This window comes from Pipistrellus hanaki (genome assembly GCF_964339955.1).
Source record: "Pipistrellus hanaki genome assembly, chromosome: 16".
Lineage (NCBI taxonomy): Eukaryota > Metazoa > Chordata > Mammalia > Chiroptera > Vespertilionidae > Pipistrellus > Pipistrellus hanaki.
This window is the reverse complement of record NC_140518.1, coordinates 47,633,808-47,766,226: the sequence shown is the minus strand read 5'-3', so window position 1 is coordinate 47,766,226 and position 132,419 is coordinate 47,633,808. Positions and strand designations below refer to the sequence as shown.

The window sequence follows — 132,419 nt, the reverse complement described above, 5'->3', positions numbered from 1 at the left end:
CAGAAGAGAGGAGAGGAGAGCAGAAGAGAGGAGAGGAGAGCAGAAGAGAGGAGAACAGAAGAGAGGAGAGCAGGGGAGGGGAGAGGAGAGGAGGGGAGAGCTGCCCTCCCCACCTTTGACACGGTGGCTCTCCTGTGACATCATCCGGGCCATGACTCCATCAGCAACTGGGCTCGGCTCTGGTCACTGCCCACCCCTCTCTGATTCCTGGCAGTGGACTGCAGTGAGGTGGGCCCTCTGGGGTTTCTTCTCTTTTGCTCTTGGTTTAGGGGAGTTAGGGGGTTTGGGGAGTTGGGGGTTTGGGGGAGTTGGGGGTTTGGGGGAGTTGGGGGTTTAGGGGGTTTGGGGGAGTTGGGGGTTTGGGGGAGTTGGGGGTTTAGGGGGTTTGGGGGAGTTGGGGGTTTGGGGGAGTTGGGGGTTTAGGGGGTTTGGGGGAGTTGGGGGTTTGGGGAGTTGGGGGTTTAGGGGGTTTGGGGAGTTGGGGGTTTGGGGGAGTTGGGGGTTTGGGGGAGTTGGGGGTTTGGGGGAGTTGGGGGTTTAGGGGAGTTGGGGTTTGGGGGAGTTGGGGGTTTGGGGGAGTTGGGGGTTTGGGGAGTTGGGGGTTTAGGGGAGTTGGGGGTTTGGGGGAGTTGGGGGTTGGGGGAGTTGGGGGTTTGGGGGAGTTGGGGGTTTGGGGGAGTTGGGGTTTGGGGGAGTTGGGGGTTTGGGGGAGTTGGGGGTTTAGGGGAGTTGGGGTTTGGGGGTTTAGGGGAGTTGGGGGTTTGGGGGAGTTGGGGGTTTGGGGAGTTGGGGGTTTGGGGGAGTTGGGGGTTGGGGGTTGGGGGGAGTTGGGGGTTTAGGGGAGTTGGGGGTTGGGGGAGTTGGGGGTTGGGGGGTTTGGGGGAGTTGGGGTTTGGGGGAGTTGGGGGCTTGGGGGAGTTGGGGGTTTGGGGGAGTTGGGGGTTGGGGGAGTTGGGGGTTTGGGGAGTGGGGGTTTGGGGGAGTTGGGGGTTTGGGGAGTTGGGGGTTTGGGGGAGTTGGGGGTTTGGGGAGTTGGGGGTTTGGGGGAGTTGGGGGTTTGGGGGAGTTGGGGGTTTGGGGGTTTGGGGGAGTTGGGGGTTTGGGGGAGTTGGGGGTTTAGGGGAGTTGGGGGTTTGGGGAGTGGGGGTTTGGGGGAGTTGGGGGTTTGGGGAGTTGGGGGTTTGGGGGAGTTGGGGGTTTGGGGAGTTGGGGGTTTGGGGGAGTTGGGGGTTTGGGGAGTTGGGGGTTTAGGGGAGTTGGGGGTTGGGGGAGTTGGGGGTTTGGGGAGTTGGGGGTTTAGGGGAGTTGGGGGTTGGGGGAGTTGGGGGTTTGGGGGAGTTGGGGGTTTGGGGAGTTGGGGGTTTGGGGGAGTTGGGGGTTTGGGGAGTTGGGGGTTTGGGGAGTTGGGGGTTTGGGGGAGTTGGGGGTTTGGGGAGTGGGGGTTTGGGGAGTTGGGGGTTTAGGGGAGTTGGGGGTTTGGGGAGTGGGGGTTTGGGGGAGTTGGGGGTTTGGGGAGTTGGGGGTTTGGGGGAGTTGGGGGTTTAGGGGAGTTGGGGGTTTGGGGAGTGGGGGTTTGGGGGAGTTGGGGGTTTGGGGAGTTGGGGGTTTGGGGGAGTTGGGGGTTTGGGGAGTTGGGGGTTTAGGGGAGTTGGGGGTTTGGGGAGTTGGGGGTTTAGGGGAGTTGGGGGTTTGGGGAGTTGGGGGTTTGGGGGAGTTGGGGGTTGGGGAGTTGGGGGTTTGGAGGAGTTGGGGGTTTGGGGGAGTTGGGGGTTTGGGGAGTTGGGGGTTTGGGGAGTTGGGGGTTGGGGGTTTGGGGAGTGGGGGTTTGGGGAGTTGGGGGTTTGGGGCAGTTGCGGGTTTGGGGGAGTTGGGGGTTTGGGGGGTTGGGGGAGTTGCGGGCTTAGGGGAGTTGTTGGTTTACAGGAATTGCAGCATAAGGAAGGTTAGCAAGACGGACTGGGCCCGTGCCCCAGAGCAGAAACCTGAAAATAAAGCCAAGTGTGTGCTCAGGCTCAGCAGGACTCCCACGAACGGGCGCAGTGTGTTCTTACTGAAAAGGCTCATGTTGAGATGTCTGGGGACCAACCCTAAGATTGCTGGGCCACAGAGGGACCTCCGTGTCCGTGTGGTGACTGACCGGCCTGTCCGCGGATGTGCACAGCAGGGTGCACTCAGCTCTCCGAGCCCTTCCCTTGCGTTTGCAGGGGGAGAGGAACTGACACGCGAGTGCCATGGCCAGGAGCCCTTCCCGCAGGCAGCGCGTTAGGACACACTCCACAGCTCCCCGGTCCTGCCTCCAGAGCGCGGCCTGGAGAAGCCACGTTTTGATCCCTCAGCTGGGAGGAGGGCCTTTCCCTTGTTTATACGAACACTAGAGGCCCGGTGCATGGAAATTCACTCACTGGAGGGGTCCCTCAGCCGGGCCTGCCCCTCTCAGTCCGGGAGCCCTCAGGGGCGGGAGACGACCCAGTGATCAGAGGAAGGTGACTCCCCATCACACCTCTGCTGCTGCCACTGCCAGCAGCGTAAGCCTCAGCTGGCCCTGGATCCTGAGTCTCGGGCTGCCTTGGGTGGCTGGACAGACTCCAACTGAGACTTGCGTGCGCCTCGGACTGGCCCCAGGGGGCTGGGAGGTTGAGGGGACTGGGGGACTCCAGAGGCAGACACGCAGAGTGGCCAGGCCCACCTGCCACCCTGCTGGGGTTGAAGGGACTGGGCACCGCCATCTTGTGGCTTGGGTACCACTATCTTTGAGGGCAGGGTAGTCAATTAGCATATTCCCTCCGTATTGGCTGTGGGTGCTACCATCTTTGCGACAGCACGAGGGTCGATTAGCATATCCCCTCTTTATTGGATAGGATCGTAAGGAACAATACTGGCCAGAAGCTATTAACCAACAACAGTTATCGTGTGAGTGGAGGCTGAGGCAAGACACCCTGGGTGAACAAACTGAAGCTGAGATCTTACTGTTATTACCCAGGCTGGTCAGGGCCCTTTGCTCCACCCCATTAATTCAGGTAATGGTTCTGCACCAATTCTGGAATGAATGGGATAAAGGGACCTTCTTCACTCCACGCTCCAATACCTGACATTGAGACACATGATGATTTGTTAAGTATTTTGACAAGGGTGACAGGCATAGCAGGAATGTTGGCTTGTCCTACTGAGTCTTACAAAACTGGACAGGCTAACAATAAATTACCATTCTTCTCAAGTGCACATGGGCCATTCACACAGATAGACCACATGTTAGGACACAAAACAAGTCTCTACAAGTTCAAGAAAATTGAAATGATATCAAGCATCTTCTCAGATCACAGTGGAATGAAATTAGAAATCAACTACAGTAAAAACACCCCAGAACACGTCTCGCCAGGCTAGCTCAGTCGGTAGAGCATGAGACTCTTAAAAACACCCCAAAACATCCAAACACATGGAAGCTAAAGAGCATGTTATTAAACAAAGAACGGGTTACCAATGAGATCAAGAAAGAAATTTAAAAAAAAAATTCCTGGAAACAAATGAAAATAAACACACAACAACCAAAAATCTCGGACACAGCAAAAGCAGTCCTGTGAGGGAAATTCATAACACTACCTCAAAAAAATAAAAAACAAGAAAAATAAGCAATAAACTATTTACCCTACAATTAAAATAACTAGAAAGAGCCGAAACTGGTTTGGCTCAGTGGGTAGAGCATCGGTCTGTGGACTGAAGGGTCCCGAGTTCGATTCTGGTCAAGGGCATGTACATTGTTTGCAGGCACATCCCCAATAGGGGGTGTGTAGGAGGCAGCTGGTCAATGCTTCTCTCTCAACGTTTCTAGCTATCTATCCCTCTCCCTTCCTTTCTGTGAAAAATCAATACAAATATATTTTAAAATAATAAAATAACTAGAAAGAACAACAAGAAAAGCCCACAGAGAGTAGAAGGAAGGAAATAATAAAGACTAGGGCAGAAATAAATGACAGGGATTTTTAAAAATACAAAAAATCACTGAAACAAGAGCAGGTTCTGTGAAAGTATAAACAAAATTGATCCATTAGCAGGACTCATCAAGAAATAGCAAGAGGACCCACAAAATAATATCAGAAATGAAAGTAGAAGAGTAATCACTGATACCACAGAAATAAAAAGGATTGTAAGGAAATATACATAACCAGCTACAGGCCAACAAGATGAACCATGTGGATGAAATGGACAAATTCCTAGAAAGAAACAGTCTCCCAAAATTGAACCAGGAAGAATCAGAAAACCTGAACAGGCCAATAACAACCAATGAAATAAAAGCAGTAATCAGAAGGCTCCCAGCAAACAAAAGCCCAGGACTGGAGAGCTTCACAGGGGAGTTTTATCAAACATTAAAGGAAGATTTAACACCTCTACTCCTCAAACTATGCCAAAACTATTCCCAAAGAACACTTCCAACCTCTTTTTATGAGGCCCGCATTATCCTAATTCCAAAACCACATGAAGACACTACAAAGTAAGAAAAATACAGGGCAATATTCATGATGAACATAGATGCTAAAATCCTCCAAAATATAGTAGCAAATTGCATCCAGCAATATATTTTTAGAATATTATACACCATGACCAAGTGGGATTTATTCCAGGGATGCAAGTCTGATACAATATTCACAAATCAATAAATGTGATACATAAACAAATTGAAAGACAAAAGTCACATGATCATATCAATAGATGCAGAAAAACCACTTGACAAAATCCAACACCCATTTCTGATAAAAACTCTCAGCAAAGTGGGAATAGAGGGAGCATATCTCAACATGATAAAGGCCATATATGACAAACCTACACCCAACATCATACTCAATGGGCAAAAACTAAAACCATCTCCCCTAAGAGCAGGAACAAGACAGGGATGTCCGCTTTCACCACTCTTATTCAACAAAGTACTGGAAGTCCCAGCCACAGTGACCAGACAAGAAGAAGGAATAAAAAACATTAAATTAGAAAGGAGGAAGTAAAACTCTCATTCTCAGATGATGTGACATTGTACATAAAAACTAAAAACCACCAAAAAAAAAAAACAAAAAAAAACCCACTACTGGATTTAATAAATGAATTTGGCAGTGTAGCAGGATACAAAATCAACACCCTAAAATTGATGGCTCTTTTATATACCAATAATAAATTCTCAGAAAGAAAAACTAAACAATCCCATTTATCATTGCAAAAAAACAAAATTAAGATGCATAGGAATGAACTAAACCAAGGAGGTAAAAGATTTGTACTCGGAAACCTACAGGACGTCGAAAAAAAGAGATAGAGAAAGATATAAACAAGTGGAAGAATATGCCATATTTATGGATTAATAGAAACAACATCATTAAAATGTCCATTTTACCCAAGGCAATCTACAGATTCAATGCAATCCCTATTAAAATACCAAAAGCATACTTCACAAAGCGAGAACAAATACTCAAAATATTTATTTAGAACCAAAAAAGACCCCACAAGCTGCAGCAATTTTGAGGAAGAAGAACAAAGTTGGAGGAATCTTAATACCAGATATCAAGTTATCTGGTACTGGCACAAGAACAGGCATATAGATCAATGGAACAGAACACAGACCCCAGAAATCGACCCAAGCCATTACACTCAATATTTGACAAAGAGGCAAGAGCATACAGTGGAGTCAATATAGTCTCTTCAATAAATTGTGTTGGGAGATCGGAGAATCCAAGATGGCAGCATAGGTAACACCTAACTGCAGCCTCACACAACAATTTCAATAAAATACAACTAAAATGCAAAATGGACATTACCCAGAACTACAGGAAAGTCGACTGACTGGAAATTCTACATTGAGAAGGAAAGAGAAAACCAGAAGGAAATTCAGAGGAACTGTAAAAGCCTAAGGTACGGAGACATGTTGTGTGTGCGGAGAGGACAGAGCCGGAAAGGAGGGGTGGCTGAGTGCCTGGCTGGCGTTCCCTAGTGGGAAGGAGATAAAAGCTTCGGACTATGCTGAACCCCAGATCTGACAGCACTGAACCCCAGTTCTAGGCCAGACCCTGGGGACTCAGACTCATACAGAGGGAGCCTGGGCTGTGAGGTGGAATCTCAGGGGAGCGGCGAAAAGCAGAGCCCCCAGAGGCACGTACTTTACGCGCAGAGGACGGACTGTTGACTCTGCTGCTAGATTGCCCTACTGGGAAGGAAACAAAGGCTCCGGACTGTGCTGAGCCCCAGTTCTGACTGCACTGAACTCTAGTTCTAGGCCAGACCCTGGGAACCCAGGCTCATAGAGAGGGAGCCTGGGGTGTAAGGCGGAAACCCAGGGGAGCGGTAAAAGGAAATCCCAGAGGCGCGCACATTTCTCGCAGAGAACGGGCAGTTGACTGTGCCACTGGATTGCCCTGGCGGGAGGGAGACAAAAGCTCCAGACTGCTCTGAACCCCACTTCCATCCCCACTTCCAACTGAACTGAACCCCAGTTCTGGGCTCACTGGGGGAGAGACTAGACTGTTTGGTAGTGGGCGAAACTTGAGGGCACCTTTCTCTCAAAGGTGCTTGCAGTAAGTACCGAAGGACCCTGAGGAACACTGAGACTCAGGAATCTCATAGGGTGGGGCTGATGGAAGCCAAGGCTGTAGGCTCCACCCTGAAACTCCACCCCATCCAAGCTGAACACAGAGCCTTTTAAGGCTACCAACTCAGGGAAGCTGTGAAATGCTGAGACAAGGAAACAGATCACAAACGAAAGAAATGGAGGACAAAAAGCGACTGGATATAGAGTTCAAAACCACGCTTACAAGGTTTTTCAAGAATTTCCTAGAAAAGGCCGATAAAATAAACGAGACCTATGAGGATATGAAAAGGGATCAACTAGAAATAATAAGGGATAAACAAGAAATAAAGAATACATTGTCTGAAATAAAAAATATTATACAGAGTCCTAAAAACAGAATGGAAGATCAAAAGAATGTAAGTTGATAAACTATAAAAATCCTAGAAGATACCATAAGCAGCAAAATCTCAGACATCTCTCTCAACAATATGTTTATGGATATAATCTCCAAGAGCAAAGGAAACTAAGGAGAAAATAAACACATGGGACCACATCAAAATATAAAGCTTCTGCACTGCAAAAGAAACCATCAATAAAACGAAAGGGAGCCCACTGTATGGAAGGATATATTTGGCAATGATACATCTGATAAAGGGTTAATATCCAAAATATATAAGGAACTCATGCAACTTAACAAAAAGAAGACAAACAATCCAATTAAAAAATGGGCAAAGGATTTAAGCAAACACTTCTGCAAAGTGGACATACAGGTGGCCAAGAGACATATGAAAAAATGCTCAAAGTCACTGGTCATCAGAAAGATGCAAATTAAAAGGACAATGAGGTATCACCTCACACCTATCAGAATGGCTACCATCAACAAATCAACAAACAAGTGCTGGTGAGGATGTGGAGAAAAGGAACCCTAGTGCACTGCTGGTGGGAATGCAGACTGGTGCAGCCATTATGAAAAACAATATAGAGTTTCCCCAAACAATTAAACATGGAACTGCCACTTGACCCAGTGACCCACTTCTAGAAATATATCCTAAGAATCCAAAAGCACCAATCAGAAAGAATGTATGCACCCCTATGTTCATAGCAGCACAATTTACAAAGGCTAAGATCTGGAAACCGCCCAAGTGCCCATCAGCAAACGAGTGGATAAAAAGCAGTGGTACATTTACACCATGGGATACTATGCAGCAATAAAAAAGAAGGATCTTGGATTTAAGATGGTGAACGACAGGACAGCAGTGAGGGAGAGAGTGTGGATGAATGAGGGAGCACAAGGAGAGTGCATCGACGCTTGGGGCGTGTATGTATGTGTGAGTGACTGTTGGGGACTGGCAGACCAGGCTCTCCTAGCCAGGCAGCCTCGACTACCACTGCAATGTCTTCTGGGGTGGCCGGCTCTGCCATAGAGAACACGCCATCTTGAAGGGAAGAGTGACTGTGACTGGGAGCCCAGCCTCACCTTCCCCTGGGGAGACCTTGGACACCACCCAGGACCCTACAGCCACCTTGCAGGCCAGCTTCCTCAGACTCCAACCTCCCTGCTACACGCTCCTAAGAAGCTTGTCCTGGGGAAGACAAAGTGGTGGCTGAATATGTGGATGAGTCCTGTGCCTTTTCACAGAGTGGACAGAAGAAACAAATTAATTGAATAACATCCACCTGGAATTGGCAAATTAAACAGAGCTGGTGAGGCAGTCGGTGGGCAGAAAGGTCAGAGATCATCTGGAGAGAGTGGGATCGGGTTCTGGGCTGGAGGGAGAAACACGTGCAGCTGGGAATAGAGTGTCAGAGGGAGATTGAGCTGTACCAGCTATGTGCCCCTTAGGACATGTGTAGCACTCGATTGTGGGATGGGGTCCACAGGGCTGCTGGCAGCGGGGACTCTAGATCTAAGCCCACGGCCATGAGAGACTGTCCGGAAAGGCAGCCTGAAGCTCTGCACCAGCTGCACAGTGCCAGGGGGAGAGAGATGCAGTGACGTGGTCACTCTGTCTTATATTTTCCTGGCTTTTATTCTCTAAACCCAGTGCACAGGATCTTTCCATTACAAACACTCACTGAGGCTGCAGTGCAGGGAAAGGTGGTTTGGGGAAGCTGTGAAGCAAAATAGGTAGAGATGACCAGGAAGCCAGTTCTGGGATAGTCCGGTCCCTCCAACCCTGAACAGACATTTTTCTCCTGAAGACCAGGCTCCTCCTAGCAGCGCAGCCGCACCCAACCTTGAGCTCTGCAGGGAAACAGAGATTTGAAATACATCCAGGGAGCCAGAGGAATGGATTGAGAGGCCATTTGGTCCCAGAAACTGATACGGAAACACTGCCACCTAGAGGCCATGTCAGAAATAGATGCTGGTGTAAATAGGACTGAAAGTAGTAGCAGAAAAACAAAGCTGCAGACTGGTCCTTCCTGGCTGACACCAAGGCTGTGGAGACAGACACAGAGGAGGGGTGGATCGCTGGGAACTTCAGCACGCTGCTGACTAACAAGAAACTGAGAGGAGGCAGGCAGAACAGGAGAGGGGCCTTAAACCGTCTTTAATGGGACGTTAAAACTCAACTGAAGTGAACAAACTTCACTACTTCACATTTTATTTTTTATCGTTTACTTAAGAAACTTAAATTTTTTTCGTTCTATTTTGTTTTTTAATTATTTAATTTTTATTATTTTTAACCTTTCTTTTTTTATTAGTGTTTTATATTCTATTTTTATTTTTTATTGTTTTACTTTATCTTACTTTTTCCTTTATGCCAACATTTTCATCCTCACTTCCTCTTTTTCATGCTGTTTCTCTTCTCCTGTTCCTGCTTTATCAATGCATTACTATTACAGTAGTCCCTGTTGGTGTACTCATATATCTAATTTCCTCCCCTGAATCCAGTCCATGCACCCTTCTCTTTTCTCTTTCTTCACTAGCCAATTTTTGTCTTGTTGTTTGTTTATATGTTTTTGTTTTTATTTTTCCTCTCCTCACTTGTTCTCTTCTTCTACTAATACCTTAATTAGTTTTACTCACCAAACTCAGGCCTACCTGCTTTCTACTCTATTCTTCTTTTCCAAAAATAGATAAATATGTAGATAGATAGATTTAAAAAGGGGGAAATATATATAATTGTTAATTATTTGTAATGTTTTTATTGAGTGTTTTTTTTATTTTTAAAAATATATTTTACTGATTTTTTACAGAGAGGAAGGGAGAGGGATAGAGAGCTAGAAACATCAATGAGAGAGAAACATCCACCAGCTGCCTCTTGCACACCCCCTACTGGGGATGTGCCCACAACCAATGTACATGCCCTTGACTGGAATCGAACCTGGGACCTTTCAGTCCGCAGACCGATGCTCTATCCACTGAGCCGAACTGGTTTCGGCGAGTGTTTTGTTTTTTACTCTTCATTTTATTCACTCATTATCTTTTTATCTTCTCTATACTGAATTATAGCCATATCCCCATTCATTTAATTCCTTTACCTTGCTTTCTGGAAATAAGCTCTGCCACTTTAGATACAGCTCCCTCCTTTTTTTCTGGGTGTTTGTTATTTGCATTTTTTTGTTTAGTTGTTGTTTTTGTGGAGTTTTCTCCCAATGTATGTATATTTCCCCCCCTTCTTTTTTCTTTTCTTTTTCTCTTACCTTTATTTCTTTTCTCAATATCACTTTTGTGCTCTCTTCCCTCCCCTAATTGTCTTTTCTCTGGTGGTCACCTTTATTTTGGGTTATTGGTATCATGAATACATTAATGTTTTGTTTCCTCTGTGTTGTGTCTTGTCGACTTTTGTATTTTGTGCCTTTTGGTCAAGGTGGTAGGGAGTGAGCCACATAACCAGACACCCTGAGAGGAGCAAAAAATGGAGAGACAAAGAAACAGCCCCATTCGAAAGAAAATTATGAATCATAGGAAAAGGAAGTAAACAAATGGAGGCAAGCAATTTATCAGAAAAAAAATAATTCAGAGCAATGGTCATAAGGATGCTGAAAAGGATGGAAGACAAATTCAGCAACATGTGTAAGAATCAAGAGGAAATGAAGAAGAACCAAGAAGAAATGAAGAATCACATTGCTGCAATAAAGAACACAATAGAAAGCATCAACAGTAGACTAGAATAAGCTGAGGACCACAACAGTGAGCTAGAAGACAAGTTAGGAAAAAACACCCAAGCAGAGCAGCAACTGGGGGGGAAAAAAAAAACTTTAAAAAATAGGAGAGCCTAAGGGAACTCTGGGACAACATGAAACGAAACAATATCCACATAATAGGGGGACCAGAAGGAGAGGAAACTGAGAAAGAAATAGAAAACTTGTTTGAAGAAATGACAGAAAACTCTGATATTGGGAAGGAAAAACTCAGAAAAGTCTAAGAACCTCCAGAATCCCAAACAAGATAATCCCAAAAAGACCAACACCAAGACATATCATGATTAAACTGGAAAACACTAACAACAAAGTAAGAATCTTTTTTTATATATATATATTTTATTGATTTTGTACAGAGAGGAAGGGAGAGAGATAGAGAGTTAGAAACATCAATGAGAGAGAGTCATCGATCAGCTGCCTTTTGCACACCCCCTACTGGGGATACGCCCGCAACCAAGTTACATGCCCTTGACGGAATCAAACCCGGGACCTTTCAGTCCCCAAGCCAACACTCTATCCATTGAGCCAAACCGGTTTCAGCACAAAGTAAGAATCTTAAAGGATGCCAGAAAGAGATAGAAAGTTACCTAAAAGGGATCTACCATTAGACTATCAACTGAATTCTCAACACAAAAACATCAGGCAAGAAGGGAATGGGATGAAATATACAAAGTGATGGAAAGTAAGGGCCTTAATCCAAGAACAATATACCCAGCAAGGCTATCATTCAAAATTGAAGGTGAAATCAGGAGCTTCACAGACAAAAGAGAGCTAAGGAATTTTATTGCTACCAAACCAGCAATGCAAGAAATGCTAAAGGGAATGCTGTAAAGAGAAGAAATAAGAAGGGAAGAAGGAACACAGGCATAAAGAACAAAAATGTCAGCAAATAAGTACCTATCAATAACAACTTCAAGTGTAAATGGATTAAATGCTCCAATCAAAACACACAGGGTAGCTGAATGGATAAAAAAAAAAAAAAAAAAAAAAAAAGCATGACCCATACATCTGCTGTCTACAAGAGTCCCATCTCAGAACAAAGGACTCACACAGACTGATGGTGAAGTGATGGGTGGGGGGGCATATTTTCAGGCAAATGGAAATGAAAACAAAAAATCTGGGATAGCAATACCTATATCTGAAAAATTAGGCCTCAAAATGAAGGCCATAACAAAATATAAGGAAGGCCTTATACTAATACTAAAGAAAGCAATTCAACAAGAATATATAACTCTGGTAAACATGCACCCAATGCAGGAGCACCCAAATACATTAAAAAAAAAAAAAAAAAAAAAACTTCTGGAAAATATCAAGGGAGAGATTGACAGCAATACAATCATAGTAGGGGACTTTAATACCCCACTGGATGAGTCCTCTAAACAAAAAAATCAGCAAAAAAACATCAATCCTAAATGACTCATTAGATCAGATGGAGTTAATTGGCATATTCAGGACATTTCACTCCAAAGCTACAGAATATACATTCTTCTCAAATGCACTTGGGACATTTTCAGTGATAGACCACATACTGGGACACAGGCAAAGTCTCTCCAAATTCAAGAAGGTACAAATCATATCAAGCATCTTCTCAGATCACAATCACATAAAATTAGAAATCAAAACCAATAAAAACAATGAAAAAAATAAAATACTTGGAGGCTAAATAGCATGCTATTACACAATGATTGAATTAACAAAGAGATCAAAGAAGAAATAAAAAGCATTCTGGTAACAAACAACAGTGAGAACATAACAATCCAAAATCTATGGGACACAGTGAAAGCAGCCTTGAAAGGGACATTCATAGCATTACAGGCTTACATCAGAAAACAAGAAAAATTGATAATAAATTATCTACAACTAAAGGATTAGAAAAAGAGAGCAACAAGAAAAGCCCAGAGTAAGCAAAAGGAAAGAAATAATAAAGATCAGAAGAGAAATAAAAGACATAGAGACCATATATATCAATGAAACCAAGACCTGGTTCTTTGAAAGGGTAAACAAGATTGATGAACCTCTATCCAGGCTCACCAAGAAGCAAAGAGAGAGGACCCCAAATAAACAAAATCAGAAATGAAAGAGGTGAAGGAACAACCTATCCCACAGAAATATAAAGAATCATGAAAAAATTCTATGAACAACTCTATTCCAACAAATTGGACAACCTGAAGAAATGGACATAGTGTTAGAAAAATACAACCTTCCAAAATTCAATCAGGAAGAAGAAAGAAACCTGAATAGGCTGATCGATAACTACTGAAGAAATTGAAGCAGTAATAAAAAATCTTCCAGCAAACAAAAGCCCTGCTCTGGATGCCTTTACAGGGAAGTTCTATCAAACTTTCAAAGAAGAACTAAAATCTATCCTTCTCAGTCTACTCCAGAAAATTCAAAAAGAAGGCACACTTCTAAGCTCTTTCTATGAAGCCAGCATTGCCCTAATTACAAAACCAGATAAAGACACCACAAAGAAAGAATATTACAGTCCAATATCCCTTATGAACATAGATGCTAAAATCCTCAACAAAATTCTAGCAAATTGGATCCAGCATTACATTAGAAAGATCATACACCATGAACTGAGTGAGATTTATTCTGGGGATGTAAGGATGGTACAATATCCACAAATCAATAAATGTTATACATCACAAAAATTGAGAGACAAAAGTCACATAATCATATCAATTGATGCAGAAAAAGCATTTAACAAAATTCAACACCCTATCTTTTTTTTAAATATATTTTATTGATTTTTCTTACAGAGAGGAAGGGAGAGGGATAGAGAGCTAGAAACGTCGATGAGAGAGAAACATAGACCAGCTGCCTCTTGCACACCCCCTACCGGGGATGTGCCCACAACCAATGTACATGCCCTTGACCGGAATCGAACCTGGGACCCTTCAGTCCGCAGACCGACGCTCTATCCATTGAGCCAAACCGGTTAGGGTAACACCCTATCTTGATAATAATAATAATAATAATAATAATAATAATAATAAATATTTATTTAAAAAAAAAAAAAGCTCTCAGCAAAGTGGGAACAGAGGGATCATACCTCAACATAATAAAAGTCTTATATGACAAACCTACAGCCAACATCATACTCAATGGAAAAAAACAAAATCCATTTCCCCTACAAACAGGAACAAGACAGGGATGCCCACTTTCACTACTCCTGTTTGATATAGTACTAGAAGTGTTAGCCATAGTGATCAGACAAGAAGAAAAAATAAAAGGCATCCAAATTGGAAAAGGAGAAATAAAACTGTCATTATTCACATATGACATGATATTGTACATAGAAAACCCCAAAGACTCTAGCAAAAAATACTAGACTTAGTAAATGAATTTGGCAGTGTAGCAGGATACAAAATTAACACCCGGGAATCTATGGCTTTTTTTCTACACCAATAATGAACTCACAGAAAGAGAAACTAATAAAATAAAATAAAATAATATAAAATAAAATAAAATAAAATAAAAATTCCCATTTACCATCGCACCAAAAATATTAAGATACCTTGGAATACACTTAACTAAGGAGATGAAAAACCTGTACTCAGAAAACTACAAGATGTTGAAAAAAGAGATAGAGGAAGGCATAAACAAATGAAAAAACATACCATGTTCATTGATTGGTAGAATCAACATCATTAAAATACTACCCAAAGCAATCTATAGATTCAATGCAACCTCCAATAAAATACCAATGGCATATTTCACAGACCTAGAACCAACTCTCCAAAAATTCATCTACAATAAAAAAGGACTCCAAATAGCCACAGCAATCTTGATAAAGAAAAAACAAAGTTGGAGGGATCACAATACCAGATATCAAGCTATATTACAAAGCCACAGTTCTTAAAACTGCCTGGATCTGGCAGAAGAACAGAAATATAGACCAATGGAACAGAACAGAGACCCCAGAAATTGACTCAAACTACTATGCTCAATTAATATTTGACAGAGGAGGCAAGAATATACAATAAATTCAAGTCAGTCTCTTCAATAAACAGTGCTGGAAAAATCGGGCAGATACATGCAAAAAAATAAAACTTGACCACCAACTTACACCATATGCAAAAATAAACTCAAAATGGATATAGGACTTAAACGTAAGATGGGAAACCATAAAAATCTTAGAAGCCATAGGCAGCAAAATAGCAGACATTTATTGTAGCAATATCTTTATTGATATAGCTCCTAGGGCAATGGAAACTAAGGAGAAAATAAACAAATGGGACTACATCAAAATAAAAAGCTTCTGCACAGCAAAAGAAACCATCAACAAAACAAGAAAGCCCACTGCATGGGAGAACATATTTGCCAATGTTATCTCTGATAAAGGTTTAATCTCCAACATTTACAGGGAACTCATACAACTTAATAAAAGAAAGATAAATAACCCAATCAAAAAATGGCCAATGGCCGGGCCCGGAGAAGCCGGGCCCAGAGCAGCCGGGTTGGGAGCAGCCAGGCCCAGAACAGCAGTAGCCAAGCACGGAGCATCCAGGCTGGGAGCGGCCAGGCTCGGAGCAGCCGAGTCGGGTGCAGCCAGGCCCGGAGCAGCGGCTGCCAGGCTGGGAGCGGCCAGGCCCGGAGCAGCCGAGTCTGGTGCGGCCAGGCCCGGAGCAGCGGCTGCCAGGCTAGGAGCGGCCAGGCCCGGAGCAGCAGCTGCCAGGCTGGGAGCAGCCAGGCCCGGAGCAGCCGGGTCTGGTGTGGCCAGGCCCAGAGCAGCGGCTGCCAGGCTGGGAGCGGCCAGGCCCAGAGCAACAGCTGCCAGGCTGGGAGCGGCCAGGCCCGGAGCAGCCGGGTCTGGTGTGGCCTGGCCCGGAGCAGTGGCTGCCAGGCTGGGAGCGGCCAGGCCCGGAGCAGCCGGGTCTGGTGAGGCCAGGCCGGAGCAGCAGCTGCCAGGCTGGGAGCGGCCAGGCCCAGAGCAACAGCTGCCAGGCTGGGAGCAGCCAGGCCCAGAGCAGCCGAGTCTGGTGCGGCCAGGCCCGGAGCAGCGGCTGCCAGGCTGGGAGCGGCCAGGCCCGGAGCAGCCGGGTCTGGTGTGGCCAGGCCCGGAGCAGTGACTGCCAGGCTGGGAGTGGCCAGGCCTGGAGAAGCGGCTGCCAGGCTGGGAGCGACCAGGCCCGGAGCAGCAGCTGCCAGGCTGGGAGCGGCCAGGCCCGGAGCAGCCGGGTCTGGTGCGGCCAGGCCCGGAGCAGCGGCTGACAGGCTGGGAGCGGCCAGGCCCGGAGCGGCCGGGACCGGAGCAACCGGGCCCAGAGCAGCCGGGTCGGGTGCGGCCAGGCCTGTAGCAGCAACAGCCAAGTCCAGAGCAACTAGGTCGGGAGCGGCAGTGACCAGACCCGGAGCAGCTGGTTGTGGAATGAACCAGAGCAACAGAGGCCAGGCGCGGAGCAGCCAGGCCCGAAACAGCTCACTCCTCGCCTGTCCCTGCCCATGGCTGCCTCTCAGACATGGCTGGAAACTTTTGTGGGAACTTGAGGGTCTGCTGAATCAAGTGATGAAGGCTTAGATCTGGATGTGTTGAGTTAGTATAGCGCTGGGGTGTTGATCTGTGAGTGCCTTGGGTGGGGCCTGGATGAGGCTGGTTGACCTATTTGGAAATGTCTTTTGTGTGAAGTGTATCATTGGGCATGTGGAGGTATTATTGATATGAGAAAATGCTAAGTAACAGATTTACTATCTGAAAAGGGATTTACTATTGGGGAAAGGGAGGGAGGAAGAGACTGAACATAAACTGTGCACCTATGGATGAGGACAATGGGGGATGGGGAGGGGGCGGAGGGTGGGGTGGGAACCTGGTGGAGGGGGGAAGAAATGAGGAACCTTTGTAATAATATGAACAATAAAGATTGATTTAAAAAAAAAAAAAAAAGAAAAAAAAAATGAATTGTCGCCGAACAGGTTTGGCTCAGTGGATAGAGCATCGGTCTGCGGAATGAAGGGTCCCAGGTTCGATTCCTATCAAGGGCATGTACATTGGTTGTGGGCACATCACCGGTAGGGAGTGTGCAGGAGGCAGCTGGTTGATGTTTCTCTCTCATCGACGTTTCTAGCTCTCTATCCCTCTCCCTTCCTCTCTGTGCAAAATCAATAAAAAAAAAAATTTTTAAGTGAAAAAAAACAAAAAAACAAAAAAACAAAACAAAAAATGGCCAATGGACCTAAATAGATAATTTTCAAAAGAAGACAGAAGGAAGGCCAAGAGACATATAAAAAAAAATGCTCAAAGTCACTAATTATCTGAGAGATGCAAATCAAAACAACAATGCAATACCATCTTACACCTGTCAGAATCATCAACAAATCAACAAATGACAAGTGCTGGCAAGTATTTGAAGAAAAAGGAACTCTGTGCACTGCTGGTGGGAATGCAGACTGGTACAGGCACTGTGGAGAACAATGTGGAGTTTCCTCAAAAAGTTAAAAATGGAATTGCCATTTAACCCAGTAATCCCACTTCTAGGACTATATCCCAAGAAAACAGAAACACCAATCAGAAAGGATATGTGCACCCCTATGTTCATAGCAGCACGATTCACCATAGCTAAGATTTGGAAACAGCCTAGGTGCTCGTCAACAGATGATTGGATAAAAAAACTATGGTACAGTCGAAGCTGGTTTGGCTCAGTGGATAGAGCGTCAGTCTGCGGACTGAAGGGTCCCAGGTTTGATTCCGGTCAGGGGCATGTACCTTGGTTGCGGGCACATCCCTGGTGGGGGATGTGCAGGAGGCGGCTGGTCGATGTTTCTCTCTCATCGATGTTTCTGGCTTTCTATCCCTCTCCCTTCCTCTCTGTAAAAAAAATCAATAAAATATATTAATTTAAAAAAAAAACACAAAAAACTATGGTACATCTACACAATGGAATACTATGCTGATGTAAAAAAGAAGGAACTCTTACCATTTGCAGCAGCACGGATGGACCTGGAGAGCACTATGCTAAGTGAAATAAGCCAGGCAATGAAAGAAAAACACCACATGATCTCACTCATTTGTGGGATATAATGATCTACATAAACTGATGAACAAAAATAGACCCAGAGACAAGGTAACACTGAACAAACTTATGAAGGAAGGCAGGGGAGGTGGGCGGGGGGGGGGGCAGTTAGAGATCAACCGAAGGACTTGTATGCATCCATATAAGCCTAACCAATGGACACAGACACTGGGGCAGTGGCTGCTTGCTGTCAGGGGTGGAGTAGCTAGGGGAGTCAATCAGGGAAAAAGAAGCCCTATGTAATACTTTAAACAATAAACAATAAAAGGAAGAAGGATCTCTTACCCTTTGAGACAGCAAGGAGGGATGTGGAGGGTATCATGCTGAGTGAAATAAGCCAGTCAGAGGAAGACAAGTATCACACGATCTCACTCATATGTGGAACCTAATGAACAAAATAAAACAGATTCTGAGACATGGGACAGAGGCGGGATCTCGGAGGGAAGGCGGGAAGGGTGGGTGGGTGGAAGGTGATCAATCAAAAACCTTGTGTGTGTGCATGGCCACGGACACAGACACAGGGTGGCGGAGGCCTGGGTGGGGCTGATGGAGGGGTCACTGGGGAAAGACAGATGTAATACTTCCAATAAAGAATTATTTTAAAAAATAGTAAGTGAAATAGATTCACCTGGGGCTGCAAGGAAGGGGAGAGGCTGGAGCAGCCCTGGCTTCCCCGGTCAGCCCTCAAGCCCTCTGCCTCCTGGCAGGAGCCCTCTCAGCACAGGAGGCTGCTCTGCAGGCTGGGCCGGAGCCCGCCGGCCACGCCTCGGCCCCCGTGGGACAGGCGGCGAGCGTGGCCTCTCCACGGCCCAGGTCCCTCCCTTTTGCAAGATCTGAGGGAGATGTAGAGGGTCCTGGGACATTTTTAGATGGTTCCTTCCCAAATGTTAGAATTGCCTTCCAGGCCCTCACCCCTTCCAAGGGAGTCTCCTGCCCCCATGGCTGCCTCGCTTCCCATGCCCAGCTCAAATCGGGACCCTGGTGACCGACAGACGTGGCCGCCACAGCTGCCCTCTCACTGCGACAAGACTTGTGTGAAGGTCTTGTACCCATGGTGTGGGGAAGTGGGCTTTTGATGCCTAAACCCAACCGAGGATTAGGAAGGCTCAGGGCCTACTCAAGAAGGCCGCCTCTGAAAAGCCAACTGTTCGCAGAAAGCCAGGGAATTGGAGATCAGGTCTGCCTCCCTGTGGCCCACGGGCACCCTGATCCAGAGGAGAGAGGAAAAATGGTTTTAACGGGAGGAGAGGCAGTGCCCCATGGACCCAGCTGGGATGCTGACGGGAAATGTGGAAATAAGACCTTGCCAGGTCTGCACCGCGAGGGCCTGGGCGCTGTACAGCCAGACCCACCGATCACTGAGCGGCCGCAGCTCCTCGGGCAGACGGAGCCTCAGCCCTGGATGCTGTGCGGTATCTCCGGGCCCCTCCGGAGGCGCTGGCTGCGCAGCTAACACGCCCCGACGGCCGGAGGGACGCTGATTTTAAAGATAAATTTATTACTCACTCGGCCCCAGGAGGAACCTCTGCATTCCACATCGGGACCAGGAAGAAGCCACAAAAATGGAAAAGGTGACGGGGCTGCTCTCCAGGAGGCCAACAAGGGTCTCTGCTCAGGACCCGGGGGCGTGGTCAGCCCAGTCACTTGTTACAACTGTGGCCACACTGGACATCTGGGCTGGAGCTGCCCCAAGGGCCGAGGACATGGCCCCTCCGCCTGTCCTGTCCGGGAGGGAGACCACTGCGGCCGGACTGCCCTGGGGACAAAGGTCCTAGGGGGACGGGCTGATGAACCAGGCGGTCCACCACGATGGACACCCGGGGCCTTCCTGCCCAGCTCCCAGCAGGACTGTCCTCTCCCTCATCAGTCCTCCCCGCCGAGGCTGGGGGTGGTCAGCAGACCTGCAGCCACTGCAGGCGTGGCAGAGTCATCGGAGGTGGGCAGAGCCATCAGAGGTGGGCAGAGCCATTGGCGTGGCAGTGCCATTTTAGGCGTGGCAGTGGCATTGGAATCATGGCAGTGGCAGAGCCATCGGAGATGGGCAGAGCCATCGGAGGTGGGCAGAGCCATAGGAGGCGTGGCAGTGGCAGTGCCATCGGAAGCGTGGCAGAGCCATCGGAGGCGGGCAGAGCCATAGAGGGCAGAGAGATAGGAGGCGTGGCAGTGCCATCAGAGACTTGGCAGTGGCAGAGCCATTGGAGACGTAGGAGTGGCAGTGCCATCGGAGGTGTAGCAGTGGCAGAGCCATCGGAGGCGTGGCATGTGCTGCGCCTCCCGCTGACTGAGACAGTTGACTCGGAGGTCTGGGCCATTGGGTGAAGGGGGGGCACATTGGGGGAGCTCTAACCCCCCCTGGCCCTGCACCCCTTAGGGCAGCGGTTCTCAACCTTCCTGATGCCGCGACCTTTAATACATTCCTCATGTGGTGGTGACCCCAACCATAAAGTTATTTCCGTTGCTACTTCATCACTGTAACTTTGCTCTTGTTATGAGCCATAATGTAAATATCTGTGTTTTCCGACGGTCTTAGGCGATCCTGCCAGCCGTTCTCACCCCATGGGTGGCGACCGCTGGAAAGCACACCTCACACGAGCTGCACTGACCCTGTCCTCGGAGGCTCAGCTCGCTCCCGCCCAGGCCCTTCCCACGTGCTGCCCCTCACCTGACGGTCATTCCTGGGGTGTTCCGTGTGCGTCCTGTGTGACAGCCGTCTCCTACCCTGCTGTGGGTGCTGGGCAGGCAGGGCCTCCCCGGTGTTCGCTGCCCGGCACAGCGTCTGGCCACAGGAAGTGCTCCGCAGCTATTTGTGGAGTGAGTGACAGTCCCCTGAATGCTCAGTGCCAGGGCAGGCCTCAGACCCAGCCCTCGCCTGCAGGGGCCTAGGCAAGTCCGGTGTCCCGCCCGCGGCCCTTCCCGGGAGGAACCGGGCCTTTCGGCTCCTGCCACGGCGGCCAGACTTCCCCATCTCATGCTCTGGCTTCTGCCCAGACTGACGCGCCTGGCCGAAGGACCGAGGCCCTGACGGTGCTTTGAGCAAGGATGCTGGCCAGCCCTTCCCAGTGACAGGCTTTCTGTAAACAGAAACAGTCCTTAGGCAACTGTCCTGTGAGGGCAGGGCCATGTCCATGGCTGGAGGGTGGATGGGCGGGGGTGCTACCAGAGGCTCCCCAGTCATCCCTGCCGGTGCCCTCAAGGCACCCAAGTGACAATGGAGACAAATGGCCGGCCTGGCAGACAGGATGCTCCGTGCCTCCCCCGAGCACGGAGGCTCAGGGCCCAGAGCAGGCGCTGCGCACTCACAGGCACCGCTGCTTCTGAAACCATGTCTGACCCACAGAACTGACTGCACCAAGAACAGCAGACAGCAGGCCCCCACACTAGTAGGTGAAAGACCATTGAATGAATAAATAACGAAGAATACGATACTTTTTTCTCAATTTAAAAAAAAAAGGTTCAATGGGCCAGATCGGACTCTAAACGTTGACCACTGCAGCCTGAAGAGGTCCCCGAGAAGGCAGCTCCAGATCTCCCGCCCTCCTCCGGCCTCGCCTGCTGGTTCGGAACAGCGTGGGGAGGGGCCCGGCTTTCCGCCTGCGGCTGACCCGGGTCAGTCCGGGAGACGGCTCTGGGGATTCACGCTCCGGGAGGCCTCCACCAAAGGAGAGCCTGAAATACCTTACAGATTCCACTGGGACCACGTACGGACATGTTGGATTTGGGGGATATATTGGGATTTGGGAGTATTTTGGGATGTTTTAAAGTATTGGGTTAAATAAACTATATTATTAAAATTAATTTCAGCCCAAACCGGTGTGGCTCAGTGGATAGAGAGTCGGCCTGCGGACTGAAGGGTCCCAGGTTCGATTCCGGTCAAGGGCATGTACATTGGTTGCGGGCACATCTCCTGTGGGGGATGTGCAGGAGGCGGCTGGTCAATGTTTCTCTCTTGTTGATATTTCTAGCTCTCTCTCTCCCTTCCTCTCTGTAAAAAATCAATAAAATATATTTTTAAAAATAAATAAATAAAAATAAAATTAATTTCACCTGTCTTTTTTTCTATTTTCCATTATTTATTTATTTACTTAAAAAATATTGTTGAAAATATTACATATGTCCCCTTTTCCCCTCGTTGACTCTCTCCAGCCCGCCCCAGCCCTCACCCCGGGCCATCAGCACCCCAATGGTTCTGTCCGCGGGCCATGCATGTACACACAAGGACTCTGGTTGACTACCCCTACCCTCGCACCCCCCCTCGCTTTCCCTCTGGATTCCGCACTCTGTCCCATGCTTCCATGTCACTGGATCGGTTTATTTACTTATCATCTAAGTAAAGACCCACATATGAGTGAGTTCGTGTGATACTTGTCTTTCCCTGACTGGCTATTTCACTTAGCATGATGCTCTCCAGGTCCCTCCATGCTGTCTCAAAGGGTAAGAGATCTTTTTTTTTTAATTTAATAAATCTTTATTGTTCAGATTATTACAATTGTTCCTCTTTTTCCCCCCATAGCTCCCCTCCACCTGGCTCCCACCCCACCCTCTTTGTCCTCATCCATAGGTGTATGATTTTTGTCCAATCTCTTCCTGCATCCCACACACCACTTTTCCCCCAAGAATTGTCAGTCCACTTCCTTTCTATGCCCCTGATTCTATTATACTCACCAGTTTATTCTGTTCATCAGATTTTTAATTCACTTGATTTTTAGATTCACTTGTTGAGAGATATGTATTTGTTGTTCATAATTTTTATATTTACCTTTTTCTTCTTCCTCTTCCTACAGAATACCTTTCTGCATTTCATATAATACTGGTTTGGTGGTGATGAACTCCTTTAGCCTTTTCTTATCTGTGAAGCTCTTTATCTGACCTTCAATTCTGAATGATAACTTTGCTGGATACAGTAACCTTGGTTGTAGGTTCTTGCTATTCATCACTTTGAATATTTCTTGCCACTTCCTTCTGGCCTGCATAGTTTCTGTTGAGAAATCTGCTGACAGTCGTATGGGTGCTCCCTTGTAGGTTACTAACTGTTTTTTCTCTTGCTGCTTTTAATATTCTCTCTTTGTCTTTTGCCCTTGGCATTTTAATTATGATGTGTCTTGGTGTGGTCCTCTTTGGATTCCTTTGTTTGGGGTTTTGTGTGCTTATCTGGTCTTGTAAGTCTATTTCTTTCACCAGGTGGGGGAAGTTTTGTGATATTATTTCTTCAAATAGGTTTTCAATATTTTGCTCTCTCTCTTCTTCTGGGACCCCCATAATTTGGATGATGGTATGCCTGAAGTTGTCCCAGAGGCTCCTTACACTATCTTCAAATTTTTGGATTCTTTTTTCTTTTAGCTTTTCCAGTTGAGTGATTTTAGCTTCTTTGTATTTCAAATCTTTGACTTTATTCTTGCATTCCTCTAGTTTGCTGTTGGGTGTCTGGATATTTTTTATTTCAGTCAGTGTATGTTTAATTTCTAGTTGGTCCTCTTCCATATCCTCGAGGGTCTCATTAAATTTATCGGCCTTTTCTAGGAAATTCTTGAAAAACCTTATAACCATGGTTTTGAACTCTATCTCCAGTCGTTTGTTTTCCTCCATTTCTTTCGTTTGTGATCTGTTTCTTTGTCTCCGCATTCTCACTGCTACCCTGAGTTGGTAGGGTAGCTTTGTGTGCTTGGTGAACTATATGGGGCAGTGGCTCAGCCTCCCCAGTTACCTGAGGAGGATACTCTTGGTGCTCCCCTCTGTGTACAGCCTTGTTGTATTTAAGTCTTGATTGTTGTTGGTATCAGTGGGAGGAGTTGACCTCCAGGCCAATTGGCTGTGAGGATCAGCTATGTCTATGCCAGGAGAACTTCTTTGATGGAGACAGCCTTATTCAACTAGACTTGCAAAATTGCAAAAGCCTCTGTGCTCAGCTTGGATGGGGCGGAGTTTCAGGGTGTAGCCTACATACAGCCTTGGCTTCCTGTCAGCCCCACCCTATGAGGTTTTTGAGTCTCAGTGTCCCTCAGTGTCCTTTGTTACTCCCTGCAAGCACCTCTGAGAGAAAAATGCCTTCGAGTTTTGCCCGATGCCAGACAGTCTAGTCTCTCCCCCATTGAATCTGGATTCCCAGATTCTCGCCTAGAATTGGGTTCAGTGCAGTCAGAACTGGGGTTTAGTGCAGTCTGGAACTCTTATCTCCTTCCCACTAGGCCAAACCAGCAGCACAGTCAGCAGTCCGTCCTCTGCGTGCATTCACATGCGCGCCTGCGGAGCTCTGCCTTTTGCCGCTCCCTGAGTTTCTGCCTTATATTCCAGATTCCCAAGAGACCTTTTTATTGCTGCATAGTATTCCATGGTGTAAATGTACCACAGCTTTTCATCCACTCATCTGCTGATGGGCACTTGGGCTGTTTCCATTTGTGCTGCTATGAACATAAGGGTACATACATTCTTTCTGATTGGTGTTTTGTGTCTTTTAGGGTATATTCCTATAAGTGGGATCACTGGGTGAATTTGGCAGTTCCATGTTTAATTTTTTGAAGAAACTCCATACTGTTTTCCACAGTGGATGCACCAGTCTGCATTCCCACCAGCAGTGCACCAGGGCTCCCTTTTCTCCACATCCTAGCCAGCACTTGTCATTTGTTGATTTGTTGATGGCAGCCATTCTGACAGGTGTGAGGTGATACCTCATTGTCGTTTTCATTTGCATCTCTCTGATGATCAGTTACTTAGAGCATTTTTTCATATTTCTTGGCCATCTGTATGACCTCTTTGGAGAAGTGTCTACTTAGGTCCTTTGCCCATTTTTTTAATTGGATTGTTTGTCTTCCTTCTGTCAAGTTGTATGGGTTCCTTATATATTTTGGATATTAACCCTTTATCAGATGGATCATTGCCAGATAAGTTTTCCCATATGGTGGGCTTCCTTTTTTTGTTGTTGTTGATGTTTTTTGTTTGTGGTTTTTTGTTTGTTTGTTTGTTTGGGGGGGGTTTTTGCTATGCAGAAGATTTTTATTTTGGTGTAGTTCCATTTGTTTATTTTCTCTTAGTTTTTCTTTTCCCTAGGAGAAGTATTCATAAAGATATTATTAGGAGCTATATCTGAGATGTTGCTGCCTATGGAATATTCTAGAATTTTTATGGCTTACCAACTTACATTTAAGTCTTTCATCCACTCTGAATTTATTCCTGTGTATGGTTTAAGTTGGTGATCTAGTTTCATTATTTTGCATGTATCTGTCTAATTTTCCCAGCACCACTGATTGAAGAGACTGTCTTGACTCCACTGTATGCTCTTGCCTCCTTTGTCAAATATTAATTGAGCGTGATAATTTGCGTTGATTTCTGGGGTTTTTTATCTATATGCCCGTTCTTGTGCCAGTACCAGGCTGTTTTGATTACGGTGGCTTTGTAGTATAACTTGAGATCTGGTATTATGATTCCTCCAACTTTGTTCTTTTTTCTCAAGATTGTTGCAGCTATTTGAAATGGGGTCTTTTTTGTTCCATATAAATATTTGGAGTATTTGTTCTAGATCTGTGAAATATGATGTTGGTATTTTAATATGGTTTGCATTGAATCTATAGATTGCCTTGGATAGTATGGACATTTTAATGATGTTGACTCTACCAATCCATGAACATGGTATATTCTTCCACTTGTTCATATCTTCTTCTATCTCTTTTTTCCAACATCCTGTAGTTTCCAAGTACAGGTCTTTTGCCTTCTTGGTTAAGTTTATTCCTAAATAGCTTAATTTTGTTTTTGCAATGATAAATAGGATTGTTTGTTTAGTTTTTCTTTCTGAGAACTCATTATTGTTATATATAAAAAAGCCATCAATTTTAGGGTATTGATTTTGTATCCTGCTACATTGCCAAAATTATTTATTAAATCTAGTAGTTTTTTGTGGAGTCTTAAGGGGTTTCTATGTACAATATTATGTCACCTGCAAATAATGAGAGTTTTATTTTCTCTTTTCCAATTTGGATTCCTTTTATTCCTTCTTCTTGTCTGATTGTTGTGGTGAGAACTTCTAATACTATGTTGAATACGTGGTGAAAGTGACATCCCTGTCTTGTACCTGCTCTTAGGGGAAATGGTTTTAGTTTTTGCCCATTGAGTTTGATGTTGGCTGTAGGTTTACCATATAAGGCCTTTATCATGTTGAGATATGCTCCCTCTATCCCACTTTCCTGTGAGTTTTTATCAAAAATAGATACTGGAATTTGTTGAATGCTTTTTCTGTGTCTACTGATATGATCATGTGATGTTTGTCTTTCAATTTGTTTATGGGATGTATCACATTTATTGATTTGCAAATATTGTACCAGCCTTGCACCCCTGGAATAAAACCACTTGGTCATGGTGTATGATCTTTTTTTTAATATATTGCTGGATGTGATGTGCTAATAATTGGTTGAGGATTTTAGCATCTATGTTCATCAAGGATATTGGCCTGTAATTCTCTTTCTTTGTAGTGTCGTCATCTGGTTTTGGAATTAGGATAATGCCAGCCTCAGAAAAGGACTTTGGGCCCTGGGTGGTTTGGCTCAGTGAATAGAGTGGTAGCCTGCAGATTGAATGGAGTGTTAGCGTCCAGGAATACATGCAACAAGGGCACAATCCACATGGAGGAAGCAGCCCATCCATGATTCTCTCTTATCATTGGTGTTTCCATCTCTTTCTCCCTTTCTCTCTGAAATCAATATAAATATTTTTTTTTTAAATATATTTTATTGATTTTGTACAGAGAGGAAGGGAGAGAGATAGAGAGTTAGAAACATCGATGAGAGAGAGTCATCGATCAGCTGCTCTTGCACACCCCCTACCGGGAATGCGCCCGCAACCAAGGTACATGCCCTTGACCGGAATCGAACCCGGGTCCCTTCAGTCCCCAAGCCGACGCTCTATCCATTGAGCCAAACAGGTCCCGGCTGAAATCAATATAAATATTTTAAAGACCTCAGGAGTGTTTCTTTCTCTTGAAGTTTTTGTTTTGTTTTGTTTTGTTTTGTTTTTTTTAATAGTTCGAGGAGGATAGGTGTTAGTTCTTCTTTGAATGGTTGGTAAAACTTCCCTGTGAAACCATTTTGACCTGGAAGGATGATTATTATTATTACTATTATTATTATTACTGCTTCTATTTTATTAGCTGTTGTTGGCCTCTTCAGGTTTTCTGATTCTTACTGATTCCATTTTGGGAGGTTTCTTTTTCTAGGAATTTTTGCATTTCATCCACATTGTCCAGTTTGTTGGCATATAGATGTTCATAGTATTTTCTTACAATTCTCTGTATTTCTGTGGTGTCAGTGTTTACTTCTCTGCTTTCATTTCTGCTTTTATTTATTTGGGTCCTCTCTCTTTGTTTCTTGATGAATCTGGCTAATGGTGTATCAATATTGTTTACCCTTTCAAAGAATCAGCTCTTGGTTTCATTGCTTTTTTGTATTTATTTTTTATTTATTTATTTATTTTTAGTCTCTATGTCACCTATGTCTGCCCTAATTTTTTATTTCCTTCCTTCTACTTCCTGTGGGTTTTTCTTCTTCTCTTTCTAATTTTTTAAGTTGTACACTTAAATAAATTATTATTCATTTTTCGTGTGTGTGTGTGTTTCAGTATGCCTGTAGTGCTATGAACTTCCCCCTGGAGACTGCTTTTGCTGTGTCCCAGAGATTTTTTTTTAATAAATCTTTATTATTCATATTATTACAAATGTTCCTCATTTTCCCCCCCTCCATTGCTTCCCTCCACCAGGTTCCCACCCCACCCTCTGCCCTTTCCCCACCCCCCATTGTCCTCATCCATAGGTGCACAGTTTATGTTCAGTCTCTTCCCACACCCCCCACTTCCCTTTTCCCCGAGAATCGTCAGTTCACTCCCCTTCCATACCTGTGATTCTATTATATTCACCAGTTAATATTGTTCATCAGATTTTTTTTTTAATTCCCTTGGTTTTTAGATTCACTTGTTGATAGTTACGTATTTGTTGTTCATAATTTTTTCCCTTTTTTAAAATTAATTAATTTATTTTTTATTTTATTTTTTAATCAATCTTTACTGTTCATATTATTACAAAAGTTCCTCATTTTTCCCCCCCTCCACCAGGTTCCCACCCCACCCTCTGCCCTTTCCCCACCCCCCATTGTCCTCATCCATAGGTGCACAGTTTATGTTCAGTCTCTTCCCACACCCACCACTCCCCTTTTCCCCGAGAATTGTCAGTCCACTCCCCTCCTGTATCTCTGATTCTATTATAATCAACAGTTAATATTGTTCATCAAGTTTTTTAATTTCCTTGGGTTTTTTTAAATTAATAAACTTTTATATTTTTAAGAATAAATTTTAAAATCTAATAATTTTAAACTTTGTTTTTTCTGCCCTGGTAACTGAGAAGCAAACTTGTTTACATGTAAACTTGCTGCTGCCATTCCGGGCCTGAATGCTGCTGCTCCGGGCATGGCTGCTTCGGGCCTGGCTGCTCCTGACCTGGCTACTTCCGACTGGCTGCTCTGGGTCCGGCTGCACCGGGCCGGCTGCTGCCGCTCCAGGGCTGGCTGCTGCTGCTCCCGGTCCAGCTGCTCCGGGCCCGGTTGCTCTGGGCCCAGCTGCTCCAGGCCCGGCCGCTCTGGGCCTGGCTGCTGCTGCCAAGGGCCTGGCTGCTCACGACCCGGCTGCTCCGGGCCCGGTTGCTCTGGGCCCAGCTGCTCCAGGCCCGGCCGCTCCAGGCCTGGCTATTGTTCATAATTTTTATCTTTATTTTCTTTCTCGTCTGAAAGAACCCCCTTCAGCAATTCATATAATTCTGGCTTGGCGGTGATGAACTCCTTTAGCTTTTTTTTTATTATTAGTGAAGCTCTTTATCTGGCCTTCAATTCTGAGTGATAGCTTTGCTAGGTAGATTATTTTTGGCTGTAGGTTCTTGCTGTTCATCCCCTTGAATATTTCTTGCCATTCCCGTCTGGCCTGTATGGTTTCTGTTGAGAAATCAGCTGTCAATGGTATGGGTGCTCCTTTATAGGTAACTACCTGCTTTTCTCTTGCTGCTTTTAATATTCTCTCTTTGTTTTTTGCTCTTGGCATTTTAATTATGATTTGGTGTGGTCCTCTTTGATTCCTTTTGTTTGGGGTTCTGTGCGCTTCCTGGACTTGTAAGTCTATTTCTTTCACCAGGTGGGGGAAGTTTTCTGTCACTATTTCTTTCAGTATGTTTTCGATATCTTGCTCTCTCTCTTCTTCTGGGACTCCCATAATCCTGATGTTGGTTCGCTTGAAGTTGTCCCAGAGGTTTCTTACATTATCTTCAACTTTCTGGATTCTCTTGCCTTCTTGCTTCTGCGGAGGAGTATCTTCTGGCTCTTTATGTTCCAAATCTTTGACTTGATTCTTGCGATCTTCCATTCTGTTTTTAGGACTCTGTATAATATTTTTTATTTCAGACAATGCATTCTTTATTTCTTGTTGATCCCTTATTATTTCTAGTTGATCCCTTATTATTTCTAGTTGATCCCTTTTCATATCCTCATAGGTCTCATATATTTTGTCGGCCTTTTCTAGGAAATTCTTGAAAAACCTTGTAAGCGTGGTTTTGAACTATATATCCAGTCGCTTTTTGTCCTCCATTTCTTTCGTTTGTGATCTGTTTCCTTGTCTCAGCATTTTCAGAGCTTCCCTGAGTTGGTAGCCTTAAAAGCCTCTGTGTTCAGCTTGGATGGGGCAGAGTTTCAGGGTGGAGCCTACAGCCTTGGCTTCCAACAGCCACACACTATGAGGCTCTTGAGTCTCAGTATTCCTCAGGGTCCTTCAGTACTCGCTGCAAGCACCTCTGAGAGAAAGGTGCCCTCGAGTTTCGCCCATTATCAAACAGTCTAGGCTCTTCCCCAATGAGCCCGGAACTGGGGTTCAGTTCAGTTGGAAGTGGGGTTGGAAATGGAGTTCAGAGCAGTCTGGAGCCCCAGTCTCCCTCCCGCCAGGGCAATCCAGTGGCACAGTCAACCGCCCGTTCTCTGCGAGAAATGTGCGCGCCTCTAGGACCTCCTTTCGCCGCTTCCCCAGGTTTCCGCCTTACAGCCCAGGCTCCCTCTGTATGAGCCTGGGTCCCTGCGATCTGGCCCAGAACTGGGGTTCAGAGCAGTCGGAACTGGGGCTCAGCACAGTCCAGAGCTTTTGTCTCCTTCCTGCCAGGGCAATCTAGCAGCAGAGTCAACAGTCCGTCCTCTGCGCGTAAAGTACGTGCCTCTGGGGGCTCTGCTTTTCGCCGCTCCCCTGAGATTCCGCCTCACAGCCCAGGCTTCCTCTGTATGAGTCTGAGTCCCCAGGGTCTGGCCTAGAACTGGGGTTCAGTGCTGTCAGATCTGGGGTTCAGCACAGTCCGGAGCTTTTATCTCCTTCCCACTAGGGAACGCCAGCCAGGCACTCAGCCGCCCCTCCTCTCCGACTCCGTCCTCTCCCCACGTGTGCACCGTGTCTCCGTACCTTAGGCTTTTACAGCTCCTCTGATTTTCCTTCTGGTTTTCTCTTTCCTTCTCGTTGTAGAATTTCCAGTCAGTCGACTTTCCTATAGTTCTGGGTAATGTCCATTTTATATTTTAGTTGTATTTTATTGAAATTGTTGTGTGAGGCTGTGGTTAGGTGTTTACCTGTGCAGCCATCTTGGATCCTCCTGAGATTTTTGGGTTGTTGTGTGTTCTGTTCATTTTCATTTGTTTCCAGAAGTTTTTTTTTATTTATTTCTTGATCTCATTGGTAACTCAATCATTGTTTAATAACATGCTATTTAACTTCTATGTGTTTGAATGTTTTGGAGTGTTTTTACTGTACTTAGTTTCTAATTTGATTTCACTGTGATCTGAGAAGATGTTTGATATGAGTTCAATCTTCTTGAACTAGTTGGGACTTGTTTTGTGTGCTAACATGTGGTCTATCTGTGTGAATGACCCATGTGCACTTGAGAGGAATGTAGCTTTGTGGTAAAACATTCTATAAATGTCAATTAAGTCCATCTGATCCATTTTGTTCTTTAGAGTCACTGTTTCCTTGTTAATTTTTGTCTGGAAGTTTTATACAATGAAGTATAGAACAAGTGGGGTGTTAAAATCCCCTGCTATGACTATATTGCTGTCAATCTCTCCCTTAAACTCCTCTAGAAGTATTTTTATATATTTAGGTGCTCCTCTATTAGGTCATACATGTTTACCAGAGTTATATCCCCTTGTTCGATCGATCCTTTCAGTTCCATGTAGTGACTTCTGTTGTTTCAGTGATGGTCTTCATTCTGAAGTCTATTTTGTTGGATATGAGTACTGCTACACCAGCTTTTTTTTTTTCTTTTCCATTTGCGTGGACAATTTTCCCTCATTCCTTCACTCTCATTCTGTGTGAGTCTTTTTGCCAGGGCCAGCCTGACAGATCGAACTGGGCTGGGGTAGGGAGGTGGGAATTGAGAAAAGAAAGACACGAAAGTGGGATTGGGAGGACTGCAGGTAGCTATTGACTGACTGCAACAACTTTATTACTTGTGTAATGCTTTTTATACACAAACACGGAATAGGGCGTCTGCCAAGAGGAATGTATCCTTTGTTCCTCTTTATCTCTAAGGGAGAGACAGAGCAGAAGGACAAATTCTCGGTATAGTAAGTCAGCCAGATTCTCAGTACAGCAAATCTCAGTAAACAGTTACAGACTTCTTGGCAAGCCATGAAAGGTGGCTCCCATTCTACTGATAATCGCCATCCAAACAAGCCTGGGGACACTGTGTGGGGAGGGGGTTAGCCTTGCTAGCTTCTTCGGGTGCAAGGACTGTGTCAGCTTACACCGGGTCTCCAACATCTTTTGTTCTGATGTGGGTCTCTTGTAGACAGCATATTGTTGGGTCATGTTTTTGTATCCATTCAGCTAGCCTATGCCTTTTGATTGGAGCATTTAATCCATTTATATCTAATATTATTATTGAAAGGTACCTATTCATTGCTATTTTAATTCTGTTTGCCTAGGTTTCTCTCTCTCTCTTTCTTCTTCACAATATAGCAGTCCCTTTAGCATTTCTTGTAATGCTGTCTCGGTGGTGATGAACTCCTTTAGTCTTTTTTTTTTTTTTTTTTTTTTTAGCTCTTTATTTCACTATCTATTTTGAGTGGTAGCCTTGCTGGATATAGTAATCTTGGTCTCAGATCCTTGCTTCCCCTTTACCTTGAGTACTTTGTGTCATTCCCTTCTGGCCTGTAGAGTTTCTATGAGAAATCAGGTGTCAGCCTTATGGGAACTCCTTTGTAGGTAGCAGTTTGCTTTTCCCTTGCTGCCTTTAAGATTCTCTCTCTGTCTTTAATGTTTGACATTTTAAATATGATATGTCTGGGTGTGGGCCTGTTTGGGTTCTTTGTGCTTGGAAAAATCTTTGCTCCCTGAACTTGTGTGACTTCTTCCTTCACCAGGTTAGAGAAATTTTCTGCTATTGTTTCTTCAAACACATTCTCTATCCCCTTCTCCCTTTCTGCCTCTTCTGGCACACCTGCTATGTGGATATTATTATGTTTCATGTTGTCCCACAGCTCCCTTAAGTTGTCCTCCTGTTTTGTTTTTTTTATTGTTTGAAGTATTACACAGAGTAGTACATATGCCTCCTGTTTTCTCCCAGTGACCTCCCCCTGGCCTCCCCTACCCCCACCAGTGTTTTGTGTCCATTGGTTATGTCCATATGCATGCGTACAAGTCCTTCGGTTGATCTCTTACAGACCCCCACCCCTGCCTTCTGCTGTAGTTTGACAGTCTGTTCAATGCTTCTTTGTCTCTGTATCTATTTTCCCCCATTTATTTCTTTTTAAAAAAAATCTTGCCTCTGCAGACTAGAAATAAATATATAATAACAAAAAATGTTTGAGTCCCAATTTCAATGTCCAACAGTTCTGAGTTCCCCTTTCAATGTCAAACAGTTCCTTATGTGTACATGTCACGTGGTGGCAATGCAGGTCCAACCCTCTCTGGTTTGGTCCTAGGCAACCTACAGGGATGCACAGCTGCTGACTGCTAGCGTGGCAAGGTGTCGTCAGCATCTTCCATCTCTGGACTGTTTCTCCTCTTGTCTTCGTGGTTGGAGCAGACCTGACGATTCCTCTCTGTTGCAGGAATTCACATGGTCTTGGAGTTGTTTTCTGAAAATATACAAACATATTCTTGACCAAAAGTTAATAAAGGAATATTTTCTATATAATTGATTTGGGATCCTTTTTATGTTTGCCCAAATGACTTTCCTTTGTCTTATTTAGACACCATGTGTGTTTTTCATGGGTGTCTTGCTGTTAGCACTACAAATGAAAATTAATTTTGTAAGGTAAAAATTTTCTAGATGTAATTTACTTACAGGATATTTTTCCTTAGATGATATTACCCTACTATCCCCCCTTTTTTGGTTAATGGAGGCTTTTGTAAATTCATAATGTAGTCTTGATAACTTTTCATTTTAATTTTTTGCACAAAAATATGACTGCTTTAGGTTCATTGCATGTTGAGGAATTTTACCATGAGATGAACTACCAATAGAAATTTTAGTTAACACTTTAGGAACAGCTTTTTGTCCAGTACAATTAAATTTTCTTGAATATCCACTTATTTCAATTAGCCTATTTAAATTAATCTGAAAACTTGATTACTATTTTACTGTCAAATTTAATACTCTACCAACAATCGTAGTTTACCTGTAAATATTAGCAGAAAGGATTATTTGCATTCTTGAGTAGGCCCTGAGCATTCCTGGTGTCCTCCTGTTTTTTTTCTCTTTGGTTCTCTGATTGATTTTTTTCTACCTTGTCTTCTAAATCACTGATTCAATCCTCAGCTTCCCTGCTATGTATTCCTTCCAGTATGTTCTTTGTGTCATGCCATTCTTTTTTCTGTTTTCATTGTTACTATATCATTTCTCATGCTGTTGAGCATCTTTACCATGATTGTTCTGAACTCTGTATCAGATAAATTTCTTTTTTTCTTTTCTTTTTTTTTTTTTTTTTTTTTTTGGAAAACACACTCGATTTTACTTTTATTTTTTAAAATATATTGTATTGATTTTTTTACAGAGAGGAAGGGAAGAGGGTCAGAGAGTCAGAAACATCAATGAGAGAGAAACATGGATCAGCTGCCCCCTTCACCCCCGTTCAGAGCAGTGCCCCTCCTGCTGGCCACTTTCCCAGGCCCCCTCCCCCCAGCTCTGGCCAACGCTGTCCTTGCTCAGGGGCTTGGGGGCGGGTGGGGGACTGTGGCGCTCTCTCCCTCCTCCTCACCACGATTTGTCCAAATCTCCTGGGCACCGCAGAGCCCCTCCCCCAGGGCCACTCTCCATTTCACACAGAGAAGCCGGGCGACCAGCCAGCGCCTGCACGGATTCTCCGCTTCGCTCGGCGGTGAGCCAGACGAGTGGCGGTCTGCTCGGGGCCTCCGGCTCCGGCCCCTCGGGTCCCACCGCCAGTGCCAGCCCCAGGGCAGCGGGCCCCCGCGGGCCAGCACTTCCGCGGGTCGGAGCCTGCAGGTTGGGCCTTTCGGCCCTCGCTGCAGCGCAGAATTGTTCTATTTCTCCGCCTGAAGGTTTTGGCTTATGACCTGGGCTGCTCTGACACGCTCCCACCCTCGGCGCCTGAGGGGCGGGGCGGGACTCAGAGACATCCTTCCTCATTTTTCCGTAGGCGGGAGGACTGATTCCCGTTCCCGCCGCGCAGCCTGAGGCCCGGCAGGAGAGACTGTGTCCAGGTCTCCGGATCATACTGCCGATCGCCTCCCAGCTGGGCCCGCTCTGCTAACCCCTGGGGTTCGTACCACGGTCACCAGTCCTGGGTCCCGTTTCACAGATGAGGAGACTGAGGACCCGGAGGCGGGCGGCTCGCTCAGGTCTCCCGTGAGGGCACGTGGCAGGCCCACGGCGAGCCCCTGGTGCATCGCCTTGAACCCGGGCTGTGGCTGCGCCCCCGCGCCCGCCCTTCCCCCCGTCCCCGTTACAGAGCGGCCCTCGCCGCCCCCGGCTGGGCGGGCGAGCCGGGCCGCCTTCTCCCGCCGCCCGCGGGCGCCCGGGCGCCCGGCACCCACCCCCGGCCCGCACCCCAGGGCGCCCGCCACCCACCCCCGGCCCGCACCCCAGGGCGCCCGCCACCCACCCCCGGCCCGCACCTTAGGGCGCCTGGCACCCACCCCCGGCCCACACCCCAGAGCACCAGGGCTCCCGGGCTCCAGGAGAGCGGGGTCCAGATAAATTTCTTATCTCCATTTTATTTATCTCTTCCCCTGGAGAGTTCTCTTGTTCTTTCTTTGGGGGGGAGGGTTGTTTGTCTCCTCATTTTGGCTGCCTATTTGGTTATAAGACTATGTATTAGGTCAATCTGCTAACCTCTCATACTCTAGTGCAGGATCCTGTCAAACACTGTTTCCGACTAATTAGATTAGGCAAAAACTCAAAGTTTCTAGAGACTGCCTCTACCTGCAGACTGATTGGATTTAGTCTTAAATAGCCCTCAGGATTTAAATATCCACAGTTGCAATGAGAGTTTTTTTCCAACAGGGTGGGGCAATTGCTTCTGCCTGGAGGCTAATTGCTATTTTCTTTCTTTCCTTTTTTTTTTCTTTTTTTAAATAAATCTTTATTGTTCATATTATTACAAAAGTTCCTCATTTTTCCCCCCTCCACCAGATTCCCACCCCACCCTCTGCCCTGCCCTCCCCCCTCCCATTGTCCTCATCCATAGGTGCACTTTTTTTTTCCAATGCAAAAACTAAACCACATACATGTTATTTTCAAAACTTGAATGTCAAGAGCAAAACTCTGGCTATTAAATAATAACAACAATGCCAATGCAAAACAACAAAATGAGAAATCAGAATTATGGACATATTAATATTTTTAGTTACTAAATGAGTCTTAATTGCTATTTTCAGTCTCTTAATGGGCCTCAGAAATTCCACACTGTGGGGCAAGGTGTTTTCCCATAGGATGATTCAACTGTCTTCCTCCCAGGCAAGACCACCTGGATAGCAATTGTCTGCATAAGAAAGATGACCTTCACAGCATCAAAGAATGAGTCACCACAGAAAACCAGTGTCTGCCTTCTGAGGTCACACCCCAGAGCCCCCAACCTGGCTTTTGCTCACACAGCCCCAATCCACTCTGCCCTCCCTCTGTCTGAGTGTGAGGTGAGTGGATACACAGGGAATTTTGTGCATTGGCCCTTTAAAAGGCTGCCTGAATTTCCAGCTATCTCTTCTTGGCAGATAGCAACCCCGCTGCTTTTCACAGATGTTATGTGGGTACCCTTCTCAGTTCTGGTGCTCTCTGCAGGGCAGACCAGCTTGGGGATTAGACCTCAGAGTTCTCAGTGGCAACCCCCACAGCTGAGATATTTCTTCAAAACTTCAGCTGCTGTCTGTGGGGGCATGGTCAGCCCTTTTGCATTCCACCCCTACTACCAGGCTCTAAATGGTCTCTACTTTCCATCCCTGATTATCAGGGTTCTCTCAGTGATTCTTTTATTGATTATTCAGGATGGGTTTCTATATTTTAGTTGTAATTTCAATTTGGTCCAACATCCACTTACTCTACTGCCATTTTTAATCTCCTACCACTTAAAAAAAATCCATGGATTTTTAAAAATATATATTTTATTGATTTTTCACAGAGAGGAAGGGAGAGGGGATAGTGAGTTAGAAACATCGATGAGAGAGAATCATTGATCAGCTGCCTCTTGGACACCCCCTACTGGGGATGTGCCAGCAACCAGGGTACATTCCCTTGACTGGAATTGAACCTGGGACCTTTCAGTCCTCAGGCCAATGCTCTATCCACTGAGCCAAACCAGTTTCGGCAGGTTTTCTTTTTTTAAATTTATTTTAATTTTTCAATTACAAATGACTCACCTGTTTCTTTTTAGTTTTTAAAATGTGGCTCCTTGCCGAAACCGGTTTGGCTCAGTGGATAGAGCATTGGCCTGCGGACTGAAAGGTCCCAGGTTCGATTCCGGTCAAGGGCATGTACCTTGGTTGCAGGCACATATGTGCAAGAGGCAGCTGGTCGATGTTTCTCTCTCATTGACATTTCTAGCTCTCTATCCCTCTCTCTTCCTCTCTGCAAAATATCAATAAAATATTTAAAAAATAAATAAATAAAATAAAATAAAATAAAATAAAATATGGCTCCTGGAAAACTTACAAGAACATATGTGGGCCTTACAATGTCTTTATTGCCAGTGCTGAGCTAGACTGGAGCCCTCAGAGATGGTGTCTCCTTCATCTCCGGACCCATCCTAGTGGGAAAATTTTACTGGTTACTGAATGAGCAAGTGAGCAAGTGAGGTGTGCCACCCCAGAGTCCTCCACAGCCTGGCATTTTGGTGGGCGGCGTGGGAGGGAGATGAGGGGCCAGAGCTCCCCTGGAGCCCTCAGTGGTTCCCTTAGCAAAGCAGATGCTTAAAGCTGAATCTCACTCCATGGTAACTTTTTAAAAAAATAAATCTTTATTGCTCATATTATTACAATTGTTTCTCCTTTTTTTTCCCATAGCTCCCTTCCACCCGGTTCCCACCTCACCCTCTGCCCTTACCTTCCCCCCCACCATTGTCCTCAACCATAGGTGTACAATTTTAATCCAGTCTCTTCCTGCACCCCACACCCCTTTCCCCTGATAATTATCAATCTACTCCCTTTATATGCTCCAATCCTATTATATTCACCAGCTTATTCTGTTCCTCAGATTTTTAATTCACTTGATTTTTAGATTCACTTATTGATAGATATGTATTCGTTGATCATAATTTTTATCTTTTTTCTTCTTCTTCCTCTTCTTAAAGGATACCTTTCAGCATTTCATATAATACTGGTTTGGTGGTGATGAACTCCTTTAGCTTTTTCTTATCTGTGAAGTTTATCTGCCCTTCAATTCTGATTGATAACTTTGCTGGACACACTAATCCTGATTGTAGGTTCTTGCTGTTCATCACTTTGAATATTTCTTGCCACTCCCTTCTGGCCTGCATAGTTTCTGTTGAGAAATCAGCTGATAGTCGTATGGGTACTCCCTTATAGGTAAACTACTGCTTTTCTCTTGCTGCTTGTAAGATCCTCTTTTTGTCTTTTGCCCTTGGCATTTTAATTATGATGTGTCTTGGTGTGGTCCTCTTTGGATTCTTCTTGTTTGAGGTTCCTGTACTTATAAGTCTATTTCTTTCCCCAGGTGGGGAAGTTTTCTAATATTATTTCTTCAAATATGTTTTCAGTATCTTGCACTCTCTCTTCTTCTGGCACCCCATAATTTGGATGTTGGTACGCTTGAAGTTGTCCCAGAGGCTCCTCACACTATCTTCAACTTTCTGGATTCTCTTTTCTTCTTGCTTCTCCAGAGGAGTGTCTTTTGGCTCTTTGTATTCCAAATCTTTGACCTGATTCTTGTGTTCCTCCATTCTGCTGTTGGATCTCTGCATACTATTTTCCATTTCAGTCAGTTTATGTTTAATTTTTAGTTCGGTCTCATTAAATTTATTGGCCTTTTCTAGGAAATTCTTGAAAAACCTTATAACCATGGTTTTGAACTCTATATCCTCCATCTCTTTCGTTTGAGATCTATTTCCTTGTCTCGGCATTTTCACTGCTTCCCTGAGTTGGTAGGGTGGCTTTGTGTGTTTGGTGTCCTACATGGCCCAGTGGGTCAGCCTCCCCAGTTACCTGAGGTAGACACTCTTGGTGTTCCCCTTTGTGGACTGCGTGTACACCCTTATTGTAGTTAAGTCTTGATTGTTGTTGGTATCCCTGGGAGGAATTGACCTTCAGGCCAATTGGATGTATCATCTGTGTCTACTCTGGGATACCTTCTGTATTAGAGACAGTCTTAAAGGATCAGACTTGCAAAATTGCAAAAGCCTCTGTGCTCAGCTTGAATGGGGCGGAGTCTCCGGGCTGAGCTGACAGTCTTAGCTTCCTATCAGCCCTGCCCTTGTGTGCTTCCCTGAGTTTCCGCCTAACCTCTGCCTTCTGAGGCTCCCCTGAGTTTCCGCCTGACTGTCCAGATTCCCCATGCAAGAGTGTGGGTGCCCCAGGGGCTTGCCTGGAATTGGGTTGTGTCTCTGTAGTCTGAAGCTTCTGACTCCTTCTGCTAAGGAGAGGCTGCGGCAACCTCTGCAGTCAGACCTCTCTGCACGCACTCACTCGCCTGCGACTGTAGACCCTGCCTGCTACGGCTCCCGGCTCCCCCAGTCTCCAAGTCTCTGAGTCTCCAGGTGCCTTTCTCTACAGTCCAGACTCCACCCGTATGAGCCTGGGTCCACGAGGTTTCGGCCGGGGTTGGGGTTCAGTACAGTCAGGAAGGGTTCAGTGCAATCGGGACTTCCTTTCCCTTCCTGCCAGGCATTTGGCCGCACTTCCTCTCTGTGGGCGCGTCACCCTACCTCAGCGCTTTGTGGCTCCCAATCTGATCCGTGAGCCTCTGTCCTTTCTAGTTGTAGATTTCCTACTCCACCAGCTTTCCTGTGTTTTTGGATGATGTCCGTTCTGATTTTAGTTGTTGTTTTGAAATTGTTGTACGAGGCAGCAGCTTAGGTGCTTACCTAGGCCGCCATCTTGGTTCCCCATGGTAACTTTAAAAGAAAATTGAGGTGAAATTCACATAACAAAATTAACCATAAGAGGAGGAAATGTGGACACACAGGGAGACACTCCTGGTGCACCTACGCAGCGGGATGGCCATGCGAGGACACAGCAGGAAGGCCGTGGTCTGCAACCCAAGGAGAGGTGCCCTGCCAGCACCTTGATCTTGAACTTCCGGCCTCCAGCATCTAAAGACAATGATTTCTGTTTACCCCCCAGTTGGGTACTTTGTTATGGAAGCCCTAGCAAAGGGATATGAATATGTGTTAATGCCTTGATAATATCTTAAATTTCTCTACTTTCCTGGCCATCCCTCAGCCCCAATCTGTTTGTGAAGTCAAAATACTAGTAAATGTCCACCTTCCTCCCTGGCTTGTCCAGCGGCGACAGGAGCTAGAAAGTGGACTGTGCTGCAGAGGCACTGCCGCTCTCAGCCCACCGTGCTGTGCTCCTGCCGCTGGTATGGGCATGGCCCAGGCTGCCCGGGACCCTCTACTGACCCCAATTCTCCATGTCACCCTCTGTATCTACGTTCTGTGCTTGCCCACAGCCCTGAATGAGGGGCCACCACATGGGATGGTGGAAGGCGGGGGCCTTGTCCATTTATTCCTGTCACGAGGGCAGGTGCTCATGAAGGTTTAGTGACATGCAAATGAGTGGCACCTCCCCAAAGAATCCCATGCCTGCCGAGTGGGTCGTTACTCCTGCCGGCTGCTCCTGGCTGCCCCTGAGTGGGACACAGTAAGTCAGGAGCAATCTATGTTTTGCAGACTCATGCTGCAGAACGGTGACCACTGCTTTATCCCGAGGACGGCAGGTGCGCTCCTGAAAGCCTCCCAGGACTGTTATCTGTGCAGGAACACCGTGTCTTGCCAGCTGCGGGACTCTGGTAAGTATTTGCTAGAAGAATGAACAAAACTGGTTTGGCTCAATGGATAGAGCGTCGGCTTGGGGACTGAAGGGTCCCGGGTTCGATTCCAGTCAAGGGCATGTACCTTGGTTGCATGCATATCCCCAGTAGGGGGTGTGCAAGAGGCAGCTGATTGATGACTCTCTCTCATTGATGTTTCTAACTATCTCTCTCCCTTTCTCTCTGTACAAAATCAATAAAATAGATATTTAAAAAAAAAAAAAAAGAAAGAACCAGTGAAAAGGGTAGAGAGAGAAGTGACAGGTGGTTTCTGAGGACGAGGCAGGGCCCACCTTGTCCAGGAAAACGCCGGTTCTGCACAGGTTCCCATTATTACAGTAGGGGAGGGACTCGTGGAAGTGGGACTCTTGGGGTGCCGCTGGATAAGCATTTCCAGAGGCCCCCATGGGAGGATGAGATATGGTAGAAAGCTTTATTTCTGGGGAATGACACCCCTAGGTTTCTCTCAGTCCAGTCTTAGAAGTGTTGCTGGGGTTTCAGGAGAGCTGAAGTCAGAGCGTGTCCAGTTTCCGGTCCATATTCACGTCGTCCAATACAGCATCAGGCCGCTGCAGTCCTTCAGTCCATTGTGCGTGGGGTCGGCGCAGCTGTGGGCCACGCAGGCAAATGCAGGGATCACACCTGGAGCAACAAGAGCCCAAGGGGGAAGAGCAGTAAGAAAGCGAACTTCCCTTTAAGCCACTGAGCTGGCAATGGCCACGCCCATTTTGGCCAACCGTTCCCATCCCCAGGTATGATTGACAGACAAGTACCTTCTCCAGTCACCCCACCTTCATGGGCATGCTCCCATCTTCCCTTCCTGGGGTGTGAAGTTGCCGCTTCCTGATGAAGTTGCCCAATGACATGCCTGCAATGTCTGGCCTTCCCTTTGCTCCTTTCCTGTGATCAATAACCAGCTCATTACAACAGATCGCATCGGGTGGGATGACCCGCTCAGCGTACAGTCACAGACACCACACTGAGATCGGTCCGTGGGCGCGTGGCGGCTGCGGGCCCCGTGGCCCTAAACGGGCTTTTCTCCGCGGCAGAGCCTCCTCCACCGCATGGACCGAGGCGCAGCTCTCCCAACACCCTGCGAGCAGGCACCTCCGTGCAGCAGGGACCCGCCTGTCCGGTCTGCAGGGGATTCCCCGAACCCAGGTAATTTGGGGATGAAGCAGAGAAGCAGCGCCTCCCGCCCGGTGACCTTAACGGTCAGGCGGCCGGGAAGGGCAGGAGGGCCGCCCGCGGAGGAAGCGAGACGCCGGGCCCGCCAGAAAGCGGTGGGCAGAGAAGCCCGCTCCCGGAACCCGGGGCAGCGAACTTGGAGAACTTCGATCTCGAAGGAGGCGCCGACCCGCACTCCGCCGAGGCCGACGCTTCACCCGCCCGCAGCAAATACCACCTTTCCCAAGCGACGGGGGGCGGGGGCTGCCGGCCCAATGCATTGTGGGCATTGTAGTTCGGGGCGGCTCGACCCCACCTCCCGCGCCGTCCCGGGCTGCAGTCCGGACTACAACTCCCGTCGGCCCACGCGCCGCCCAGGCCGCCGCGCGAGGCGTCCGCGAGCCGAGAGTCTGCAAGATGGCCGCGTGGGGACGGAGGCGCCTGGGCCCGGGCAGCGGAGGCGCCCGAGAGAGGTGAGCCCGGCGCTGGCGGCGCCCCGGCTGGAGGCGCAGGGCGCGTGGCCAGCGAGGCCGCCTGGGGCTGCAGCGCCGTCCCTGCCCCCGTCCCCGGGCGCCCCCTTCGCTCCCACCTCCCTCCCGTTCCTCCGCCGGGCACGCGGGGCTCCGGTGCAGGCCGACCCGCAGCCGCGTGGGAGCCGTGGAAGCGGCCTCCGCGGGGCCTCGGGATCTGAGCGAGGCCGGGCCGGGCCGCGCAGGCCCTCGGGGCCCGCCTGCTGCCCGCGGGCCGAGGGCGCCCGGATCCCGCCCCGCCGGCCACGCTCGCCGGGCTGCGGCCCTGACGTGGCGGGACGGACTCCGCGGGAGGGCGCGGCGGGGGGACGCCGTCCGCTCCGTGGCCCGCGGCCACCGCCCTCCCAGGGGCCTCGGGCCTCGAGCCGCCGCCTCGGGAGGGGCCTCGGGCTGCTTCGGGGTGGTTTCCGCGGCGCCCGGCGGCGGAGTCCTTTGCAGTGACCTTTCCTAATGAATGGCGTTGCGGGGAGCGGAGCGCCTTCCTGCGAGGACCTCCGTCCGCAGGCCTGGCTTCGGGAGGTGGGGCTGGCGCCGGGGCCGAGCTGACGGGCAGCCTCCGCGGCCGAGCGGCCGGGGCCGCGGAGCGGGCGGCGGGGCGGCGGCGGCGGGAGGGCCTGGCCCGCGAGGGCGGGAGGGGCGCCGCGGCCCGCGGAGAAGGTTGTTTGTTGGCAGTTTTGTCTTTCCGGTGAGGATGGTCAGGAAGAGTTCGCTCCTCACCGCTGCCTTATCCACCCCACCCCGTGACTCCTTTTCTCCGGCGAGCCCGTCCGGCGTTCGTGCTGGCGCCGGGGCGCCGGCCCAGACCCCCGTGCGGTAGACGGACCTGCGGCCCGCCTGGCCTCCCGAGCTCAGAGACTCAGGGTTAGCGGTTCTGCGTCTCCTGGTTCTTGGAAAAGCCGTGAATGGCAAACAGATATATTTTTGTTTTTCCCCAACTCCGACCTTGTATTTCTTAGACCTAGAAACGAAAGAAGTGACCTCGAGGATTTTTCCAGTGATCTTAAAAACTAAGAAACATTTCCAAGGTCTTGAATGCAAACATTAATCCTTTAGTAATAGGAAATAACCTGTTTAGAAAACTTTAAGAGGATCAGAGAGGAAGGCATTTCTCTTCCTGGATAAAAACAGCTGGAAGGGCCATATTGGGATGCCCCAGGCAGGGGCTGTTAAACTTTAACCGACCTAAGAAATTAGATATTGGGGTCCAGCCGCTGTGGCTGTGGTTGAGCATGGATTCAGGAATCAGAGGATTCCCATTCAGGGCACATGCTGGGGTTGTGGCTTGATCCTCAGTGTGAGGCATGCAGGAGGCAGCTGATCAGTGATTCTCTCTCAACTTTGATGTTTCTAACTCTCCCTCTCTCTGAAATCAATTAAAAAACACACAACACACCATTAAAAGAAAATAAATGAGATATTGGGGATTTTTTTTCTCCTTGATTTGAGACAATCATTAATTCAAAACAGAGTTTGCAAACCAACAGCCTATAGACTGAATCCATTTCTTTATTATAGCCTCTGTCTTTAAGAGAATTTAGATTAGTTTCCAGCACTTTCAGATTGAGGGATTTCACACACACACACACACACACACACCGCTTCACTTGGAAAGCTGAGTGGCGGCTGACTTTGGGTCGGGCCCAGTGCTTTCTAGTTCATCCATCATTCTTCACCTGACACTGACTCACTGCGCTACCTGCCTGGTCTCCTTAGGTGTCAGATTGCAACCTTTGGCCTGGAACTGCAGGCTCTGCTCGCACATGCAGATGTGCTAGCCAGCAGTGGGCACCTGGTTTGGTGGTTGGGGGCACCAGCTCTCCTTCTGTATGATGCACTATTGCAGGGGGACCCTCTGTTTGCGCCATCTGCCTGCCAGGTGACCTGGTGGGGATGCGGGTGGGAGGACATGGGGACTTCACTTGCCTTGGCTGTGAGGCCCTCGCTGGGACCTGGTTTCCCTCTGTCCCATGTGAGCAAGGAATGGAAACATAATCCTCCCACACACCCTGGCCCCTGCCAGCTAGCTGGCTCCTGGGCACACCTCCCTGCTGTGTGGGTGGGCAGACTGGGTGGGGCAGGCCGGATTAGTGGATTGGCAGGCACCACAGATGATGAGGCCCACGTGTGTTATTGGCTCTCATAACTGAAATGTGGCTGTTCACTGCGCTCCTAAATGACGTTGCTCCATGTCACATTTGTGCTGATTCCAGTCTCAGCTCCACATTGTAAGACCACTTCCCTGAGCTGCTGCACAAACGTGGGTGGAATCTGCTTTATGCTGAAACTGGAGGGAACGGTCTCGTTGAGTGCACGGGTTGGAGCAGAGCAGTGCTTTGGGCAAACTTCCTAGAATTGCCAGTGGCTGCAGAGTCCACAGCATGCCTTGTATTTAAAGGCTCCAGGGCCAAATTGTCCCTGAGAATTTCTGTCAGCTGTGTGTTAATGATGGTCGAGTTTAAGAGACACAGTATGTGGATTCTTGCTTTACCTGGTTCTTGAGTCTAGAACTGTGTTACTGCAGTAGCCACTAGTCACATGTGGCAGTTACACTTAAATTAATTAAAATTAAGTAAAATGAAAAAGTAAGCTCTCCAAGCACACTGGTGCCATTTCAGTGCTGGTAGCCCCGTGGCTGTGACTGTCGTGGGTGGAGATGAGACACAGGCGTCAGTGCAGGAAGGCCTGGCAGCAGGACCCCGCTGGTCAAGGCTGAACTAGGAGAGGGTGGAAATAGCAAAATGAAAGCTGCTTGCATGTTGATTTTTCTCTCCACTCCATTAAATCTAGGAAATCAACAATGTTTGTAATGAAGAACAGCAGACTCTGAGCTGTAACCTGAATTCTTGTCCAGAATTCAGCACACTGGCCGCGAGCACACGAAACAGACTGCCTCTTGGCCTGTCGACGTCTTTGAGACGCTGGCCCACCTAGGAAGGCACAGTGCAGGTACCTGTGTGTTCTGCCATTGGGGGCCAGCCCGGATCGGCTCCCAGACGCCCGCCTGTCCCCTGGGCTCCTTGTCTTCACTCTCTCGGGGCCTGCGCACCCCGAGGTCTCCGTCTTGTTGGAATGTGAGTACAGCTCTCTGCTCTCAGTTCCTGCCTTTCTCCTGCAGGCGTGTTTGATCGGATTCCGATCGTGTTGGGGGCAGCAGTGCTGTTTGCAGGCCTGTGGTGTCCGAGGGTCAGGCACGCTGAAGCAGATGCTCGGTTTTTAGGGTGAAATCACATTTTGCAACCTGGCCCTCCCCTGGTTGTGCAGCATTTTCAGGCAGCCCGTTGGGGGGGGGGGGGGGGCGGTCCCTGCATGTCTTTCACGCTCTGTTCCTTAGTGCTTGCTCTTTTGACAGCTCTGCTTTCATCTGAATCAGACAGACATGGCTCCGGATCGCTGTGGAGGGTCAGTTCCCAGTCCAGCCGCATAGCAGCCCTGCGCCACGTGGCAGGGGCACAGCCCTCATTCTGATGGCCCCTCTCCTTTTGGCCCTGGAGAGCCTTGGGGCTTTGTGGTATTTCGTTTCTCCGGAAAGACTCCCGCACCGCCCTGGTGTGTGGGTGCGGTGTTTGTTCCCTCCGGTCCCGGCGAGCCGTGCACACAGCATCTGCACTCGTGTGTGTGCATGTGCAGCCGGGAGGCTGGTGCGTCGCGTCCAGCTGGCCATCCTTTCTGATCCCAGAAGTTGGGCCTGTGGGGTAGGGTCTGCTGGCGTGCATCCTCTTAGGCATAAACTTGTTTCACTTGGGCAGGCTGGACTGCCAGCTGCAGTAACTTGTTAGCTGCATCCCCGTTCAGGCGCAGCTTTCTAAAGAAGAGGCTGAGTTTGGCTTCTCTGCCCCAACCCTTTGTGCTTCTTGAGAGAGCGTGTGTGTGTGTGTGTGTGTGTGTGTGTGTGTCTGTCTGTCTGCGTGTACCTCAGTGAGTGAGGAAAGAGGGGGGCGGGGAAGGGCTCCACAGGGTGAACACAGGACCCTCCAGCTGCCACGGGGTGTGTCGCTGGGGCAGCAGAGCTCTGGGGAAAGCCCAGGTCACCCATGGTCCTGACAGCTCTCCATCGGCTGCTCCGGGGAGCCGTTCTGTGACGTGTGGCTCGTGCAGCTGAGGAGCTGAGGCTTTAATCTTACTCCACGTGAGCCCTGGTGGTGCTTCTCAGCGTCACTGTGCGGACGCCAGCCCTCTCCTCGCCGCAGCGCCCAGGAGAGCTAGGCCTTCACCCCCCCCCCCCCCCCCCCCGGGCCCCCACGCTGGCTCCGAGCGGCCGGGGGTCGCCTTCGGAGCGGCCGGGAGGGCGCTCGAACGCAGGCCTCTCGATGCCGGTGCTCTTGTCCTCGGAGCCGGAGGGAGGCGCTCTCGGGCCGGGGAGGAAGTTCCGTGTCCGATGTGGACTGTCCTCAGTGTTGGGCTGCACGTCTGTGCCTTTTTGTCCCACCTGGCTTACCCCCCAGCGGAGCTGCGCTTCCTGTGGCTCCGGAGGAAGCAGGGTTTGGTTAGCCGGCAGTGGGTTTCCTAGGCTGGGGGTAGAGGTGACTCCAGCGCCTCGCATATCGTGGGTGACCGAGTGACCACGTGCTTCTTAGGGAGGGAGCAACATGAACATGGACCTGGATGGATTCTCAGCCGCCCGTACTCTTAATGACTGTTTTTCTCCCGTCACTCATTTCAGTCGTCCTGCTCATGCCTGTCACATTCAGGCCCAGGGCGGGGTGCTGGGTACGATACTTCCTCTGCTTTCAGGAACTCAGGATCACAGCCTCTGTGGTTCGGACACCTCAGGCCTGTGAGCCCAGGGCCGCTAGGAAATGGGGCGCAGCTAGAGCTTTCACTCTGGTTACATTTGGCTCTGGTTCTGTTACCGGGACAGGGCAGCGCAGTGCTGGCTGCTGTGAACAGGGAGCTGGACTCCTCCTCCTGAGGACAGGAGGGCCGCACAACTCAGCCTCCGAGCAGGCCCTCCGCTGCCCGGGGGGCGGCGCTCCTGTTCCCCTGCGCTTTGGGGGCCCCGTGGCGCTCTGGTCTCTTCGCCCCAAGGATACAGGGCTGGCGAACAATATTTTCCCCTGAAAATGTTTATAATACTGTTCCCATTATAAAAGAAGCACATATTTGCATTTTTTAATACAGAATTCTAAGCATGAGGAAAAAATTAAGAATCACTTGCTAGCTCACTATTCAAACAAAACCATTATTGACCATTTTTGTATATAGCACCTTTGATGCCCCCATATCATTTGTCTTGGATTTTTTTAAATGATATTAAACACTTTAGAAGTATATTTCTGAAAGTCTTAAACTAGCCACCATACGTATAATCCTTGAAACCGTGATGCTGACTGACAGGAGCTGTCACAGAGGCAGGGCACGGGAGGCCCAGAGCAGGCGGCCGCAGAGTCGAGCAGCAGCTGGGTGTGGCCAGGGGCTGGAGGTGGGGAATGAGGACTGACAGGTCTTCAGGACGATGAAATGTCCTACAATTGGTTGTGGTCATTGCACAACGGGGTGGAAGTGCTGAGCTGTTGAACTGTACGCTTAACTGGGTGAATCCCATGGTGTGTGAATTTTGTCTCAAAGAAGCCATTATCTTAAGAAATACAAATGAAATCCACACTGAGCTCCCTCACACCTCAGGACGCTCCTGTGAAACACACGGTGGGCTGAGGCTGGGGCTGGGGCAGTGCCTCCTGCACTGGTGCTGAGAATGCCCCGTGGTGCCCGCCATGGAGAGAGGTGGCGGTGCCTCAGAAAGGAAAATAGAACTAGCATCCACCACTTCCATTTCGAGGAGTAGATCCACAGGATTGAAAGCAGAGACTCAGACGTCATTTTACGTTCACAGCATCATTCGCAATAGCTGGAAGGTGGAAAGAAAGTGTCCATTGGTGGACAGAGATGGACAGCGTGTCTATCCTTACGATGGAACATTAGTCCCCCTGAAGGGAGGAGTGACGGCGCTGAGACAGGAGCCTGAGGGCAGGGTGCGAGGGAAGGAAGCCGGCGCAGGACCGACCGCACGTGGATGGCGGTGTGGGGGGGCTGGGGGGGACAGAGTTTCAGTTCTGCACCATGAAAAGGTTCTGGAGGCGGGCTGCGCAATATGAATGTACTTCCAATAGGGGCTGCACGTTAAACCTGGTTAAGATGGTATTTTTGTGTATTTTACCATATTTTTAAAATTAATAAACCTGTGTGCTCACCACTAATCTTAAGAAATAGAAAACTAGCATCACCTGGCCACGGGTCTCCGCCCAGGCAGAGGCACCTCGCTCTCCCGCCCTGTCTGTCCTCTCCTGCTTCTCTCCGCAGGCCGCACACACCGCCCTGATCACACACCCTAGTCCGGGTGCTTTCGGATTGAGTGTGAAGTGTCCCCGCGTAGCCCTGCCCCTCCCCCTCCCCGGGACGCCTCCCCCTTCGCTCTGGAGGACGCACAAGGCGCATCGATGGGGCCAGGCAGTGCTGCTCTGAGCACTCCTGTGCAGCTCTGACTGGGGAGGTGTTTTTAGATTTGGGACTCCATGTTGGGGACTACTTCGGTAACCCCTGATTCCTTTGAGATCGGCTTTGCAGTGGGTCAGGGGATCAGGAAGGGCCTAGACCCGTGGTCGGCAAACGGCGGCTCACGAGCCACATGCGGCTCTTTGGGCCTTTGAGTGTGGCTCTTCCACAAAATACCACGGCCTGGGCGAGTCTATTTTGAAGAAGTGGCGTTAGAAGAAGTTGAAGTTTTAAAAATTTGGCTCTCAAAAGACATTTCAATCGTTGTACTGTTGATAGTTGGCTCTGCTTACTGATGCGTTTGCCGACCCCTGGCCCAGACCCAGGGAAGCGGATTCTGTCTCGGCCCTCCTGGGGCCGATCCTGGGGCCGCCTTGTCCTGGGAAGGAAGGCGGGGTCTGCAGGCTCCTGTGCTGTGCGGGCAGCACTGCCCGAGCTGGAGCCGGTGCGGGGACGGAGGACTCGGGCTCTGCGCGCTGGTTGAGGGAGAGGAGAGAGGAGCCGTGTCTGCAGCCTCACTCCGCTCAGACCGGGAGCTGCTGCACAGCCGCGGGCCAGGCGGGAGCCGGGGAGGGTGTCTGGGAGCGCAGCCCGCTCTGAGCACTCCCTGAAGCGCCGTCCTCCCCAGTGACACAGTCCGCAGGTCTTTGTACGTCTGTCCAGGAGGGTCTGTGCACATGAAAGCAACGTATACCGTTTAAAAACACACGGAAGGCTGCCGAAACCAGTTTGGCTCAGTGGTAGAGCGTCCGTCTGTGGACCAAAAGGTCCAGGTTCGACTCCGGTCAAGGGCATGGACCTTGGTTGCGGGCACATCCCCGGTGGGGGGTGTGCAGGAGGCAGCTGGTCGATGTTTCTCTCTCATCGACGTTTCTAGTTCTCCATCTCTCTCCCTTCCTCTCTGAAAAATATCAATAAAATATATTTTTAAAAATAAATTAAATAAATAAAAACACACGGAAGGCAGTATGCCATAGACGCTGCTGTGTGACTGACACTTACCTTTCTTTCCCAGAGACTTTCCATTAGCAGTGCTTTATCTCTTTAGAACACTTTTGTAGTGATAATTTCACAACTGCAATAAAAAGCTAAAATACAGTCTCCTAGGAGCCCCGGGATCACGTGAGCTTTTCTGCAATCTCCTCTCGTGTGCTAGGTTCACGGGGTTGGCTGAAATGGTTCAAGGCAGCCTTCTGATGGTGCTTTCCTTGGAACACCCAGGGGGGGGGGGGGGGGCAGGGTATCCGGCTGTTGTGGACTGGCTCTCCCGGGCATCCTTCGCCACCAGGTTTCTGAACGCCCACCATGCAGAATGGGACCTGGTGATTGGGACGTTTTTAAAACCTACATTTGCAGGGTCCGACGGTGGCCCCGCTGCCACAGCCAGGTGGGAGGGGAGGTGCTGGTGCTTGGCGGTGGCCTCTGGTGGAGGGCTGTGCGTGCGAGTTCGTTTTGAGCCTTGCCGTTTCCTTTTTGCACACCGGCGTCCTGGGCATCTTCTAGGCTCCAGACCCCATGCTTTCCAGTGGACCATCCCTCGCTGCCCTGGGTGTGGTGGCTCTGCCTTCCGACGACCTGGTGTGTCTGGCCGAGTGTGGGCACCGCCCTGGCCGGCCGCGGCCTGCCTGGCGTGAAGGGCGGAGGTCACTCAGTGGCTGCGCTCTGTCTGCGCGGAGAGCGGCTGTGTGGTGGCGGAGGAGTGCGGGCCGCCGCGGTGTTTGGGACTGCCCGCCGCTGATGGCTGGTGCTCCCGCTCCCGTGCTGGTGGCTGGCAGTGGGCTCCGTGGGCCCCGGGGACTCTCACTGATGTGTGCTGACAAATGACAGGGCTGGCCTTGCCTCCACGTCTGCCCGAGGAGCCCGAGAGCCCACCAGGGCCTGGGAGGGTGGTGCCAGCTGGGCTCACAGAGCCAGGGCAGTGGGGGAGCTGGGGAGGGCCCGGTTGGCAGGGGGGATCTGCCCACTGTGTGTCTCCAAGTGAAGTCGTATAATCCAGGGGCTGTGGGTCCAACTAGCATTTTCTGGTCCGTCCAACAGCGGGTTTTCCATAACAGGATAGCTCTGATCTGCTGGGTACGGAAGGACACTGCGTGACTAAGGCAGCTTTGGGGTTTGTCCAGAACATTCTGTGATCTCAGCCTTGGTACCTGCCTCTTGCTTTGAGTGCCCCAGAGGACTGGCCAGAGCGGGCCTCGGAGCCCAGCAGCAGCGCTCACCGAGTGACAGGGCCACAGCCGACTGCCAGGGTTGCCTCCTCGTGAGTGAGTTGCCCACCCCCCCAGTCCCTTGTTCCTGTCTCTCCCGTCTCTGGGCTAAGGGACGTGAGGACATAAGGACGGCTCTGGGCCGGGTGGTCCGCCCGAGGAACCAGGGACAACAGGCAGCCTGTTCCGGTGGTCCCAGTAGGTGTCCGTGCGGCCCCTGCCGGGAGCAGTGCCTGGAACGGCCTCTGGTTTTCTCTCTGAGTTAAAAGCAAATGGCAAACCTCCATACAGGCCTTCCCAAGGAAAGCCGACGTTTCCGTTTTGTGACCTGGCGGTGGGTTCTCCTCACCTCCCCGGACAGGCAGCCCTGGCCGCGGGCAACACAGGCGCTTGGGCAGCACCCGTATTTGGGAGGCTGGCCCACCCGGGAGGGCTCTCCCCGGGGCCAGGGTGACAAGGCCGGCGCCTTAACTGAGGCGGCGGCTGCCCTGAGCCTCGCTGAAGGACAGGTGCCTTTCAGGCTAAGACTCCCTGCTCCTGAGCCCAGGCGTGCAGGGCTCCTCCCCTGCACAGCCCAGCACCTGGGCTCCTCATTGCAGGAGCGGAGACATCCAGCCAGAGGGAGAGCGGGGCGCCTGGGGCAGTGCCGTGGTGGCTGTAGTCTCTCTGATCTCTCCTTGTTGCTTAGCGCCTGCCCCTGACAATCCTGCTCCCACCAGCTGTGCCAGGTAATGGCTTTCGTCTTTGCAGGAGGCCTGAGACGGCCTTCAGTTCTGGGGATGGTCAGTTATTACTTCATTGTTGGTTATCCTCACTTGAGGACACTTTTTTTCATTGAATTTGTTTCCTTTTTTTAGACAGTGGAGCAGGGGGGGCAGAGAGAAACATTGATGTGAGAGAGAGACATCAATCGGTTGCCTCCTGCACATGCCCCAACCGGGGCCAGGAATCAAACCTGCAACTGAGGTGCAGGACCAGAATCAAACCCAAGTCTGTGGGCTGACACTTCTAACCACTGAGCAAACCAGCTAGGGCTGTTATTTTAAAATTTTTTCATTGATTTTTAGCGAGAGAGGGAGAGAAACATTTATGTGAGTGTAAAACATTGATGAGCTGCTTCCTGCACACCCCCCACCAGGGATTGAGCCCGAAAACCCAGGCCTGTGCCCAGACTGGGAGTAGAACCAGCCACCCTTCGGTTCCCGGGACGATGCCCAACCGACTGGCCAGGGCCAAGGGCTGCTTTCGCTGAGGCGTGACGAGGTGGCTCTGCACAGCCTGGTAATAACGTGGATTAAGCAGCTTGACCCGCCTCCAGAGCTGTGCCTAGCAGTGTGCTGTCAGAGGCTCCGATCCGGTGAGCGGGAGCACAGCTAGGAGAAGCAGCTGTACGGGACAGCTGTGGAGACTCAGAAGGATGCAGACAGACCGCAGCAAGCCAAACCAAGGTGCCAGGTGTGAGGTCTGTAACGAGGTGGTGTGGGAAGTTGGTATTAGAGAGGCCCTCAGGCCGAGAATCCAGACACTCTGCTGCCGTTCGGCCTTGAGGCATAAGGCTCCCCTTTGAGGGTCCTGTGACCCATCCCTGGTCCCAGGGGGGGTCCGATCAGCTCAGCCCCTGGGCGTGGTCTCTGGGTGAGAGTAAGTCCGGTCCTGGGCTTACAGGTCAGCGTGGGTTCCCGTCCATTAAGTGTCAGTCACTGTTGTTCTTGAGATGTCTTTTCCTGATTGGGTCAAAGGCTTGTTCCGCTGAGCGGGGTGCTGGGGGGCGGGCCCGGGGCTTCGTGCAGCATGTCCTTCCACAAGGGCAGGGAGCTCGGTTCTGCCGCCCAGCGGACACGGCGGCTGGTTTGGAGCCGTGCACGGGGCGTGATGGGTCTGCCTCAGGCCCTGCGGCCCCGCGACCTCGCCCTGCTGGCCTGGGCCTTCCGGGGTGGGTGTGTGAACGCGATGCGGGGCTGACGGCATCCTTGTTTCCTTGGAGCTCAGCTAACTCCGGCCTGTCCTCCCCTGCAGCAGACCAGCCGCCTGGCGCAGTCTGCTGCCGGTTGTCATCTTGGAGGTTAGGGTATCCTGCGCCTTTTTTAATCCGTTACCGTATTCTTTCAGAAAAACAATCCTTCACTGGTGATCTGGAATCCTGGGTTCTGGGGGTGTTTCCAAGAGCGCAGGCCAGACCCGCCTCACTGCCGCCCCCTCGTGTCTCACAGAGAAACCTCGTGGTGCTCCCCGCTAACTCTGTCTTTTTCTTGCCGCTCCCTCCTCAGGGTGAGCTTGTCGGCCACAGACTGTTACATCGTGCACGAGATCTACAATGGGGAGAACGCCCAGGACCAGTTTGAGTATGAGCTGGAGCAGGCGCTGGAGGCGCAGTACAAGTACATCGTGATCGAGCCCACCCGCATCGGGGACGAGACCGCCCGCTGGATCACCGTGGGCAACTGCCTGCACAAGACCACCGTGCTGGCGGGCACCGCGTGCCTCTTCACCCCCCTGGCACTGCCCCTCGACTACTCCCACTACATCTCCCTGCCCGCCGGCGTGCTGAGCCTGGCCTGCTGCACCCTCTACGGCATCTCCTGGCAGTTCGACCCCTGCTGCAAGTACCAAGTGGAGTATGACGCCTATAAACTGTCCCGCCTGCCCCTGCACACACTCACCTCCTCCACCCCCGTGGTGCTGGTCCGCAAGGACGACTTGCACAGAAAGAGACTGCACAACACGATAGCGCTCGCCGCCCTGGTGTACTGTGTAAAGAAGGTGTACGAGCTCTACGCCGTATGATCGCCGAGCGGCGGCCGCCACGGGGACGGCGAGGGTGCAGGTCGCACGGGGACTTTTTTTTGCTCCATGAGGCAACAGAGCCCGGGAAGGTGTTTGGTTTAATAGTTATTTTTTAAAAATAACACAGATCACAAATGTACCAAGGGTTTTTGCAACTTGCCACACTAAGCTGTGGGTTTCCGCAGCCCACAGGGAGTCTGAGGCCGCGGATTCTGACTGGGCGTGGAACGTGGATGGAAGCTGGGGGGGTGCGCTGGGGGGGGGTCTTGAAGTTGATTGTTTAACTACCTTCCAGAGCCAACCAGAAGCAATTGACCATTAAAATGATGAGAATTTCAACTCCAGGTGTCGTTGCTTTTCATGACTGTGCTAGAAGCTGCTGCCGTCGGGCCGTGGATGGGCACCGGAGGCCGCCCTGCGCCTGGCTGCAGCCACAGTCAGCACGTGAATGGAGCAGGCCCCGACAGGCAGGCTAGGCCCGCCCGGAGCCATCTCATGTCCCGCCCAGCCTGCCTCCCAGGCCAGCTCTGCTCACTGCTGTGCAGGGATGGGACAGGGGAGGGAGACAGGCCTGCAGGTCGCCAGGTCCCTGGTGCATGTGGAGAACGGGTCTGACATCTTGCCCAGATGTGGGTGTAGGACACGAGAAGCTCACGCCTGCACATGTTTAAAGCATTGAAGCTTAAACGTGCCTGACGTGCCCTGAGCAGGCCCGTTCCGCGGCGCCGAGTCCCGCGTGCTCCCACCCCGAAGGCCTGTGAGCGTCCCCCACGTCCCCCTAAGCCTTTGCGTATGGCAGCTTCTCTAAGACCTGCCCCCGGCCTCCCCGCAGAGCTGTGGAGCCCTCCTTCCCAGGGGCAGGCCAGCCTGGAGAGCAGGGGCCGCCTGTGCGGAGGCCTCCTGAGGGAGACCCAGAGCTTTGGAGGGACCGTGGGGGCCAGCACGGAGATCGTGCTCCTGGGCAGTGGTGTCAGTCTGGTTCAGATAAACTCTTACAAATTCAAAACCAAAGGAACAATGGCCACCAAGCTTGGAAACGGCTTTAGATACAAGGGCCCCGGAGACACTGATTGCTCGGCTGAGTGCCAGGGGCAGCAGCGGTGTTGGGTAAACACTGCTGTTTCCACAGAGGTCTGGTCACCGGAGCCCGGTCAACGGGCAGTGATCCCAGACAGACCTCCGCTCGCTGCGATGCCCGCGACAGGCTGCCTGCTGGGCGGGAATGGCAGGTGCTTTCCTAAGAGCCCAGGTTGGACAGGGGTCCCATGCCCTGCCTGCAAATCAGATTTCCTGGGGCGGCAGACAGGCAAGCAGTGCCATCCGGCCTGCTGAGCAGAGCCTCACCAGAGATGGAGGCCCGGTGCGTGCAGTGAAGTGCTTGCTGCCGGGTGTCCGTGCTGGAGAGCAGACTCCAGCGAGTGTGCCCCAGTGTCACCCACCTCAGGGTGTCCAGCCTCTGCCGGTGCGGACGTACCTATTCTGCTCCTTCCCCCTAGACACAGCTGGCACAGGTGACCTCAGGTTCCAGGCACGGCACTCTGAAATGAAATCACTGCCACCTGAGAGGAAGCTGAGGCCAGGAGAGGGGCCGCCTCTGCAAGCCACAGGCATGAGTCCGTGTGCGTGTGCGTGTGCGTGACGAGGTCATGCAGATCACCGAGTCTGGTTTGAACTCCCCGCCTCCTCCAGTTTCAGGGAAGAGCAGACCCCGGCACACATAGACCGGCTCTTCTTGGTCCCGTCGGTCCGCCCCCCCAGAGCACAGTGCACATCTGGTTCGGCAGCGGGTCCCTGGGGGGGAGGGAAACGGCTCGGTGCTGCTGGGAGCCGGCCCCTCGGCACATGCACGGCCTCTGCCGGGAGACGCACTCGGTTCTGTTTTCGGCCTCTGGTTTTGGCACAAAGCACAGGGCAGCTTACCTTTACCCTCGGACCAGTGAGACATCACGAGTCCTGTAAAGCAGAACGTGTCTTTGAACTATCTGAAGGCAGAACTAAGCCAGATCGTGCTTTCCCAACCTACCCGTCTGAAGTCAAGAATAAAAGATAGGCCGAGACTGGTTTGGCTCAGTGGATAGAGCGTCAGCCTGCGGACTGAAAGGTCCCGGGTTTGATTCCGGTCAAAGACATGTACCTTGGTTGTGGGCACATCCCCAAGAGGCAGCTGATCAATGATTCTCTCTCATCGATGTTTCTAGCTCTCTATCCCTCTCTCTTCCTCTCTGTAAAAAGTCAATAAAATATATTTAAAAAAAAAAATAATAAAAGATGGGAAAACCACCTTCAAGGACGCAAGAGAGAAACTGGACACCTCTACCCCTGGTGGCAGACATTCAGACGTGGGTTTGAGCCAAAGGCCCAGCTCCCCTCTTTGGGGTGCTCCTGTGCAGGGTGCACTCACCCTCTGGCCGTGCTCGCGGCCACCCCCGTCACAGCCTCAGCAGCCCTGCCTTTACCACACCTGCTCTCCAGGGAGGGCACCCAGGAGGGCTTAAGTGCCCCCTGGGCACCAGAGAGCCCTGAGCCACTGCCCTTTTGGCCTCTCCTAGTTGCTGAGGCCAGAGCATCTGTGGACCCTGCCGACCCGAGAGCTGGGCAGGCAGTGGGCCCAGCTAGTTTTAGTGGCCTTGTCTGTATTCCATTATTTCTATTCATACAGTAGGATACAAAGTTTCTATAGTAAGCTTTAAACAATGAGTTGCGTATGTAAAAAAGAAAGGCAGTTCGGCCCATGGGGCTCAGTGGTTGAGCATCGACCTATGAGCCAGGAGGTCTGACTCCTGGTCAGGGCACATGTCCGAGTTGCAGGTTCCATCCCCAGGGTGAGGTGTGCAGGAGGCAGCTCATCAGTAATTCTCTCATCGATGTTTCTCTCCCTCTCTGAAATTAGTAAAAATAAATTTAAAAAATAATAAAAGAATGCCAGGCAAGTAAACATTCAGTGATATTTCAATGATTCCCTTGTCATATGTAGGTTGAGACCCTGTGTGTCTGCTCCAAGCTGTTTCCCAGCCTACACCCGAGGCCACTGTCAGCTTCTCCCAAACCACCCACCTCCACCTCCAAACAGCCGCCGCTGCTGAGGGCGCCTGCACTTGCTAACGTGCAGCCCCTGGAGGGCAGTGCACCCCACTAGCCCCAGCTGCTGGCCGTTGGCTTAACGGAGAGGACGGACAGCACCGGACGGAGCCCTTCAGAAAGTACCAGCTGCTCTCACCGCGTCCTGGCTGCCTCCCGAGGACGCTGGCATTGGCCCGTCCGACCCACCAGGCGCCAGCACGGCCCGCCTGCCTCGAGCCTCTCCTCACGCGCACGCTCAGGAGGGAGATGGCTTCTGAGGAAGCGAGCAGCCATGCGTTGCGTCTATGTCCGCCCCGTTCCAGCCGTGGGTCTGGGGCGGACGCGTGGACTGTGGGAGCGGGGCCAGGTCACCACGTCTGTCACTCCTCGTCCCCCAGCTTCCAGGAAACCTGAGAGCCTTGAACACCCAAACCAGGCTGCTCTGGCCGCTTCCATTTGGGGAGTAGCTGCTTCAATTGCAAGCTCCATAGGTCCAGTCAGGACGGCGTGTAAGGTGACATGTAACGTGCTAGGGGACTAATTCCAAGGCGGAAAGCCTACACAATGGACCCACCGCTGCCATCGTCCACTCCAACGGGGAACTTTCCTTCTAAGCGTGAGGTGCAGCTGCCCGAGGAGCCTCGCCGTGTGGTTAGGAGCCCACCAAACAGCCAGCCAGCGGCTGCTTCCCCCGGAGCGGACGCCGCTTTAGCGGCCCCGGCCTGGCCTGGCCGGCGGGCGCAGGGGCTGAGTCAACCCGGGAACCAGGAGGTCACGGTTCGATTCCTGGTCAGGGCACAGGCCTGGCGTACGGGCTTGATCCCCAAGGGGGAGAGTGCAGGACATAGCTGATCAGTGCTTCTCTCATCATTGGTGTTTCTCTCTCTCTCTCCCTCCCCTTCTCCCTGAAATTAAAAAAAAAAAATTTTAAAGAGCCCCCACCCTCAACCGATTCCAAACTTCACACCAGAGGACACGTGTCCTTCCCCACAGATGGTGGTCTCCTTAGTGCACCTCCTTGGAGTGGCGCCTGGTCCTGCAGGGCTGGGGGGGGGGGTCAGCAGGGAACTGGGAACCCTTTTCTGGTCCCAGAGCTGGTGCCATCCGGGGGGTCAGTGACGGTCACGTGGGCCCCTGGCTGGGCTGAGGGACACTCGGGCCTGGGGTGGGTGTGAAGGCGGCATCTGATGCCCGGCCTCTCCCGGGGGGACGGGAAGTGGACTCTGCCAAAGCCTTTAGGCGCGTGGTACTGGGGGACGGGTGTGGGCAGCGCGGCCGGGGCCACGTGGGGACGGACCCCGCTCGGGAGCCGGCGATCCAGCCTCATGGACCAGGGCTCGTGTGACCACTCCTTTATTTCATGTTCTCGGCATCAGAACCAGCGGTCACTCAGGGCTGGCTCCGTCTCGCCCAGCAGGCGCCCAGGCTCGCGGGGGGCGTGCCTCCAGCCGGCGAGCACCGGGCAGCCGCGCTGGCACTAGGCGTCCTTGGGCTTCTGCTCCTTCCGGGCCCGGGCGGCCATGAGGCGGAAGAAGAGCCCGGGGGCCAGCGTCCGCAGGTAGATGGCCACGGAGGGCACCAGGCCGGCCAGCACCACGTCCTGCTTCTTCCCGCCCACGGCGGCCAGCACGTCGCGGGCCACGTCCGCCGGCAGGCGGCCCCGGGCCGTGGTCTCGTCCATAACTGAGGAGACAAAGGAAACCGTCAGCTTGGAAACAGTCCCTCCCGGCTGAGCGGTCCGCTCTTCAGTCCCCACCTGCAGCGCCTCCTCTGTCCGGAGGCAGTGGCGCCCCCACCCCAACTCTCCGCACCAGGACAGGAGGCCCCTTCCTCGGCTCAGGCTGTGAGCGGCGGAGACCTGTGGCAGGACATGGAACAGGGAGGTGGAGCTGCAGTGCTCAGGACCAGCCCGGACGAAGTCAGTCAGGCCTCACCACAGCCAAGGAGGGGCTTCCCGGCCTTAAGAATCTGTGCCTCTGCCGAAACCGGTGTGGCTCAGTGGATAGAGCGTCGGCCTGCGAACTGAAAGGTCCCAGGTTCGATTCCGGTCAAGGGCATGTACCTTGGTTGTGGGCACATCCCCAGGAGGGTGTGCAGGAGGCAGCTGGTCGGTGTTTCTCTCTCATCGATGTTTCTGACTCTTAGCTTCCACTTCTAAAGGGTCAGGTGCTCCCCAGGAGCAGGAAGAGATCTGGGTGGGTTAGTGACAGCTGTGGGAGTTTAGGTGTTATGTCTGGTTAACAGAAACTGGTTCCTTCTCCCCTAGTCATCTGGCAATTTTGCCAAAAAAAAGTAGGACCTGGGAGGCCACTGTCACTGACCATTAGAACTGCGTGTTCGCTGTCCACACCACCTGCGCTTCCACAGCATCTGTTCTCACTGTACTCTTGTAAACGCAGAAGGTAGGTTTCTGATTGTTGCTTATCTTAAATTTCCAGAGGGAGTTTTTAAAAAGGTTCTTCTAAATAGAAGAAACATAAAGATGAATCTCTCTGGGTCTGTGCCTCTGTCTTGCCCCAGGAGTGAGCCTGGGCACAGGCGGTCGTGGCTCAGGCCGGTGGGGAGCGGGCAGGCCAGGGGTCCGGTGAGCGCACACCCAGGGCGGCGGCAGGGGTGCTCGGGGCCGGCAGCTGTGGCGCCGGGAAGCAGAGCTGCTCCCACAGCAGCGCACCCCTTGGGCCCGCCCGCCCGCAAGGCACCACCGGGCTCTGCTGCCTGAGCCTGCATCCTGGGCCGCAGCTGGGCCACTGCAGGGGACAGGTCAGCTCAGCCTCTGCGGCTGAAGCCAGAGGGAGGTTCTGAGGGATGCGCCCCCCTCAGCCCAGAAGCTCACTGCTCTGAGTGCCCTAAATCAGTCACTTCTCAAGCTTTGTGGGCAGGGAACCTCTTGAGGTGTGTTCACCTTAGATTCACATCAATGACTGAGATGGGATCACTGGAACACAGCAGCCTCTCAGCTCAGGGGCTTCCCTCCAGCCGGCAAGTCCCCCCGATGGCTGCAGGGGGCCGTTTGGGGTAAAAGATGGCCTGGTAGGTGGTGCATATGACCAACACCAGTGTGTTTTCGTTTTTAAAATGAAAAATTATATTCAAACTAGAGGCCTGGTGCACAAAGTGTCCCTCAGCCAGCCTGCACCCTCTCCAATCTGAGACCTCGGGGGATGTCTGACTGCTTCTCTCTCCCGGCCTTGCCAGCAGCCGCTGCTACTGCTGATCACCCCGCGCACCCACCCCCCTCACTCTCTCTTTCCCTTAACCCCCCCCCCCCAGAGGTCAGCAGTTCATCTGGCTCGCGCTGCACGTGCAGCTGGCCAAGCCTCCGGCCGTGGCAGGGTGACGGACCCAGTGTTTTTATATGTTAGGATGAGGGCGCAGACAATCACAGAGAAGAGCTGTTTGTAAGAGGAGGAACTGGAGCCTCACCTCCGTATCGGGAGCCGTCGGCGGCAATGGCGTTGAGGGAGAGGTTGGTGCGGATGTAGCCGGGGCTGAGCAGGGTCACTGCGACCCCGTGCTGCTCCAGCTCTGCGCGCAGACAGTCACAGAAGGCCTGGGTTGCATGTTTGGAGGCTGCATCTGCAGAGGGGGTGGCCAAAGGCAGGGTGTGAGGTGGGGTGGGGCATGGCCTGGGCTGAGACCACATGTTCACGCTCTCTTATGTAGGAAACTGGCCCTATAATTTATACCTAGACCACATGTGTCAAACACAAGGCCCGCGGGCCAAATCCAGCCCGCCAGGCCTTGCAATGTGGCCCGCACCGCGCTGTCATCACTGCACTCCGCTGTCAGTTTATGACATTGTCAGTTTATGACTGTTCAGTAAACCATTCGGCCCGCGATTTAGGCTGGATTTTAGATTTTGGCCCCTTCTCTGATTGAGTTCGACACCCCTAACCTAGACAATTACAGCATCCCAGCAACACCCATCTCCTCAGAGAAGCACATGGCATCCTCATCACTAGGATCTGTACCTGGTATTTCAGAGGAAAGGAGCGGCATGTCTCCGACACTCTCCAAATGGTTCAGGAAAGAAAAAGTATAAACTTGATATACACATACATGTGCACACGCAGAGAACATGAAACAACATGTAACTGTTAACAACTGGGGATCTGTGTGGAGGGCACAATGGGGGCTCTTCTGTTTCTGCAACTTTTCTAAGTCAGAAATTATTCTACTTTAAAAGGAAAAACCCCAGAGAAACCAAGATGGCAGCACAGGTAAACACCCGAAATTGCTGCTTTTGCAAAACCACTTCAAAACTACAACTAAAAGACAAAATGGACATCATCCAGAAACACAGGAAGGCTGGCTGCGTGGAAATTCTACAAGTAGAAGGGAAGAGAAAAGCACACTGAGACTCAGAGGAGCTGCGGAAGAAAAGGCAGAGGTATGGAGGCGTGCACAGAGAAGTGCTGCCAACTGAGTACGCGGCTGGCTTTTTCAATTGGGAGGGGGACACAAACTCCTGACTGCTCTGAACTCCAGTTCCGGGCGAGACTCTGGGGACCTAGACTCATATGGGGAGAAACTGGACTGTCTGGCATCGGGTGGAACTCAAGGGCGGCTTTCTCTCAGAGGTGCTTGCAGTGATTACTGCAGGTCACTGAGACCTGGGGGCCTCTTAGAGCAGGGCTGACAGGAAACCATTGCTGTTTGCTCTGCCCTAAGACTCCGCCCCATCCAATCTGTGTGCAGAGGCTTTTTCATATGAATGGCCGGGCCCTTTGCAATCTAAACTTACCTAACAAACTGCAGCTGATACCACATGGCCTCACTCATTTATGGATATTAAAAAACATTATAAACTGACAAACCAAAAGATAGATATAGAGACAGTAAAGCAAAAAGTAGACTGTAAAATTACAGCGGGGAGAGTAGGGAGATCTGGGGGAGATAAGAGACCAACCAAAGGACTTGTATACATGCATATAAGTACAACCAATGGACACAAAACTCTGGGGAGGGAGGGTATGTATGGGGGGGGGCAATGTTAAAATATGTACACAGATAATAATTTAATAAAAAAAAAATTAAAAAAAAAAAAAAAAAACTGCAGCTGAGTCAGTGAGAAGAAGGCCCATCCAAAAGCAGGCCCAAGGCCCCGCAGCAGCTTGCATTGCTTCACAGCTGGGCCTCATCTGGGCACCTCCAAAACCCAAACAAAGAAGAGGAATCTGCAGATATCTCTGTAGCTCCTGCTGGGTGGCCTCAGGCAGAGGCTAAATGAGCACCTCCTTGGAGATCCAAGAGCCAGTGTACCCAGTGGTCAGAGTGGGACCATACAGATTACAACTCCTCAGACCCATAAGGGACACACGCAGGGGGCAGACTCAGTGAGCACCAAGGCCCCACTGAAGCAAGTCTTGCCTCATAAGGGTGTCTCCAACACAGAAGTTCTCCCATTGTAGACACACTGATCCTCACAGCCAATTGGCCTGGAGGTCAGTTCCTCCCAGTGATACCAACAACAATCAAGGCTTAACTACAAGACTGTGTACACAGTCCACAAAGGGGTGCACCAAGAATGTCCACCTCAGGTAACTGGGGAGGCTGAGCCACTGGGCCTTATAGGACACCTAGCACACAAAGCTACCCTACCAACTCAGGAAAGCGCAAAAATGTGGAGACAAAGAAATCACAAATGAAAGAAATGGAGGAAAGCAAACTACTGGATAAAGAGTTCAAAACCACGGTTATAAGATTTTTCAAGAATTTCCTAGAAAAGGCCAAAAAATTTAGTGAGACCCCCAAGGATATGAAAAAGTACCAACTAGAAATTAAGCATACACTGACTGAAATAAAGAATAATATAGAGATCCAACAGCAAACTAGAGCAGTGGTTGCCAAACTCATTAGTCAACAGAGCCAAATATCAACAGTACAATGATTGAAATTTCTTTTGAAAGCCAAGTTTTTTAAACTTAAACTTCTTCTAATGCTACTTCTTCAAAATAGACTCACCCAGGCCATGGTATTTTGTGAAAGAGCAACATTCAAGGGGCCAAAGAATCACATGTGGCTCATGAGCCACAGTTTGCCGACCATGGGACTAGAAGATAGCAAGAATCAAGTCCAAGATTTGAAATACAAAGAAGCAAAAAACACTCAACCAAAAAAAAAAAAAGAAAAAAGAATCCAAAAATATGAAGATAGTGTAAGGAGCCTCTGGGACAACTTCAAGTGTACCAACATCAGAATTATGGGGGTCCCAGAAGAAGAGAGAGAGCAAAATATTGAAAACCTATTTAAAGAAATAATGACCAAAAACTTCCCCCACCTGGTGAAAGAAATAGACTTACAAATCCAGGAAGCACACAGAACCCCAAACAAAAGGAATCCAAAGAGGACCACACCAAGACACATAATACTTAAAATGCCAAAAGCAAAAGACAAAGAGAGAATATTAAAAGCAGCAAGAGAAAAACAGTTAGTAACCTACAAGGGAGCATCCATACGATTGTCAGCTGATTTCTTAACAGAAACTATGCAGGCCAGAAGGGAGTGGCAAGAAATATTCAAAGTGATGAACAGCAAGAACCTACAACCAAGATTACTGTATCCAGCAAAGTTATCGTTCAGAATTGAAGGTCAGATAAAGAGCTTCTCAGACAAGAAAAAGCTAAAGGAGTTCATCACCACCAAACCAGTATTATATGAAATGCTGAAAGGTATTCTTTAAGAAGAGGAAGAAGAAGAAAAAGATAAAGATAAAAATTATGAACAACAAATACATATCTACCAACAAGTAAATCTAAAAATCAAGTGAATTAAAAATCTGATGAATAGAATAAACCAGTGAATAGAATAGAATCAGGGGCATAGAAAAGGAGTGGACTGACAATTCTTGGGGGAAAGGGGTGTGGGGGGTGCGGGAGGAGACTGGACAAAAATCTACACCTATGTATGAGGACAGTGGCAGGGGGGGAGGGGGGGAAGGGCAGAGGGTGGGGTGGGAACCGGGTGGAGGGAGCTATGGGGGGAAAAGAGGAACAATTGTAATAATCTGAGCAATAAAGATTTAAAAGAAGAAGAAAAAGAAGAAAAACCCCCAAACAAACTAAAAAATTCTCACTTCATGCCTAATGGGTACAATATTCAAATAGGACAGGGGATATAAAGTCGAGGAGTTAAAGTCATGCCTTCCAATTTCACTCTCCGCAAGTAGCGGATGCGAACAGGTGCCTTATTTTTTATGTCCTATGTACACATATGTGACTTTGCAGGTAAGTCATTTTTTACAGAATGAGCTCATACTATTCATGTTATCCTGCAAGTAGCTTTTTGCACCTGTGACAGCACACCTGCCCAGTGCCCACGTGGCCGGTGAGGCACCAGCACAGGCTGCCCCGGTTTGTCAGGGGGCTGGCTCGCAGAGAGCACATGGCATGGCTCCTGAACGCCGCAGCTGGCTCTCCCGCGTGTCTTGTCCGGTGAGCTTCGGCGCAGTGCGTTCGCCGGAAGACTACCCAGCTGGCTCCACCTCTGCCGCTCACAGCCGAGGACAGACCCTCCCGGGACAGGCCTACAGGACAGTGTGGGGAGGCACGCATCTCCACTGAAAACCAGCTCCTCCAACTCAGACTTCCCCGTGCGTTAGCCCTGGGAAAGGGGGTCCGCCGGCCAGTAAACCAGCCCCATGAGGAACGGACCTTCACCGGCCTGGGGCCAGCTGCTGGGGGGCAGGCCAGCTGCTGGGGGGCAGGCCAGGCTGCTGGGGGGCAGGCCAGCTGCTGGGGGGCAGGCCAGGCTGCTGGGTGCCTGAGTAGCCGGTGGGCAGTGTGGAGAGCACTGCCCAGGCCCGGGACTGAGGAGAGTGGTCCTCTGGGGCCGAGAGAAGGCTGCACTGGCAAGGGGTCTTCAGCCAGGCCGCCGCCTCACCACCACAGGGAGGCCGTCCAGCCTGCTGCCCGCCAGGCACTGCTCTGCACTCGGTGGCTCCTCTCACCTCGTCCCCACAACCGCAGCTCAGGGGGGACTGCTGCTCATCAGGGCTCACTGCCGGGCCGGCCCCCACATTCAGGCTGGTCATGACAGTGCCCAGACCAGCCCCTATGCCAAATGGAGAACAAAACTCAGACGACATCGGAGTAAAGTCTGGCAATAACTCTGCACCAGGAACATGAACTCCTTTATGACTAAGAGCTTATCGTGTGCTTTACTGGCTGCGCTTGCGGCATCCTCACGGCCTCAGGTGCCTCGGATGGCTGCGGGAAGCCACTGGCCCTGCACCAGCCACCACCCAGCGGCAGTGGGGCCGGGCTCTGCAGCTCACAGGGGCTTCCCCTCCAAGTCTCAACAGCCCTGCGGCACCCCCAGCTCTAAGTCCCGTTTTACAAGAAGGGAAAGGAGGGCCAAACCACTTGCCTGAGGACATACAACTATTGTAGAACCAAGCCTAGTTGTATGTCCTCAGGCAAGTGGTTTGGCCCTCCTTTCCCTGGGTGCAGGGCAGTGAGCCTCCGCCCAGCCACGCTCCTGGGCTCCCGGGAGGGGGGGAGGGGGGGGCGGGCGCAGCCCAGCAGGGAGGGGAGGTGGTGAGAGCAGAGGGGTCTGTGATAAGTATTTACTTCCAGAGGGTGGAGCAAAGGAGTTACTAGGACAGAAATTCCTCTGAAATCTTTTAAGAAAACTAGACTGCCCGAGCCAGTTTGGCTCAGTGAATAGAGCAGACTGAAGGGTCCCAGGTTCGATTCCCAGTCAGGGCACATGCGGGGGTTGGGGGCTCCATTCCCAGTGCAGGGCGTGCAGGAGGCAGCCAATCAATGATTCTCATCATCGATGTTTCTTTCTCTCTTCCTCTCCCTTCCTTTCTGAAATCAATAAATACATTTTTTTTAAAGAAAATTAAAAACCCAGATTCAGTTTGTTTGCTGGTGCTACCTGATGGCAGACAGATTAATGAAATGGTATCTCAATCCCTGCACGGGCCCTCCCTCCTGGAGCGGAGTGTGACCTGGGAGTTGGTTTGGGGTTTTAATCACGTGGTCCTGCCTGCTTCCCCTTGGGGGAGCTCCTCTCCCCAGCCCGCCTGCGTGCCCGAGACAGCCTGCAGGCCGGCCTGTGTGCAGCGCTGGATGTCAGACCGGAGGGAAAACGCAGGCCCAGGAGAATGGCTCAGTGAGTCGCTACAGCCACTGGGAAGCACTCGCAGACCAGGAAGCAGCATGCGCAGCGGGACGCATGGTGGGCGAGAGCAGATCTGGAGGCATACACCGGCCGGCCATGAGGCCACAGGGTCCGGGGGTCGTGGGACTGACGACCGTGGGGAAGGCTGGCCGGCTGAGCAGCTCGCGAGCCAGCGCCCTCCGGGAGCTCAGGGGTGACAGCCCACGTGGCAGATGGAGACGCCCAGGAGCCGTCCTGGCGGGAGGGTCCAGCCTCAGGGGAGCAGAGCCCGGAGGGGACTCCCATACTCACATGCGGACCGGAAGGGCACGCTGATCTTGCCCTGCACGCTGCTGATGGCCACCACGTGGCCCCGCTGCCGCCGGACCATGGAGGGCAGGAGCGCTGCGGAGAGTCAGGCTTCAGGAGGGGCTTCCTCTGGTCGCACCCCTGCCCGCCCGTCCCACCCGCCATTGCACCAGGAGGTGTGGTGAAGCCCCCACAGTGGGGCCCCTCGGGCAGAGGCCCTCCTTTTCCGGGGAGAGCCTCCCGGAGCCCAGCCAGCCTCCGCTCTGCAGGGCTCACAGCGCACCCCCCCAAAGGGGCTGATGCTCTACAAAGAAAGTGCCACTGAGGAGACCACCCTGACACAGGACCGGGAAGCAGATAAAGGAAATGCAGGTAGCAGTCTGAAAACTCCGCCTGGCAGTTTGCCTTGAGGATAAAGCGTGGCCTGCGGACCAAAGGGTCCAGGGTTCAATTCCAGTCAAGGGCACACTCAGGGCCGGGGCTCGATCCTCAGTGGGGGTGGGCAGGAAGCTGCCGATCCATGATTCCCTCTCTCCCCCCCTCCCCTCTCGGACATCAATAAGAAGATACTGTTTAAGCCTGGAAAGCAAGCAGCAGGCGCATGCCCAGGGAAACAGGCGGCGGCCGGCCACGCGTGGCCAGCGAGGAAGCAGGTGAAGGGGAAGCACAGACCACGCGCCCTTCTCCCGAGACGCCACCTTTCGTCAGGGCCACGGGGCCGAAGTAGTTGGTCTCCATGACCCTCCTGTCCACGTCCACGGGCGTGTCCAGGATGGCGCCGCGGTAGCTGACCCCCGCGTTGTTGATGAGCACGTCCACGTGGCCGAAGCACCGCAGAATCTCAGCGGCGGCCGCCGCGGTGGCCCCGGGGTCTGCCAGGTCGAAGGTCACCGTGGAAGGCGTGTGTGTCTGCACCTGGTCACACAGGACAGAAACGGAGCGCACCTCAGAGCGACAGGCCGTGGGCACGTGGCCCTCTGGTCAGCACAGCCGCGGCGCCCGCCCCGAGCTGACCCTGACGGCAAAGGGAGGAGAGAGGAGTCCACAGAGACCTGAGCAGCTCAGGGACAGGGGACCACCGGTGACCAGGACGGAGTCCGCCCGGTGGCTGCCGGCCGCTAGGCGGCTCCCGTGCCTCCTCTGCCCGCCGAGGACCGCTGTCACCCCTGCAGGCTGTGGTCCGGGCGACCCGCTCCTGCGACCGACTCCGAAGTCCCCGGCCCTTTGGGGTCCGGACGGCATGGTGCAGACAGCAGTTTGCCACAGGCAGGCTGCCGGCGGCGGCCGGGCCGTGCTTTCAGCTGGTGGCCAAAGGCTGGCACCCCGCGTGCCAGGGCAAGTCCCAGGCGGCCCGAGGAAAGGGAAGGGCAGAACCACAGGCTGGCGTCAGAGAGCCCGCCAGGCTGCCGGGAGCTCTCCTCCCGCCGCCTCTGGAATGGCCCCGCGCTGCCCCCGGCTTTGGGCCACCTGTGCTCCCTCAATGGGACCCCTTTCCTGAGGGCTCCAGGACCGACGCACACTGCTGCTCCGGTCCCTCGGAGAAGGGCTCCGGCACAGCCACATCCTGGGGCTCCACAGGAGACGTGCTGACCAGCCCAGCGCAGGAGCCCGGCTGAGTGTCTGTCCCTCCCGGCAGCTGACGGCGTTCAGAGGGGCAGCCAGAACGCACAGGCGTGCGCCACCAACGGGCCTCCATTGAGGGCCGAGACCCGCCTGGTGACGGCTCCGTCACTCACACCTCCGTGCCTGCTCCCCCTCCAGCTGTGGGGAGCAGCCTCGGCCGCACGGGCACACCTCCACTGCATGGCCATTCTGTTACTGCTTTGGAGGGAGCGCTCACCCGCACAAAGAGCCTCTGACCACCGCTACGCCCTCAGGCTTCTTGTCATGAGAAACGATGACCAGCACCGCCGGCTGGGTGGCCTCGGGGCTCCCCGCTCTGAGGCTGCCCTCAGGAAGACCCGCTCCTCTCCCCGCTCCTCCCGCACGGACGACCACAGGACCTGGCTGAGCGCCAGCTTCTCGAGACAAAAGCAGAATATGGCGGGTGGGGTAAGACTTCCCAGGCAGGATCTCCTAACGTGTCTTTAACTGGTTTTGGAGTGTGTGATGGTGCGTCATCATGAAGCAAAATTACTTTGCAGTGACTTCTGTCACATTCTGGTCGTTTCATGATCAAAGTGTGGTTCAAATTGATTATTTGTTGTCAGGAGCGATCAGTATTAACGGTTTCACCTGGTTTTAGAAGCTCATAATACACCACACCTTCCTGATCCCGCCAAACGCATAGCATTGTCCTCTTTCCGAAGCAAACTGGCCTTGCAGTCGATGTTGATGGTTGACCTGGATCAACCCATGGTTTTGTGCATTAGGGATTCTCAAAATAAAGCCACTTTTCACCGCCAGTCACAATTTGATGCAAAAAATACTTTCTTTCGTGCCGTTGAAGCAACATTTTGCTGATGACTTTTCTTCGGTTTTCCATTTGTGTTTTATTCGGTTGATGTGGCACCCATTTTTCTTCCTTTAAAATATTTCCCATTGCTTGTAAACGATTGGAAATTGTTTGCTGAGCAATGTTTAATCTTTCTGCAAGTTGTTTTTGAGTTTGACATGCATCTTCATCCAATAATGCTTGTCATTGTTGGTCTTCCAACTTTTTTGGTTGACCTGGACATTGTCTTTCACATCAAAATCATCACTTTTAAAGCATATAAACCATCATTCACAAGTATCTTGAGATGGAGCTTGTTCACCACAAGCTTCCTGAAGTATACGATAACTTTTTCTTCAAAATAAAGTAATGAATTAAAACTTCCTGCAAACACTCTTTTTTTTGGCACAAAATTCGACATTTTTAAGCATAAAAATATCTAGGATGTTAACATCTTCAGCAAATTTGACATATGAAGTTTTGAAGCTTGCTGTCAATACAACAAAACAGCATACATATCAAATTGCATATATATCAACATATGTGTAACTTCATTTATTGAAAAAAATCGGCATTATTAACCAGTACACCTGGTGTGTGTGTGTGTGTGTGTGTGTGTGTATATATATATATATATATATATATATATATATATATATAAATAAAACAAAATCGAAAGCAGGGACTCAAACAGTAGCATTCACAATAGCCAGAAAGTAAAAACAACTATAGTGTCCATCAACAAATAAATGGATAAAAAAATGTGGTGTATACATACAATGGAATACTTTTCGGCCATAAAAAGTGATGAAATTTTAAAAAATATTTTAATTAATTTTTAGAGAGAGAGGAAGGGAAAGGGAGAGAGAGAAACATCAATGTGAGAATGAAACTGATTGGCTGCCTCCCCTCTATCGGGGACTGAGCCCGCAACCCAGGTATGTGCCCTGACTGGGAAGCAAACGGCAACCTTATGGTGCGTGGGACAACGCGAGCCACACAGGCAGGTAAAAGCATGAAGCTGTGATACATGCTACAATATGGATGAACTCTTAAAACATTATGCTTAGTGAAGTAGCCGGCACAAAGGACAAATACTGTCTTTTTCTACTTACATGAGGTATCTAGAACAGGCAGATTCAGAGACAGAAAGTAGGACAGAGGTTTCCAGCGGCTGGGGAGGGGGGGTGAGAATGGATTCATGTTTAATGGGTACAAATTTTGTCAGGGATGATGCAACGGTTTTGATAATTACCTATAGTGTGGTGACAATTACATACATTGTGAGTGCATTTAATGCCACCGAGTGGTACACTAACAAATGGGTAAACTGATAAACACTGTGTTATATCTATTTTTCCATAATTAAAATTTCAGAGCTCATCACTAACCTGCCCTCGCCCCGCCAACAGAAGAGCCGGGCAGGTGCCAGCGGGTGAAGGGGAGGGAGCAGTGCCAACAGGCGGCGGGGGGCCCGGCCACGGCAGCCCTGCCTCGGCCGGCGGAGCAGCTGCTGTGGTGGCCTGTGGCCACCTGCCCAGGGCACGTCCAGTAGCCCAGGGGCCACTGTCTCAGCAGAGGACGGACTGACCCTTTGCCCAGAAGACGCACCGTGGGCTCACCTCGGAGGCCCGCGAAGCGGCGAGTTCCTTGGCAAGCTGCTCCAGGGCCTCTGTGTTCCGGCCGCAGAGCACCAGCTTCGCGCCCGCGGCGTGGAAGACCTTGGCGCACTCTGGAAGGAGAGAACCCGTGTCTGAGGCGATTCCGCACCTGCCTCCCCCGTGCAGCTCCCGCTCACCCCATGTTCCATAACCTGTACCGTTTGTACATGCACAGAACATACATGTGCTAGCCCCAGTCACAGGCATGGAGCCTTCCAGTGATGAAGGAGCCCCAGGGAGCTCGCATCGGGCTGGACAGCATCTCAGGCCGAGGGGAGGCCAGGTGCTGTGTCAGAACTTCATCCCGTCTGCAGCTCTGAGAAAGCTGTGAGCTCACCCCGTTCACAACGCAGGGAGCTCAGCAAGGTCGACCCGGCAGTGCACGTGCTGTGCAGGTCTAGGCCTATGTTCTAGCCCAACCCAAGTGCTGCCCAAATCCTTTTAATGCAACGGGCACACATATACCAGGGCCTAGACCCGCACAGCACGTAGCGTGCACTGCCGGATCGACCTTGCTGAGCTCCCTGCGTTGTGAACGGAGTGAGCTCACAGCTTTCTCAGAGCTGCAGACGGGATGAAGTTCTGAGCACAGCACCTGGCAAGTGTGTCCGCCAGGCTGGCATCCCCTCGGCCTGAGATGCCTGTCCAGCCCGATGCGACAAAGGTGGCTGGCCACCTGAACCTGCGCCAGGAACCAGTATTAGGACGCACATCCTTGCTAGTGGATAATTAGCTCCATTCTTCTCTGGGAGGCCTGTCCTGCCTTGCAGAACCTGTTTCCCGGGGGACGCCCATTTTAGAGGCCATAAACCATAAACCATATATGACTCCCAGAGGGGGTTGTCAGCACAGTCACCAGCCAGGCCAGGCCTCAAGGTGTAACCTCACTGCCCCATCCCAACCCACGGGGGCTGCAAAGCTCGCGAAAAGCCCGGAAGCCTGGTCCGTGTGGGGACAGAGAGGCTAAGGGGACGAAGGAAGGCTTCCTCCATCTCATCACTCAGGCTCTGAGGCTGGTGCGCCTGCAGTTTGGCACAAACGGCTCTTCCTGGCCCTGCTGTGTGCCCACTGATCGTTCTCCCGTGCCGCCAGGCAGCCTGGCTGCAACATCACCTGGTGCCCTGGCCGGGAAATACCGTCACGCTGCCCACTTAGGGCACCGGTGGTAAGGGCTGATGGTCGGGTCCGTTCACCCTTTCTGGAACCAGGCATCTGCCCAGTGAGTTTTCCCCGGGGGACCAGTCCGAGCGCAGGCCTCTTTCCGGACAGAAGCAGGAGCTGATCACCACTTAGGCAATTTACTTGCCTCAGTTCAGGGACTTTCCGTGGTGGAAGCCTAAGCTCGGACTGGCTGGTGTGTGAACTGAGTGTGAGAGCCTGTGTGGAGTGAAAGCTTCCGTGCTGTCCTGTGTCTATTAACTGGGAGGGATTACCCAGGTTAACTGCAAACATGGGTGCATTCCTCCACACCCACTGTCGTAGACTGTGTGCTAAAGAGTCCAGGGAAGGTGTTCCTGGGGGCTGGGGGAGTCAGTCCCCTGGAAGTGGAGAAAGACGTGTGAAACAGACGGGCCAGCTTTGGAGGATGGCCACAGAGGGCACACTGGACGTCCCTACAATCAGGAATGCTTACAGTTACACCAGGAGACCCAGGTCGTCCCAACCAGCTCCCCTGCATTGATCAGCGGCTGGAAACAGCTCAGCTCAAGCCACCTTGGATCCGGCTCTGCGTGCACACGCAGGGACAGAGGAAGGTTTCAGTGGCAGGAGAGCAGAGACGGGCAGGGGCAGAGAGGCAGGCCCTCAGAGAGAATAAGCCACCTGTTCTGCAGGAAGCCCTGCCAGTGTTACCACCTCCATGTGTGCCGGTCAGGGAAGCTCAGATTCACACCCCCTCCCTCTCTCCCCAACCGGACTCTCCAGAGCCTGTTGCACTCAGCTGATCAGGGGCCCAGGCCACCCCCAGCCTTCCAGATGCCTCTCTGGGAGACTCAGGGTCCCCAAGCGCTTGGAGAAGATGGGACCCTACAAGAGGGGGGATTGGCCTTTTACTACCAGCTTTTACCATGGCTGATCTCCTGAACTGGGAACATCACGGTCCTGTTTATTCTGAAAAATCTCAGGCATGGTAGACCTCCTGGAGTCAGTTTCCAGACCCATAAGCCCACCTGGGTTGACTGCAAGCAGCTCCTTCTCACACTTTCTAACACTGAGGAACGCATGAGAATAGTAATGGAAGCTCAGAAACGGCTCCAGACCAGCCCCGGCGGGGAAATTAGACACAGACAGAGGGACCAGGGAGACTTCCCAGCTGATGAGCCCAGATGGGACCTGAGCTCAGAAGACGGAAGGGCCAGGCTAGAGAGATATCGACTGACCTTCCTCTAGGGCAGTGGTCCTCAACCTTTCTACTGCCGCGATCCTTTAATACAGCTCCTCATGTGGTGACCCCAACCATAACATTATTTTGGTTGCTACTTCATAACTGTAATTTTGCTACTGATATGAATCGTAATGTAAATATCTGTTTTCCGATGGCCTTAGACAACCCAGCTAGTAGTTCTCAACCTGTGGGTCGTAACCATCGGAAAACACAGATATTTACATTACGATTCATTAACAGTAACAAAATTACCGTTATGAAGTATCAACGAAAATAATTTTATGGTTGGGGTCGCCACAACATGAGGAGCTGTACTAAAGGGTCGCAAGCAGCGTTAGAAAGGTGGAGTCCTGCAAGGGACTCAGGGCCAAGGCCAAGAAGCCCACCAATATGGCCAAGACCTCCAAGGTCTTCCAGAAACCCAATGGAAGTCCAGCAGCCTTCTATGAGGACTCTGAGGCATATCGGATCTAGACTCCTTTTGACCCTGAAGCCCAGAAAAATCAAACTATGGTCAATGCAGCCCTTGTAGGTCAGGCTCAGCCCAATATAAGGAGAAAGCCAAAGAAGCTCCAAGGCTTTGTGGGAAAAACGCAACCAAGCTGTTAGAAATAGCAAACAAGGTTTTCATCAACGGAGACATATCAGAAAGATAAGAAAGGGAAACAAGGACCCAGGCCAGCGGGAAGGAGGACAAACTTCAAGCAGGATCCGTGTGCCTACTGTAAGGAGCCTGGACACTGGAAGAATGAGTGTCCAAACCCCGGAAAGGGAAGGAAGGGTCGTCCAGCCCACCCAGCCGCTACCGAGACATCTCAGCGGGTGGCTGCGACTCCAGCAGGACAGGACAGGCTCTTTCCAACCGGCCCCCACGAGCCCATGGTCAGAATGAAAACTGGGGCCAGACTGTGGACTTTATGGTCGATACTCAGAAGGTAGCTCCTCTCTCAGGAAAGGTCACATTATCAGAGCTACCAGGGACCAGACCCATAGACCATTCTGCCGCCTTTGCCAAGGCCAACTTGGCGGCCACCACGTAACCCAAGAATTCCTGTACTACTTTTAGCCAAGATGGGGGCAGAGCTCACCTTTGCCCCAGATGGCTGGGCACAGCTGCGCCTAGGTGAGGCCTCTCCAATGATGCTGTCCTCAGCAGTGCCCGGGGGAGAATGGACACTTTATGCCTTCCAGGCAAAGGCCTCACTTTAGAGCCTGAATTAGAGGAAGAATTCCCACTGGTGTGGGCAGAAGGAAATCCCCCTGGCCTAGCCAAGAACCATGCCCGATACTAACCGACTTAAAGCCTGGGGCACAGCCTGTTAAAATCGCCTGTTAAAATCCGCCAATATCCAGTTCCAAGGGAAGCACCTAGGAATCCAGGTCCACTGAGACCGGCTGCTTCAGTGGGGATTCTTAAACGGTGTTCGTCCCCATGGAAGAGCCTTCTTGCCTGTCAAAAAGCACCCAGTGCAGGACCTGCGGGCTGTTATAACCCCTACACTCTTACACTCTTCTGGGACTCATCCCAACAGGGGCGGAACGGTTTACATGCCTAGAACTGAAAGATGCCTTTTTCTGCCTTCAGCTGGCACCCTCCTGTCAGCCCGTTTGCCTTTGAGTGGGAAAACCCAACTACGGGGGCCAAGGAGTTTGCCTGGACCAGACTGCCACAGGGTTCAAGAGCTCCCCTCTCTCTCTAGTGGAGCACTGGTATCTGATCTGTCCAAGTCCCCAGGACAGGACTTGGGGTGCATTCTACTCCAATATATCAACGACCTCCTATTGGCCGCTCCACGCGAGCTCAGTGCTGGGAAGGAACAAGAGCCCTTCTCAGACTCTTAATGGAAACAGGTGACCGGATGTCCAAGAGAGAGGCACCAATCTGTCAGAGAGAAGTCAAGTACCTAGGCTTCCGGATCACCTGAGGGAAACGAAGGCTAGAAACTGAAAGAAAGCAGGCAGTATGCCATCCCAGTCCCCAGCCCCCAGCCCCGGCGGCAGATTTGGGAATTCCTGGGAACAGCAAGGTTTTGTTGAATTTGGATCCCAAGGTTTTCAGTCCTAGCTAAGCGCCTCTATGAAGCTTTAAAAGGAGAGAAGACACCCATGTACTGCGATCTGAGCAGGAAAAGGCCTCCACCACCATTAAGACAAAGCTCCCCCAGGCTCAGCACCAAGGCTCCCGGATGTGACATGAGACTAACCTGTTCGTCCATAAGAACAAGGTAGCCACGGAGTCCTGACTCAGGAGTCTGGACCTTGGCAAAGACCAGTAGCCTCTCCTCCAAGCAGATCGACCCGGTTGCCCCCAGGTGGCCCCCATGTCTCAGGGCCCTTGCACCATGGCATTATTGGTCAAAGAAGCAGATAAGCTTAACCTGGAACAAAACGTAAATATTAAAGTACCTCATGCTGTTGTCACCCTAATGGAAGCTAGGGGGCAGAACTGGCTAACTCACGCTCGAATAACTAAATACCAAGAGCTTCTATGTGAAAATCCACAGGTATGATTAAAAGCAGTGAGAATTCTTAATCCTGCCACCTTCTTACCCGCCACTAAGGGAGCCCCTGAGCATGACTGCTTAGAAGTCCTAGAGGAGGTTTACTCTAACCGGCCAGATCTGACAGGCCTCTGCAGAATCCTGACCTGATATTTCAAACAGACGGAAGCAGCTTTCTAGATGAAGGGACGAGTCAGGTATGCAGTGATATCAGACTTTGAGATAGCAGAGGCACAGGCTCTGCCCGAAGGATGGTCAGCACAGAGGGCCAGAGCCTCAGAACTCAGCAAGGAAAAGTGCGCTAACATTTACGCCAACTCAAGCTATGCCTTTGCCACCTTGCATATCCACGGGGCTATATACAAGGAAAGAGGATTCTGACCGCTGTAGGGAAAGGAATCAAAAACCAGAATGAAGTCCTAAAATTACCAGAAGCAGCCTGGGAGCCCAAGGAAATAGACGTCATCCTTTGTAAGGGTCACCAGAGGAGAAAGACCCCCGGTCAGAAGGAAACCATCGTGCTGCTGGCTGCCGAAGAGCAAATGGCACCATCGCAGATCCTGTGGGCCCCTGAATTACACTCCCCAGGAAGAGGAATGGTCCCAGCAAGAAGGGAGCAAGAAAACGAAGGAAGGCTGGTGGATACTCCCAGATCATAGGGTCTATGTCCCAGAACAGTTAGCCCATAAGGTAGTCCTCCAGCAGCTTTGTTAGGCAGATACTACAGAGATTACCCATCTTCTCTCCTGTGTGCCTCAGTCTCTCAGGATGCCTCCTCTGTGTGCAGAACCACGCCAAATAGGGTCGTGTGGGACCAACGGGAGTTTAGCGCTGCGGGAAAACTCCCTCTGAGGACTTAGAGGGAGATTTTACAGAAGTAGGGCCTAGCAGAGGGAATAAATATCTCCCAGTCTTCCTCTGCACTTTTTTAGGCTGGGTCAAGGCATATCCCACTCACACAGGGAAGGCAAGAGAAGTCACTAAGGCATTGCTGAAGGACAGAATTCCACGCTAGAATACCTCTACCCATCATAAGATAATGGCTCAGCCTTTGAAGCTGAAGTACTACAGCAGGTAGCCAAGGCTTTAGAATTAAATGGAACCTACATACAGCTCATGGGCCTCAGAGCTCAGGGAAAGTAGAACACATAAACCGGACAATCAAGCAAGCCATGGCTAAGTTTGTCAAGAGTCAACCTTACCCTGGGCAGTCCGACATCCCTCTCACAATCCAGAACTGCTGGCTCCCAACTGCTTGCCTGTCTGCCTGCCTGCCATCCTGATCACCATCTAACCACTTCCTGCCAACCTGATCAATGCCTAACTGCTCCCCTGCCGGCCATCATGTGGCAGCCATCTTGTGTGCACATGGGGATGGCCATCTTTGACAACATGAGGGCAGCCATCTTGTGTGTTGGAGTGATGGTCAATTTGCATATTACCCATTTATTAGATAGGTTACTATCGATCCAAACAGGTTACTATCCTTGGACCAGTAACCACGAACACTGCCTTAGCATTCAGTCACCCTCTGCACCAGAAGGGAGCTCCCTGGAGGAGCTGCTTTGGGACATCTTGATCAAAGCCTCTACAACTTTACTCTCGACCTTAAACCTGCCTCTAATTGGGCTGACTACGCTGTCACCCAGATACCCTTTCGGAAACCTGATGGATTTTCAGCAGGGCCCACCATCTCCGAGGCCTTCCCAGCCACTGACCCCGCTCAGTTCTGCTCAGGCCGACCCGCACCTGCCCAAGGTGTCACCCTGGCAGGACTGCACACTGAACCGACAGGCCTCATGCCGTTGCCTCCCTTCCCACGGGCTCCCACACTCAAATTCTGGGTGCAGACTGACAGGAGATTTATTTTCTTTGAAAACAGCACCTCTGGCCGAACTGGTTTGGCTCAGTGGATAGAGCATCGGCTTGTGGACTGAAAGGTCCCGGGTTCGATTCTGGTCAAGGGCATGTGCCTTGGTTGCGGTCACAACCCCAGTAGGGGGTATGCAGGAGGCAGCTGATCGATGTTTCTCTCTCATCGATGTTTCTAACTCTCTATCTCCCTTCCTCTCTGTAAAAAAAAAAATCAATAAAATATATATTAAAAAAAGAAGAAAAAAAAGAAACCCCCACCTCTGGGGCCACAGAAACAACCCCCACGGCCCCTTTCAGCCCCTGACAGGGGCAATCTTGGCAGGAACCCTCTCTGCCTGGGAACAGGAGAAGAGCAAGCTCACACACCTCACCACTGAGAACACCTTCTGCCCGGAGACCGGGATGTTCTTCCTCTGTGGCACCAACACGGTCTGTCTACTGCCAACTGGACTGGGACCTGCGCCCCAAACGGACATGCCCCCCCATTCAGGCCTGTAAGGTCCCCTCACTGCCTAGGCTCGGACCAGGGGACCATCGCCTCCTCCTGCTCCCTGTTGGCCGAGGAAGAGCTACAGGCCTGGCACTGGGACAGGGAGCTGACAACTTCCCTCTCCTGCTATCAAAGCCGATCCAAAGACCTTGTAGACAGCTTAGGGAAACAGCCCGAGCATTATTGCAGTGCAAGACCAGATGGACTCACTGGCAGCAGCCACCCTCCAAAACCAAAGAGGACTAGACCTTCCAACAGCAGGAAAGGGAGCTTATGTGTGTTCCTTGAGCATGAGTGCTGTTTTTATGTCGACCAGTCCAGCACTGTAAGGGATGGGGCCCAGAAACTAGGAAGACAGGAATTATCGGAATCTTGGAGTTCCTGGAATAATACATAGAATTGGGCGTCTTGGGCACTCCCAGTAGCCATCCCCCTCCTGATGCTCCTCCTGGCACTGTCATTAGGTCCTTGCATTCTGAACTTTCTCACCTGCTTTATTTGCTCCCCCTTAGAAGCCTTCCAGATCCAGATGGTGCTACAAGCCAGGCACTGAGCTACTGTTCTGACCTCTCGGGGAAGATGAAGAAGGCTCAAGCTACTGAACCCCCGTAACAGTACCCGCCTCGGCAGGAAGCAGCCAGAGCGACTGGCGACCTATCCCCAATTCCTGAGTCTCCTATAATCCCAAAGGCTAAGGCTAGTTTGAGGATCAAGAGGTGGGAATGGAGGGGAATATAAGACAAAAGGTGGCTGGCCACCTGAACCTGCGCCAGGAACCAGTATTCGGACGCACATCCTTGCTAGCGGATAATTAGCTCCATTCTTCTCTGGGAGGCCTGTCCTGCCTTGCAGCACCTGTTTCCCGGAGGACGCCCATTTTAGAGGCCATATTATTAAAAAAATCACACAAATATCTCTTAACCCTCATAGATACTGTCCCAGGCTGGGTAGAGGCCATTCCCCACTACGTCTGACCCACCTCATTACAATCAGATAATGGACCTGCTTTCAGATCTCAAATGACTCAGCAGTCTCCTCTACCCAACATCCAATGGAACTCACATCCCCGACCGGCCCAGTCTTCAGGCGAGGTCGGGAAGGCAAAGTCCTTAATTCCATCTCACCTAACTAAACCAACTCTCAAAACTACAGAACCTGCCGAAGCCGGTTTGGCTCAATGGATAGAGTGTCGGCTTGGGGACTGAAAGGTCCAGGGTTCAATCAATTCCGGTCAAGGGCATGTACCTTGGTTGCAGGCATATCCCCAGTAGGGGGTGTGCAAGAGGCGGCTGATGGATGACTCTCTCATCCATGTTTCTAACTCTCTATCTGTCTCCCTTCCTCTCTGTACAAAATCAATAAAATATATATATATATATATATATATATATATATATATATATATATATATATTTTTTTTTTTTTTTTTTTTAAAGAAGAAGAAAAAAAAAAAGAACCTGAAACTGCTCTCCTACCCCCAGGCCTTCTGCGCATCAGGGCAGCCCCCGAGCACCCTCCCTTCTCAGTCCCTGTGAACCCATGTGTTAGGAAACTTCCCTCCACAGGGGCCCGTCCAGGAACCTGAGTCCCCATCTTAAATCTCGTCACACAGTCACCAAAGAACATGCTGATCAGGTCCTCCCTCGACCTGTTACAGGAGACACCCCCTGCTCCTCCGAGAGGAAATCCTGAGGCAAGGTCCTCTTAACCGCCCCACTGCAGCTACACGGTCAGGGCATGCGCCTGGCTCCACCTTCCAGGTTAAAACCCACTTCAGGACACCTCCATCGCCTACAGCCACCAGACTGGGGCCCCCAGAAGAGGGTGAATGAGTGAGCACCCGCAGGTGCTCCCTCTGTTCCCTAGCAACCCTGGCTTCCCTGAAGGCCCACCTCCTCTCCTGGCACAAACCCTCCCGGGCCTACCTACCACCCACTCCCCCTTTACATCAGGATTCTCATCTTCTAAGGGCCTGCCTTCTACAAAGGGGCTTGGATTACCCATGGGGCAAGATTTCCTTCTTTCTAGATCCCGAACATCCCCTTTCCCCTGGGGCCATTCCTGCCTGGAAGTGGGGATTAGCTCTCCTTCTCCTCCCATCCCAGCCCTCCTCTCCTCTCCCATAAGGAACGTTCCCCCTCCACTCATCCCCAACAAACACCATCCTGGCCCATCCCTCCTTAGCCAGGACTGCTGGCTCTGCCTCCCCTCCTCTTCAGCGAACACCATCCCTACCCCAATCCAGAGATGGGGCCAGGCCAAACCACTCTGCTTATAAGAAGGGAAAGGGAACTCTGTTTCTCAGAAAGGCAGACACCTGCCGAAACCGGTTTGGCTCAGTGGTAGAGCGTCAGCCTGAGGACTGAAAGGTCCCAGGTTCGATTCCAGTCAAGGGCATGTACCTTGGTTGCGGGCACATCCTCAGTGGGAGGTGTGCAGGAGGCAGCTGATCAGCTGATCGATGTTTCTAACTCTCTATCCCTCTTCCTTTCTGTAAAAAAATCAATAAAATATATTTTTTTTAAATTGCCTACCCATTCACCCTCCTTTAAAAAAAAAAAAAGGCAGACACCCTTCTAGGTAACTATCCCACAGCCCAGGCTAACCAAGCCTCCCTTTTCTGCTATTATATTCAATCTCAAACTAAGGTAGCTCTTCCCTCCCCATCACCCAAGCCCCTTTATGCTTTACAAGGTCACAGGGAAGTATAACAGGCCATCTCCCATCATCAGGTGGCCACACACAGTTAATCTAGAACTATCAACGGCCAGTGGTCCCAGTGGGTTGACCACCAGGTTTCCCAGGAAGCCACTGGCTATTTCCTGCAGCCGGTCTGTTTTATCCAACCATCCAGGCCCCAGGCTTCCACTGCTCCTTTCCTTCCTTTTGCTCTTCCTTGGATAACAGCCCATCCTAGTGTTCCCGCCCACTTTCACTCACTCATCTGTCACCCTTATCAGTAGCACCATGGCAACGACCCTCTGGGCTTGGAGCGACCCTCTGGGCTTGGAGCGCAGAACTAGGAAAGGGAACCTCATACCCTAACCCTCATCGGGAGATCATCCTCGGCATGATCAGGGATCCTTCTTCCCCTGTGGGGAGGACACATACATCTGCCTCCCCACCAGCTGGGCAGGAACCTGTACTCTCGTCTCTCACCCAGTGTAGATGCAGCCCCAATAACCAGTCTCTACCTGTCCCCTTACCCATCACAGCCAACACAAAGAGGAGTCCAGATAACCCCTCTCCTCACAACCCTCAGCATCACAGCAGGGGTAGGAACTGCCATAGGGAGCTTAACCACTGCTCTACCTGTTTTGAACCCCTGTCTCGGGACCTTTAAGAAACATGTGGATGCCCAGCAAGGGCAAAACTGGGAAAACGAGAACCTCACTCCCAGGGTAACCTATTCTCCCCTTTCATATCACTAGTGAGGCCACTGAGACCCCTACTCGATTCCACCTAAAAATAACATCTAGGCCTCAGTTGTATTTCAGCTCCAGGCTCAGAAAAGCAGCAAAACCAGACAAGTGACGCATGGCAGCCCCAGGACCAGCTTTTACCTCCCAAGTCACTCAGGACCACTTTCAAGCCTTCACCAGCCAGTCCCTTGGGGAAACCACGCTGCTGCAGCCCTCCCTTGTCCAGCCCACTGCTATCAAAGTCCGCTCCCCTGGGATCTCAGCGTCCCCCCGCAGAGGAAGTAAATACCGAGGACACGACCTTCGTCCCTATTCCATAAAACAAAAAGGCCGGAGTGCCAGGTCTGATCAAATAACGGAATAGCCGAAACCGGTGTGGCTCAAGTGGCCAGAGCAGAGGCCTGCGGACTGAAGGGTCCCAGGTTCGATTCCGGCCAAGGGCATGTACTGTACATTGGCTGCGGGCACATCCCCAGTGGGGAGTGTACAGGAGGCAGCTGATCGATGTTTCTCTCTCTCATCAATGTTTCTAACTCTCTATCCATCTCTCTTCCTCTCTGAAAAATCAATAAAATATATATATATAAAAAAATAACGGAATAGACACCACCTCCCCTGGGAACTGACCTTCAGGCCATTTCACTAAGGACATTCCCTTTTGCTGAGACCACATTCCATTCCATCTGGGGTGCAGACTATCGAATAAATTCGTAATCCCTCATCATTCTGGCCTCCTGCTTTCCTCCTTAGCCACCTAACAGGGGGCAGGGGGAGCAGGGGGGGCAGAGGGAGCAGGGGGGACAGGGGAGCAGGGGGAGCAGGGGGGACGGGGGAGCAGGGGGGGCGGGGGAGCAGGGAGGACGGGGGAGCAGGAGGGACGGGGGAGCAGGGGGGACGGGGGAGCAGGGGGGACGGGGGAGCAGGAGGGACGGGGGAGCAGGGGGGACAGGAGGAGCAGGGGGGACAGGAGGAGCAGGGAGGACAGGGAGAGCAGGGGGGATAGGAGGAGCAGGGACAGAGGGGGCAGGGGGGACAGGGAGGACAGGGGGAGCAAGGGGGACGGGGGGGGGCAGGAGGGACGGGGGAGCAGGGGGGGCGGGGGAGCAGGGGGACGGGGGGCGGAAGGGGCTGGCGGAGCAGGGGGAGCAGAGGCGGGTGGGGGTTGAGGGGACGGGGAGCAGGAGTGCTGGGGTCAGGCACACAGACCCCAGGGGCAGGATGGAGGCACACATGGGGAGTCCCTCCGCTGCCGGTGGGAAAGGGCACAGCTTGAGAAGCTGAAGCTGGAGAGCCTCCAGCAGCCATGGCAGGAGGGGCTGCTGCTAAAGGCTCCTCCCGGGGAAGGCCCGGACGGCACCGCACCCACCACTCTTCCAGGGACCATGTGAGGACACCTAGGACGGAGGCGCAGCCAGCGGAAGTGGGCACCTCTGCTCGTCACATCCTTTCGGTGCCAGGGCATGGCTCCCGGGGCAAAGCCAGGAGGGCTCCGGAGGCTCAGGCCAGCTCACGCAGAGCTGCATGGCCGGACGTGGGAGGGCGGGGGTGGCCGCCAGGCCGAGGCCGCAGCTCCGGCCGGCTGGCGTCCTCCTCGGCCTCTGCAGCCGGCTCCTCACCGCTGTGCGGCTCCACACGGCTCCCAGGCAGCAGGAGCTTCGGCTTGTCTCCTCTCCGAGCTCCGGTGTGGCCTGGCTCAGCAGGGGTCCCACGTACTCCCCTGAGCCCAAGAGGAGGGCAGGCCCCCGGCACCTGCAGCGGAGGAGGCGGCAGAGGGCGAGGCCTGCCCCAGCGCACTCTAACCAAAGGCGAGCAGCTCACAGAAACTGGTACCACCACCCAGGGTGCCAGAGGGTGTCTGACCTCCGTGTTCATCCGGCTCCGGCACGGGTTCTGTGGCCTGGTTAGCTCTGAGCGCTGTGTCTCTCTCCTCACATGGAGGAAACAGACTGATGAGGTGAAGTAGATTGGGTACAAATTCTCCTTAGAAAGTACTGCAGGAGTACTGCTTTGTATTCCTCTGCCACGTTTTTAAAAAAATATATTTTATTGGTTTTTTACAGAGAGGAAGAGAGAGGGATAGAGAGTTGCTGGAAACCAAATCAGTTTCAGCTGGGAAAGAGATGTTGACAGGAAGCCAGAAAGGCTGGTCAACAACCTCAATTGCTTTAACCTTTAGTTGAGATTATGTTAAGTTGAAGCAGCTGTTAAGCCTCAATAAAAGGGGATGGCAGGGCCAGAGCAGTCGTAGTTCTCCCACTAGAGTTGGACTACCGCCTGGCCCCCCAAATCGCCAAATTGAATTTCTTCAAGTCTCTTTTCATTTGTGTGCGGCCCTTCTCCAGGACCTGAACCCTGAACTGGAACTCTTTCTACGCGGGCCGTGAAAGAGACTCTAATAGAGAGTTAGAAACATCGATGAGAGAGAAACATTGATCAGCTGCCTCCCGCACGCCCCTTTTGGGGATGTGCCCGCAACCAAGGTACATGCCCTTGACCGGAATCGAACCTGGGATCCCTCAGTCCCCAAGCTGACACTCTATCCACTGAGCCAAACCAGCTAGGGCCTCAGCTGCCTTTTTAAACACTCTACTAGTAAATCAGACTGCTGGTGAAGCCTGCAAGGCCAGAGTTTAGGGGGCATCCCTGCCTGTCCTCCTGGCATCCGAGTCTGCCTCCCTCAGCACGCTGTGCCCTGGCTGAGCGCGGTCAGGGAGAGCTCAGAGGTGGGCAGCCCAGTGGTGTCCTCTGCCCTCTGCTCACAGCGGGGGACGGGCGCTCAGAGGGTGAGGGTCAAGCTGTCACTTCTCCGGAGTGAAGCAGGCCACTGGTCTGACAGCCCTTCTCTTAATCCCAGAGAGAAGCCCTGCTGACAGCTAAAGGAGAAGAAATGCCAGGACCCTTGGGGAGAGGAAGGCTGACCTCTAGACTGCCCTGCAGCACCTCCTGCCACTCCTTCAGCGTTTACTCTGCCAAAACCAGGGCAGGGGCAGGCCGCGCCTCCTGCACAGCCCAGCAGGCAGCAGGGACGGAGGTGAATCAGTACATTCTCAGGCGAAGCTCCAGCTGGTTGGTCACTGGCTCATCGAGACAAAGAACACAGACCCAGCCACCTGCAGCCCTCTCAGCCTGCCCCACCCTGCCTGCCCCTGCCCGGTCTACAGCCCTCTCAACCTGCCCCTGCCCCGCCTGCCCCCACCCGGACTGCTCCACCCCGGCCTGCCCCTGCCCCGCCTGCCCCTGTGCAGCCTACAGCCCTCTCTGCCTGTCCTGCCCAGCCTGCCCAGGAGGTCTGGCTGTTCTCCCCAGGCAGCAAGGCCAAGGAGGTGGAGAGGCAGCATTCCTGAGGCCAGGACTGCTCCCGTTTACCAAACCATTGCCAAGATGAGGTACTTCCAGTCCTGCTGGCTTCCTCACCCCCTCTGGCCTTGCTCTGGCCCACATATGGGCACTTTATGAGATGCCACTGCAGGGCACAGGCACTGAAGGGACTTGCAGAGCCGGGGGGAGGAAGGCACCTGCTGGGTGAGTTCTGGCCAGTGGCCACTGGCGCTCAGAAAGCTTTGCTTCCTAGCAGAGCAGGGAGACATTAAAGCCGCACAGGGGTGATAGGGAGGCAGATACCAGCCGGAAGGGCTCCATCTTCATGTTTGAAAGAGCTGCCCCAGGAAGCGGGGGCGGGGGTCGAGGGGAAAGGGAGTCTCAGGTCTATGTATCTAGGCTTCAGGCACCCTCCTGGCTTGCAGATCAAGAAGGCAGCTCGCTGCTTCAGGGCTCGGGCTGGCAGAGCGGCCTGAGACATGCTGCTCCTCCGGACAGCAGCCTGCTATGGCACAAGGACACCTGTGTGACTGCGCTCACACATGGGACACGCAGTGCAGCCCCCAGAGCGGCTAACACGGGCAGAGCCGCGGCAGGGCTGCAGCCTCCTCACAGCGGCTGCGACGCCTGGGTGAGACTTTGTTCCTATTTTGTTGTTGCTATCCTCACCCGAGGATAGTTTTCCCGTTGATTTTAAGTGAGTGGCAGGAGGTGTGGGGGAGAGAAACATTGATGTGAGAGAGACACATCGAATGGCTGGCTCCTGCACTGACCCCACCAGGGCTGGGGATAAACCCACAACTCGGGCACACGCTCTTGACTGGGAATCAAACCCGCAACCCTTCAGTGTGTGAGCCCACACCCTAACCCCTTAGCGACCCTGGCCAGGCCTAACCCGGGCCTTTTCCCTGGCTAGAGGGACAGATACATGGAGTCCTGTCCCTGCCGTGTTAAAGGGGCAGGCTGCCAGCAGCATTTTCTACCCCCTTCACGGCGTGGTGTCGGAGAGGACATGTACGGGAACCGGAGCACCTGTGTCCACACCTCCCGCCCCGCCTCTCACAAGCTCAGGACTCCCGGAAGGAGGCTTCTCTGGGATGGAGAGGGCGGTGCGGACTGCCGATCTGCAGTGTGAGGGAGGCGGAGCACCGGCTGGCTGTGGCCTGCAGGCACTGGCCCTGGGCAGGTCTGCGGGTCTAAGGACAGGCCAGGGCCCCAGGAGAGACTCGCCCGCTCCACAGGCACTGGAGGGATCTCCCCCCCAGCTTCCCCTCCTCTGGCCCCACAGCCACTCCCCCTGCAGACGTGCCCCCTGCTCCCCTGTTCCCAGGCACCAGAGCTGGCAGCCCGCACACCGTGCTGCTGCCCAGCTTTGAGCCTGGCCTGCAGTGACCTCCCCACTGCCCTGTCTCCCTTTTCCTGAGCCATGTCCCCTCAGGTCAGACACGACTGAGTTCTGCAGTCAGAGACGTGGTTTAAATCTTGGCCTCACCTTTCCGGCCAGAAGTGCTGGGGCTGGTCGGCCCTCCCTGACTCCGCTGCACGGATCTGGGACAGAAGCACAGCCGGGGCTCTCGCACGGCCCTCCCGCTCCCCGGCCTGGCTGCCATCACCCGCCTGGAATGGCAATGACCTGAGCAAGTCCCTGCCTCTCCCCCCTGAGGGACAGGAGCCTCTCCATCTGTCTGTCCAGCACCTGCCAGAGCCTGCGGGGAAGGTGCCCATCAGCGCCGGCTGCACTGTGGCCAGCCGGAGGCGCAGCGGTGGGCCTGCACGGACCTGCACGCTGCGAGGTGAGGAGCTGAGCACGAGGGTGGCCGGAGACCTCTGAACACTCGCCGCAGGAAGGAGTGCCCCTCCTTGGCTGCCTGCAATGAGCCTGAGGTAAGACAGGGAACAGGGAAGCTGCAGTGTATGTACGGGAGCCTCCCCCGACAGGAAGCTCTCAGATGTGAGCCAAGCAGGCAGCTTTTATCTTTCAGACAAAAACAAACACAATAAATCTGTGACGAACTGACAAGACCAAGGGGTTCGCGCTGTGAGCAGTAAATCGGTGAAGAATTCACAGGTTTGCTCAGAAAGCCTCTCGTCCTTGAACTCACCACTGGTGACAAGAGGGCCGCTGCCCCCTGGCGCAGGGAGGGCCTTTGGAAGCGCTCTCGGTTTCCGGGGCACTGCGCCTCCGCAGTGCCGGCACTGGTCTCAGCGCCCAGCCAGTGGTTAGACCACCGTGTACCGGTGCTTTACAAAGTGTCCCCGATGTTTCCAGTGCCCACACAGCGTCCCAGCGCCTGGAGGCGCGGTTCCTGCTTTCAGGGAGGAAGGAGGGTCACAGTGGCCTGTCCTCCAGCCCCGGCTGTTTCTAAAGTAACTTTAACTCAAAACGGCCCGGGCCTTCCCCCGGCTGGCGGCCAGCGATAGGTGGAGTCCTGTCCCTGCCGGGCCAAAGGGGCCACTGCACTGCGGGAGTGGGCCTCGGGAGAGCGGCGTCACCGCCGCACTATCTCCGCACGAACCCACGCAGGGTGGGTGTGGATAGGGGTGACATATATCGCCCCTTCACCTGTTTGGAAGGGAACTAAGGACAGCTCTACAAACTCATCTGCTGGGAGGAGGGGCGGCGACCGAAGGACCCAGCAGCGCAGGTGCTCCCTGAACTGGAAGGGCCTGGGCTGAAGAAACGGGGAGCTGAGGCATCACGCATGCTGGTTCCAGCCCTGCCACGCTGTGTCCGGTGCAGCTGCAGGCATGGCCCAGGCAAGAAGAGATGCGGAGTCCTGGCCAGCGTGCTCAGTGGTTAGAGAGTCGGCCTGCACACCAAAGGGTCATGGTTCAATTCCCAGTCAAGGGCACATACCTGGGTTGCAGGTTCAATCCCCGGCCCCAGTGTGGGAGGCCACCAACCGATGTGTCTCTCTCATCGATGTTTCTCTATTTCTCTCTCCCTTCCACTGTCTCTAAAATCAATGGAAAAAGTATCCTCAGATGAGGATTCACAACAACAAAAAGGCTATAAACCAGGGGTGCCGTGTGGCCCTCCCAGAGGGCCTGAACTGTCCATGTTTGAAAATCGGGGCCTTTACATAAAAAGCCCTATTTCAGCCTGGAGCTGAGCAAGGCTGCCCGCTGGGGGACATGGCCTCCAGGGGCCACGCCCTCCTCCCGCCTTCGCCCCACGCTGAGGCTGACGTCTCCCGCACGCACGCTCTTGCTCTCAGGAGCTGGACTGAGCACAGGGACAGACCTCGCTCCCAAGTCTCCAGTGACCCCACCTACTTCCACCCGCGCTGTGTCCCCCGCGCTGAGCCTTCCCCGCCTGACTGACAGGCAGCACGGCCCTGGGACCCACCTTGCCCCAGGCCCGAGGTGGCGCCCGTGATGACAACCACGGCGTCCTGGAGGTGGGCCTTCATCCGCGAGCGCTGCCGCAGCGTGAGGAGGAGGCCGAGGAGGCCCACGCAGCTGAACAGCAGGGACAGGGCGGCCGCAGGGGTGACGACGTCCATGGCCCGCACCGTCAGCCAGCTCCTCCTGCAAGAACCAAACCAAGTAAACCAGCGGCATCTCGGGAAATGGAGACGTGCCACCCTCCCGCCCGGGCCGGCCTGGAGCCCAGGCTCTCCTGGGAGGACCGGGCTCTGCGTCCAGCAGACACGCCGGGCCGCGGGCCGCCTCGTGTCCGGCCGGAGCGTGCGCTCCCTCTGAGGCTGTGGGTGCTGGAGGCACCAGCACACCAGTCCTCACCGTCCCCTTCGGCCTGTTGTGGAGAGTGTGCTGTCAGACCTGAGGAGCCATATCTGCTCCTCCCACAACTGCCTCCAACTTCCTCACTCACTCGCCTGCGCCCCGATGCCCGCTAAGAGGGGAGACATAAGGCATTTGGAGGTCAAGGGTGAGTGAGTGAGCACCCACGCTGTTGGCCACTCTGAAAGAAGTGCCTGTCGGGCCACCTGCATCTGACACACAGTGGCCCCTCAGCCCACCTCCAGGACCGCGGCACTGGGTGCGCGGAGCCTCCCGGAAAGAGCTGGAACGCCAGGGAGCGCCTGTGACAGCCCAGAGCTTCCACCCACTCATCACACTGGGAGGAACATGTAACACCCCCTCCCAAAGGCCGCCCCAGCTCCTCGATTTAAAACCCTCTGCTCCCTCCCGACCACTCAGGCCCGGGAAGCACAGCTCCCTGCGCAGCACAGACACGCCCGAGCGCGCAGGTCCCGGTCGGGTGGGCCGTCCTGTCGAACGAGCCTGCTCTTCGGCAAAGGCTCCGCTCCAACTTCCGCTGAGCCCAGCTATTATAGTTCAGTGTTTACTTCTCACTTGCTGTCCAAATGCACTTAGACTCGCAGGCACCATAAAAAAAACTCATTGGCATCCTTGGGTAAGCACCTGTAAACATAACTGCCCTCCACCCCACTTAACCTCCTTCGGTGGCTGCATCTCACCCCAATGTGCCAAGCCTCCAGCTGATAGCTGAGGTGGTTTCCAAGGTGTCAGACTCTAACTGGGCAGTGCTGGCAGCCCGCCCCCCGGGGGCACAGGCCAGGCGGCCCCGGAGTGCTGGGCCCCAACAGCCCCTGGCGCCTGGGAGCAGGGAAGTGACTCTGGGCCAGTGTGTCCGTGTCACTTTACCACAAAATTATAGCAATTGACATAAAACACAGGGAGGCCCCGAGGTAATTCTAGCTCAGAAGCTTTAGGTAATAAACTTGGGAGAGGGGCTGGGACAGGACTTCAGCCCAGCGGAACAGCTGGTGGGGAGAGCTTTACCCACGGCAACCCAGCTCCTTAGGTGAGGCAGGTCCCAGCGGGAGCTGCCAGCCGGGCCCGGAAGCCGCGAGGCCAGCTGGGCCTCGACAGCAGGGCGTGGGGGACACTGTTCACAACAGGACAGAGCCGCACTAGGTCAGCGGGTGCGGACAGCCCACACCCTGCTCCCGCCTGCAGCCTGGGCTGAGCAAGCTCCACGGAGGGCTGTGTGAGTGTGTGTGTGTGTGTGAGTGTGTTACAGCCTGGGGCTGAGCAAGCTCCACGGAGGGCTGTGTGTGTGTGTGTGTGATTGTGTGTGTGTGTGAGTGTGTGAGTGTGTTACAGCCTGGGGCTGAGCAAGCTCCACGGAGGGCTGTGTGTGTGTGTGTGTGTGAGTGTGTGTGTGTGTGTGTGTGTGTGAGTGTGTTACAGCCTGGGGCTGAGCAAGCTCCACGGAGGGCTGTGTGTGTGTGTGTGTGTGAGTGTGTGTGTGTGTGTGTGTGTGAGTGTGTTACAGCCTGGGGCTGAGCAAGCTCCACGGAGGGCTGTGTGTGTGTGTGTGTGATTGTGTGTGTGTGTGAGAGTGTGTTACAGCCTGGGGCTGAGCAAGCTCCACGGAGGGCTGTGTGTGTGTGTGTGTGATTGTGTGTGTGTGTGAGAGTGTGTTACAGCCTGGGGCTGAGCAAGCTCCACGGAGGGCTGTGTGTGTGTGTGTGTGTGTGTGTGTGTGAGTGTGTTACAGCCTGGGGCTGAGCAAGCTCCACGGAGGGCTGTGTGTGTGTGTGTGTGATTGTGTGTGTGTGTGAGTGTGTGAGTGTGTTACAGCCTGGGGCTGAGCAAGCTCCACGGAGGGCTGTGTGTGTGTGTGTGTGAGTGTGTGTGTGTGTGTGTGTGTGAGTGTGTTACAGCCTGGGGCTGAGCAAGCTCCACGGAGGGCTGTGTGTGTGTGTGTGTGATTGTGTGTGTGTGTGAGAGTGTGTTACAGCCTGGGGCTGAGCAAGCTCCACGGAGGGCTGTGTGTGTGTGTGTGTGATTGTGTGTGTGTGTGAGAGTGTGTTACAGCCTGGGGCTGAGCAAGCTCCACGGAGGGCTGTGTGTGTGTGTGTGTGTGAGTGTGTGTGTGTGTGTGTGTGTGAGTGTGTTACAGCCTGGGGCTGAGCAAGCTCCACGGAGGGCTGTGTGTGTGTGTGTGTGATTGTGTGTGTGTGTGAGAGTGTGTTACAGCCTGGGGCTGAGCAAGCTCCACGGAGGGCTGTGTGTGTGTGTGTGTGATTGTGTGTGTGTGTGAGAGTGTGTTACAGCCTGGGGCTGAGCAAGCTCCACGGAGGGCTGTGTGTGTGTGTGTGTGTGAGTGTGTGTGTGTGTGTGTGTGTGAGTGTGTTACAGCCTGGGGCTGAGCAAGCTCCACGGAGGGCTGTGTGTGTGTGTGTGTGATTGTGTGTGTGTGTGAGAGTGTGTTACAGCCTGGGGCTGAGCAAGCTCCACGGAGGGCTGTGTGTGTGTGTGTGTGATTGTGTGTGTGTGTGAGAGTGTGTTACAGCCTGGGGCTGAGCAAGCTCCACGGAGGGCTGTGTGTGTGTGTGTGTGATTGTGTGTGTGTGTGAGAGTGTGTTACAGCCTGGGGCTGAGCAAGCTCCACGGAGGGCTGTGTGTGCACGCACCTACTACACTGAAGGGTGTGGGGGAGGGTAACAAGCTGCTGCCTCCGGACTCTCAGGTGTCAATCAGAGACCGGCTGGAAGGAAAGGCGGTGCAGGGTCCCAGGAGGAGCCCGGCGCCAGCCTGTCTGGCTCAGCCACTCGCAGGCAGTGCGGGCCGGGCGGCCAGCCGGAGGACACTCACCTGTGGAGGGGTGCAGGCCCGCCCCCAGGCGCGCTGTGCCGCCGGCGGTGAGTGCCAGGGCGGTGCCGCCCACGCCCGCGCCCACGCCCGCTCCCTCCCGGCCCCGGCGCCGGTTTCAGAGCAGCCATCTCAACCTGTCCGAGCCCCTGGTTTATGAAAACTGGTTTCTTCTCCACAAAGGGAACTCCTATACTCCTCTGTGGTTTTAATTAAATCTCACACTTTCACGCCTTTCATTAAATCAACAGATAGGGGGGAAACACAACTTTGTTCAACATTAGGATCCTGTATCCCAAGGTCTGTTTCAGAAACGGGGCCAGCACAGCTGGGGCCAGCTGCGCTCCGTCCTGCTGCTCCTCCTCGCCCCCGGGAGGAGTGGGAAGCACAAAAAAAACCTCCACCCTCCTTCTCCCCCCGCCCCCCCCCCCCACACACACACACACCGGCAAGGCTCCCGCTGGAGCAGCAGCAAAGCTAGCCAGCGCCTGCGTGCGCCCGCCGGTCTGCACCAAGCAGACAAGCTCCGGCGCGAGGCAAGAGAAGCTACACACAGTGCACACTCCAGGCTCCCCGGCACCTGCCCACAGGACCTCCTGGCACCGGCCAACATGGCACCAGCCGAGTGGACCCGCCTCGCCCATCGGCGCCTCCTCTAGGGACCTTCAGGCGGACCAGGGCTCAGAGCCAGAGGCTGGGAGGTTAGAAGTCAGCACGGCGTGCCCAGCTCCCTCCAGACGAGGTGCATGATGGGAAGACACCCAGAGCAAGCCGTCCATCTGAGAGAACCACGCTCCATTTCCGGGTGACCCTCCTGACCAGGGGAAGCTGTCGTGTCAGCCATGGCAACTCCTCCTGGGAGTTTTTCAGACTCCCATGGACCCACTTTCCCCCCTCTGCAGCACCTGTGGTCACCCCAACGTGCCCAGGGCCACTGGGCCTCCCTGGGCAACTAGGGAGCCGAGCCAACCCTTCCCATCTCACCCTTGGCAGTCACACGCGGAGAGAGCGAGCCAGCTGGCTCCGCCCGCTGCCGCAGTGGGCCTGGGGCCTTCTCCAAGCGAGGGGGCAGCCCCAAGATGGAGGAGGCACTGGTCCTGGCTGGCCACATCCAGGGAGGAAATAAGCCTCCTATGCGAAGCGAGTTCAAAGGGGCCTAGTTCCCTGACAATGGCATACAAGAGGACTTTAATGGGTTTGTAGATGTTGCATTTTATACCGGAAGGCTTCTTAACTGCTGGTTTCAGGTCTAACTGGGGAGGTGTGATTAGGATATACAAGGAGGGTTGGGGGACTCTCGCTCACGATGTCCAGCATTGGGAGACCAGCCTGCAGAAAGAGGGGAACCACACCGGAAGCAGGGCAAGGATGTTGGGGGGGGAGGGAAGAGACCAGAAGAGACAGAAGGTGGGACCACCCCCTCAAACAGGAACATAGGTCACATATGGCCTGGAGGTAGAGCACACTGTCTGACGGACACACTGCCAGGCGGAGTCCTTAGCATGGCCTTCACTGTGAGCGGCATCAGCGCCACTCACACACGAAGCCCATCTGCTGGGATTTTCATGTGTCACCACCACGGAGCTATGGACTGAAGAGTAAAGGTGGAAGGTTCCTTCTCAGGCGAGCTCCTTGCGGCTGGGCAGCCGAAAGCTCATGGGCTCCCACTGTGATCAGAGCTCAGCTGCCCTCTTTCTTTCCACTGAGGGGTTCTTCTATAGTTACTCCTCACCCGGGGGTATTTCTAGGGATAATGGAAGAGAGAGGGAAAGACAGAGACGCCATGTGAGACAGACACATCGATTGGATGCCTCCTGCGTGAGCCTGACCAGGACCTTTGACCGGAATCGAACCTGGGACCCCTTGGTCCACAGACCGACTCTCTGTGCACTGAGAGATTCTTTAAAGGGGCTTTCAGAACTTCAAACCAGAAACAAGGCTGGCATCAAGAAATCAACTGAGCAGAAATGTCACCTTTATGCCATTTCCTCTGTTTCTCATACTTGATCAAAATTCTACATTTCACAGATGGAATCAATTCCTAATATTCCTTCTTTCCTCAAGCAATTATAAAAAAAAAATTAAATTTGTACTGTTAATAAAAACGGATTGTTGGCATCTACTCTGAAACCACACAGAAATCAAACCCTGAGACACATCCATAAATCAAAGGAGGAAATCTGAAAACCCTTCAATGTTAAGAACTAACAACAATCTCAGGTCTGTAAAAGGATTAGTCATGACGAAATCTTTCACGTTATGCAGAAGAAATCAGGCTCAAGGGCAGGATGCTGAAATCATGCAGCAAGAAGGAGCTCAGTAGCACAAAGAGCAGCTAGGACGTCAGCCCCACACACCCCCACCCGTGCACATACTTCAGAACTGCCAGCAGCTTGAAGCAGCTCAGTTATCTACGGTGACATAAACTGCTTAGGACCCATTGCTGAAAATGGGTGTCTATGTTCAGAAAGTAAAACCAGAGTGAAGCTGCTCTTTCTTGGTGTGAAACCAACGAGAAGCAGCTGCTGGACAGAAAGACCGTCTGACCTCAGACAGCAGTTCGTGTGACAGTGGGTCCGGGGCTGTGTCCTCTCCGGTGTTTTGACCTGGGCAGAGTGACGGACACTCGAGGCCAGAGGCTGCTTTCTGGTCAGCCAGCCTTCTCTGGAATGCGGGACCGAGCTACAGACAAGTGACCTGTAGGCTGTACTTTGGGATGCCAGCCTTAGAGCCCTGGTTAAAGGAGTCAGGCTGGCATTAGTAAAAATAAAAGCCAAAGAAAGGCTGGAGAGTATTCCTGACCAGCTCTGAATGTCCAGTCCTGGGAAGAGAAACACGGAGAACGGGCTCTGCTCTCCAGCCAGATGCTGGGCACGCACTGCCCCGCAGCCCCCACCAGGAGGGCAGAGGCAGGGCCAGGCCCTTCCTGACCATGCCATGCAGGCTGACAACAGGGAACAGCGGCCAGAGGCTAACACTGACTATGAGCCAAAGTATTAGCTCAGTTTTTAAAAAAACAGCACTTCATCATCGGAAACTGGAAGTCTCTTAAACACACACACACACAATAGCACTTGTGCTGGCTACCTAGACATCTTGACTCAAAAACAATTCTGATTTCTAATGTGCTTTATAAAATGAACTTAGTATGACTGGCAGATGGAGAAGTGACCTCAACCTTTTTCCTAGAAAACACACAAACCCAACAAGGCTCATTTTGGAGGCAAAGCACAAAAAGAAACAACTTATAATCCCACCAACAATGACCAAAATACTTTGTGTATGTCTTCCAATCTAAAGTGGGTCTCTTGCCTTACCCACTGATTTTGGCTCAGTGACTCGAGCATAAGCTGGAGGACTGAAGGGTCATGGCTTTGATTCTGGTCAAGGGCATATGTACATCAGTTTCGGCTCAATCCCTGGCCTTGGTCAAGGCACCTGTGGGAGGCAACCAATCAATATGTCTCTCATGTTGATGTCTGTCTGTCTATCCATCCGTCTCTTTCTCTTTTTTCTGCTCTCTCTAAAAAGGCAATGGAAAATATCTTCAGGTGAGGAGTAACATGATAGAGGATAGAGTGGGTGTCTTGTAGACAGCAATGTATGGGTGTTGTTATCCAATTAGCCACCCTAAGTCTTTTGATTGGAGCATTTAAACCATTTACATCTAAAGTGATTATTTTTAAATTTGTTTTTGTTGTTGAAAACATTGCAGACATCCCTATTTTTCCCCCATTGACTCTATCCATCCCCACCCCCAGAGCCTTCACCACAAACTGATTATTGATAGATAATTACTGTCATTTTGTTATGCAGATATCATTTTGTCCTGCTCTTGTTTTTCTTAAAAGTCTCTTTAACATTCCTTGTAATACTGGATTGACGGTGATGAATGTCTCTATTTTCCTTTTCTGAGAAGTACCTTTTCTTTCTTTCATTTTCTCATCCCCAGCTGCCCCTACTCAGGAACTGGACCCCTCTCTAGCTGCGCTGGATGTGGAAGAGAGAAATATTTATACATAACTGAATATTACCGGCCAATCCCTTCTGGCCTGCGAAGTTTCTGTTGAGAAATCAGCTGACTGACAGTCTTATGGGAGCCTTCCTGTAGATAACAGCTTTTCTCTTGCCGCTTTAAAATTAATTCTGTCTTTAATCGTTGCCAGTGTAATTATGATGTGTCTTGGTGTAGGCTTCTTTCGGTCCATCTTGTTTGGTACTCTGCACTTCCTGGACTTGTATGTCTATTTGCTTCTCCAGGTAAGGAAAGCTTTCAGTAATTATCTCATCAAATAGGTTTTCAATCTCTTGCTGTCTCTTTTCTCCTTCAGGTACTCCTGTGATACAAACGGTGGGATACTTGATGTTGTCCCAGAGGTCCCTTAAAACTGTCCTCTTTTGGGGTGGAACTTTCTTTTTCCTGCTGTTCTGACAGGGTGTTTTCTGCTACCTTGTCTTCCAAATCACTGATTTGATCCTTGACTGTATCCTTCATTTTTGTTATTGACTTCCAAATTTCTGACGGCTTCTGTGAATTTTTTTTTTTTTACTATCTCAATGTTCATGTTCTTCCTCCCTGAGTTGAACTAGTCTTCCTCTATGTTCGATGGCAATCATTTATTTTATTTTTAATCTTTATTGGGATTGTTTTTTAATTATATTGTTAGAAGCACTGCATACGTCCCCTTTTTGCCCCCACTGAACTCTTCTAACCCCCTCCCCCCAAGTCCTCACCACCACCTTATATACGCACGGCCTCCTGTGTGTCCATGGGCCATGTATATGCATAAAACTCCCTGCCCCTCTTCTTCCCTTGCCTTCCCTCTGAGATTCTGAACTCCATTCCATGCCTCTGGATCCACTCCATTAATCAGTTTATTTTGTTAATTGGATTCCACATATGAGTGAGATCATGTGATACTTGTCTTTCTCTGACTGGCTTATTGCTCTCCAGGTCCCACCATGCTGTCTCAAAGGGTAAGAGACTCTTCTTTTTTACTGCTGCATAGTATCCCATGGTGTAAATGTACCACAGTTCTTTACCCCGTCATCTGCTGATGGGCACGTGGGCTGTTTCCAGATCTTAGCCATTGTAAAGTGTGCTGCTATGAACATAAGGGTGCATATATTCTTTCTGATTGGCGTTTTTGGGTTTCTCAGGATATGTTTCTACAAGTGGGATCACTGGGTGAAATGGCAGTTCCTTATTTAATTTTTTGAGGAAACGCCACACTGTTCTCCACAGCGGCTGCACCAGCCTGCATTCCCACCAGCAGTCCACGAGGGCTCCCTTTCTCCACATCCTCCGCAGCACTTGTCCTTTGTTGGTTTGTTGATGGTAGCCATTCCCACAGGTGTGAGGTGATACTTCACTGTTTTAATTTGCATCTCTCTGATGATCAGTGACTTTGAGCATTTTTTCATTTCTCTTGACCATCTGTATGTCCTCTTTAGAGAAGTGTCTATTTTAGGTTCTTTGCCCATTTTTTCATTGGACTGTCTTCCTTTTGTTAATTTGTATTTTAGATATTAACCCTTTATCAGATGGATCATTGCCAAATATGTTCTCCTATACAGTGTGTTCCCTTTTAGCTGTTAATGGTTTCTTTTACTTTGCAGAAGCTTTTTATTTTGATGTAGTCCCATTTGTTTATTTCTCCTTAGTTTCCTTTGCCCTAGGTCCATGGTCGGCAAACTGTGGCTCACAAGCCACATGCTGCTCTTTGGCCCCTTGCATGTGGCTCTTCCACAAAATACCACAGCCTGGGTGAGTACTTTGTTGTTGTTTTTTTTTTCCATGATGAGAACTTTTATTTTTTTTTTTTATGTTGATTTTATTTTTTTTATTTATTTATTTTGTTACTTTTGAAAATCTTTTATTTTTTTATTTTTATTTTTTTAAATCAATCTTTATTGTTCATATTATTACAAAGGTTCCTCATTTCTTCCCCCCTCCACCAGGTTCCCACCCCACCCTCTGCCCCCTCCCCATCCCCCATTGTCCTCATCCATAGGTGCACAGTTTATGTTCAGTCTCTTCCTCCCTCCCTTTCCCCGATAGTAAATCCCTTTTCAGATAGTAAATCAGTTACTTAGCATTTTCTCATATCAATAATACCTCCAAAAAAAAAGAGGATCCAAGATGGCTGCTTGGGTATACACCTAGCCGCAGCAGCTCACAACAATTTCAATGGAATACAACTAAAATGTAGAGTGGACATTGCCCAGAGCTACAGGTAGTCGACTGATTGAAAACTCTACAATAGGAAGGAGGGAGAAAACCAGAAGGAAAATCAGAGGAGCTGAAAAAAAGCCTAAGGTACGGAGACATGCGGCGCGCTCGCACGTACGCGCGTGCGGAGAGGTCGCAGCCGGAGAGGAGGAGAGGGCTGGGTGCTGCCTGGCGTTCCCTAGCAGGAAGGAAATAGAACCCCCAGCCTGGGCTGAACCCCCGAACCGGCAGCGCTGAGCCCCAAGTTATGGGCCAGACCCTGGGGACCCAGGCTCCGGCAGGGGGAGACAATCCCGGGGGACGGCGAAAGGCGGGGCCCCCGGAGTCGCGCGCACATGGCGCGCAGAGGACTGAATGTTGACTCTGATGCTGGATTACCCTAGCCGGAAGAAACAAAGCCTCCAGCGGCGGCTCTGAGCCTCAGTCCAGACCGCCCCGAACTCCAGGTCTGGGCCAGTCCCTGGGGACCCAGGCTTGGGCAGGGGGAGACAAAGCTGTGAGGTGGAGTCCTGGGAGCGCAGCGAAAGGCCGAGCCCCCGGAGTCGCGCACACTGTGCGCAGAGGACAGTCTGTTGACTCTGATCCTGGACTCCCCTAGAGGGAGGGAGAAAGAAAGCTCCAGACTGGAGGAACGCGACGTGGAGCAGGAGCCCCTGCCGGACACCGGCCAGCCGGGCGCCAGCAAGGAGCCAGGCGACGGGGCCCCCAGGGGGGGGGGTGCCCCTGAGCCTTCGACTGCTGAGCGCGGGCAACGGAGCCAAGGACAGGGGCTGCTTCCTGGGTGGCGCCGACCCCGGCAACAGGCTGGAGCAGCGCGGGAGCCCGCGGAGAACAAAGGGGTGCCACAGGCCAACCTGCTGAGCTCCCAGGACAAGGAGGAAGAAACCAAAGAAGCTCTCAATGTGAAGAAATCAAGTGAGAGCAAATGATAGTAAAATTACTTAAGAAAGAATACAAAGAAGATCTTGAAAAATCAAAGACTAAGTCAGAACTCAACGCACCAGCCAAAATTACAACATAAATGCGTTTTTGTTTGTTTTTTTTTTAAAAGAAAAAAAAAAGAGAGAAAAAAGGGACAGAATGTTGGAACAGCGGCGACCAGGCCTAGAGTGGCCAGGCACAAGGCAGTGGCAGCTGGGCCCGGAGCAGCAGTGGCCAGGCCCCAGAGCAGCAGCAGCCAGAACAAGAGCATCAACGGCCAGCACTGGAGCAGCCAGACCTGGGGCAGTGGCAGCCAGGCCTGAGGCAGAGGCGGCCAAGCCCAGGGTGGCCAGTCCAGGAACACCCAGACACGGAGTGGCTGGGCCCGGAGAAGCCGGGCCCAGAGCAGCCGGGTTGGGAGCAGCCAGGCCCAGAACAGCAGTAGCCAAGCACGGAGCATCCAGGTTGGGAGGGGCCAGGCTCGGAGCAGCCAGGTCAGGTGCGGCCAGGCCCGGAGCAGCGGCTGCCAGGCTAGGAGCGGCCAGGCCCGGAGCAGCAGCTGCCAGGCTGGGAGCAGCCAGGCCCGGAGCAGCCGGGTCTGGTGTGGCCAGGCCCGGAGCAGCGGCTGCCAGGCTGGGAGCGGCCAGGCCCAGAGCAAGAACTGCCAGGCTGGGAGCGGCCAGGCCCGGAGCAGCCGGGTCGGGTGCGGCCAGGCCCAGAGCAGCGACTGCCAGGCTGGGAGCGGCCAGGCCCGGAGCAGCCGGGTCTGGTGCGGCCAGGCCAGGAGCAGCGGCTGCCAGGCTGAGAGCAGCCAGGCCCGGAGCAGCGGCTGCCAGGCTGGGAGCGGCCAGGCCCGGAGCAGCCGGGTCTGGTGCGGCCAGGCCTGGAGCAGTGGCTGCCAGGCTGGGAGCGGCCAGGCCCGGAGCAGCCGGGTCTGGTGTGGCCAGGCCCGGAGCAGCGGCTGCCAGGCTGGGAGTGGCCAGGCCCGGAGCAGCCGGGTCTGGTGCGGCCAGGCCCGGAGCAGTGGCTGCCAGGCTGGGAGCAGCCAGGCCCGGAGCAGCAGCTGCCGGGCTGGGAGCGGCCAGGCCCGGAGCAGCCGGGTTGGGTGCGGCCAGGCCCGGAGCAGCGGCTGCCAGGCTGGGAGCGGCCAGGCCCGGAGCAGCGGCTGCCAGGCTGGGAGCGGCCAGGCCCGGAGCAGCCGGGTCTGGTGCGGCCAGGCCCGGAGCAGCGGCTGACAGGCTGGGAGCGGCCAGGCCCGGAGCGGCCGGGACCGGAGCAACCGGGCCCAGAGCAGCCGGGTCGGGTGCGGCCAGGCCTGTAGCAGCAACAGCCAAGTCCAGAGCAACTAGGTCGGGAGCAGCAGTGACCAGACCCGGAGCAGCTGGTTGTGGAACGAACCAGAGCAACAGAGGCCAGGCCCGGAGCAGCCAGGCCCGAAACAGCTCGCTCCTCGCCTGTATCTGCCCACGGCTGCCTCTCAGACATGGCTGGAAACTTTTGCAGGAACTTGAGGGTCTGCTGAAACAAGTGATGAAGGCTTAGATCTGGATGTGTTGAGTTAGTATAGCGCTGGGGTGTTGATCTGTGAGTGCCTTGGGTGGGGCCTGGATGAGGCTGGTTGACCTATTTGAAAATGTCTTTTGTGTGAAGTGTATCATTGGGCATGTGGAGGTATTATTGATATGAGAAAATGCTAAGTAACAGATTTACTATCTGAAAAGGGATTTACTATCGGGGAAAGGGAGGGAGGAAGAGACTGAACATAAACTGTGCACCTATGGATGAGGACAATGGGGGATGGGGAGGGGGCAGAGGGTGGGGTGGGAACCTGGTGGAGGGGGAAGAAATGAGGAACCTTTGTAATAATATGAACAATAAAGATTGATTTAAAAAAAAAAAAAAAAAAAAAAAAAGAATCATGGATAAAAAAAAAAAAAATAATAATAATAATAATACCTCCACATGCCCAATGATACACTTCACACAAAAGACATTTCCAAATAGGTCAACCAGCCTCATCCAGGCCCCACCCAAGGCACTCACAGATCAACACCCCAGCGCTATACTAACTCAACACATCCAGATCTAAGCCTTCATCACTTGATTCAGCAGACCCTCAAGTTCCCGCAAAAGTTTCCAGCCATGTCAGAGAGGCAGCCGTGGGCAGGTACAGGCGAGGAGCGAGCTGTTTCGGGCCTGGCTGCTCCGGGCCTGGCCTCTGTTGCTCTGGTTCGTTCCACAACCAGCTGCTCCGGGTCTGGTCACTGCCGCTCCCGACCTAGTTGCTCTGGACTTGGCTGTTGCTGCTACAGGCCTGGCCGCACCCGACCCGGCTGCTCTGGGCCCGGTTGCTCCGGTCCCGGCCGCTCCGGGCCTGGCTGCTCCCAGCCTGTCAGCCGCTGCTCCGGGCCTGGCCGCACCAGACCCGGCTGCTCCGGGCCTGGCCGCTCCCAGCCTGGCAGCTGCTGCTCCGGGCCTAGCCGCTCCCAGCCTGGCAGCCGCTGCTCCGGGCCTGGCCGCACCAGACCCGGCTGCTCCGGGCCTGGCCGCTCCCAGCCTGGCAGCCGCTGCTCCGGGCCTGGCCGCTCCCAGCCTGGCAGCCGCTGCTCCTGGCCTGGCCGCACCAGACCCGGCTGCTCCGGGCCTGGCCGCTCCCAGCCTGGCAGCCGCTGCTCCTGGCCTGGCCGCACCAGACCCGACTGCTCTGGGCCTGGCCGCTCCCAGCCTGGCAGTCGCTGCTCCGGGCCTGGCCGCACCAGACCCGGCTGCTCCGGGCCTGGCCGCTCCCAGCCTGGCAGCTGTTGCTCCGGGCCTGGCCGCTCCCAGCCTGGCAGCCGCTGCTCCGGGCCTGGCCACACCAGACCCGGCTGCTCCGGGCCTGGTTGCTCCCAGCCTGGCAGCTGCTGCTCCGGGCCTGGCCGCTCCTAGCCTGGCAGCCGCTGCTCCAGGCCTGGCCACACCAGACCCAGCTGCTCCGGGCCTGGCCGCTCCCAGCCTGGCAGCCGCTGCTCCGGGCCTGGCCGCACCCGACCCGGCTGCTCCGAGCCTGGCCGCTCCCAGCCTGGATGCTCCGTGCTTGGCTACTGCTGTTCTGGGCCTGGCTGCTCCCAACCCGGCTGCTCTGGGCCCGGCTTCTCCGGGCCCGGCCACTCCGTGTCTGGGTGTTCCTGGACTGGCCACCCTGGGCTTGGCCACCTCTGCCTCAGGCCTGGCTGCCACTGCCCCAGGTCTGGCTGCTCCAGTGCTGGCCGTTGATGCTCTTGTTCTGGCTGCTGCTGCTCTGGGGCCTGGCCACTGCTGCTCCGGGCCCAGCTGCCATTGCCTTGTGCCTGGCCACTCTAGGCCTGGTCGCCGCTGTTCCAACATTCTGTCCCTTTTTTCTCTTTTTTTTTTCTTTTTTAAAAAAAAACAAAAAACGCATTTATGTTGCAATGTTGGCTGGTGCGTTGAGTTCTGACTTAGTCTTTGATTTTTCAAGATCTTCTTTGTATTCTTTCTTAAGTAATTTTACTATCATTTGCTCTCACTTGATTTCTTCACATTGAGAACTTCTTTGGTTTCTTCCTCCTTGTCCTGGGAGCTCAGCAGGTTGGCCTGTGGCACCCCTTTGTTCTCCACGGGCTCCCGCGCTGCTCTAGCCTGTTGCCGGGGTCGGCGCCGCCCAGGAAGCAGCCCCCGTCCTTGGCTCCGTTGCCCGCGCTCAGCAGTCGAAGGCTCAGGGGCACCCCCCCCCGCTGGGGGCCCCGTCGCCCGGCTCCTTGCTGGCGCCCGGCTGGCCGGTGTCCGGCAGGGGCTCCTGCTCCACGTCGCGTTCCTCCAGTCTGGAGCTTTCTTTCTCCCTCCCACTAGGGGAGTCCAGGATCAGAGTCAACAGACTGTCCTCTGCGCACAGTGTGCGTGACTCCGGGGGCTTGGCCTTTCGCCGCGCTCCCAGGACTCCACCTCACAGCCCTGTCTCCCCCTGCCGGAGCCTGGGTCCCCAGGGACTGGCCCAGACCTGGAGTTCGGGGTGGTCTGGACTGAGGCTCAGAGCTGCCGCCGGAGGCTTTGTTTCTTCCGGCTAGGGTAATCTAGCATCAGAGTCAACATTCAGTTCTCTGCGCGCCATGTGCGCGCGACTCCGGGGGCCCCGCATTTCGCCGTCCCCCGGGATTGTCTCCCCCTGCCGGAGCCTGGGTCCCCAGGGTCTGGCCCATAACTTGGGGCTCAGCGCTGCCGGTTCGGGGGTTCAGCCCAGGCTGGGGGTTCTATTTCCTTCCTGCTAGGGAACGCCAGGTAGCACCCAGCCCTCTCCTCCTCTCCGGCTGCGACCTCTCCGCGCGCGCGTGCGTGCGAGCGCGCCGCATGTCTCCGTACCTTAGGCTTTTTTTCAGCTCCTCTGATTTTCCTTCTGGTTTTCTCCCTCCTTCCTATTGTAGAGTTTTCAGTCAGTCGACTACCTGTAGCTCTGGGCAATGTCCACTCTACATTTTAGTTGTATTCCCTTGAAATTGTTGTGAGCTGCTGTGGCTAGGTGTATACCCGAGCAGCCATCTTGGATCCCTCCATGATGAGAACTTTTTCCTGGGTGAGTACTTTGAAGAAGTGGCATTAGAAGTTTAAAAAAATTGGCTCTCAAAAGACATTTCAATAGTTGTACTGTTGATATTTGGCTCTGTTGACTAATGAGTTTGCTGACCACTGCCTTAGATGTATCTATAAACATATTGCTATAAGAGATGTCTGGGCCGAGACCGGTTTGGCTCAATGGATAGAGCGTCGGCTTGGGGACCAAAGGGTCCCGGGTTCGATTCCGGTCAAGGGCATGTACCTTGGTTGCAGGCATATCCCCAGTAGGGGGTGTGCAAGAGGCAGCTGATCGATGACTCTCTCTCATCCATGTTTCTAACTCTCTCTCTCTCTCCCTTCCTCTCTCTGTACAAAATCAATAAAATATAAAAAAAAAAAAAAAAAAGAGATGTCTGGGATTTTGCTGCCTATGTTCTCTTACAGGATTTTTATGGTTTTAAAACTTACATTTATCCATTTTTAGTTTATTCTTGTGGATGGTGTAAGTTTCATTTGTTGGCATGTATCTGTCCAATTTTCCCAACATTTATTAAAGAGACTGTCTTGACTCCATTGTATACTCTTGCCTCCTTTGTCAAATATTAATTGAGCAGTAATGGCTTGGGTCAATTTCTAGGGTCTCTGTTCTGTTCCTTTGATCTATATGCCTGTTCCAGGCTCTTTGGATTATGGTGGCTTTGTAGTATAACTTGAAATCTGGGGAGGAAAAAGTGCATCTTACGGTCCAAAAAATACGGTATACTGGAAGATGGCGGCGTAGATAAACAACTGGTCTGCCGCTCACACAACAATTTAAAAAATTAAAACTAATATAAAGTACATCTATCATCCAAAACCACGGGAAGACTGGTTGAAAGAGAGGGGAGCACAAGCGCTGAAAAGCTGAGGACCTAGGTACAGAGGCACGAGAATCCGGCTGGTGGCGGCGACTGGGTGCACCTAATGGCTTTTCTTTTCAACCCGAAAGGAAACAAGCTCCCTATCACTTTGAAATCCAGTTTCTGGGGACACGTGGGGGACCCAGACGCCTACGGGGAGAAGCTGGTCTGTCGGCCATCAGTCCAAAGTGAGGGCGACTCTGGCAGAGGTGCGCGCAGCAATCATTGTTTACTGCGCTGGATCGCAAGGAAGCAGGGACTTGGAAGCAGGGAAGGGCAGGGAAGGCTGATGGCAGCAATAGATCGCTGTTAACCACGCCCCAACCTAGTGACTCCTGAGACCCCGCCCCGCCCTGAGACCCTGCCCTGAGGCCCCACCCACACATTCTACAGACCCTCCCAGGCACCACACAGCTTTTACATATGAATGGCCTGTATTGAGGCAGCTTAACCAGATATAAACTGCAGCTCCAGCAACAAAACCGCCAAGTCCCAAGCAAACAGGAAAAAACTGTAGTTCTCACTGTAGCTCTTGCAGGGGGGCTTCAGACAGTAACTGAACTGAATCCCATTGGAGATCCAGAAGCCAGTGTTCCTAGTGGTCAATTTCAACCACTCACACCCATAAGTGACACATTCGGGAGACGGGCTCAGTGAGCACCAAAGCCTCACTGAAACAAAGTATGTCTCCAGCGCAGCAGTTCTTCCTTTATAGACACAGCGGGTCCTCACAGACAATTGGCCTGGAGATCAATCCCTCCCAGAGTACCAACAGCAAACAAGGCTAATTACACCAAGACTTTGCACTCAGCCCACAAAGGGATATACCAAAAACGACCACCCCTGGTGATTGGGGAGACTGATAGGTCACCTACCACACAAAGCCACTCCATCAGCACAGGGAGGAGACACAGAAACATGTCACGAATGGGAGAGATGGAGGAGAGTAAACTACTGGACGACACACAGTTCAGAATCACATTTATAAGATTACTCAAGAATCTTCTAGAAACCTTTCAGAAACTTTATGAGACCTCCAAGAAGCTTGGTGAGACCTTCAAGAACCTTAAAGAGAATACCAAAAAAATCGAAAAGGACCAGTCAGAAATTAAGCATACAATCTCTGAAATAAAGAATATACAGAAACTCAACTATAGATCAACGTACCCCAAGAATCAAACCAAAGATCTGGAATATAAGGAAGAAAAAATCACCCAACCAGAGAGGCAGAAAGAAAGAAGAATCCAAAAGTGTGAGGATAGTGTAAGGAGCCTCTGGGACTGTTTAAAACATACCAACATCCGGCCGGGACCGGTTTGGCTCAATGGATAGAGCATCGGCTTGGGGACTGAAGGGTCCCGGGTTCGATTCTGGTCAAGGGCATGTACCTTGGTTGCGGGCATATCCCCAGTAGGGGGTGTGCAAGAGGCAGCTGATCGATGACTCTCTCTCATTGATGTTTCTAACTCTCTATCTCTCTCCCTTCCTCTCTGTACAAAAAATCAATAAAATATATTTTTAAAAAAAACACATACCAACATCCGGATTTTTGGGGTGCCGAGGAGAACGAGCAGGATATTGAAGGACTATTGAAAGAAATAATGACAGAAAACTTTCCCTACCTGATAAAAGAAATAGACTTACAAGTTCAGGAAGCATACAGAACCCCAAACAAGAGGAATCCAAAGAGGAACACACCAAGACACATCATAATTAAAATACCAAGGGCAAAAGACAAAGAAAGAATCTTACAAGCAGCAAGAGAAAAACAACTAGTTACCTACAAGGGAGTACCCATATGACTCTCAGTGATTTCTCAACAGAAACTATACAGGCCAGAAGGGAGTGGCAAGAAGTATTCAAAATGATGAACAGCAAGAACCTACAACCAAGATTACTCTACCCAGCAAAGCTATCATTCAGAATTGAAGGTCAGATAAAGAGCTTCACAGACAAGAAAAAGTTAAAGGAGTTCATCAACACCAAACCAAGATTACATGAAATGCTGAAGGGTATTCTTTAAGGAGAGGAAGAAGAAGAAGAAAAGTAAAGGTAAAAATTATGAACAACAAAAAGACATAAAATACATACCAACAAGTTAATCTAAAAATCAAGTGAATAAAAAATCTGAAGAACAAAATGGACTGGTGAACATAATAGAAACAGGGACATAGAAAGGGATTGGACTAACAATTCTCAGGGGGAAGGGAGCCTGAGGGGTGAGGGAAGAAATTGGACAAAAATCTTACACCTATGGATGAAGACAGGAGTGGAGGTAAGGGCATGGGGTGGAGTTGGGAATCAGGTGGAGGGGAGCTATGGAGGAAGAGGAGGGGAAACAGGAACACCTGTAATAATCTGAACAATAAAGATTTATTATTAAAAAAAAAATTTAGCATCTATGTTCATCAGGGATGTTGGCATTTATATCTTTCTTTGTAGTGTTGTTATCTGGTTTTGGAATTAGGATAATGTGGGTCTCGTAAAATGAGCTTGGAAGTGTTCCTTCCCCTTGGATTTTTTTTTTTAATAGATTGAGGAATATAGATGTCAGTTCTTCTTTGAATGTTTGGTAAAACTCCCTCGTGAGGCCATTCGGACAAGGGCTTTTGTTTCTGGAAATTCTTTGATTACTGCTTCTATTTCATCAGTTTTTATAGACCTATTCAGGTTTTCTGATTCCTCCCGATTTGGTTTTGGAAGATTGTATTTTTCTAGGAATTTTCCCATTTCATCCACATTGTCCAGCTTGTTGGCCTATACTTTTCACAGTACTTCCTTGTAACCATTTGTATTTCTGTGGGGTGAGTGGATACTTCTCCACTTTCATTTCTGATTTTATTTAGATCCTCTTTATTTTTTGATGAATCTTGCTAAAGGATCGTCAATTTTATTTATCCTTTCAAAGAACCAACTCTTGGTTTCACTTATATTTTTTTATTGCCTTTTTAGTCCCTAAGTCATTTATTTCTGCTCTTAGCTTTATTTCTTCCCTCCTTCCACTACTCTGGGCTTTTCTTGTTATTCTCTTTCTAGTTCTTTAAGTTGTAGGGTTAAATAGTTTGTTGTTGATTTTTCTTGTGGTTTTTGTTGTTGGTTTTTGTGGTGTGTGTGTGTTTTGAGTTAAGCCTGCAGTAAAGAGGCCGTTAGTTATGTAGGGCAAGGGAAGCATTATATAATTCTATGATTAGGTCTCAGTCTTTTGGTGAGACTATGCCCCTGGACTGTGAACTTCACCAGTGCTTCTCAGTGTTTGTTTGTTTGTTTGTTTTTCCTCCTTTTCGTAGGTGGCAGGATGGCTGGGAAGAGGTGGAGTTAGGTGTTTCCCCGTCCCTAGAAAGGTCAGGCTCTGGTAACATAGTTTCTCCTGAGGGGAGGCCTCAGTAAGAACAGGATGCTCTGACACGTTTCAAAATCATTCCTTTCCCAGTCCCCCTGCCAGGAGCACCACGGGGCTTTTCTCCAATATTCACTCTGAGGGGTTCGCAGAGCTCCTGGAGGTAGAACTCACAGCAGTGCGGCCCCTTTTGATTGGGCTCCTCTGGCGTTTTTAACTCTCAGCCTGTCCACACTCAGCCTCCAGCAGTTTGTTAAGTCCAGTCCAGGCTCTCCTGCCCCTGGCTTCTGCTCCAGTAAATTGTGATTCTGTGCATCCGCCTGTCTCTCCAATTTGGGGGAGTGAGACTAGTTTTCCTTTTGACCTCAATTGATGGATCTACCAAGATTTTTGTTGTTGTTAATCCTCACCTGAGGATATTTCTTTTCCATCCATTTTTTTAGAGAGAGTGGAAAGGAAGGAGCAAAGGAGGGGAGAAAGAGAGCAAGCGAGCAAGAGAAACAGAGCTGTGAGAGAGACACATCGGTGGTTGCCGCCCACGGGCACTCCAACCTGCAATCCAGGTACGTGCCCTTGATCAGGAATCGAACCCATGCCCTTGGATGCACAGGCCAATTCTATAAACACTAAGAACCCTGACAAGGCAAGAGTTGATTGATTTTTCAGTTTGTTCAGCTTTTTACTTATGATGATGAAAGGGCAACTTCTAAGCTCCTTACATGCTAAGGACTTTAAGGAAAGAGTACACACATACATTCTTTATAAGAAGTTAGCCATTAATCTTATGGTTGTTTCCCTATATGTAAGGAGTAAATTTTCTCTTGTTGCTCTTAAATTTTTATCTTTGCCTGTCAATAATTTTACTCTGATATATCTAGGTTTGTGTTTATCCTACTCGGGAGTTCACTGAGTTTCTTGGATCTGTATATTAATGTTTGTGTTATGCCCTGAATAATATACCCCAAAGATGTCCAAAATCCTCAGAACCTATTAGTAGTGTATATTATCTTACTTACACGGTAAAAGGGATATTGCAGATGTGAATAAGGATCTGGAGATGGGGAGCTTATCCTGCCTTATCCAGATCACAGGGGTCCTCATAACAGAGAGGCGGGAGGTGAAGTCATAGAGTAGATGTGACAACAGCAGTAGAGGCTGGAGTCATGAGGAGTCCCTGACCCAATGAATGCTGCTGGCCTGTAGAAGCTGGAAAAGGCAAGTACAGATTTTCCTCTAGAGCCTGCTAAAGAATCACAGCTCTGCTGACACCTTGATTTTAAGACTTCTGATCTCCAGAATTACAAGGTAATAATTTTGTGAGGTTTTAAACTATTATAGTTTGTGGTAACTTATTACAGCAGCAACAGGAAACTAATGCAATGTTTCCCATCATACTTGGAAATTTTTAGACATTATCTCAAGTATATTTTTTCTGCCTCCTTCCTTCACTACGCTTCTTCTGGGACTCCCAAATGTTATTCACTCGATGTCCCACTGATTTTTGAGGCTGTTAATTTATCTTCAACCTTTGTTCTGTTCTTCGTATTGAATTTCTACTGACAGTTTTTATGTTCCTCGATCCCTGCTTCTGCCATCTCAAACCTGCGAATGAACTCCTCTAAAGAATTTCCCATCCCACTGCCATTCTGTTTGACCACCTTCACCTCAGGTATTTACTCAGGATGCTTCCAAGATTCCCAAACCTGATGTGGACCCTGAAGACCTTGTGCTCTGGAAATTCCCCAAGTGTTCTTCTCACTAAGCACTCTCTCCCCTGGCTTTACTTCTCTGTCTCCGTCTCACTGCCTTCTGTGGTACAGTGTCAAGAAACATTTGCTGGATAAAAAAATTAAGATTCTAGTTACAGAGCATACAGGGGAAGGTGACTGATTTCGATTAGAGACTGGGAAATTTTCACAAAGGGTGTAGCAATTAAGCTGGGACAGCACCGCTTGAAATCTGTAAAGCTCCTCCATGCTCAGTGGACAAGGCCCACACTGACCTTCAAGATTGGGTCTCAGATTCTCTCCTGCTCTCTGCAGGAGTCACAACTAACACTCACCAGCCCTCTGAGATTCCTACTGTTGTTTGCAAACTCTCTCTGTAGGAAAATGCACCCAACCATCTTCCCCAAAGCCTCAGACACTGGGAACACCTTGCCAGCTCTGCATCTGCACCTTTGATTGTGGCCAGTGTGACACAGGACCTGAAGCTAAAGGTCAAAGTTCCAGAAGGAGCTCTTCTTCGGAGGCTGCTTTTCAGCTCTCAAACCCCTTCCTTCTCCTGAACCAACGCTAGGCTACAAGGCAACAGGAGCTGATGCCCAATCCCCAGCCATATACCCAAAAGATATGCTTGTAGTTTTGAGGTTTTGTTTTATTTTCATTTTGTCAATGACTTTATAATCTGGCTGAAACATAATATACTTCAATTTGTCCAGTTTAATCTTTCTCCTCCAAAGTCATTCCAATTCAATACCACTGCAACTCACCACTCAAATTGCAATATTTGTCAGTTTCAAAATATTTTATGTTCCTTTATTGCATAACCCCATGTTTCTTATTACCAGAAATTTCAACATATGATTTGTCACCTATAGGTTATAACAGGGTTAAACATGTTAACACAGAACAGTTCAAAACTAACTATGAACATGGTAAACAAACACGGACTCAGACTGGTGGAGATAAGAATGCCAATCACAGCCATGGCCCCATCCTTTGTCTACAGCACTTGTGTGGGTGTACCTGGCTCTGCAGCACAGTTTGATTAGAATTTGGAAACGCTCACTAGGTCAAAAGCTCATTCTAATAACAATCAATTACATATCTCAAAGTTTGTGCCTAAACACAAAACAAAACAAAAAACAAAAACAAAAAAACAGCTTCCAGCTTTTGCAGGTAGATCTGTGTGTGGCAAGGAAAACACAGAGTTCAGACAATTTTCAAGTCTTCCTCAGCTTTTCCTCTCCAGCAGGCCCTCTCACTTTTCTCCTGTATGTGCAGCAGGGATCTGTGGGAGTTTATCAAGCCTGTCTACAGCTGTCTCACTAAAGGACCTCTGTGAAATTTCCAGCTAGTCCACCTGTCCACTATTTGCCCAATTAGGGCCACAGCCTCAAACTAGCAAAGCTGTTAGCCTTCACCACTCACTTGCCACCAATGTTGCTACCATTACTGACAAAGCTTCTGGCAGGATGCTGTTTTCTGTTCCAAATACTTGGCCTCCTCCAACAGTGAGATGCTGGTCTTCACAACTGCCCTGCCTTGGTTAAACTACTGCACTGCCCGGTCGGCGTGGCTCAGGGGTTGAGCATCGTCCTATTTACCAGGAAGTCACAGGTTCGATTACTGATCAGGGAGCATGTAGGGGTGTGCAGGATTGATGTTTCTCTCTCTCCCTCTCCCTTCCTCTCTCTGAAATCAATAAAAAACATTTTTTAAAAATCTACAGTTAAGAAAAAGACACAAAAACAAAACTAATGCATTGACTGATGAGCTAGGATTATGGGACAAAAGCCATCACTCCAGATAATAATACTAGATTCTCACTGGTCTTACCTAATGTTCAGTGGTTTTTCATAAAAAAAAAAAAAGTTTCCCAATTTGTTGTATATCTTTGGTCGATTTCCAGACCTCTGATATGATTGTTTTTGACAATTTTATCCTGCTTTATAGTTGTTTTCTTGAGATTTTCCAGTTTCCTCACTCTGCCATACCAGAAGTCTTCTCCCCATTACAAGAACTTTTTTTTTTTTTTTTTTTTTTTAATATATATTTCATTGATTTTTTTCACAGAGAGGAAGGAAGAGGGATAGAGAGCTAGAAACATCGATGAGAGAGAATCATCGACCAGCTGCCTCCTGCACACCCCCTACTGGGGATGTGCCCGCAACCAATGTACATGCCCTTGACCGGAATCGAACCTGGGACCTTTCAGTCTGCAGACCAACGCTCTACCACTGAGCCAAACTAGTTTCGGCTACAAGGACTTTTAAGTAGAATTTTTTTACTGCTAGAAACAAATATTCTGACAATAGTACAAACCTAATCAAAGAGAAATGTGTCTCTCAAATATTCCTACTTAAATGTCTTCTCTGTGCCAAATTAAGTACAAACATTGAGAGGAGTGCATGGGTTTGCACTGCCGCAGGCCTGTCCCCCGCTCTCTCACATGTCCATGCCAGAGCAAGCTGCGGCCCCGAACCACGCCTGCCTCTGCTCCTCGGCTGCAGGCACTGAAGCAGGTTGCACAGGGGAAATGTTGAGAGGAAAAAAAGCAATTATCCTTCATTTAAAGTTGGGGGTGGATACTAATCGTTGCAAAACTTTCTTCTTGTTGTATAAATTCACATTTCCTCACTGAATCCAGTTCCCTTGGCCTGGTGTCAATTGCTACAGATGTCCAATCACACCTTCCCTCTGGCATAACTATTTCTTACAATTCAGTGGGTTTCCCCCACTAACTAATATCTCTTTAAATTTAAATCTGTCTTGCTTTTTCACTAAGATCAAGCTTCCAGCTACCATATTTCTATTAGAATATAAGTGAGAGGTGTGAATAAGAATTTCAACTGTTTATCGATACAGTAAACGGTGTTTGGAACCAGGCAGACCTTGGTTTGAAAGCCAAAAATCAGGCTAAGTGAGTGTTTTTGGTTAAGCTATTTAATATTTCAACCAGTTTCCTCACCTGCAAAATAAATCTAATATCTGCCTTATACAGTTGCAGTAAAGATTAGATAAGTACACCTATGTTAAGAAGCCCAGATAAATGACAGCAATTATCACAACAATTGCTGGGTTTTCTATCTAGAAAGATGGCAGGTAATGTCAGAAAGAGTAAAGAGAAGAAACAAAGAAAAGGAACATATCAATCTCATTCCTTACTGTGCCTACAACTAATGGATGGCCAAATTAATTAGTTTAAATTTCCTTCTCTGTCCTTATGTCCCCATGAACAATGAAGTGACCTTCTCTTTTTCATCCCTTCTCATTAATTGATTTGCTTCTACACAGTGCAATATTCTACACAAGATTGAGGAGGAAGCCAGAATGGCCTGGTGCCTCCTGCCAGCACTCCCAGAAAACTGTCACTCATCCACCAGCATGTGGTCTCTCCTGTGTCCTAAGAGGCAGTGCTCAGTGCTGTTCCTGTGCTGAGCACAGGGGGTGGGTAGGAACGTTACTGAACAAACCAGCAGCGCGTGAGAAATGAGCCACTGCACACTGGGCTCCCTCACAGTAAGCCTACTCCCGCCGTTCAGGAACTGGGACTTCAGGGCCCACTGCTATTCCAGTCAGGGCCTGCAAAAACTGCGACTGTGCAAGCTGCCGGACTGGACCCTTCGCGAACACACACAGGGATGTAGGAGCCATTGTTTTGTTGTCATAAATCTCCAGGCTAACATGAGAGAAAAGCTCATTCTCTATAAACACCTGGCGAACGACAGGAAAAGGGAATGTGCTGTGTTTCGGTGCTTTTTATACATTACAGAGCGCCATGAGAGCTAATGTCACAATCCGTCATGCCTCTGGATGCAGTAGGAAGAAATTTATAACAACTCCAAACAAAAGTACATTTTTATTTTTAATATAATTAATTTTTTTGTTTTGAAACAAAAAATACATGACAACTAAAAAAATATTACTATACAGATTCTAAAAAAAACTAAAACTAAAAAAAAGTTAATTTTGCCCTGACTGGCTTGGCTCAGTGGATAGAGCACTGGCCTGTGGATTGGGGCGGGGGGGGGGGGGGGGGGGGGGGGCCCACGTTCAATTCGGTCAAGGGCATGTACGTTGGTTGTGGGCACATGGGCACATCCCCAGTTGGGGGGGATGAGGGAGGCGGCTGATCTATGTTTCTCTCTCATCGATGTTTCTAATTCTCTATCCTTCTCCCTTCTTCTCTGTAAAAAAATCAATAAAATATATATATTTTTTAAAAGTTAATTTTTAGCCTGTTATCATATATAGCTGTTGTGGAAAAAATATTAATAGCAATTACTAACTTTTCTAGTGTTTGCAATGTGCCAAGACTCTGGGCTATAAATAAACTTCATAACCATGATCTCATTTCATCCTCGTGGCAATCCTAGGAGGTAGGTATGATAGTTATTTCCATTTGCTAAATGAGAAAACTCCTTAAGTCACATAGCTAGCAAATGGGGGGGGGGGCGGGGAGGCCTGACTGGTGTGGCTCAGTGGTTGAGCATTAATCTATGGACCAGGAGGTCACAGTTCGATTCAGTCAGGACACATGCCTGGGTTGCAGGCTCAATCCCCAGTGTGGGGCATGCAGGAAGCAACCGATCAATGATACTCATTATCTCTCTCTCTCTCTCTCTCTCTCTCACTCAAATCAATTTTTTAAAAATTGTTTTAATGGCAAAAGAGATTTGAACCAGGTAGACTCTAAAGCCCACTTTTTAACTTTTTTTAAAATATATATATTTTATTGATTTTTTACAGAGAGGAAGGGAGAGGGACAGTCAGTCAGAAACATCGATGAGAGAGAAACATCAATCAGCTGCCTCCTGCACACCCCCCACCGGGGATGTGCCCGCAACCAAGGTACATGCCCTTGACCGGAATCGAACCTGGGACCCTTGAGTCCGCAGGCCGACACTCCATCCACTGAGCCAAACTGGTTAGGGCTACTTTTTAACTCTTAAGTGCATCAAATAGGGGGTCACGTAAAAAAAAAAAAAAAAAAAAATCCTTAGTGGAAGCCTTAACAAGGAAGGATTCTCATAATGTCTAGGTGGTAAACAGATCCCTAAATTCAGTCTGATCACCCAAACAGAATACAAGGCTTTTATATTCTGTATAAAATAATATAAATAAGCTCATTATGTAACAGGAACTCAGTACAACCTCCTTGAGCTAGTTTACCTAATATGTTAAGCCAATCTGGATTATAATACTATACGCATAGAAAATTTTGAAATAATAGTTTACTAATATACCAGTAATTTCCAATTTAGCAACAGCTAAGCCCTACTCACATAAACCTGGAAAAATTTACATTTCCATTCAAAACTTAATGTCCTTACTGAATAAAATAGGAGCTAACTGCAGCAAGAACCTCAAACTATCATAAGCAATGTTCAATTAATTCCGTGGCCATCAGCATGCCTCTCCCCCCAATAAGCCAAGTCCTGGGCTACTGTGAATTTAAGAAGATACAGAGGTAGAATCCAAAGGAATTTGTTGAACTTCTTACATTGGTGGCTGGTTGGCAAGAAGCTTCCAAGCTAAGTTTACAGGACAGTCAATCTCCATTCCCATCCCCATGCTTATGGCCTTGCAGAACGGGGAATGAGAGTTCACTTCTCCGTTAAAATCATAGCATCACCAACCAAAGAAAGGCCTCATATGTCATAACTGGATGGGTGTGCGAAATGGCATCATTAACATGAAAGAAGACAAGTCCTCAAAGGGTTAACTACCAGAGACAAAACTTTTGACTGGAAGTCGCAGGATCTGGAACCACAGATAACACTTTTCTTTAAATCAGTGTAGGTGTAAGAAACAATGGGCTAGATCTGACCACTGGAGGGCACCCTAGCCATGCACAACTGCAAGGCGCTCACTGGAAACTCATCTCCAGGACAGTCCCCAGGCTGTGCGTTCCGCAGTCCAACACTTTCCTGCACTGTAAAAAAAAAAACTTTAAAAAGTGACTTTTGCCGAAACCGGTTTGGCTCAGTGGATAGAGCATCGGCCTGCAGACTGAAAGGTCCCAGGTTCGATTCCGCTCAAGGGCATGTACTTTGGTTGCGGGCACATCCCCAGTAGCGGGTGTGCAAGAGGCAGCTGATGGATGATTCTCTCTCATCAAAGTTTCTAACTCTCTATCCCTCTCCCTTCCTCTATGTAAAAATCAATAAAATATATATTTTAAAAAGTAACTTTCCCCTTCTACCAAAGGGAAAGAGGTCTTTCTTCTCTGTGCTTTTTCTTAAAGCATTTCTTTGAAAAACCCAGTATTTTTAACTCCTTCCTGTTCCTTTGGTATATCTGCAAATCTTTTAAAAGGCTAAATAAACTAGCTCTAGCACAGCCAGTGTGGCTCAGTGGTTGAATATTGACCTACAAAACCAGGAGGTCACAGTACAGTTCCCAGTCAGGGCACAAGCCTGGGTTGTGGGCTCGATCCCTGGTGTTGGGTGTGGATGAGGCAGCCCATTAGTTATTCTCTCATTATTGATGTTTCTTTCTATCTCTCTCCCCCTCTCCCTCCTCTCTGAAATCAATAAATATATATATAATAAATAAGGCCCTGGCTGGTTTGGCTCAGTGGATAGTGTCAGACTGAAGGGTCCCAGGTTCGACTCCTGTGCTCAGTCCAACGTGCAGGAGGCAGCTCCCGCTCATCATTGATGTCTCTATCTCTCCCTCCCTCTCTGAAATCAATAAAAATATATTAAAAATAAATAAATAAACAAACAAACTAGCTCCAGCCACAGATACTACCCAGAAACTTTTTTCTGAAGGGCTTAGCAGCCATCTCTTTCCAATATAAACATCAAGGAAGAAACTCAGTCACCCTGGGAGGCTCCATGACTACCTGCCCAAAGAGATTAGAGATTTTCCATTTTTCCTTCAGAGAAAGGTAAGTAACTAGCACAGATGACCACCCCAACTGCCAGGTGAATTTAGGGTGAACTATAAAAGCAAGTCTTCTCACAAAAGGAATCAGGAGACTTTGTGATGTTTTAAGTGATGGGATTTCTTTTTTGTTTTTGTCATTCTGGGTTCATGTTTATTCAATAGTAGGACTATTTTCTTCCTTTCTACATTTTTAGAAACAATTTTCTAGGCGGGCAGGAGATTTTATTTTTTAACTTTTCCCCCACTTCGTGGGCCGCCTCACTGCAGCTTTCTTGCCTTCCATATCAGAAAATATTCCTCCCTGACCAAAGCTTCTTAGAGACTTAGCCCGGTCTTGCTGACTGAGTGTTAGATCCCTCTCTATCACTGCCTCTGTGACACCTCTACTTGGATTATTTCAAAAACATTTTATTCAATACTGAACTCATGCTCTTCCCCGTTTCCCTTTCCAGATGCACAAGCCAGAAAAGGAAGAATTAGCCCTGACTCCTCCCTCACCCTTTCACCCCAGAGTGAATCTATACCAAGCCCACTAAGCATGCTTCTGAAAGAGCCCTCAGTGATCATCTGCTCCCGGAGGAGCCAGGGTGACCTCTGACACACAGACCGGCTGGTGCTGCTCCAGGGACTGGAGCTCTCCAGTGGCGCCCGCCATTCTTCAGATGCGCCCCAACTCTTTCGCATCATGAGAGCTGCAGTCTGACTCTAGCTTACCTCTCCAACTTCGTCTCCCTGACTCCTCCCTCCGTGTCCTCAGCCCCCTGGGGGGGCGGGGGGAAGGGCGTGAGTCCCACAAGGACAGAGACCCTGCCTCTTTGCTGATGCTGTATCCCTAGGACAGTGCCTGTCACATAGCAAATACGTTTAAGAATAATGTTGAGCCGAAAACGGTTTGGCTCAGTGGATAGAGCCTCGGCCTGCGGACTGAAAGGTCCCAGGTTCGATTCTGGTCAAGGGCATGTATCTTGGTTTCAGGCACATCCCCAGTAGGGGGTGTGCAAGAGGCAGCTGATTGATGTTACTAACTCTATCCCTCTCTCTTCCTCTCTGTAAAAACTCAATAAAACATATTTTTTAAAAAGAATAATGTTGATAAAACAATTGTAGTATCTGACTTGGAAGGCAAATAAAACATTAACTAAATTATGCATGGTGAAGGGAAATTATGCATGTCTGTGTCGTATGGGGCTTGGACCATAGTGGGGCAAAAACTACGTTTGTTAAATCGTTTTTGCAAACCAGACACGACTACAATGAAATACCATAATGGCACTGTGTCTATCGGCTGTGCAGTTCAGGTTTCCCTCTCCTCTATCCCCCTTCCCGTCCAGGGACAGCCGGAGGTCTGCCGCCGTGTGAAGGCGGCCGGACGCCGGGCGGGCAGGGCGGGTGCGCTCCGCACAGGTGTGAGGGCCACACCCGCTCCAGCCTGCGGCTCCTCCGGGGCTCACGGCCTAGGGCCGAGCGCCTGCCCCGCCCCGCGGGGCCGGGCCACCGAGAGCGGCGTTCCCTCCGCGGCGGCGGCGGCGGCGGCGGCGGCGGCGAAGGGTCCGCGGCACCGCCAGGAAGCGCCCGAGGAGGGCGGGTCTGAGTGCGGCACCGGAGCCCGCCGTCGCCAGGGTGAGGTTCGCCCTCCGCCCAACCCCTCGCCACCCGGGCGAGACACCGGGCTCCCGGCAACGCCTCCGGGGCAGGGCCCGCCTGCACTCGCCGGGGAGGGAAGGGCGCGAGCCCGGCCGCCGCCTCAACACGCGCATTCCCCGCGCCGCCCGCGCGGCCCTGCTCCCCCGGCTCCTTCCCACGGCCCCTACCTGGGAGCCGCGGAACTCATGGTTCCCTCCGCCGCGCCCTCCGCCGCGGAAGTGACGTCACGCCCCCGTCAAGCCCCACCCAATGACAGCCTTCGGGCTGCGCAAGCGTCCAGAGGGCCTCCTCCTCCGGAATGTCTCCCTCTGTCTTTTTTTTTTTTTTTAAATTTAATTTTATTTTATTTATTTATTTTTTTTTGTAATAAATTTTTATTGTTCATATTATTACAAATGTTCCTTTCCCCCCCCTTCTCACCCTACCCTCTGTCCTTTCCCCACCCCCCATTGTCCTCATCCATAGGTGCACAATTTATGTTCAGTCTCTTCCCACATCTCCCTCTCCCCTTTTTCCCAAGAATCATCAGTTCACTCCCCTTCCATACCTCTGATTCTATTATATTCAACAGTTAATATTGTTCCTCAGATTTTTTTTTTTTTTAGTTTCCTTGGTTTTTAGATTCACTTGTTGATAGTTACGTATTTGTTGTTCATAATTTTTATCTTTATTTACTTTCTCTTCTGAAAGAAGAGCAATTCATATAATTCTGGTTTGGTGGTGATGAACTCCTTTAGCTTTTTTTTTATTAGTGAAGCTCTTTATCTGACCTTCGGATCTGAGTGATAGCTTTGCTGGATAGATTATCTTTGGCTGTAGGTTCTTACTATTCATCACCTTGAATATTTCTTGCCATTCCCGTCTGGCATGCATGGTTTCTGTTGAGAAATCAGCTGACAATCGTATAGGTGTTCCTTTATAGGTAACTACCTGCTTAGCTCTTGCTGCTTTTAATATTCTCTCTTTGTCTTTTGCTCTTGGAATCTTAATTATGATTTGTTCTGGTGTGGTCTTCTTTGGATTCCTTTTATTTGGAGTTCTGTGTGCTTCCTGGACTTGTAAGTCCAATTCTTTCACCAGGTGGGGGAAGTTTTCTGTCACTATTTCTTTCAGTATGTTTTAAAATATCTTGCTCTCTTTCATCTTCTGGGACCCCCATAATTCTGATGTTGGATCGTTTGAAGTTGTCCCAGAGGTTTCTTACATCATCTTCAATTTTCTGGATTCTCTTGCCTTCTAGATAGCTTCTGCAGAGGAGTGTCTTCTGGCTCTTTATGTTCCAAATCTTTGACTTGATTCTTGCGATCTTCTATTCTGTTTTTAGGACTCTGTAAAATATTTTTTATTTCAGACAATGTATTCTTTATTTCTTATTGATCCCTTATCATTTCTTGTTGATCCCTTTTCATATCCTCATAGGTCTCATTTATTTTATCGGCCTTTTCTAGGAGACTCTTGAAAAACCTTATAAGTGTGGTTTTGAACTCTATATCCAGTCGCTTTTTGTCCTCCATTTCTTTCGTTTGTGATCTATTTGGTTTAGGCATTTTCGCAGGCAGCTTTCCTGATGGGGCGGGGTTTCAGGGTGGAGCCTACAGCCTTGGCTTCCGTCAGCCCCGCCCTATGCGACTCCTGAGACTCAGGGTCCTTCAGTACTTGTTGCAAGCACCTCTGAGAGAAAGATGCCCTCGATTTTCGCCTGCTGCCAAACTGTCTATCTATGCTCTCCCCCAATGAGTCCGGTATTGGGGTTCAGTTCAGTTGGAAGTGGAGTTGGAGGTGGCGTTCAGAGCAGTCTGGAGCCCCTGTCTCCTTCCCGTCAGAGCAATCCCGCGGCACAGCCGGCCGGCCCTTCTCTGTGAGCACTGTGCATGCCTCCGGGACCTCCTCTCGCCGTTCCCTGGAGTTCTGCCTTACGGCCCGGCTCCCTATGGATGAACCTGGGTCCCCAGGGTCTGGCCTAGAATTGGGGTTCAGAGCAGTTGGAGCTGGGCCCAGCACAATCGGAGCTTTTCTCTGCTTCCCGCTTGGGAACGCCAGCCAGGCACTCGGCCTCCCTCCTCTCCGGCTCTGTCCTCTCCGCGCAAGCTGCGTGTCTCCGTACCTTAGGCTTTTACAGCTCCTCCGCGCTTCCTTCTGGTTTTCTCCTTGCTTCTTGTTGTAGGATTTCCAGTCAGTCGACTTTCCTGTAGTTCTGGGTAATGTCCATTTTATATTTTAGTTGTATTTTATTGAAATTGTTGTGTGCGGCTGCGGCACACAGCCTACCCGAGCAGCCATCTTGGATTCTCTCTCCCTCTGTCTCGTTTGGACATGTGTGCTATACTTACCAAGACTTATTAGCCATAGTAATTAAAATATTATGACATACACCAAAAAAAATCAATGATGTAAAAAATAATTCAACAAGTAAATATGAAGATCTGATTGGGTTTATTAAGTGATTCATGATTGGAGGAGCATCCCACCCAGTTAATAGGAGCTCCAAAGGACTACAGAAAGAGAAAGCTTTTTGTTTTGTTTTTAAATCTTTTCTTCTATTTTTCAATGCCTGTTGGCATACATTATTATATTAGTTTCAGATATACACCCCAGTGATTAGACATTACATACTTTACTAAGTGATCACCCAGTAAATCTCACACTATCTGACACCATACACAGTTGTTAGGATGTTGCTGGCCATAATCCATATGCTGTACTTTACAGCCCCATAACTCCAGTCACAAAAGTACCAATTTGTACTTCTTAATCCCTTCACCCTTTTCACCCATCCCCCCAACTCCATCTAGCAACCGTCATAGTGTTCTCTGTATCTTGATTCTGCCTTTGTTTTGCTTGTTCATATTTTTAAATCCTCACTTGAGGATATTTTTCCATTGATTCTAGAGAGAGGGGAAGACAGAGAGAAATATTGATGTGAGAGAAACTCATAAACTGGTTGCCTCCTGCACATGCTCCTCACAGGGTCTGGCCCAGGGAGGAGCTGAGGTATGTACCCATGACCAGAATCAAACCAAGGACCTTGAGTCTGCAGGCCAATGCTCTATCCACTGAGCCAAACTGGCCAGGGCTGCTTGTTCATTTAACTTCCTTTTTAGATTAAATTGTTGGTATATGTGTACTTATTGCCATGTTATTATTCATATTTTCTTTTTTGTTATTGTTGTTCATTCTCACCTAAGGATATTTCTGCCCCAAACACAGGAGCCCACCTTATACAGCACGACTTACTTTAGTGGGACGACCCCGCCCTCTGAGTGTGTCTGCTTATGGAAGCGTTAGATGGTGTGCTTCAAGGTGGTCTGAAGCTGTCCACTAGGTGCACTGGCTCTGGAGCCCCCAGAGAGGTGCAGGCCCAGGGCAGCCACTGCCTGTATTCTGCCCGAGGCCACTCAGCATAAGCTACAAAGCAGTCTGCAGATGGTTGCTACTTGTGCTGGGCTTGTAGGTGCCCATGCAAGGCCAAGCTATAAAGCAAGGCAGGCTGCTGCTAGCACTAGATCTGGGGCTACTTAGGGAGAAATACGGGCCATGCTGAGGCCAGCAGCTGCTTGTTTCAGAGATTTTAGGGAAATCTGAAGCATGAGCCAAGACAGGCCATTTGGATAAAAAAGCCAATGGAAACAGTATGGGTGCACCTGGCAGTTGGTTGGGGCAGAGTCTCAGGGAATCACCCGGATGGGGCAAACAGCATGAGCCAGTTGATGGAGTCTCAGATACAGGGCCGCGAGCCAATTGTGAGGTGTGGTGAGGGTCTCAATAAAAGAACAATGTCCTTTGTCAGCATTGGTCTGACACAAAGCTTCACACACATCCACCCCAGCTCTCATCCTGATGCTAGACAATTCAGTTTGTCAATGTAAGCAATGTTCAAGTTTGTAGAGAATTTTTCTGATTTTATTTAAGCCAAACTGACAACAGTTGCCAGGAAGCAAAACCTGGATTGGGAAAATGCTCCAGAAAATGGCAGTTTTGCCCTAGCCAGTTTGGCTCAGTGGATAGAGTGGACTGAAGGGTCCCAGGTTCAGTGGATAGAGTGGACTGAAGGGTCCCAGGTTCAATTCCAGTCAGGGGCACATGCGGGATTTTAGGCTCGATTTCCAATGGGGGGGCATGCAGGAGCAGCTGGTCAATGATTCTCTTTCACTGATGTTTCTGTCTCCCTCTCCCTTTTTCTTCCTCTCTAACATCAAATAAAATGATTTAAAAGAAAATGGTAATTTTGTACCTTATTATGCATTATAATCAAAAGAGGAGGTGCGAGAGGGTTACATGAAATCCAATGGTGATAGATTAAGGAGGTGGGAAAAAGCAAAGTGGGAAAATCTCTGGGACTGGCTAAAAAGTAAAATGATAGATACATACTTCTTTTAACTAGGTGGGTACAGGAGAGTTAACAGTCAACAACTAACATGATAACAATTACAATGAGAAGATTTGTGGTCTCTGCCCTGTGGTTGTGAAGGGGGTGGAAAAGAGGAAATTACCTTATCATTCCAAAGATATGTTATCATAGATGCAAAAAGATAACAGACATTCTCAAGGTAAAAATCGACTTTTGTCAGGGATAGTTCTAGCCAGGACATGACTTCCTGCCATGACCTGCTTTTATTTTATTTTTTATTTTTTAATTGATTTTTTAATGAAATTATTATCTGTGTACATATCTTATCATTGCCCCCCCTCCCAAACATACCCTCCTTCCCCCAGAGTTTTTTTTTTTTTTTAATATATTTTATTGATTTTTTACAGAGAGAAAGGGAGAGGGATAGAGAGTTAGAAACATCAATGAGAGAGAGTCATGGATCAGCTGCCTCTTGCACACCCCCTACTGGGGATATGCCCACAACCAAGGTACATGCCCTTGACCGGAATTGAATCCGGGACCTTTAGTCCACAGACTGATGCTCTACCACTGAGCCAAATCAGTTTCAGCGCTCCCCAGAGTTTTGTGTCCATTGGTTGTACTTATATGCATGTATACAAGTCCTTCGGTTGATCTATTATCTCCCCCAGATCTCCCGACCCTCCCCGCTGTAATTTGACAGTCTGCTTGTTGCTTTACTGTCTCTATATCTATTGGGTCGGCAGCTAAGTAATTGCGGATTTTTTAAAGAAAATCAAAGACAATTTTTTCATGGAACTAAATAACTTTATTCTTTAATGTATTGCCCATTTTGATCAATGACCTTTTGCCATCTTTCAGGCAGCATCATAATCCCACGTTCAAAAAACTTCTGTTTTTTATTAGCAAAAAACTGAATCAGGTACGATTTGACATCATCATCATTATTGAAATTTTTACCATTCAAGGAGTTTTGTAAAGATCGAAACAAAAAGTAATCAGATGGTGCAAGGTCAGGACTATATGGTGGATGTGGCAAAACATCCCAACCAAGCTCCATTAATTTTTGCCGAGTGACCAAAGATGTGTGTGGCCTTGCATTGTCATGATGGAATACAACACCTTTTCGATTTGTCAATTCGGGCCACTTTTCTTCAACTGCACTGTTTAATTTCGTTAGTTGTTCAATGTAGACATCAGAATTGATCTTTCGGTTGGGTGGTAAGAGTTCAAAGTAGACAATTCCTTTGTAATCCCACCAAACTGATAACAAAACCTTCTTTTGATGAATATCAGCTTTTGATGTTGTTTGAGTTGGTTCACCTGGCCTGCTCCACGATCTTTTCCACTTGATATTGTTGTAAACAACCCATTTTTCATCGCCAGTTATCAGTCGTTTTAAAAATGGATCATTTTCATTACGTTTCTTTAGCAAATCGCAGCTGCTAATGCGTTGCGTTAACTGTGATTCTTTCAGTTCGTGAGGAACCCATGTATCGAGTTTTTGAACATAGCCAAGTTGTTTTAAGTGATTTTCAATGCATGTATGTGATACATGAAGCTTCTCTGCAATCTCACGTGTTGTACTGTGACAGTCCGAATTGATTATTGCTTTGATTAGGGCGTCATCAACTTCAACTGGACGACCAGAGCGTCTTTCATCTTTGAGTGAAAAATCACCAGAACGAAATTTGGCAAACCAATTTTGACACTGCCGTTCTTTTAAGGCTTCGTCACCATAAACAGCACATAACTTTTTATGAGCTTGTGATGCGTTTTTCCCTTGCGGAAATAAAAAAGCAAAATATGACGAAAATGTTCCTTTTGATTTTCCATTTTTCAACGAACGCCAAACAAAAACTACAAAACAGATCAAAAAACTTTTTTTACTGATTAACAGCTGAATAGCCAACTATCAAATACAAAATGTGTTTTACATTTGTACTACGTCTGCAAACCTAAAAATTCAACTGAAGCCATATATGTGTGAAACCCGCAAGTACTTAGTTGCCGACCCAATATCTTTTGGTTCATCGGTTTATAATGTTCTTTATTATCCATAAATGAGTGAGGTCATGTGGTGTTTCTCTTTCATTGACTGCCTTATTTCACTCAGCATAATGTTCTCCAATTCCATCCAGGTTGCTGCAAATGATGAGAATTCCTTCTTTTTTATGGCAGCATAGTATTCCATTGTTTAGATGTACCATGTTTTTTTTTTTGTTTTTTTTTTTTTTATCAAATCATCTGCTGACTGGCACCTAGGCTGTTTTCAAATCCTAGCTATTGTAGATTGTGCTGCTATGAACAGAAGGGTGCATATATCCTTTCTGATTGGTGTTTCTAGTTTCTTGGGATATAATCCTAGGAGTGGGATTACTGGGTGAAATGGGAGTTCTATTTTCAGTTTTTTGAGGAAACTCCATACTGTCCTCCACAGTGGTTGCACCAGTCTGCATTCCCACCAGCAGTGCACGAGGGTTCCTTTTTCTCCACAACCTTGCCAACACTTATTATTTGTTGATTTGTTGATGTTGGCCATTCTGACAGGTGTGAGATGGTACCGCATTGTTGTTTTGATTTGCATCTGATAATTAGTGACTTTGAGCATGTTTTCATGTGCCTCTTGGCCTTCCTTCTGTCTTCTCTTGAAAATATTATATTTAGCCAAGACCAGTTTGGCTCAATGGATAGAGCGTCGGCTTGGGGACTGAAGGGTCCCGGTTTCGATTCTGGTCAAGGGCATGTACCTTGGTTGCGGGCATATCCCCGGCGGGGGGTGTGCAAGAGGCAGCTGATCGATGACTCTACTCTCTCTCATCGATGTTTCTAACTCTCTATCTCTCTCCCTTCCTCTCTGTACAAAATCAATAAAATATATTTTTTTTTAAAAAAGAAAAGAAAATATTCTATTTTGGTCCATTGCCCATTTTTTAATTGGATCATTCATCTTCCTTTTATTTAGTTGTATAAGCTGTCTGTAGATGTTGAAGATTAAACCTTTATCAGTGGTAACATTTGCAAATATGTTCTCCCATACAGTGCATGACCTGCTTTTTAAAAAAATATATATTTTATTGATTTTTTACAGAGAGGAAGGAAGAGGGATAGAGAGCTAGAAACGTCGATGAGAGAGAAACATCGACCTGCTGCCTCTTGCACACCCCCTACCAGGGATGTGCCTGCAGCCAAGGTATATGCCCTTGACTGGAATCAAACCTAGGACCTTTCAGTCTGCAGGCCGAAGCTCTATCCACTGAGCTAAACCGGTTTCGGCATGACCTGCTTTTAGTTAGAAAATTTTCACTTCAGACCATCCTATGTGGTTACTTTAAGTCTCTGAGTTTGTAAGATCACCATAAAGGCTTCCACTGAGCTTATCAGGTTTAGTATGTGGTCCCTTTCACCCACAGATTCCTCCCCATATGTCTCTTGTGCCTTTCAAGCTGCTATTCCCCCTACCCCCCGGCCCCCACCTGCCCGCACTGGAGCTAAGAGGAAGTGAGTCCAAATAGGTCTGTGCACAAGCCCTTTAAGAGGAACTGCCTGGGTCTCCAGCAATACTCCAACTCCTTCAGCCTCAATTCCCACAGTGTTTCTTTTTATTGTAGAATCCTCACTAGTGGCCCAGTGTATGGATTCGTGCACATTGAAATGAATTGGAAGAAATATTTTTTTTTTTATTTTTTATTTTTATTTTTATTTTTTTAAATCAATCTTTATTGTTCATATTATTACAAAGGTTCCTCATTTCTTCCCCCCTCCACCAGGTTCCCACCCCACCCTCTGCCCCCTCCCCATCCCCCATTGTCCTCATCCATAGGTGCACAGTTTATGTTCAGTCTCTTCCTCCCTCCCTTTCCCCGATAGTAAATCCCTTTTCAGATAGTAAATCTGTTACTTAGCATTTTCTCATATCAATAATACCTCCACATGCCCAATGATACACTTCACACAAAAGACATTTTCAAATAGGTCAACCAGCCTCATCCAGGCCCCACCCAAGGCACTCACAGATCAACACCCCAGCGCTATACTAACTCAACACATCCAGATCTAAGCCTTCATCACTTGATTCAGCAGACCCTCAAGTTCCCGCAAAAGTTTCCAGCCATGTCTGAGAGGCAGCCGTGGGCAGGTACAGGCGAGGAGCGAGCTGTTTCGGGCCTGGCTGCTCCGGGCCTGGCCTCTGTTGCTCTGGTTCGTTCCACAACCAGCTGCTCCGGGTCTGGTCACTGCCGCTCCCGACCTAGTTGCTCTGGACTTGGCTGTTGCTGCTACAGGCCTGGCCGCACCCGACCCGGCTGCTCTGGGACCAGTTGTTCCGGTCCCGGCCGCTCCGGGCCTGGCCGCTCCCAGCCTGTCAGCCGCTGCTCCGGGCCTGGCTGCTCCCAGCCTGGCAGCCGCTGCTCCGGGCCTGGCCGCACCAGACCCGGCTGCTCCGGGCCTGGCCGCTCCCAGCCTGGCAGCCGCTGCTCCGGGCCTGGCCGCACCAGACCCGGCTGCTCCGGGCCTGGCCGCTCCCAGCCTGGCAGCCGCTGCTCCGGGCCTGGCCGCACCAGACCCGGCTGCTCCGGGCCTGGCCGCTCCCAGCCTGGCAGCCGCTTCTCCAGGCCTGGCCACTCCCAGCCTGGCAGCCGCTGCTCCGGGCTTGGCCGCTCCCAGCCTGGCAGCCACTGCTCCTGGCCTGGCCGCACCAGACCCGGCTGCTCCGGGCCTGGCCGCTCCCAGCCTGGCAGCCGCTGCTTCTGGCCTGGCCGCACCAGACCCGGCTGCTCCGGGCCTGGCCGCTCCCAGCCTGGCAGCCGCTGCTCCGGGCTTGGCCGCTCCCAGCCTGGCAGCCACTGCTCCTGGCCTGGCCGCACCAGACCCGGCTGCTCCGGGCCTGGCCGCTCCCAGCCTGGCAGCCGCTGCTTCTGGCCTGGCCGCACCAGACCCGGCTGCTCCGGGCCTGGCCGCTCCCAGCCTGGCAGCCGCTCCTCTGGGCCTGGCCGCTCCCAGCCTGGCAGCCGCTGCTCCGGGCCTGGCCGCACCAGACCCGGCTGCTCCGGGCCTGGCCGCTCCCAGCCTGGCAGCCGCTGCTCTGGGCCTGGCCGCTCCCAGCCTGGCAGCCGCTGCTCCGGGCCTGGCCACACCAGACCCGGCTGCTCTGGACCTGGCCGCTCCCAGCCTGGCCGCCGCTGCTCCGGGCCTGGCCGCACCCGACCCCGCTGCTCCGAGCCTGGCCGCTCCCAGCCTGGATGCTCCGTGCTTGGCTACTGCTGTTCTGGGCCTGGCTGCTCCCAACCAGGCTGCTCTGGGCCGGGCTTCTCCGGGCCCAGCCACTCCGTGTCTGGGTGTTCCTGGACTGGCCACCCTGGGCTTGGCCGCCTCTGCCTCAGGCCTGGCTGCCACTGCCCAGATCTGGTTGCTCCAGTGCTGGCCGTTGATGCTCTTGTTCTGGCTGCTGCTGCTCTGGGGCCTGGCCACTGCTGCTCCGGGCCCAGTTGCCACTGCCTTGTGCCTGGCCACTCTAGGCCTGGTCGCCGCTGTTCCAACATTCTGTCCCTTTTTTCTCTTTTTTTTTTTTCTTTTTTAAAAAAACAAAACAAAACGCATTTATGTTGCAATGTTGGCTGGTGCGTTGAGTTCTGACTTAGTCTTTGATTTTTCAAGATCTTCTTTGTATTCTTTCTTAAGTAATTTTACTATCATTTGCTCTCACTTGATTTCTTCACAATGAGCACTTCTTTGGTTTCTTCCTCCTTGTCCTGGGAGCTCAGCAGGTTGGCCTGTGGCACCCCTTTGTTCTCCGCGGGCTCCCCCTCTGCTCCAGCCTGTTGCCGGGGTCGGCGCCGCCCAGGAAGCAGCCCCCGTCCTTGGCTCCATTGCCAGCGCTCAGCAGTCGAAGGCTCAGGGGCACCCCCCCCACTGGGGGCCCCGTCGCCCGGCTCCTTGCTGGCGCCCGGCTGGCCCGTGTCCGGCAGGGGCTCCTGCTCCTCGTGGCGTTCCTCCAGTCTGGAGCTTTCTTTCTCCCTCCCACTAGGGGAGTCCAGGATCAGAGTCAACAGACTGTCCTCTGCGCACAGTGTGCGCGACTCCGGGGGCTCGGCCTTTCGCCGTGCTCCCAGGACTCCACCTCACAACTCCGTCTCCCCCTGCCCGAGCCTGGGTCCCCAGGGACTGGCCCAGACCTGGAGTTCGGGGCGGTCTGGACTGAGGCTCAGAGCTGCCGCCGGAGGCTTTGTTTCTTCCGGCTAGGGTAATCCAGCATCAGAGTCAACATTCAGTCCTCTGCGCGCCATGTGCGCGCGACTCCGGGGGCCCCGCATTTCGCTGTCCCCCGGTATTGTCTCCCCCTGCCAGAGCCTGGGTCCCCAGGGTCTGGCACATAACTTGGGGCTCAGCGCTGCCGGTTCGGGGGTTCAGCCCAGGCTGGGGGTTCTATTTCCTTCCTGCTAGGGAACGCCAGGCAGCACCCAGCCCTCTCCTCCTCTCCGGCTGCGACCTCTCCGCGCGCGCGCGCGTGCGTGCGAGCGCGCAGCATGTCTCCGTACCTTAGGCTTTTTTTCAGCTCCTCTGATTTTCCTTTTGGTTTTCTCCCTCCTTCCTATTGTAGAGTTTTCAGTCAATCGACTACCTGTAGCTCTGGGCAATGTCCACTCTACATTTTAGTTGTATTCCCTTGAAATTGTTGTGAGCTGCTGCGGCTAGGTGTATACCCGAGCAGCCATCTTGGATCCTCCCTGGAAGAAATATTTTAATATCGCTATTCACCCTGTCTCTATAATAGAAGTGTCATTAACAACATGATACCATGTTTAACAACATGATAACAAAATAACAACATGATACCATGTATAACAACAACAGAAAATTTTCTAACTAAAATGTTTCTCTCTCATCGATGTGGGCCCAGCACTGCCGGCAGCCCGGCCCCCGGCAGCTTGCCGGGAGGACAGGCTCAGCCCCGCCATCGCCGCCCACTCCGCATCCCCAGGGCAGCCCGGCTCTCTGGCAGCCGGCAGTTGGCGGGCGGGTTACCCTCTGGCCCAGACGGGCGGGCCTGGAGGGCACAGTCCGAAGGCCGCCTCTGGCCCTGGCCCGGGCGGGGCGCAAGGAGGAGTGCTCCTCCTCCTGGTGGGGGGGGGAGAGCCGGGCGGCTGCTTGGCCTGGGGGGGGGTAATGTGCCGCTGGAGGGAGCGCCCTCCTCGCTGTCGTCGGGCCCAGGCGGTCCCCGCAGGCGGCACGCTCTGGCTGGCTGCCAATGAGCACAAAGTCCATTCAATGAAAGCTCTGCTCTTTTGGTGGAGGCAGCCGGGCTCTGCGCTGTGCCCGCCATCACTTCTTCTTCTTCTTGGAAGTCAGCCTGCAGGCCACGGCAGAGGAGCCGTCCGCAAGTCTAATTAAGCAAGTTCATTCTATGTCTATAAAAGGCTAAGTTGATTTTCACATGTGTGATAGATATAAAACTCTTGCTGGTGCCAATCGCACATGTGTGTTTCCATCTGTCATTGTCCATTGTGAATTTGGTTGACACGTCTATTATAGAGAAAGGGAGAATAGAGACATTCAAATATTTCTCCTTATTAATTTCCTTTCAATGTGCACGAATTTGTGCACCAGGCCACTAGTATATATAAATGGATTTTATTTAGAATTAGAGGCCCGGTGCATGAAATTTGTGCATGGGGTGGGTGGGGGGTGTCCCTCAGTCCAGCCTGCACCCTCTCCAATCTGGGATCCCTCTCACAATCCAGGACTGCTGGCTCCCAACTGCTCACCTGCCTGACTTCCTGATTGCCCCTATCCGCTTCTGCCTGACAGCCTGATCACCCCATTACCATTCCCCTGCCAACCTGCTTGCCCTTAACTGCCCTCCACTACAGGCCTGGGACTCTCTCAACTGCCCTTCCCTTCAGGCTTGATTGCCCCCAACTGCCCTCCCTTGCAGGCCTGGTCCCTCCCAACTGCCCTCCCTATTGGCCATCTTGTGGCGGATATCTTGTGTCCCCATGGGGGCAGCATTTTTGACCACATGGGGGCAGTCATCTTGTGTGTTGGAATGATGGTCAACCTGCAAATTACTCTATTAGATAAGATAGAAGACTGGTTCATGGGTCGGGGCCAGCTGGTTTGCCCTGAAGGGTGGCCTGGATCAGGGTGGAGGTTCCCTTGGGGCCTGGGGCAGCTGGACAAGGAGCCTGTGGTGTTTTGCAGGCCAGCTATTGGAGGCCCTGGTATCTGGGATTTATTTATCTTCTATAATTGAAACTTTGTAGCCTTAAGGGGAGACCAAATCAGGCCAGGGCTGCAGAAGCTTGGCTTCTTGCATTTCTGGGGGCAACCCTAGTCTCCTGCTCTCTCCAGCTCCATGGCTGCCGCCATTTTTGTTGGGATTTATTTATCTTCTTTTTTATTTATTTTTATTTTTTTATTGATTATGGTCTCACATAATTGTCCTTATTCCCCCATTCCCATCCCAAACCCCTCCCTAGATATGTCCTCCCCAACCCCCATTGTCCATGGCCACTGGCTAGGCCCATATGTATACACACAAGTCCTTTGGTTGATCTCTTCCCCTTACCCCCATCCTCCCTTACTTTCCCTCTGAGGTTTGAGAGTCTAATCGCTGGTTCTCTTTCTCTGGGTCTGTTTGTGTTGTTCATTATTTCCTCTAGATGTGTGAGATCATGTGATCCAAGAAATACCCTTATAAGAACCTAAACTGCAACAAGCCATAATAGTTATGCTGAAAGGCAAATGAATCAGTCTGTAGTGAGTTCCTTTCTGGGCCAACAGTTCTTTTGAGTCCCAATTTCAATGCCAGATAGTTCCTTATGTGTACATGCCAGCCATGATATTTCAGATCTGGTTGGTGGACAAATGGTGGTAATGAAGATCAGCTTGTCTCTGGTTTGGTCCTGGGTGTCCTTCAGCAACCCACAGCTGCTGACTGCTGGTATGCTGAGGCGTCGTCAGCATCTTCCATCTCTGAATTGTGTCTCTTTTGTCTTCATGGCTGGAGTGCTTCTGTCTATTGCTCTCTGTTACAGGATTCCAGATGGTCTCGAAGTTGTTTTCTGAAAATATACAAACATATTCTCGACCAAAAGTTAATAAAGGGATATTTTCTTTAAATTTGATTTGGGATTCTTTTCCATTCCCCCCCCACCCCCCAAATGATTTTCCCCTGGCCTGTTTTGTTACCATATGTGTATTTTCATGGGTATCTTGCTATTAGCGTTTCAAATAAAGGTTAATTTTCTAAAGCACAAATTTTTTAGATGTAAATTATTCTTAGGAATTTTTTCCTTACATGATATTCTTCCACTGTCACCCCCTTTTTTACTTTAAATAATAGGAAACTTTTGGAAATTTTATACTGTAGTCTTGATAACTTTTACATTTTAACTTATTTGCGCTACACTATACTACTTTAGGTTGATAACATGTTGTGCAATTTTACCGTGGGATGCTCTGCCAATAAGAATTTTTGTTAATCCTTAAGGAACAGCTTTTTGAACAGTACAATCAGTTTTTTTTAGAATATTCATTTATTTCCCTTAGCCACATTACTTTCCTCTGAGAAATTGGCTACCATTCATCTGTCATACTCAACACTCTAGCATCAATCTCATTTACCATGTATGTATTTGTGGAGTTGATTATTTCCTTTCTTGAAAAGGGCCTGAGCATTCCTGCTGCTAGGCTGGACTTGGATATTAAAAACCCACACCATGGGTATGAGACCTCTTAAATAAGTCTTGTTGCAGTGAGAGGGCAGCTGCTGTCAGCCAAGTCTCTGTTACCTGGGTCCCACTTTTGAGTTTATTTTTCTTCTATCATTGGAACTTTGGAGCACTGAGTGGAGGCCTCGGCTGGCCAGGGTGTGCAGAAAGCTTGGCTTCCTCCATTGCCAGGGAAACCCAAGCCTTCCTCCTGCTGTCTCCATGGCTGAAGTCATATTGGTTGATAATTTGCATACTCACTCCTGATTGGCTGGTGGGTGTGGCTTATGGGCATAGCAGTGATGGTTAATTTGCATAGTTCTTCTATTATATAGGATAGGATATCCATAGAGTGCCTTACTTAACCAGCATTTTATTCTGAGAATGATCTTAAAAGTTTGTTTGGGTTCCTGGCTGGTGTGCTAAATGGTTAGAACGTTGTCTTTCACACTGAAGGGTCATGGGTTTGATTCCTGGTCAAGGGCACATACCTGGGTTGCAGGTTTGCTCCCTGTCCCTGGTTGGGCATATGCGGGAGGCAACCAGTTATGTCTCTCTGCATAGATGTTTCTCTCTTTTTCTCTTCCTTCCTCTCACCCTTTATTTATTTATTTTTAAAAATAAATCTTTATTGTTCATATTATTACATATGTTCCTCTCCCCCCCCCCCTTTAATTCTCTCTGAAAAACAATGAAAAAATATCCTCAGGTGAGGATGAACAACAACAAAAAAGATTGGGTTAATTAATTCAACAGGTAATTTTGAGAACTTGCTTGTAGCCAGGACTCCTCTGGGCACTGAGGGTATAGAAGTAAAGAAAACAAAAATCATTACCCTCATGGAGTTTTTATACTATGGAGGGAATAATAAAAAAAATTCTTTTGAGAAAAAGCAGGGCAAGGAAGGGAGAATTTGGGGTTTCGGAGAGGTATGATTTTCATTAGGATGGCAAGGCTTGCAGGCCTCCCTGAGCAGGCAGAGTCTGATGACCCTGAGAAGCGGGGCGGGGCGGGTAAGGCATGGAGTCTGGGAGTGGAACACTTTGTAGCAGAGGGGGCAGAGGCTGAGTGTGCTTGGCAATTTGTTTTGGCCACCAACGCCTTATCCCAGCCTCAGTCCATTACACCCTGCAGCTTCAACCCAACGCCAGTCTTACTGCTTCAAACATGTCATAGCTTTGGACTGGCCTGAACAGACCCGGTTCCCTCAGCCGGTCCAGGAATGCAGCAACGCAGCTGCAGGGCTCGTGGGTGTCGGCGGGCAAGTTCCCCAGACCCTTGGGCCTCTGCTCCCCAAAGACATGCTCTTGCTGGGATTTGTCTAACGACCTCTTCCCCGCCTCCGGGTTCGGCCCTGGCTGCGAGCAGACCCGACGGGGCGGTCCATGAACCGAAGCGTAAAATACTGGTTTTAGTTTTTGTTTAAAGATTGTAAAACATTTTATTGAATAAACTTGCAATGTTTCTTACGTGCTGAAATGATAGGCTGGCTGTACTGGATGAAAGTTTGTTACTTAATTTCATTCATTTTCATTTTCCAAAATGCGGCTATTGCACCGGTCCGAGGAGAACCGAGGCCCGCACGGCTCTGTGGCTCGGCGCCGGGGGAGCGGCGGGCCCGGGCGGACCAGCCTTCTCCCGCAGCAGCGC

General features: G+C 50.8%; 2 protein-coding genes across 5 annotated transcripts; one reads left to right on the top strand and one right to left on the bottom strand.

The window, feature by feature from the left end:
- Positions 1 to 41,721: 41,721 nt before the first annotated feature.
- Positions 41,722 to 53,702, top strand: TMEM11 (transmembrane protein 11). 3 transcript variants are annotated; one of them, XM_084861605.1, is made up of 3 exons: positions 41,730 to 41,829; positions 44,674 to 44,957; positions 52,847 to 53,702. In XM_084861605.1, coding segments are annotated over exons 2-3 (519 nt in total). In that variant the 5' UTR covers positions 41,730 to 41,829; positions 44,674 to 44,955; the 3' UTR covers positions 53,364 to 53,702. The 3 variants fall into 3 exon arrangements, with proteins under 3 accessions (XP_084717730.1, XP_084717731.1, XP_084717732.1); XM_084861606.1 differs by lacking the exon at positions 41,730 to 41,829 and adding an exon at positions 42,213 to 42,405; XM_084861604.1 differs by lacking the exon at positions 44,674 to 44,957 and having other exon boundaries at positions 41,722 to 41,829.
- On the bottom strand, positions 53,480 to 116,986 carry DHRS7B (dehydrogenase/reductase 7B). 2 transcript variants are annotated; one of them, XM_084861583.1, is made up of 7 exons: positions 116,879 to 116,986; positions 87,274 to 87,455; positions 69,897 to 70,006; positions 66,539 to 66,755; positions 65,844 to 65,936; positions 59,847 to 59,999; positions 53,480 to 58,106 (listed from the first exon to the last, which is right to left on the bottom strand). In XM_084861583.1, exons 1-7 carry the CDS (start codon positions 116,896 to 116,898, stop codon positions 57,901 to 57,903), a joined length of 981 nt encoding a protein of 326 aa, XP_084717709.1. In that variant the 5' UTR covers positions 116,899 to 116,986; the 3' UTR covers positions 53,480 to 57,900. The 2 variants fall into 2 exon arrangements, with proteins under 2 accessions (XP_084717709.1, XP_084717710.1); XM_084861584.1 differs by lacking the exon at positions 59,847 to 59,999.
- Positions 116,987 to 132,419: the final 15,433 nt, after the last annotated feature.

Coding starts and splice junctions, on each gene's coding strand:
- TMEM11 (XM_084861604.1), top strand. CDS start 41,774: ATGGCCGCGTGGGGACGGAGGCGCCTGGGCCCGGGCAGCGGAGGCGCC. Junction 41,830..52,846: donor AGCGGAGGCGCCCGAGAGAG/GTGAGCCCGGCG, acceptor CTCCCTCCTCAG/GGTGAGCTTGTCGGCCACAG.
- DHRS7B (XM_084861583.1), bottom strand. CDS start 116,898: ATGAGTTCCGCGGCTCCCAG. Junction 70,007..87,273: donor CACCTCGGGCCTGGGGCAAG/GTGGGTCCCAGG, acceptor CTCTCCTTCCAG/AGTGCGCCAAGGTCTTCCAC. Junction 60,000..65,843: donor CGTGCCCTTCCGGTCCGCAT/GTGAGTATGGGA, acceptor CCCCCTCTGCAG/ATGCAGCCTCCAAACATGCA.